Source organism: Onychomys torridus, chromosome 20 (assembly GCF_903995425.1).
Source record: "Onychomys torridus chromosome 20, mOncTor1.1, whole genome shotgun sequence".
Taxonomy (NCBI): Eukaryota; Metazoa; Chordata; class Mammalia; order Rodentia; family Cricetidae; genus Onychomys; species Onychomys torridus.
The window spans coordinates 19,042,958-19,187,136 of record NC_050462.1 but is presented as its reverse complement, the minus strand read 5'-3'; the positions used below and the strand labels follow the sequence as shown (position 1 = coordinate 19,187,136).

The 144,179-nt window shown below is 42.4% G+C and overlaps 1 protein-coding gene across 4 annotated transcripts; it reads right to left on the bottom strand.

The window, feature by feature from the left end:
• Window positions 1-25,520: 25,520 nt before the first annotated feature.
• Atp2b1 (ATPase plasma membrane Ca2+ transporting 1) lies at window positions 25,521-138,479 on the bottom strand. 4 transcript variants are annotated; one of them, XM_036170178.1, is made up of 22 exons: window positions 138,327-138,479; window positions 84,119-84,547; window positions 72,978-73,175; window positions 64,136-64,390; window positions 63,918-64,043; window positions 60,199-60,339; window positions 57,512-57,550; window positions 56,506-56,667; window positions 54,827-55,041; window positions 52,465-52,707; window positions 50,830-51,071; window positions 47,415-47,652; window positions 41,178-41,357; window positions 40,459-40,546; window positions 39,992-40,098; window positions 36,387-36,578; window positions 35,954-36,167; window positions 35,325-35,536; window positions 33,914-34,021; window positions 31,990-32,172; window positions 31,537-31,623; window positions 25,521-28,800 (listed from the first exon to the last, which is right to left on the bottom strand). In XM_036170178.1, the coding sequence occupies exons 2-22, from the start codon at window positions 84,324-84,326 to the stop codon at window positions 28,489-28,491; spliced, it is 3,750 nt and encodes a 1,249-aa protein (XP_036026071.1). In that variant the 5' UTR covers window positions 84,327-84,547; window positions 138,327-138,479; the 3' UTR covers window positions 25,521-28,488. The 4 variants fall into 4 exon arrangements, with proteins under 4 accessions (XP_036026071.1, XP_036026070.1, XP_036026072.1 ...); XM_036170177.1 differs by lacking the exon at window positions 138,327-138,479 and adding an exon at window positions 137,611-137,903; XM_036170180.1 differs by lacking the exon at window positions 138,327-138,479 and adding an exon at window positions 137,611-137,903 and having other exon boundaries at window positions 28,726-28,800; window positions 31,472-31,623.
• Window positions 138,480-144,179: the final 5,700 nt, after the last annotated feature.

Below are 144,179 nucleotides of genomic sequence, written 5' to 3'. Positions count from 1 at the left end.
CAGATAAGTCACTCGGTGCTCTAAATACGCTTTCCACCCTCTCCCCTTGGCAGGCAGACTCTAGTGGCTGCATTATCAAGGGTCTTCATCCTTTGATATGGCCAGCGAGGTAAACCACAGGAGATGGAGATCATTTTCTAGGGTCCTTCCCAGGGTCATTTTGAGCTTCTGCAGCCCATATAAGAATTACAAAACTGCCAGGTGGTGGTGGTGCACGCTTTTAATCCCAGCACTCTGTGAGTTCAAGACCAGCCAGCCTGGGCTATAGAGTGAGATCCAGGAAAGGCTCCAAAGCTACACAGAGAAACCCTGTCTCAAAACAAAACAAAAAAAAAAAAACAAAAACAAAACAAAACAACAACAAAGAATTACAAAGTTTCTTCCTGGCTTTGCATTTTGGTAACTTGTCTTGCTCCTCTTCTGGCCGGGCTCAGGAGTAACAACCTAGCTTTGCCCTCATCCTACCACGTGTCTAACCCTTCCTTAAGTTACGCTGGAGTGGGCAGTCTATCAGCAGGCTTGGTTCAGAGGAGGCCTGGGCATCACTATTTCAATCATGAAAGTAGCACTTAGTAAGGTGTAGGATCTCACCCTCCAGGGGGATGATTGGACACCTGATCTAAGTTAGGCTATTCAGATACTCATTTTTGAGACTCTGAATTCCAAAACATTCCATGCGTTGTGGAAAAGAGGATAGAAAGAATGTAAGGGCTGCGTGGCAGGTTGGTGTGCTGCAGAACAATGTCTGCCAGGACATGTGCCTATGGCATTCCTGGACTCACAGCAGCTGAGTTAGCAGCTGCAGAAGAGTTAGCCCATCCATCTCCTGTCACAGGAAGAGGGAATGACTCATGCGTTCCTCTCCCTCCCTGGGGATCTGAAGGTGTTAATGGTTGCTGATAGAGGGAGAAACATGTTCTTCATTAGTGAAGCCATACTCATACTAAGTCTCTCATACTCCTGTGAGCAACTCTAGTAAAACTCATTGGGACACACACAGAAGTGCACCCAGAGGCGCGCGCGCGCACACACACACACACACACACACACACACACACACACACACACACGCACACACACACACACACAGATGAAAGCAGAAGAGGAATGAACCAGTTGGGAAGAGGCTACGGGGGTGAATATGATCAAGATACATTATGCACATGTATGACATGTCATAATGAAACGTAGGCTGACCTTTCTGTCCGTCCCACTGTGGCCCCGTGGCGGCTTACAAAATAATCACGCTGAGGCTTAATTACAAACTGTATGGCCAGTGGGTCAGGCTTCTTGCTCGCTAGCTCTTACCACTTAACTCAACCCATTTCTATTAATCTATGTTTTGCCATGTGGCTTTGTGGTGTTACCTGTTCTCACAGATCTTCCTTCTCCTGGCGGCAGCTCACAGCGCTTCCCCAACCCACCTTTCTTCTCTATCTCTCGGCTTTCCTGCCTGGCTCCATTCTCCCTTGCCATAGGCCATAGCAGCTTCTTTATTAACCAAAAACCAGCACATATTTACAGCATACAGAAAGACATCCCACAGCAACGAAACACGTTAGGTTGTATAATTAGTACATGATAATAAAAACATTAAAAGAAGAACCTCCATGGTCTGGTGCGGTGGCTCGTATCTGTAATCCCTGCACTCGGGAGGATGAGGAAGAAGGACACCTAAGAGTCCTGGGTCAAACGGAGTGAGACAATAAGATCCTGTCTCAAACACCAAGGCAACAGAAACTAAGGAAGGAAGAAGGAAAGAAATTCCCCAGATGGGTAGGAGGAGAAGAACTCAGGAACCGGATTCATTTTTGCCCTCTAAGTGGGCTGAAAAACAGCAAAGCGAGTTGGTCTGGAGAAATTCCCTTGTTGAAGTTGTCCAAATTTAGGATACTTTTCGGTCCTTTGATCCAGCCCCTCCTGAGTACTTGGTAAATTCTTAGGTCCAGTTACCTACCAGTAATTATTTTCTCACAACAAACAACAAGAACAACACACACACACACACACACACACACACACACACACACACACACACACAGAGTTTGTCTGTTCTCCTAACCATATTTAAATTATTTTGTTGGTAGCGGCCAAAGTTTTAATGAGTGCAAGACCCAATACACATAACCCCAGTGGCCACTCCTCAACTACTTGCTGTGGACCAGACTTCCCACAACGTATCCTGCTCAATTCTTTCAACTAGTGTAAGAAATTTCTTGTGACTCACTTCATTTTGGTATAAAATTGCCTTCCAATAAATCTCTTTAAGTATCTCTCATTTTTCTGGGTATTTCCAAATGGGTGTTCATAGTTTCTCATAAACTAGTGACAACCTCACCCTATTCTTTTTGTTCATTGATTACTTTACCTATAAATGGCACAGCACACCACAAAAATGATAATATCTACATTCAAATATCTACTGCCTGGAAAGGTTTCAAAATGTTTTGGTTCTTGGGTGTTCAAACAGCCCTGATCTTGATGAAGAGATAGGGAGTGTGTTTCATTTCTCATCCTGTGCCATAGAACTATTTAGCAATTCTCCATGTAGTTAAAGTTTATATAATGCCTTCTGGTGAGATTTATGAGTTACAGGCAGAGCTTCCCAGCCATGCTCCATGCATGGTACATTAATGTGCCACTAACGTTACAGGGGCACCTTGGCTCTTAGGGCAATCTGATGAATACTGGATGCCTGGAGTCCTGTCGTCTCTTTGTAAGTCATCTTATTTCATCAGTTCTAGCCTGGCCTACACATACTATGGTTTTCTTTAAGGACAATGTCATGGGAGAGATCTTAGTGATTTACAATATACACAGTTCCCTCTTCAGTGCCAAAAGAACACATCACAGTAGATACTGTGATATTACTCACATAATTGTCCTTTCCTGTTTTCTGTTGAATGGAGGTTCTGTATGTGTGTGTGTGTGTGTGTGTGTGTGTGTGTGTGAGTGCGTGCACACATGAGCACACATGTGAAAATGTTTTCTAAGTGTTGTTTGTTAGATCCCCCAAATACCCTCACACACACACACACACACACACACACACACACACACACACACACACACACACATTTCTACAATCTTTGCTACAAGAATTCAGTTTTGGAGAGACTTGGGAGTTAGGATTTCTATCTGAGACCACACACTAATTGACAGAGCTGTGATCCCAAATAGGCCCTTTGTCTCCAGAGTTATGAGTTGTTTTGTTTGTTTTGTTTTGTTTTTCTAGTCAAGCTGGGAAAACTGAGATGATAGACCTGTCTGAGGTTAGAGTTCCACTTTGTTCTCACTGGCTGTGTGGTTTCCATTGTGTCCTCTATAAAATGGAATTGATACGCTTTCATATAAACCCAAGCCAGGTGCCTAGCATGGAGTAAAGGCCCACAATACAGTTAAAAAATCTTCTCTCTTCCCACCCCAAACTTCATAGCATCCTGTACTTGGAGCTCAAACCCAGAGTATCATTTAAAAAAACACTTCTAAATGCAGAGTTGAGGGGGTGGCTCAGTGGTTAAAAGGCTTGCTGAGCAAAGGAGGATGAGAGTTTGGATCCCCACATCAAAGCAGGGAGTGGTGGCAAATCCCTGTGATGCCAGAGCCAGGAGTGGAAGGGCCGAAACAGGAGGAGCCCAGGGCTGTGTGGACTAGTCTGACTTCCTGAAAATGTGAGGCTCTGGTTCACTGAGAGACTGAACAAGATGGAGAGCTATAGAGGAAAACAGCTGTGTCAACCTTAAGTCTCCACAGTTTCTCCCTCTCTCTCTCTCTCTCTCTCTCTCTCTCTCTCTCTCTCTCTTCTCTCTCTCTCTCTCTCTCTCATACACACAGCCTGTCTCTCTGTCTCTGTCTGTCTCTCTCTCACACACTCTGTCTCTGTCTCTCTGTCTCTGTCTCTGTCTCTCTCTCTCTCTCACACACACACACACACACACACACACACTCCAACCCACACAGCTACATAAGGAAACCATTTTTAAGTGCACAGACATAATCTAAATGCTCAGAAAGTACATGTTAGATGAATGGAGGAAATTGCTTTACCGTTTCTGGCTTATTTCAAAATCCTAACTTCAGTTTCCTCCAGGCATTAGGAAATGAATATAAAAACATAATGTGAATCGAAAGTTAGTCATAGCAGCCAGGTGTGGTGGCACACGCCTTAAATTCTAACACTAGTTAATCATGGAGGTCTAGAAGTCTGTACAGACAGGAAGTGACAGAGCTGGGCAGGAAGAGGAAGTGATGGCCGAACAGCAAGGCATATAGGCGTGGGTAGACAGGAAGTCGCTCACCTTTGGAAGCTGCCAAGTTGGTGAGGTGAGGTGAGCTGCAGTTTTCCTTACTTCCCTGATCTCTCAGGTTTTCACCCCTATATCTGGCCCTGTTTTTTTTTTTTAATTTAATAAGACCATTTAGAAATTCATCTACTAAATGGGACTCATTACTATATAACTAATGCTAAATATTTCTCCAGTTCAAGGCTTTCTGATAAAAGCCAGCATTGGTATTAAAAAGCAGCTTGAAGTAGAAGTGAACTTTCTTCTACTAAGTCCACAAGAAAATGTTTCTTTCATCTCCCTAGACTTCCCAAGAGCTTGGCTGTTACACCAAAGACGGGAAAGAACGGGGCATAACTAACCTGAGAATTCTGGGGGATGTTATCCGTGTGAGCCCTCCCAACAGAAGCATAAAAGAGTTTCTTACCGTTGATGCTACCCAATAATTCTAAACATTGACTAGGCTCATTTAGGAATTGTCTCAAAGGCTTTCTCATCATGTATGGTGGCCGATGCCGGCCATCAGGTGGCTATCGGCTAGATCCGGGACATACCTATAATAAGCCCTTCTCTGTGCATCACACCGTCTACACAGGATCCTGTTCTGAGAGCAAGGTCTTCAAGAGCTTGACTCTGGAAGAGTGGTGTGTGTGTGTGTGTGTGTGTGTGTGTGTGTGAGTGTGAGAGAGAGAGAGAGAGAGAGAGAGAGAGAGAGAGAGAATACAAGTATGCAGGTAGAGGCTGAATTGCTTTTTTATTTTTGAATATAACCGTGGTTTACTTCGGAATACTTTTTCAAAGCACAAGGTTTGCTACATCTTCACCATTTCTCCTGCTGTCAGACTCTCTCCTTCTTGTGGTGTTGGTTCCTTATACTCCAGACGTCTGCAGTATCTTACTGTGTTGTTGTTTTTTTCCCTATGACGTGTTCCTCTTAGCACACCTCACCTGGGAAGCATACCATGCCTGTGACATTGCTGGTCACGGTAACGGCGATCTGTGGGTTATAAGGGCGTTTGTCGTCTCTCTTCTCAGGAAAACTGCTGTATTCTTCCCTCTCCGTGTTCTGTATTTTGGAAACAAGTTGCCAAATCTAAGCAAGATTGAAAGAGAAGGGAAGGCTCTTCTGCTTCCTGCGGGGGGTGGGCTGCATCTACATAAGTTGTTTGAAATTCTTCTATATGGCAGACTTGTCTTTGCTCTCTCAGTTATTTATATCTCTATAGATTCATGTATATTTATTTTATCCCGTTTTGAGCACTAAAGGTTCCTTTAGTTTGAAAGTAAACTGTGTCCCTTTTTACATAATCTCATCTTTTAATTTTTTCATCATTTCCTTATATCCTGGCACCTCAGGATGCCCAAGTTCTCTTGAATTTTTCCTATGCTACCTCCAAAATTAGTCATTTTTTAAAGTCTTTTAAATTTATATGTTTAACTCCTCCTCCTCTATTACCATCATCATCATCTCCATATTGTGTGTGTGTGTGTGTGTGTGTGTCATGTGCATGCAAGTGTGCATGTCACACCACGCATGCAGAGGTCAGAGGACACTCTTTGGAAATCATTTCTCTTCTTTCACCATGGGTTCTGGGAATTGAACTCACATTGTGAGGATTATTCAGCAAGCACTTTCCCCCACTGAGCCATCTCATGCCCCCCCCCACCCGCTTCTTTTTTTTCTTTAAATGGAAGAATGGTATTATAACGCCCAGCTTCAGATGGCAGAGAAAATCTCCTGGCTAAGATTTCCAATAAGACCACATCAAAAAGGCTCAATTGCAGACCAAGCCAGCCAGAGGAATATATCAGTATCTAGCCCAATTGTCATCAGAGAGGCTTCATCCAGCAACTGATGAGAGCAGATGCAGAGATCCACAGCCAAATGTTAGGCAGAGACTGGGGAACCCGGCAGAAGAAGGGAAAGAGGACCGCAGGAGCCAGAGGGGTGGAGGACACCAGGAGAACGTGGCCCACAGAATCAACTAAGCAGGTCTCATAGGGGTTCACAGTGACTGAAGCGGCAATCCTGGAGCCTGAACGGGTCTGCACTAGGTCCTCTGCACATATGTTATGGTTGTGTAGCTTGGTGTTCTTATGGGACTCCTGACAGTGGGAGTGGGAGGTGTCCCTGACTCTTTTGCCTGTGCTTGGGACCCTGTTCCCCCTACTGGATTGTCTGGTCCCGTCTTGATGTGGGGGTTTGTGCCTAGTCTTATTCTAACTTGTTGTGCCATGTTTGGTTGGTATCCCTGGGAGGAATGCTCTTTTCTGAAGGGAAGTGAAGGAGCAGTGAATCTGAGGGAGAAGGATGTGGAGAGGGGACTGGGAGGAGGGCAGGGAAGAGAAACTACAGTTGGGATGTATGAGAATTAAAAAAAGACCGCCAAAATAGTGAAAGTCAGAAAAAAAAATAGGGGCTGATTGATGAGACACTGCAGCATTAAGAAAAGAAATCATCAGCCGGGCGGTGGTGGTGCACACCTTTAATCCCAGCACTCAGGAGACAGAGGCAGGCGAATCTCTGTGTGTTCGAGGCCAGCCTGGTCTACAGAGTGAGCTCCAAAGCTACACAGAGAAACTGTGTCTTGAATGACACTTACAGGGACGCAAATAAGGCAATGTGTCATGGAGGAACATGGAGTTAGGTGGCCCCATCGTCACACACTGTCAATGAATTCAGTATATTGAGGCCTGAGCATTCGATTTAACAACACAGAGGTCACAGGTTCCCTTGACAGCAGCGGGTAAGTGGAGAGGCTGGAGGGAGGGCTTGAGAGGTTAAGCGATTGCTGCATAGTCATGAAGATCTGACTTTGGATCCTCAGCATCCGCAAGAAAGGTCCCAGGCATGGTGATACACGCCTGTAATCCAAGTGCCAAGACAAGATCCTTGGGGTTTGCTGGGCAGCTAGTCTTGCCAAATTGGTGAGCTCCAGGTTCATTGAGAGCTCTTGTCCTCGAAAAAGAAGGTGGGGGTGTGGCTGAAGAAGACACTCAGTGTTGACCTCTGCCCTCCATGGGTGTATACACACCTGCATGTGCACCTACCCCCAACATGTTCCAACCCAACCCCGATACACATGCACACACACACACATGCACACACACACACACACACACACACACACACACACACACGAAGTTTAAAAACAAAGATTTAAAACATGTAGTTAAGTGGAATTAAAAGGGTAAAAAGTTGAATGTAGTGATTTGAATAGAAACATGTGAGGTAAGAAATTTGATATAGTAGAGCTTGCTCTTTGAGGAGTTTCATTACAAAGAGGAGTAAAAAAAATGGTGTGGTCGTAAGTAGGGGGAAATAAGTTTGAGGAAAATTTGACGCATGTCCATAGAATGAGCCATTATGAGGGCTGGGGACTGAGGAGAAAGGCAGCAGATAACTGGAGCACTATCCTTGTCTAGGTGACAGAGCTCATGTTCCGTGTGTTAGTGGGAGTGTATCTCACTTCTCTATCTCCATCAAGGAGGCAGAGTGTATGGATGCAGATGCTGCCAGCATGTCTGTTGGAGGTGAGGACCCGTTGGCATTCCCTTCCGATTGAGCCAGTTTGGTTTGATGGAGTAGGAAGGTCTCAGCTTGTCACAGGAACATAAGAGGGTATGTTAGAGGTTTAAGAAATGAGAAGGCGTAAACCCCTTATTGAACACAAGAGTGAGTGGTCAATGAGTGACACTATGAGGTCACTGAGGGTCCTTGCAAAGTGAGGACAGCAATTGACTATTGTTCCCATCCACCATCAAGATTGGTGCTGACTAGACATACATTTCACAGGGTACAGTGAACTGAGAAATAATAAACAGGTAAGGTTAGAGGAGATTGTAACAACTACTAGAGCTGAGTAGGAGGGAGGTATTGAAGGTACACCAAGGGGTTGGTGGTAGGACAATGGAAAGTTGTGAACTATAGAATTGAATGCTCTGGTTAATGTCCTGTGCAAGGGTTAACTTTTATAGAAACAAGAACAACCCTGTTCACCAGGAACCTGAGCTTTAGGAACACATCCATCAAATACCTGTTCCTGTTCCTTGGAGCTGGGAAATGGCTTAGTGAAGAGTTGACATAAGTTTGGAGTGTGGAGAAAGATAATTATACTTCCCCCACCCATAATATTCACCATAATATGACAACGCAGCAACCAAAGTTTTTTTGCAAATGTAATGTGATTCAGGAATTTGGGCTGTGGATATAGCTCGGTGGTGGAATACTTGTCTGGCATGCCCAAAGCATTGGAAGCAATTCCCAGCAGCAGGTCTCCAGTAATCCTTGTCATTTCTGTCATTGGAGAAAGCTTCCAGCATCATATCAAGGCATAATATTTAGTTTAATAGTCTTTTATTTTTGCCCCATATAGGGTGTTATCAATACCTTTTGCCCCAAATTTGTTTAGAAGTTGATAAATGTTGCCACACCCAACTGAGAGAATAAAGAGATTTATTCTTCACTCTTGAAGAATAACAGAGTAAGTATCCAAGCTAGGCTGAGCATGACTGAGTGGGACAGAGCTGGAGTGTGGTAGAAACAGAATGAGGTAAGCTCGTTTTCTGGAAGCAAGAGATAGAATGCAATTATGTTCTCATAGGCTTGGCCATGTGTCGGGTAAAAAGGAGGAGAGTTGGAACCTGAAACCATTAGTGGTCAGGAATGAAAATGAAGAATCAGCTCAGGTGAGATGGCTCAGTGCATAAACGTGGAATATTATTTTAACATGTGTTACGTTCATTTATGTTGTCGAATATTTGTTTAATGATGCGAAGATAATTTGCATTCTTTTATGTTTAACTCTATGAAGCTATGTAACTTTGCCTGTCTAAAACACAGGATGGTCTATTAAAGAGCTGAACGGCCAATAGCTAGGCAGGAGAAAGGATAGGCAGGGCTGGTGGGCAGAGAGAATAAGTAGGAGGAGAAATCTGGGAAGAAGATCAGGGAGTGAAAGGAGAAGGAGAGGAGGATTCCAGGAGCCAGTCACCCAGCCACACAGCAAGCCTTGGAGTAAGAAGTACAGAAAGGTATATAGAAAAGCCCAGAGGTAAAAGGTAGACAAGATAATTTAAGAAAAGCTGGCTAGAAATAAGTCAAGCTAAGGCCGGGCATTCATAAGAAAGACTAAGTCTCCATGTATGCATTTGGGAGCCGGGTGGCGGGCCCTCAAAAAATAAAGGGTAAAATCAACCAACTACAGGTCAGGGTGCTTGCTGTCAAGCAAGCTAACCTGAATTTGATCCCCAGGACCTATGTGGTAGAAGGAAAGGACTGAATCCCCCTCAACTTGTGCTCTGAACTCCACATGTACACTGTAGCAGGCATGCACCCTGTCTCCTCTCTCAAACACAAATAAAATAAAATGAAACCAGTTTTTATTATAGATTATGCATGTGCTACCCATCTGTTGTGCAACACGGTAATTAGGATCTTAAGCTCCGGAGTTAGATTGGAATTTAAACCCCATGTCCTTAGCCTCATGGTCCTTCTTAGCTATTTGGCCCAACAGAAATTACCTAGTGCTCCATTCTGTGAGACTGCCTTACAGGTTACAAAGGATCGAAATAGAATTATTCTAAAACTGCCTCTTCTTATGGCGTCTGTCTCCTGTATTAAAAACCCCCCATTGGAGTGGAATTCTGTGTTTGTGCACTGCACCTGAAATGAGGACGTTTGACTTCTATCGAATTTCAATTAATCTAAAAAGTACGAACAATCCAATACTTTGCCGGTAATGCATTTTTAAAGCATATTTAGAACAAGTTTTTGTTCTGTATCTACCTTTTCAACTGTTAATTCTACGAGATCTAAATAACCATATACACATTTCCAATGAAAACTTAATATCTGAATTGAGATACACCTGAAGTACGAAGTATAAACACCATATTTTGAACACTTAATTTGTAAATAAATGTACTTAAAATATCTCCCTGATAAAATTTCTGGGGTTTGTTTTTGGGGTGGTGGTGGTGTGATAGTATCCTGTAGTCCAGATTGGTCTTGAACATACTATGTAGTTGAGGACAACCTTGGATTCCTGACCCTCCTACACCCATCTCCCGAGAGCTGAAATTACAGGCGTGCCATCCTACTCAGCTTGGATTGCATGCTAAATATTTTCAAAATTCTGGCTCAAGATAGACTATTCAAATTAGTCCTGTCTTTTTGGTTTTAAAATGAGACTACTCAAACACCTAAGTTATGTGCCTGGCATATATCACAATCAACAGATAATTTCGGCACACAGTACCCATCTCAGGCTTGGCTTTCATGTTAGCTGCCTTCTCCTGTCTAAATTCAGTGGCAGCTGGCTGGAAAGAGGAAGAGAAGGAGGTGGAATGGGACAAAACTTTCTTCTTCCTCAGCAGGAAGCTGTGGCAAGGACAGCATTCATAGTGAGTTCTTTGGCTTGACAGTTTCTTCCACACTGGGTTATTTCTACTACATTCCAGGCAGGCTATACTTTCTGGAGAGGTTAAGAAAGGAGTTATGTCAGCAGCTCAGACAAGCTGTTCAAAGGCAGCCTTCATGAAGAGATGCTTCATTTTCAAGAGTTAAGGGTCATGGCAGAGACTCCTCAGTGACATGGGGGTGGGGTGGGCGCTGATTAAACACCGTGAGCTCCTCACCAGTAGGCTGCATGTCTCCTTCTCCACTCAGCAGCTTCAAAGGAGGCCAAAGGTGTTGTGAAGAATCGTTAAGACCTCTGCAAATGAGACACTGACCAAGAAATTAGCAAAAAGGAACACGTAGAAATAAAAGTTGACTTCCCCACCTCACACACTATATTATAGTAATGCACTCTCCCACTCTGGTTTAAAAAAAAAATTTAAAAACAAGTCAGTTAAATATTTACATGAGGAATCAGCCCTGGCAGCAAATTCAAAGTTGACTATTAAAGCCGGCAGAAGCTGCTTCTGTGTCAGAGGCTATGAGATTCTGGGCCTCAATTAACCTTTCCAAATAGGAACCGACAGCCCTGGATGGAAAGTATGGGGAGACTAAAATGTTTCTAAAGAATGTTTGACTACAAAGTAAACAGCCCGAATAAAAATATTGAATCGGATGCTGCCTCCACATTCCACGGAGCTGAACACAGCAAAAATGCACTGTTGAGTTGAAAAAGATGGCAAAACAAGTTGAGTTTAACCAAACTGCACGACATTAGTTGTGTTAGAATAAGACAGAGAAAAATTTTCTCCAGTTACTTTAGGTCTTGACAAGACGTTGCTGACATTAAAGGCATAACTTCACAGATATTTATCTGCATGCAAGCCTCCCTGTCATTTCTGGGGCCAAAGCAATGCTTGAGAAAATATTTACTACATGTATTATTTATTATTCACTTTGAAGGAGGATGCTTTTCTGGGAGCCAAACGATTTCTTTTGGTGCAAAATAGTACAGTACATATTCTTCAGATTCAGCATTTCATTATGATGGAAGAAGGAGAAGGGACCTTAGGGAACCCATAGCATCACCAAGAACTGTAAGAGGGAGCCCCAGAATGCTACAAAACAACACACACCAATGTTAAGTGTCGGAAGCACACATGAACAAGCCAGTGTCTCATTGTCCGTGTCCAGGGCGTTTATTAGCCAGCACAGTATTCTCTGTGGAATGCTGGTATGTATCTATAAGACGTTCAGTGCTGTGTCTCAGAAAGGCCTTTCGCATCAGCTAGCTGACAACACAGACTAGAAAAGTCTTTGTTACGTGTTTAGCATTGTGTCATTCATTCAGTGAGTCTTCAAGGGCGGTAAAGCCCAGCACTGTCCTTCACCTGACTGGCTTGTCCACCGTGAAGAGAATATCACTGTTTTCTGATCCTTTGCACCAGCTAGTTCTTGTCTCGACTCCTGTCTCTCTGAGCTGAACCTTGCCCATTTCTCTCTCTCTCTCTCTCTCTCTCTCTCTCTCTCTCTCTCTCTCTCTCTCTCTCCAGTCGATTTCTCTGTTGAGTATTCTTTAACTCTGAATCTTCATGCTTATTGGATTTAATCCTGCCAATGCCCTGGCTTGGGATGGCCATGGCACTTAGAACAGTATTTAAATGGTATTTTAAACAGTATTTTTAATGGTTAATACAAATTAGTCTCAGATATAGGAGTTGTGCCCTTTACATTTCCGATCCCCTTCTGCCTACTATAGTTCTTGCAAAAGAGAGAGGCACCGAGCATATTTCCAGAACAGAATTAGAATTCTCACTTGGAGATTGCAGTGTATGAAGACATTTGGTTGCTACCGTGCTGTGGATTCAGGTGGCTTTTGAACTGTCACTCAGTTGTGCCTGCTACACTTGCCCTCTAGGGCTATTATACTTCAAGCCTTTCCCTTCAGCCTGCTTCTGCTGCCTGCTTCCTCTCCGCTCTGAGGCAGAGAAGCTTTTCTGGTTATGTCCCTCTCTTACCTTAGAAGGACGCCACAGAAGAGTTGTGTGGGCCATAGGTGAAATCATTGCTTCATTTGACAGTTCCTTAGGACTGAAGCAGCCTTTTCAGAATCGTTGCTGAGTTTTGCTTTTTTTTTTTTTTTTTTTTTTTTGAGCTGAGGACCGAACCCAGGGCCTTGCGCTTGCTAGGCAAGTGCTCTACCACTGAGCTAAATCCCCAACCCTCGCTGCTGAAATTTTCATCACACAGCACATTCACTCTTCCTCACAGACACATTTTGTTCTCTCCCCACTCCCAGATAACCTGGTCAATTAGGGTTGATGTGCCATGCCTTTGAACCTTCACATATATGGATTTCTTTTTGTCTTGAACGTTTTTAAGAATTTGGACTGCAGTGGGCCATTCCCCACTCCATCAAACTTGCTATAAGGAATCATGTCTGAAACATCAAATGTGTCCAGTGCCAAAGGTTTAGCTAGACGTGAAGGGCTGGTTGTATTTGCAGAGCAAAGGCTTCTAAACATAGATGCTAGAATTTAACCTGGAAAGAGTGGGTAAGATATTTCCTTGCATTACATACATCTCTACTTTAATAAAGAGCATGGATCTGAGATACAGAAAACCTGAAGTTCCTTATCTTTAGAAGCATTTTGTAATAAGTATATTGTAAAATCTCCTCCCAGAATGTCTCTGGTCTTATGATGAAAAACAACGCCCCCAAAGGGAAAGCATAAGAACCTGTTTCCTTAATGAGATTATTATCATTCTTTTAGCTGCATCTTCAAATTTATTCAATTAGTCCCAGGATGAATCTCAAAAGAGCTTTTAGTTTTAAGTATTTATTATTATTATCACTATTATTTTTGTTGCATGTGGCATGGCATGTTGAATGTGTCAGAAGATGAGGTGTTTCTCTCCTTCCACCTTATGTGGGCTCCAGGGATCAATCTTGGATAACTGGGCCTGGGTGCTAAGTGTCCTTACCCACTGGACCATTGTGCCATCCAAGAAGTTTGGAATTTGGTACCTGAGAATAATGACTCATGTCTTCGCTCATGATCCAACTGTGGACTTCTCGTGTTGTCTGCTTTCCAACTCCTTGGGGCTGGAAATAGATAAAGGGATTGCAAAAATAAGCTGAGTAATTCAGTTGCTGCTATTTGCATCCTTCAATCTTTTAGAGAAGAAACTTGAAATTACATATGAAGGTGGACCCGTTATTTCTAGGACTTTCGGTCCACAGGCAATCAATCATCAGCCACCACATTTTTCCTGATGCACTAAATGAAATTTATAACTGATAGCCACCCCTACACCTACGACCACCCCCCCCCCATACCCACCCCACACTAATAACCACTCCACATCTACAACCATCCCTCTGACAGCTACCCCCATACCTACCACCACCCCACACTTGCAACCACCCCCACACCTACAATCACCCCCACACCTACAACCAACCCACACCTACAATCACTCCTATATCTACAACCAACCCACACCTACAATCACCCCCACACCTACAACCAATCATGCTTACACCAATCACCCCCATATCTACAACCAGCCATGACCACACCTACGATCACCCCCACACCTATAACCAATCATGCTCATACCTACAGTCACCCCCACACCTACAACCACCCCCTATCTACAAGCAGCCATGCCCACACCTACAATTATCCCCATACCTACAATTACCTCCACACTTGCCACCACTGCCACAAGCATGCTGGGTGATTCCACTAGGCGGGTGCCTCTTCAGCTCGCCACTGCTCAGAAAGGGCAATCAGGGGCACAGGGTACATCTTTCCAACGTGCTCTTCACATTGGTCACAAATCTTGGAACAAAACTAGAGCTTAATAAGCTAGATAGCTCCTTGAAGCTATCAGAGAACGTACTTGTAGAATGTCACACGTCACAGTGTTTCATAGTAGGAAGAGGCATTAGGCCAGCGGTTCTCAACCAGTGGGTAACAACCCCTGATTTCAAATATCAGATCTTTGCATTACAAGTCATAACAGGAGCAAAATTAGTTATGAACTAGCAAGGAAATAATTTTATGGTGGGGGCCGGGTCCCATGAGGAACTGTACTAATGGGTCACAGCATTAGGGAGGTGGAGAACCCCTGCGTTAGAGGGTTAGTTTACAGAGAATTGACCTCTATCAATTCTGTAACTTAAAATCAAGACCAACATGTGCAAGGTTTTTTTTTTTGTCTTTGTTTTTGTTGTAGTTGAAGTGTCGTTATGGAACCCAGGCTGGCCTTGAGTTTGTGACCCTTCTGTCTCAGCCTCCTGGGTGCTGGGATTACAGATGTGTACCACTCCACCAAACTTAATAAATAAAACCCCTTAAAAGGCCCAATCAATGTAAAGAGAAACATCACTGTATCTTAAAGAATTACTTTAGTTTCTAACAACAGCCTTGGGCAAAAAGGTACAGTCATTCCAAGACTGACTCACTGATCCATATAAGGAAAGCATGGTCACCCGACCCACAGGGCTAACTCCTCTCCATGGCCCTAACATTTTACAACAGGTTATAGGCTCTACATAAATGCCTGATCGACCCAGGCTGGCACCATATATGAGTGAGGATGACTGGGTTAGAAATTTTCTTTAAATTGCATCCTGATCGATTCTTTTTTTTTTTTTTTTTGAGCTGAGGATCGAACTCAGGGCCTTGCGCTTGCTAGGTAAGCGCTCTACCACTGAGCTAAATCCCCAATCCCAATTCTTCCTTATTTAAAATTCAATAGCAACAAAATTAATCTCACTCTCCTCTTAGTCCTACTACCAGACAATAATAAACGGTCCAGATACCAATAAGTGACATTGACCTATAGGGAACACTAAGCCGCATGCAAACAGCACCCAGCTAGTATTGCTATGGGAATAAGAGTCCACGTTGCCAGGTGCAAAAAAAAAAAAAAAAAAAGATGCTTTTACATTAACCTAATTTTCAATGTAGGAAATCCATGAAACAAACAACCCAAACCCACCAGCCAAACAAACACACACTCAGGGGGTGCTATGACAACTGTAGCGATCTGTAATACATCAATGAATTAGACCTGCTCCTGAGCCACCAGCCCACTGTCCTCCTTGCTGTACTGGACCAGCCTGGATTAAATGGTTCATTCTAATATCGCATCAGAGAAAGCTCTTTCTATAGGAGCTCCCAGCATAGTCCCAGTGTTCTCTGTTGGGCTTTCTGACACTTCATCAGGAAACCCTGAGGAACAGCTAGTTAGTCTGTGTTCAGTTTTCAAGCAAAAAAACAAAACAAAAATAAAAACAAAAAAATGAGGGAAAGATCACAGAAGCTGAATAATATGTCCCAACTCATTGTTTTCAGAATCAAGTCTGTAATAGTCACATGGAAATATTTACATTGCTATGATCAATAAAATAATCGGAGTATGAAAAGCCTCTAACATTTTTGTTTATATTTTAACAACTGCATAAATTTCACCATGAAGATATGTGACAAAATACCTCAATAGGGCTTCTGTGATTAAATGCTGGATCCTCTGTTAAAATTATGTTGGAAAAATCTTTTAAAAATAGTGTCTCACACATTTAATCTCAGCACTCAGAAGGCAGAGGCAGGCAGATCTCTGAGTTTGAGGCCAGCCTGGTCTACAGAAAGAGTTCCAGGACAGCCAAGGTTACATAGAGAAACCCTGCCTCACAAAACCAAAAATCCAAACCCAAACCAAACACCAAAGTGGCTTTACTTTTTAGTATTCACACAAATCCATATGATCATATTTGCCCCTAACCCCACACCCTTCTTTCCTCTCTTTCTCCCTTCTGTTAGTTCCTTTTGTTCACCTAGCAACATTCATACACACACACACACACACACACACACACACACACACACACTCACACACACACACACACACACTCTCTCACACACACACACACTCTCTCTCACACACACACTCACACACACACACACACACTCTCACACACACACTCACACACACACTCTCACACACACACTCACACACACACACACTCTCTCACACACACACACACTCTCTCTCACACACACACACTCACACACACACACTCTCACACACACACACACACACACACACACACACACACACACACGATTTTTATGGTTTTATTTTTGTTGTTTTGAGATATAGTCTAGTGATCCCCCTGTCTCCGCCTCCCAATGCTTTTCCAACCACAACTGACAGAAAAGCGCCTTCTTCAAACCCTGTCATTCATTCATTGAATGAATGTCAACCACACTGTGGCATTCCATCCTCACGGGGAAATCTGATCCCTGTTGTGCCTCTGGGAAGCACAATTTATCATAACCAAATAAATAAAATATTCCTTAAACAAGGATGAAAGACTTCTTAGAACATTAAGAAAGGGCTCAGCTTAGCTATGTACATCTTAAGGAGGTTTCAGCAATCAGCTTTGAACCAACAGCCAGTTCCCCAATCACACTGGTGTTTATTTTGTGTTCTGACAAATAAAACTTGCCTGGAGATCAGAGGGCAGAGCTAGTCACTAGTTAACCATAGAGGCCAGGCAGCGGTGGCTCACCCCTTTAATCCCAGCACGTGGGAGGTGGAGAGAGGAAGTGATAAGGCAAGGCTTGGAGATAGGATCTCAGCCCTTTTGGTCAGGTGATCCAGAGGGGTAAGAAGTCACTGGTGGCTGTTCCTCTGTTACTCTGATCTTTTAGGTTATTACCCTGATCTCTGACTCCTGGTTTTCATTGATAAGATGAGTTAGGTTCACGCTTCATCACATCCTCACGCTCCAGCTTTGGGCTGAAAGCAGGTGAGCTCGCTTGCCCACAGCTTAGCTCTGGACCCTTTGCAATCCATTGGAGCAGGCTTCTTGGATAGACATTTATAGACTGAACTGACATACTCAGGGGCCACTCTGTCACCTGTTAAGACACAAAGGGGCTCCATGTCCTATCTCAACTTTCTACTTGTCATAGCAGTAAAATCCCATATTTTACAATCTCAAAATGCCTGCCAGGTTGCCGACACAGAACACACATACACCAGGGGAGTGAGACCAAGAGAATGAAGAAAACTTGGGAATGTGACTTTTACCATTCAAACCATGAGTTAGTAGGGAGGGTGTGTCAGTGATAACCTGGAGATGGACAAACCACGTTGTAAACTGGGACAGATGGTACGCCATTGTGAGGGGACAGCTCTAGGTACTGGATCCGTGAGTGTGGGGACAAGAAAATGAGGGTGGAGCTTGGGACTTGGGGCCATGAGAAGTTGCTGCTACGTTCTGAACAGCTGCATGGTGAACTGGCTGATTCTCATTTAGCACAGTGATGATGACCAAGCTGAAGAGGCCTCCCAGGCTGTTAGAAATGCTTGCAAATAGATTCAAACAGCAGATGCTTCTCAGGTATTGCACATGAGTACCACTGTGGGACCCAGAACAGAGCACTGTAAACGCCTCTAGTGCACCATAGCTGCTTTGGAAACAAGCAGGAAACAGGCCCTCAGTGCAGGATGCTGTGGGGCATTTCAGCTCTTAACCCAACGGAGAGATGTGACCAAAACTTTTTAAGATTAAAGTGACCTAGAAATAGCCGTCGGAGGCAGAAAGAAAAACTCAACTAAAACTTTTTTTTCTAGATTGTAGAAAAGATTCCTAAGAACTCATATTTTAATTAAGTAGATAGTCTTTATATTTGATCATATTTAGTGTTTAGTAACAACCATGGATTTTAATATTTACCTATGAAGTGATAAATGCTATTTACTTTTAGTAATGGGAAATGATGTAGAAGTCAACTTTAGAAATGGTAGATTGCTTCAGACATCATCTTTACTTTAAAATTTAGTGTTTGCTATTTCTAAATGTGTGTGTGTGTGTGTGTGTGTGTGAGAGAGAGAGAGAGAGAGAGAGAGAGAGAGAGAGAGAGAGAGAGAGAGACAGAGACAGAGAGATACAGAGAGAGACACAGACACAGAGAGACAGAGACAGAGACAGAGAGACAGAGAGAGACAGAGAGAGCGCAGGTGTCCAAAAAGGCTAGAGGCGTTAGACCTCCCTGGGGCTGCTGGAGTTCCAGGTGGTTGTGGGCCTTCTGATATGAGGGCTAGAACTCAAAACTCGAGTCCCCTGCAAAAGCATCACATGCTCTTAACTGCTGAGCCATCTCCCCAGCACAAGTGCAGCTTTAAATATGGACTTGAGTTTTGGAAGCAAGGAAATGCTTTTGTTTTCATGTAACCAACTAATTTTAAAAGTATTTGTATTTATGAGATTTCAAACTTGCTATTGGTCTATTTCCACCCAGTACAGATTTCAGATTAGTTTATAAGCCTCTGTTAAGCAAAACAGCCACGTTTCAGAACCTGTTTTTTCCTCTGTGCACTTTTTAAAGAGCACTACAGACGTTTTCATCTTTTTCTTAAAAGCACCTTTTTTTGTTGTTGTTTTTTCGAGACAGGGTTTCTCTGTGTAGTTTTGGTGCCTGTCCTGGATCTCGCTCTGTAGACCAGGCTGGCCTCGAACTCAGAGATCCTCCTGGCTCTGCCTCCTGAGTGCTGGGACTAAAGGCGTGTGCTACCGCCACCCGGCCTCTTAACGGCATCTTAAGCTAGCCAACTGCATTTGTGGCCCTCCACAGCAATCTTACAGGGTGAGTTTACCATTTACCTTCTGTTCATATTTCTGCATTCTGGGACAACTTTGGCTGCATATTTGAATCATTTGGGAATCTAAAAAAAAATGTTGCCGATGTTTTGGTCACACCGTTGACCACTGGAGGTGGAGTTAGTACCAGCATTTCAATGCTCCCTCCAGTCATCCATCCATCCATCCATCCATCCATCCATCCATCCATCCATCCATTTATTTTTTGAGCTGAAGAGCGAACCCAGGGCCTTGTGCTTGCCAGGCAAGCGCTCACCACTGAGCTAAATCCCCAGCCTCAGTCACTCATTTATAACAAAGCCTGATACTGACATACTTCATCATCATTATGAGAATAAAGCTAGGATCAGGGACAAGGGAATTAAACCAAGGCAACTGACTCAACACATCAGAGCATCTAGTGGTATTCAGCAACATGATAACTGGTAAAGTCTGACTGGGTCACTGCAGTCATTGGAGCTCCACTTGCCAGATGTGCAATAGATAAGTCCACACCAAAGCGGAATGGGAACAAATACTATTATTTTTCTGATGACTCTTCTTGGTTGTCTTCCTAAGGCTATGTTTATAGCTGCGATGGGATTTGCAAACTCTTTGCAGCTCAAACTTTTTATTTCAACTACGTCAAGGGAGGTAGGCACAGCTTCTCGCAGGGTCCCGTGGCTGCCGAACCACAGTGCTATTGTGCACTCTTCTTAGTCAGGAAAAATTTTCATGTCTCTGGTTTCATGTGGCCATCCAAGGGCAGGGGCTGGGCTGTGTTCCTGCTGAGCCAACTGGGGGCTCAAAGCCTTGTTAGAGCAAGACAGAGTTGAGACCAGAACCAGGTCTGTAGACCGCCAGGTCAATGTTCTTCCCACATAATGCTGCCGTTTCCTACCTCTCACATCCAGAGCCTCAGCATCCTCTCCCAGAAGGCTGATTCTCCCCCAGTGATGCTTCTTTTGAGAGATGCTGGGGACCAAACCCATGGTGTTACAAAAGTACTACTGGGATATTTTCCCAGTCCTTGCTTTTCTAGGTCTTGTTATGTTTATCAGGCTAGGTGAGAACTTACAATTCTCCTGCTTCAGACTCTCAGGGAAGTGCTACCACATCCAGTGAAAACACTCACTTGTGATCATTTGTCCCTTGTAGTTGTAAGAAGGACAGAGGCAGGGTGGTACAGGCATTGAAAGAGGTACAAAGTGCATAAGGGTCCAGGAAAGCATGGGGTTCAGGAGAGCTTGGGGTTGCTGGGAGAAGACACGAACAACAAATTGCTCCCAGCAGAGAAAAGGATTGTTAACAGCCCAGAACTTGGAGATAAGGGCTTTTCAGAGCTTCTCGGGGGTCACTTACTATTCATTCCTTCCTTCCTTCCTTCCTTCCTTCCTTCCTTCCTTCCTTCCTTCCTTCCTTCTTTCCTCCCTCCCTCCCCCCCCCTCCTCCCTCCCTCCCTCTCTTTCTTTTTTGTTTTTTTGAGACAGGGTTTCTCTGTGTAGTTTTGGTGCCTGTCCTGGACCTTGCTCTGTAGACCAGGCTGGCCTTGAACTCACAGAGATCCGCCTGCCTCTGCCTCCCGAGTGCTGGGATTAAAGGCGTGTGCTACCACTGCCCAGCCACTATTTGGGAAAACTCATGATAATGGTGAATTTTTGGTGTGGCATGGACTTAGTAGACAGGGACAACAGAAAGTCAAGAGACCATTACTATGGACTCGAGAGAAAGAGGGATTAGGGCAATAACTGAGATTAAGGATACACACACACACACACACACACACACACACACACACACACACACGAGTAGAAACGAACAGAGGTGATAGAGAAATAGCAGTGCAATAATCATTATCTATTGTTGGATTCAATGGCTACTGCCATGTAACATAATGAAATATTTGACAAGGTGGTCTTTAATTGATTATTGGGTTAACAGCAGCCTGGTAGATAGGGTTTACGAAAAATCAGGCAAAGGTACATTTGCAGATCTTCCTTGCTTATGCCTTTCAGTTTTTTCCAGGAAAGCAGTTGCTTCAGCAAAGTAGCAAACCTTAATACGGTTTAATACAGACAGATGTAAAATCTTGCTTTGGACAAAAGCCTAACAACACAGTGAGAATGAGCAGCAGATGTTGAAATGGGAAATGCTGTCAGACCATAGCCTGACAGCAAAACGCTACAGGTTTGGACAGAACAACACAGTGTGGATTGAAGTCAGCCAAACCAGGGCTTGAATCTTGGCTGAAGAGATATATAAAGATATGGAATACATGCAATGAGGAATGGACCTGAGAATAATAATTAAAAAAAAAAAAAAACAAACCCAAAAACCCACCAACAAAAAGTTGGCTTGAGCATCAGTCAGAAAACAATATTTTATTTTCATTTCTATCAAGACTAGGAGTGTGCTGTAAAGCTCCGACGAGGTATAAAGTTGAAGGTAGTTCAGGTTTAGGCACCAAAGTTGTATGCCCTCAAGGAGGCCAAGCCCTCCATGCCTCCACGTCAGTGACAGAATAGGGTGAGGGAGCCTACTCAAATACATGGGATGTCAACCAAGGTTACTAGGCAAAGATAAGAGACACACGGTGGCAGTCATGCTATAGGTAAGTATGATCAGCAGATGCGAAAAGGGTTTTTCACAAAGCCAAACAAAGGGTGGACTGGAGGAGACTCGGTGTCATTAGACTGGATACAGAGAATGGCCATCTTTTGCTTGTTTCTATAACGAAAAACACTGAATACGAAGGTTATCCATTGGGAAATGTCCATACAGGCTGAAGCTAATGAGGAAGAAGGGAGATGTTTAAAAAATGGTACCGGCCTTGGGCAGGACAAATGTAAATTAGCACAGATAAAGGACATAGGCAGACTTTTAGAAGGGGGCGGTAAGGAGGCAGAGAGCACTAAACTGGAAAAAGGATATCTGTTAGGGTAATCTCTACCTAACTGGTTCCTTAGCTTCAATCATATCTACAGACAGCCATGATCCTTCTTCAAAAGCCAGCCTATTTCTCCTCTGCCCTGTGGCTTCTGGTTTCACTCAGCCTAAGAGCCAAAGTTCTCCAGAAGCTTATTTATACTGAAGCCAAGTGGTCCCCTACTGCCTACATAATTTTTAAAAACACTCTCCTACTGGCCCACCCATTCCAGCTACACTGACCACTTCATTTTGGCCCTCTAACTTGACAAAGCACCAAGGTAGTAGGGGCTCTGTGTGAAAGAATCTTTCTGATAACCTTCCTTTGTCTCTGCTCCATTGTTACTCATCTGTGAGGACCTCCATGACCACACTAAGCAACACAGCATCACCCACCATGATCTGACTTAGGTCACCTCCTGTTTGATAATGCTCAGGGTCAGAAAGGTATGAATTCGTTCTCACCGGTTCCAGATGCTTGTTGAAGGAAGCACCTGGAGAGCAGGAGACATGGGCAAGGAAAACCATCAAAAGCAGTTAGCAGCTAGTTTAAGAGGAAGGAAGGGAGGCGGGGACTAATTCCCAGGCAGTGATCTAAGATGCTGACAGGACAGGATCAGACTCCTTAGAATTGGAGTAGCTGCATTGTTTGAAGGCCCCTGACCTCACAGAATTGAGGTATTACTTCCCCCAAAGCGACAGCAGGGAAATGAAACACAAAAGACCTTTTGACACACTCCGAATGCACCTCAGAGCAGGCTTAAGATGAAAAGGATCTTAATTTGAATTTTGAATGCCATACACCCCAGATCTTAGTGCCTGCTCCCCCCCATCCAGCTGTTCATTAAGATATGTCCTAAAGATGGTGATTTCAAAAGCAGTCTTACTGAAAACCTTTTAGTATACTTTATCTCCACGAAGATACCTTAATGACCGCAGAAGGCAGCAAGCAGCATCTCATTTTTATAAGCCAAAGGGCTAGAGTACTCACAAACCACATTAACACAGATGAACTAAGATGGCAGTCTAACAGGGTTGTCGTTTACGAGCTTGGATCACCCAATCTCATGTGCAACAATGTCACTTCCTTTGGCTGAATAGTAAAGCATTAGGAATTCCCGTCAAGGAAAATGCCATCGAAGCGCAAAATAACTCACTGAAGTCCGCCTAGGGAGGATGAGGTGGGTGGGATCAAACAGAGCTCTGCAGATTTCAGAGTAGATGCGACAGAGCAACAGAAAAGTGAACGTGACAGCAGAGAATTCTATTCTGCAGGTCTAGTTCCTCTGCCAGCGTATCGCCCAAACTTGACAAATGTCAGAGAAGAGAGCACTCATCTAATTAACGTGATAAATTTTCACCCGGCATTAGTGAGTGATGACCTGTTGTTGCTATCGATGAAGCTTAAAAAATGCCCATCTTAGAAATTCTAACTAAAGGTATGTTGTGAACATCATTGTCCTGTCCTCTTCTGACCCTTTAGCTAGAGGAGACCTGCGAGGAAAGCCTAGGCTACTTACATCCCGAGCAGCGGCTCTTCGCCCCAGTCTTTGCGCTCTTGTCTAGGGAGGGATCTCGGGAGCCTGAGTTATCAAGATAGAGCAGCAGTGAAGATAACAGTAAGTAGACTTAAGTGCAGAGTTTCTTAGATGCTGGGCTGACTTGGGCTACCACCTGGGGCTCTTCAAAGCTGCTTCCGGTGTAATGCCTAGTTCTACCGTGTGATCCAAAGCAAGAGAATTAAACTTCCTAAGCCTCAGTTTTCCCATATGCACAATGGGAATACACAGGGTTATTAGTTACATAATCCATATAAAATGCTTGGCATATTGAAAATGCTGCATAATCACTAATTTATGAGTCAATAACTCATTGCTAATATGGAAAAACTATGACTTTTAAGCCTTGATTTAAATGAAGAGAAGCTTCGTCCTGAGTCGAACCCAAACCCAGATGTGCTGCTTAAGGAAACTCTGCCAGGCATCAACACTGTATAAACGCCATTATTGTTCAATAATGACAATTTGTTTAATCAGAGACAACAGATTAAGCCAGTCTGCTTGTACTAGATTTGATTATAAGCTTTTTTTAAAACAAATATGGAAAATGAAAAGAAGTAATTCTCATGGCAAAAGTAAAGAGATTGAGAGCTTAAAAGGGAAAAGCTACCAATCTGTTGAAAAACAAATTATTTGGATGAAGATAGGTTCTTGCTGACCCATGCTATGGCAGCAGTCTACCAGCACAAACACAGACTTACACATGTCTAAGAACTGAGACAGGAGAAGGTTGCTATGGAGTCAGGGCAGAAGAGTTAGGGCAGTCCAGGTTACAGAGACAAAACATCTATACAAAACTGGACTTCTGGAGTCAGGGCAGAAGAGTTAGGGCAGTCCAGGTTACAGAGACAAAACATCTATACAAAACTGGACTTCTTGCTGGGTGGTGGTGGTGCACATCTTGAATCCCAGCACAGGGAGGGGCAGGTTGAACTCTGTAAGTTTGAAGCCAGCCTGGTCTACAATATGAGTTCCAGGACAGCCAGGCTATTATACAGAGAAACCCTGCCTTGAAAAACAAAACAAAACAAAAGAACCCAAGTTCTCTAAAGGTATGGGGGAAAATACTAAGAAGACTAAAGAGACTTTCCTTTCTTAGTCGGCTTTACAAACAGAACATAAGTAAAAATTCAGTTCTGACAGAATGCACATATAAGTTCCTCATCTGACAAGATGGAAAAATTATCTTTCATGTTGTATATTACTTATATTCATTCCTTTAATAATTTATGCTATCTAAATATGGCATTCATAGTTATTTTGCTGGTTCGGCATTTTTCTGTGAATTTATGGTAATTCTAAAAATCAATTAAGTGCAAACTTCATTGTTATGCCTTGTTTCATCCCAGAGTTAAAATAATTGTTATTGAAAAGTCTGGATTATTTGATAAAATTTTCTTAGTAATATGGAACACAAATTTGTTCTAAAGCAAAACCACTAGTCCCTGGTTTGCAGAACTGACGCTCCGCTGAGGGCTGACACCATGGGTAGGAGCGAGGGCATTGTACACATTTTACTTCCAGAGGCCAGACCATGGACGTGAGAACAGAGTCACTGTATCAATCATAACACTCCAAGTATATTATAGAACTTCCATTATGTAGATTATAAAAAAAAAACTCAAATAGAAAAACAGAATGCCAAAATATGGTTTTCAAACCATTCCAATATTCAAAAAGTTCAGTCCCCATTCAGAAACAGATAAACAGTATATTTATTAAATGAGTTAAGACAAATAAAACTTTACAAATAGACAAATAATAAAAGGCTCAGTGGTTAAAATAGATGGTAAGCATCATTAAAGGAAATCAACACCATCATGGTAGTATCTCAGTTGGCTTACACGTGGAAATGAAATTTTCAAAGAGCAATTTCACAGAAATGAAGCCAGGTTTTTTTTTTTTTTTTCTTTTTTTTCTCTTATAAACAAATCACCATTTCTTGGTTCAAAACTGATCTCTGTTATGAAAATGACCGTATCGCATATTCGTAAGATGACAAGGAGTAACCCAGCGCCAAAGTGCAGCAAGACTATTTACAACCACAAAAAAGGCAATGATGAGGAGAAAAGGATTTTTAAAAAATATACAAAGATTAAAAACATTTGGGATGCAAAATCAAACAAGTTTTCTCTTTTGTTAAAGATAAAATGTGAATTACAGATGTTGATTTAGCTATACACTCTATAACGGGATCCAAGATCTTTAATAACATCTTGCTTGCATTTTATCCCCCCCCCCCTTACTTACATAATGTTCTGGAAATCTCTAGTAGAAATTACAGTGTCTCAGAGAGAGAAATGCACACTGAGCGTGTCTTGCTATTACTTCATGGATGTCCTAAGACCCGTTTATGGACTGGAGGTGGTGTAAGAAGCCATTGCCTTGAGTTGATAAAAAGGCCGGAAAGCTGGACACAAACCCTCCAAAGCACATGCAAGTCTAAATCTTGTGGTAATTACATTCATATTTAAGCATAACCAAAATAAAAAAAAAAAAAAAAAAAAAAGAAAACTGAAAACATTTCCCTTTTCTCTATTCCCTATGCCTTGCAGGCTTCTTCAGTGGATAGGGTCAATTTTTAGAGTTGAAAGGGCTCTTCGAGAGGAGTCTGGTCCCCCACCCTCTTTCAGGGTGAGTCATTTCCCCCAAGATCATGCAGCACATTAATGGCAAAATCAAGACTAGGCGCCTACTCTGGACACCTGGTCTAAATATGCTTTCCAGCATATCATGCTACCTCTTTTTACAGTATGAGTAACTACAAATACCTGATGAGTAAATGTACAGTGATAAATGCGACAGAGCCAGCATGTTCCTAAGACTTGCAGAGGATTACTGCAGGCAACTGGTGGAGAGGAAAGATTCCTCCCACCCACCAAAAAATCGCCAGCACCAACTGTTTCTTTGCTGGGTCAGCATTCTTGGATGTCGCAGTCCTTGTTAAGCTTATCAGCCTGAGGATGGTTTATCCGGTGAAATCTGCGCCCTGAAACAATACCAGTTTCAAAAGGGTGAAGAAGACACAGGGCAGATAAAGGAAGAAGGCAGACAGGAAAAAAGCAGAGAGCCCGGAAATTCAACTGACTCTGGGATGGGCATTTCAGTACATGGTTAATGATCACATCTGCGTGTATTACGTTTAGAAGCTTTCATGTTTTCATGATTTTTGTCCTTTCGTCTAATGTTATTTGGCCACTTAATAAAAACAAGTGTATCCGAGACAATGGCGGTCACAACGTTTTATAAAACGGTGACACTCTTTTAGATAAAACTAGGTTCTATGAAGAATACGTTAGGTGGTCTCAGCCCGACTCTATGAGGTGACCAACAAAGAATTCAAACAGAACTTTGTGGGGCTGTTACCAGCTTGAAATTTATTCCGATTGCAGGTAGAGGGAACACATAGTCAGGACCGAGGATAGGAGCTGAGCTGTCTTAAAACCATTGCCGTGGATTTATTTAAAAGGGCATATTCCTTTATGTTTACAAACAAGTTCCAAAAACAAAAGGAAAACATGTATGCTTCTATCTATTAACCTTTTTCAAAATGCCAACAGCCCTGTATGCTGTATGCAGGTCTCTAAGGAGTTATTAGAAAAATCAATACAGTTCACTCACAGTTCACCAAGACATCACTGAACTAACATATTTAGACAAAAACAAAAGGACTAGAGGGTCTCTTGTAGTTCGATAGTTTAATTTGATTTGCCTGAAATAACAAAAGCATTTCAAGCATCTTTCATTGTGTATTTGACGTCCGGCAATAAACAATCTACTAAATTCTGAACAAAAGGTTATTAGCAAGTTTTCAAAAAATTTAAAAATTAAACAGTTCTTCCAAAACCATTAAGTAGTAAATGTATTTAAGAAACTAATTAGGACAGATGCCATAACTTCATTAGAACACCACTGCTCATGTTGTTGTTGTTGTTTGTCTTGTTTTCTTTTTCTTTTTTTGTTTTTTAAACAAAGCATTAGTGTTATCTATTTGGCTATTAGTATTAGCAATTTATCTACAATATTTAACAAGATAAATTGTAGGCAAAAATTTAGTACAGTTTCAATAGAAACACCCCTTTTTTTATTTCCTGAAAATACAGCAGTATTTGAAGGACTAATTTTTCTCTGCATTAGTTATAAGGAAGCTTCCCATCTATGAAGAAGAACCAAAAAAAAAAAAAAAAAAAAAAGTATCTACAAACCTTGTAAACAGATCTGTATCATTTATAAACATAAATAATCCAAATTATTAACAGCCAACAGCAGAAATTAAAGTATTCATTCAATGATCCAGGGTTCTCTGTCTTGCCCAGCTTCATTCACTCCTCCCCTCTCCCATCAAGGACTGAGATAAACCACAGCTCTGCTAATACACCGTCAGGACCACGCTAGGTACCACGGATGATCCACAGGTCACGTAGGCCGAGCTGTTCATCCGTCAGTTCGTTTCTCCCACCCCCCAAAAAGCACCCTCAGTCTGGCAGAAAGCTTTGCATTTTTTTTTTTTAAAAAAATAAATCTACATTCGTACAAGTGTGTCTTCTGTGGAAGTCCAAAGACAAGAAATACTATCTTGTCCGTCACAATGTGTGAAAAGACTCAGTTTCAATTTGTTTCTTTACAATGCAGCTAGTGTGTTGACATTCAAGCTGACAATCAGAGCGATGTCTCCAAACTATGGAGTGGGCTTCCTGGGGATGAAGAGGTAGCAGACTTGTTCATCTCTACTGTAAGGTGGATCCCGCTGTCCACAGCGTTGTTGTTTCTGTTAGGAGAGGGTGGAGGGCTGGAGTTGTGTTTGGTAGGAGCATCATCTTCAGCATCAGTGTCATCAATAAGAGGGATGTGAGGCTCTGAATCTTCGATCCTAAACTCAGGGTGTGTCATAAAGTTGTGGATTGAACTTCGTGATTCTGGCTTTTCTAACCCTTCATATAAAGAACTACGAAATGCATTCACCACTCGAATCTGTGAACAGCAGAAAACACAGGAAGATGTCAGAACACCAGTAGCTTAATGACAGGCACGGTTCACTTATGAGTTTGAATCCACAAACAGCTAGGTATGAGTGAATCGTATTTGCATGTAATGCAGTGGAACTTGCAATACACTGTAAGAAAATGAATATTTTAGTGGGACACTACAGAACAACAAAACCACATACTCTAATTAAGAGGTATACATTCAAAGGAAAACTAACAAAATCTTATCATCATTGGCTAAAAATTTAATAGCCATTGTGTAGAATTTTTTTTTCCTAAGACGACAAAAACAAAAAACAAAATGAGAACTTAGCCATACACAAGCTTAGTTGAATTATCTTTAAATCAAAAAGAACGTACTTCTCAAAACAACTCAAGTAAGCTAAACAAAGTCAAGCACAAAGGGTCACTGTTAATCATGCTAGGAATTGGGGTGTCACCAACCATGAAAAAGCCAGGCAAATATAAGCTGAATGCCACAATGAACTCACATCTGCCCCACTACTTCCTTAACTAAAAATGAATAAAGAAAAATCCAAATATGTATCTATAAAATACTACCGAACAGCTATAAATATTTGAGTATATGCCATTTTTCTACCCAAGTGTTAGTGGTTTTCTGTATAAGAGATTATAACTTAATCACTACAGTTTGCTGGAAAGAACAGATTTCTCTCTCTCTCTCTCTCTCTCTCTGGGACTCTTTGAAAAATTCTCTGAGAAAAGGACACACAGTTTCAAAGTTTTCTACTATTTAGACTTACCGCCTAGCAATTTACTTTTCTTCTTGGGTGTCTGCTGTGTACAAGAAACTAGGTTAAAGGGTAAGCATAAAAATGTCGCTGTAGTGCCGACAGCAGGGCTCAACACCACCAGTGTCACTAAAAAAATTTTTTTAGTGAAAAAAGTCCATCCAGCTGAGCACTTACATTAGTTGTAAATATTTTCAGGACATAAAAACGTTCACTTCTGTGTCAATTCTAATAATTTTTAGAATGAAATCATTTACTCATAAAGAAAACAGTCATCACTAAAATCATCTCAACATCGAAATGATTAAGCACCATTCAAATACACATTCGAATGTGTGTTTTAAAAATGTATGGTGGGGCTGGAGAGATGGCTCAGAGGTTAAGAGCACTGACTGTTCTTCCAGAGGTCCTGAGTTCAATTCCCAGCACCCACATGGTGGCTCACAACCATCTGTAATGAGATCTGGCACCCTCTTCTGAATACATAATAAATAATTCTTTAAAAAAAAATGTATGGCTAGGGTCATGTGCCCTTTCAAATGACCCTAACCTTCCCCCTGTTTGTCTTTCCGGACTTAGCGTCCTCATCTGTAAGCCATGTTAAGTCTAAATCGGTGGTTCTCAACCTGTGGGCTGCAACATCTTTGGGGGTGGTGTTGCATATCAGATATTTACATTATGACTCACAATAGTAGCAAAATTGCAGTTATGAAGTGGAACTGAAAAATTATTGTATGGCTGGGGGTCACCACAACATGAAGAGCTGTATTTAAAGTGTCTCGGTGTCAGGAAGGTTGAGAACAACTAACTGGTCTAAATTAACTCAGCCTTTTACAGAGAAAACAGACATAGAGTTTCAGGCTTCTACCTACTAGAGGATCAGGAACTGTAATCAAATGGGATTCTTCAACAGTATGGTCCCTATACCTCGTAGGGTTGTTACGGAGTGTAGTACAGTGTTAGCATAGACGAACAATCCCAGGACCCTCAGACACTAATGTGCACATGCACCAACTGGGGGTCCTGCAAAAAGGCAGATTCTGAGCCAGTGGAGGTTCGAGACAGTCACATTTCCAACAACTGTGTAGCTGGTGCTGAGAAGCTTGGCCATGCTCTCACACAAAACCAAATGTATCCTGCCAATATTATCTTGTGGCTTGACTATGCTACTTTATAATTCTACTTTATTCATGCGTTTCTATTTCAATTTGACAGACTAACAGTAGTGAATACACTGTCAATTTTGTTTGTAACAGGAGAATATTATCTATGATGCATTTTTAAGCTGAACTGATGTACAAATGGGAAAAAGCCCAAGAACCCAATATAAACAGCACAGAAACTTAGTCAAGGACCCTTCTTATGAACACACACAGAACAAGGCAAAGCAGGCTCAAGTCAGAAGGCAAGCAACTGGCTGTCTACCCAAGAACTTTAACTTCATGCTACTAAGTCACAGGATGATATTCCAGCTGAAATGCTCAATTCATTCTTTAGTGTTCCAAATGTCATTTTCTGGTTCTCTTAGCTCAGTTTCGGATCACATGCTTCTAGGAACCATGCAGCATGAATGTGCTTAAAGGCATATACTCAAACACTTATAGTAGTCTCCAAAGTGCTGAGCTACAATTTTGTTCCCCATTTTAGCTATCAAAGTTAGCACAGAGACAAACTCCCGGATTTCATGTCTAATCTTTGGTTGCAATTGTTTGGCTCTTGTCTAAAACCCTCTAAGAAATAAAACAACAACAAATGGTAACACTTGAAGTCTCAATCCACTTTACGAAAAGAAAGCTTTATGAAAAGCCGGAACAATGAATTTCAACATTAAGGAGAAAATGAGAAACGTTAGGTGTGTGAAGTAGGAAATGTTAATTTCATGCACGTAGGAACACACACTCACACCCCACAGTAGTAGAAGCAGTAGAAGAGGGAAACACTACATGTGGAGGGGTAGAAATATTTGTTACATCGTGATGCTGGCTGGCGATGGAGGGTTGTCGCCTTAGAGCTCCCTGAATGGAACTTCCACTCTGGAAAGCATTCACTACATCCATCTGCAAGGAATCAGAGATTATGACAGCGTGCTCAGCAAGAGAGAGAGAGAACAAGAGAAAGGACCGTTCCATCTACCAACATTTAAAATGTAAAGAAAAAAGGCACTTCACAGAGCGGATAAATAGGCAAGAGGAGCTTTTGGAGAGGAGAGGGGGGAAGAAAAACTCAGGGCGTATTATAAGAGACATTCTTTCATAATCAGTTAAGAGTTTCACCCAGTGCAGCCATCAGTATGTTTCAAAAGAATCTATTTTGTGGGGGTGGGAAGGCTAGAGAGGCAGTTCAAAAGCACAGGTGGTCTGGACCTCTCCCCAGATACAATCCTTACGCCCATCAGGTCTCCTACCTCTCTACCAGACCCATACCTGTGTTTGGATTCTGTTCAGACCTCTAAACCACAAGATCTGGCCACGCCGCAACTCCCTTTCGGCATGATCAATCTCTTCAACATCCTCCGCTAACTCCTCCTCAGGTATTTCTTCCTTTTGTGTTCCGTGACCAGCTTCTTTTAGGAATTTTAAACGGCTAGTTGGAATTGTTGAAATAAGCTATAACACAGGGGAAAGAACTTAAGGTATTATTAAAAATTGCAGGAGTATCCACTTATTTTCACCAGTGAAGCAATGAGATCTTGGTGATCAGACTTCAGAGCAGAAATTATTCAGTTACAGAAAAAAAAAAAGACGTAAGTTCACAAGGCAAAATGTTTCTGAATAGAAGTTAAGTTGATGGTATTTCTCACATTTTAATTTAGGCATTCATGACATTAAGTTGTACAACCATATTTTACTGTGTCATATGCATAAAATCTCCACCTGAATTCATATTAATTACATTTACTTCAAGTAAAATGAAATGGCATGTGGTCTTACTGGATGCTGAACAAGCTTGTAACCCACTATTGCTATAAAAATTCAACAAGCTTTGAAGAATTCAGGAAATCTTTAAGGTTATACTGCAGGTTCCTATTTTTATAACGCTTAGTGAATCTAAATTAAATCAACACCGATGGGTAACAGCAGCACACAACAAAAGATGCCTCCACAAACATGAGCATTATCAGAAACATCAATAATACATGTTAGCGTTTGAGCGTTCACTGGCAATACCTATGAAGTAGAGTTTACCAAGGGGAAACCAAGCTACGTTCAGACACAGAACAGCCTGGAGAACTCTCCCTACCATTTGAGTTCACAGAGGTAGAACAGGATCGAATTTGTGAAGCAACCTGCTTGTGAAATGGTTAAGATTCCAGGTCTCCCTGGCACCAAAGTCAAGGCTCTCCCCCCTCCCCCCGAAAAGAATCACACACTTAAAATCAACAGGACAAAAATCAATGTAAGCCTGCTGCTGCTGGCTGTGTGTGTATGCAGCACTGAGCTCTTCTTCTTGAAATGAGCCAAGTTTTTAGGCTGTAGGCTTATGCTCTGCCTATCAGAGAACATTGTGAAATAATGAGAATGGTAATCAAGAAAGAAATGTGGACCAATCAGGGATCACCGAGAAAGAGATTTTTAAGATAATAAAAACCACTTAGAACCCAGAAACACAACTACGAAAAACATAAAACCTGAGTTTGGTTGATCTGCAGAACGACAATGAATGAGCTCACACACGTTCTATCCGGTAACACACGACCCTGTACTCATGGGCACGTCGGGACTGATTGTCCAGCGGCTAGTAACACCAGCCTGCTGGTGAACACCGCGCACGTCACGACCACTCATCTCTCAAAGAACGGCGTGCAGCGGCAGGGAAGACGACTATCCGCAAAGCTGAGGCCCATCCGACTTTCCCGACATTTTCACTGATAGACAACTGTTAAAACTACCGCAGTGCCTTAAGATCCCATTTTTGTGGCTCGGGCTTTTCAGGTATCCGTGATTTTAACTAACTGTCCACTATGTAAGGCTCAGAATTTCCCCCAGGCCTTTAAAAGATATTAAATTCTATAGCAAAGCAATGAAGCGTACATATTCTGAAAGTATCAAGACGGTAGGTGGTAAAGGCACAGGCATTATTACCATTCTAACCAGTCATATACATGCCGGGTTTGTAACTGCAACAACCTGCTCTAAAACCGTAGAAACGAATGAAAGTCCAATAAACAAGAGCCACCTCGGAAGAGCCACTGGGAAAGAGACGAATCCCATGTCACTCAGAGTTCCTGTTTGTAACTCAAGCAGTAAGTAGAACAAGTGTCAGAAATGGTTCAAAGTTAAAAAAAAAACAAAAAACAAAAAAACCAAAAAAAACTTTAGGTTTTAACAAAAACAGTGAGATTTTTACCTGGCCCCAGAGTAAGGTCCCCATTCCCAGGAATATTGACCACAGCCACTGTTCTATCGAAAGTTCTGAGCAGCTGAAAGGTTTCCCACCAAACTGCACAATTAGTATCTGGAGGAATAATCAAGAGTAAATTGATTTAAATGACAACTAAAATAAAGCAAAATCTCTGCCCCAAGGTTTAAACAGATTTAGTAAATTACGCTTACTGAAAATAAAAATCACATGACCAAAAGAATACCTTCACGTTCTGTCCTATATTATCCCAAATAAGTACATTCTTTGGTGTGCTTTCAATAGTTTAAGCCTTTCATGGAAGGTAGTGTTTGGTGGACAGTACCCACATGCTGTGGAAACACATGTGGACAGAATAAGCCACCTGGTTTCTTTCCTACACAGTAGACACTCCTGGTTGACATTTAGATGTTAAGCCAACGATGCATGCTCTATACTAGAAAAAAAGCAACCCGGCAAAGCTAGAAGTGTGTGTTAGCTCTGCTAGTGTGTTCACCGGTGAGAGTAAAGTCCAATGACATACATACATAAAAGTCACACTACGATGCTTGCCACTCCTTCCTGATCCTTAGTGTTCTACAGTAGTATACCTGGCAACAGCTACGTAAGCAGCAAAAGATCCACCTTTGTCTGAGTATGACAATTCTCTCTGATATAAGGAAGTAGCTGTGAAATACTGAAATTCAAAAAAGGTAATTTTGGTACTGAACAGTCATTACCATTTTTATACTATAAAAAGCATCATCAATTTCATGCTTTGCATTTATTTGTTCATTTCCTTGCTTTTTTTTAATGTCAAGAATATTTGTCCATTTGTCCAGATAGAGTCGTCACTGGTTTGCTAGAAGCCTAGCATGATATCTGATATTATATATATTATAATGGTTATGGTATTATAACCATTAGAACTGATTTGGTAATGAGGTCTGCATTTTCATAAAGGAATGAAAGTGAAATTGTTTTTCTTTTGTAAACAAAGAAAACAGGGAATGGGAAAATGTTTAGTGTTTCTAGTTTTTTTTTTAATTGAAAGTTTTTTTCTTTGGGTAGTTTTTTTTTGGGGGGGCGTGTAATGAGGTATGAAGGGAAGGCATTAAAATACTGGGAAAACCAATAATTATGTGACTGGCTGATTTGGTCCCATTAAAAATATTTCTTTACTTTATAGCCGAAAGAAATAAAGCTACTATTTGCTGAGGCAGCTGTGGAATTGACTTCTGGGAAAGGTAGAGAGAAGTCGCCATAGTTTTCAGAATATACCTGAAAGGAACACGAAGCAGGACAGACATCCCATGTCCATATACAGAAGCTCCCTCCCGGTTGGACTCACCTGCAGAACTAAGTGCCTGTCTGTTGACTATGTTTCTTATAATTGAAACCATCCTTGCCATGTACTCACCTGGACCACAAAGGTGCCTAACACTATGGTGCAGAAGATGGCATTATTAAAGATTCCTTCAAACACGTTTCTTTCCCCGTGAATTTTCCGGGCATTTATCTCATTGAAAAGCTGCATCAGCACAAAGGTGTTGAACACAATGGTGTAATGTTCGGAGGGGGGAGCGTGCAGAGGGGCATTCCTTCCACTGTCGATATCAAAGAACTTCTCTCCTGCAATGAAAAGTCACCGTTTTTGCAACTATCACGGAAAGAGCGTCACATGTTTCGATGAAGTGCGTCCTCACAAAGCTTGGCCAGTCTCAGGGCTGGAATGGAGCCTGGGATCATCTGGTGCGGTTTTTGTTTCACAGATAGGGGAAGTGAGACCCCCTAGCCTTATGGAGACGCGTCAAGACCACAGATCTATGAGTGGTGGAGCAGGGATCGAAGCTAAGCCTCTACCTTCCCCCACCACCTCATCACTCTCCCCAAGCGGAGTTAGGCAACGTGAAAAGCAAGTCAAAACTGAAGGTATGTGGAGGCAGGAACAGAACTGAGGCCTCTGAAAATTCGGTCACCCTAAACTGAGTGACAGCAACGGGTTAACAGAAACGGTTCAACTGAAACCTTCTCACAGCGAACTCTTACCAGCAAATAAGAGTGTAAAAACCACTACGAGCTGATAGAATGCATGACCCAAAATATTCTTCATCATCGTACGTGAGATGAGAGGCTTATTTCTACCATAAGGCTTCCGAAGCAGGAGAGACTCAGTAGGTGGTTCCGTTGCCAGGGCCAGGGAAGCCAGGGTGTCCATGATGAGGTTTACCCACAGCATCTGCACCGCCTTAAGTGGTGAATCCTAGAAAAGACAGGCTTCCTAATACACATGCACAACCGTGCAGGGAGGCAGCGACTTTTGGGGAAGCCTTTCGGGTTACAGAGACTTAGGGAACCAAAGAGATTACACTTTATGTGAATTAGCCTACAATATAAAAGCGTCTTACTTAAATACTTAAGGACTTTAAAAAAGGAGAGCATACAACTTTTGGCTTTGAGATAAACAGTAACAGTCACCTACTTGAGTGATACAAGCGCCCGTGAAAGCAACAATCACTGCTACCACGTTAACAGTAAGCTGGAACTGAAGGAACTTTGAGATGCTGTCATAGACATTTCGTCCCCACATAACCGCTTTAACAATGCTCGTAAAGTTGTCATCTGTGAGAATAATATCAGACGCTTCTTTAGCCACATCAGTGCCAGCAATGCCCTGTTAAAAAAGCCTGTGAATTAGACTAGGTGGAACACAGAACTTCACATATGCAAATGCGCACCGTTATACTTAATTAAAAAAAAAAATCATTACACTTGCGCTAAAAGAAGATAGCACTGTCATTTTAAGATGCCACCGAGAAAGACATTCAGGCGGAGGAGACAACATACATAAAGGGTGAGGCGTGAGAAGCAAAATGCAAATGGTGATGCAAACAAAGGGAGGCCTCGTGCCAAGTCATGCAAAAGGTGTATTAAAAACACTAAGAGGAAAGGAGTGGACATGAAGGGGGGGGGGGGGGGGGGGGGCGTGTTGGCGGGATTGGAGAAGAGAGGTGAAATGGAGGAGGTGGATATGATTACTATACACCGTACATACTTATGACTCCTCGAATTTAAAACATTATTATAAAATTTTAAAAAACATTGAAAGTGATTCAATGCGAGGGAAAAGGATGTTTGCAAGAAAACCACAGGGACTGGAAGCGCGTGATGAATGGCAAGTAACTCAGGAGACCGAAGGATCTGAAGCTTAGGCCATCAGTAGGGGAAGCGGAGATGAGGTTTTTCCTCCCCCGCTACAGAATTCCTTTAAGGCTCAGGCCCTGCACACTTCGAAACAGACGAAATGAGAGATGCTCTTGAAGACCTGAAGACACTGAAGAAGCCATGGGAAGCCACAGACTAGTAACACTGTCAGTAGTAGAACGGGGAGATAAACAACAGACTGTGGGGTCCATAAAAACCAGTTAATTGCACCTATAAACGTCCTAGATAACCTTCATATACTGGTGCTGAACCAAAGATGGACACAATACATGCAACTTTGTATAGTTTAAAACAGGCGGAAGCAATGAGCTCCAGGAGTCACAGGACAAGGTTAACTAGATCTCAGAGCTCTCTCAAATTGGTATCTCCAGGCACGCTGTCACTGCTACTCCATGGCCAGATTAAAGCAGGTCAAGGGGTGGGGCAGAGGGATGCTAAGGTAAAACTGCTAAGATCACCAACTGTCTCTGAGTCACTGCAAAGAGACTCTGGGAATGAGTGTGTGCCAAGTATGTTAAAAATTATGGGAAAAAATTAAGTGAACATCACCAAAAAAAAAAAAATTTGTAGGGGATACGAAAAGTTGTCTAAAAAAAAAAAAGGGAAAAATAAATTGTAGGAGATCATGAGGCCTGGGATGGAATGGTACTGATAGTTACAAGAAAAACTGAAGGTTGAGCTAACCCAAATGATGACGCAGTACTACTGGAAGAATGGCAGGAGAGGGTGAGCATGGCTGTCCATGGAGAGAATGTGGTACTGTGCCTGCGTTCAGTGTTGAATCCTCATCTTCCTGGAAAAGCCAGTAGTCAATGCTTTGTATGGTGACAAAGCACAGGAGTCATATGGTTTATACACATGGGGGAAAAATAGCTAAAATAGTCGTTTCCTTTTGGGAGTCAAAAAATAAGGTGAAAGAGATGGCATGTGGTAGGAGCATTGGACACCAAACTTTAAAGCTGTTACAGGCACTGTGCGGCTCAGCAGGAAAAGCCAAAATGGAGCTTGACTGACTCCAAGTGTTCCGTTAGAAGCAACTCTGATCTAAATTTTCAGTCTCTAGGTCTTCCCCCTTAGCTTTACTCTCTCAATTCCGGTCATTTGTAAATGCAAATCTCTTCATGTCTTTGTTCAAATCTTTACACATTTGATAGCTAGAAAATTGGCATTCAAAGAAAACTTAATTCCACAGACAACTATGGTTGGGAAAACTGGATCAAAACAGACAAGAGTTTCTAGTGAGTCCCCCAGTGTGATACAAAGACACACAGACCTAAATGGATTCATACTCTACCAGAAGCCAAGTTTTAGCAAAAAAAAAAAAAACGGTTACAAGCCCAAGCCACCCAGGCACTTACTCCTCCCCTTTACTTTTAAAGTTAATTTAATTGTTTAAACTTAATTTTAACTTGTGCAAAACCCATTACCCATATAGCCTGTGCACTGCATTTCTTTTTTGTTTGTACGGGTTACGTTTTGCTAACAATTATCTAAAACTTACAATGTCTGTCTTATGCCCAAGTTTTGACGACAAAACTCATTTGTTCTATGCATCTAGTTTTGCCATCCTGGTTAGCTGTGAAGGTCACGTAAGACTGTTAAATGCTGAGGTACAAGAGCTGGTGGCCGTGACGTTCCTGAATGGAACCATGCTGCTTGCTTAAAGCACAAGGCTGAATCCTGAAGCACCCCTTGGCCCACTTCTGGAATTCTTCCCAGGATTTCAACATTTCACGTCGATACAGCTGTCTAGATAGGGGTAGGGTGAGAGTCTTGGGAAACTTTGCTTTTGCTTAAGGGGAGATTTACTCATATTTCCTCTTACCATCTCTCTTAATTAAATCCTACCATGAGTCTTCCTTTAAATCTCTATTTTAGCAACAAAGTGCTGAGGACAATTATGCACGTACACACTGGTGCACAGAAACATCTTCATACCTGGAACCCTTAGTGCTAGGCTTTATTTCAGAATTCAATGTCTCTTACACTTTAGGAGAAGGAGGCAAATTTAGCACCCCTATAAAACATTAGTATTTCTACAATGGCCATGGACAGTCACATTATGTGGAACAAATAGCTCTTCAGAAGAGATTTTTTTTTGTAAAACTTTCCAGCCCAGTGAAAAAAATAAAGACTAGGCTGTATATTAAACAAAAACATTCAGATACTCAGTTTTTCTGGTTATGCTTTGGATTTGACAATTAGGATTATGGACTATTATTTTCTAAAAATAAGACAAAGAGAAAAGAAAACACTTTAGCTGAGGACCAAGCACCCCACCCCCACGCCCTTTAAAGCAACTCTCTTGCATGTAGACTCTAGACCGACAGACTATGTAAGGCATCGAGGTAGAAGGGCAAACCGTGCAGGGTAGAGGACCAGCGAGAGGGAGGGGGGAGTAAGAGGGCAATGGCTATGTGTGAATATGAGCAAAGCACGTTGTATGCACGTGTGAGGATGCCATAATGAAACACATTTTTACACACAGGAGACTGCATGTCTCTATAAAACGATGACACTCAAGTATTCTTTAAAAGCTGTTAGGTCATCATTGTGATACGCTTGTTTAAGGAGGTGGTCCTAAGAGTCAGGTGAGTGGACTAATGTCTAAATATTTCGCAGAGTACAAAGCAAATGTACATTGTTAACAGTTGTCCAAAGAAATCATCTTCTAGCCAGACTTCAAAGTATCTAATAAAGCTAGCGTATAAAATAGATCGATAAACTCACTCAGGCTTACCCCTGCTCTCTTAAACTAGTTTTGAGAAACACTGTTTAAAATCAGCAGTAATTTTGGCAACAAAGAAGCAGACAACCCAGCTAGCCAACTGTACATAAATACTTGAGTAAATAGCTTCCTACCATTGCAAATCCAACGTCTGCTTTCTTTAGCGCAGGGCCGTCGTTTGTACCATCACCAGTTACAGCCACAACTTGACGTTGCTCGGACACAGTGCTATCAATTATACCTTAAATAGGAGGAAATATTAGTGCTATGAAAACCCTTTGAATGGGTAAGGTGATTCTGCAGACGATCCTGGTTAGTCCGTTTCATACACTCAAAATCAAAAGATACATTCAAACAAACATAAAAGTGTAAACTACTTAGCTATGGAGCAAAGATCAACGCTAGAATCTAAGGTGCTATTAGAAGTAGTAATCATGCAGGATGAACGTAACTGTCCAAAGACATCCGAAGGAAATACATCTCCACTTCATAGAAAATTGCTCTCTGTGACTCAACTTAATAGTCAGGGTTTGTTTTAACTTAAGGAAGCAGAACGCGCTTCTGTGTTAAGAAACTGTGAGACAGAGAACAACTGACTTACCTTTAACCAGTGTATGTTTGTCAGTGGGAGAGGATCTTGCGAGGACGCGAAGCTTTGGCCAGATCTTGTCTATCCTCTCTTGTTCAATCTATAAAGTTTTATTGAGGTTAAGATGTGCCAACACTAGTCTTATCATTCCAAGTCAGCGAGCTGCTGTTTACCAGTGGTTCTTTATTATGGTCCAAAGTAGTAATAGAAACTCCTTGGAACGTCTAGAATTGCATTCTTGGGCAGGGCCCTCAATAAATACTCTTGAGTGGGGCATGTCAACGTGGGTTTTAACAAGCCGTCTCGGTGGTTCTGATTCACGTACAGGTTTAAAAACCGCTGCTCTCTACACCTTAAGGTCAAATCTTGAAAAACTCCCCCACTGCCTATGAACATGCCCTTCCTTAGCATGAGAACTCTGAGGATGGAGGGTCTCCTGACTTCCTCTCCAATTCAGCTCTTCCAGCCCACCTTGTTACTCTTGGTGGTAGGTAGTACAGTATTTACGAAAGCAGTCTAGACATGCCTGACTCCTTTCGTAAAGCATTCTTGCAACACATAAGCCCTTTCAGAACCACTGTTCCTATCTCCTAGACCACAAGACGGTTTTGCTTCTGATCAGCATTATTGATGTATAGCGCCTAACAGAGAATGTATATTCAATGTGTATTGGCTGAAGAAATTACCAATACACTACGCATATCAATGTAAAACTTAAAAAAAATTCTTACCTCTCCTTTCTCATTTCGTATTCTTCGGTTAAAATCTTTACCTTCTAAGCAAAGGAAATCTTCCCCTGGGTGTAAAATACCACATTTGGTAGCAATAGCGCGAGCAGTATTAATATTATCCCCAGTGACCATGCGCACAGTAATTCCGGCTCTCTGACACTTCTTTATTGCCTCTGGCACCTGATTTACACAGGAAAGAAAAATCCATAGGACAGCAAATTATTTCCAAAGAGTAACATCCCACTGAGCAAGTATGCCCTCCCAAGCCCACAACTGACAACTTGATCTCCATCACTGCCAATGACGTCTTCTTTTCTAGCACTGCTGGCCATTTCCAGCTGCCATCCTTACTGCACATACGAACTTCCCAATGTTAGCGAGAGCCTCGTGCCCATCAGGCAATTCTTATGTGGTAGTTGTCAACGATTCAGGTTTCCTGCCCAGGGGACCCCAGAGTGAAACACTTACTTACAGATGGCTCCCTTCGATTTCCCTTTCTCCTAATCCAGTGATTCTCAACCCGAGGGTTGGGACCAGATATCCTGCCTCTTAGATATTCACATTTCAGTTCATAATAGCGGCAAAGTTAAAGTTATGAGAAATAGTCACAGAAATATCTGTAAGGTTAGGAGTCCCAACTGTATTAAAGGGGCAGCGTTAGGGAGGTCGAGAGTCAGCAGTATCCTAGTCCATCTTCTGTCTACCTCCAAACCATTTATGAGCTAAGGACTTTAAACCTGCACCCTTCCTTCACACTCTGAGAGCTGTCTGTCTGTATTCAAGGATCCGTCTACAAAGTGGGCATCACAATTTGGTACCGTATGCTTTCTAAACTAACCTGGGAGTCAACTCTAATTCCTCTTCCATTTCCTCCCTATGCTTCCATTAAGGCCCAACGAGTCCTAACAGATTCTGTCTGCAGCTTCTCCTGAGTCAGTTCTACCCCCGGGGCTTATTGCAACAGCTTTAACTGCTGTCCTCGACTCTCTGTTGCTTCTTCTTTAAAATGTCTGATTTACTGTACGGGAGAATTCTCTTTCACATGGCAACACGTGTTACAACTACGCTGTGACTCCTCAGCTGTTACGCACAAAGCTCAGTGCTCTCAGTACGGAGAGTAACAGATGGCCTCGGGAGAGTTCTCGAGACACACTGAAACTTTTCTCTACTACAGATGGACTGACGCGGCACTGTGTGTTGTTTCTGCTACTGTAGTTTGCTCAGAAAAGCCTTTCCTGTTCCTCTGGCCAGAAAGCCCATACAGACCACAGCTAGAGCAGAGGCTGCAAGTTCAGAGGGCTTCAGGGCCGTGCAGACAGCGGCAACGAGGAAAATATGGTGATAGTGACACACCCAAGGGGAAAAAAAAAACGCTTAGTCAAAGTGTTACTCAGCTCTCGCCAGGTTTGGTTTTTATGGGAGAATGAAGAGAGCCTATGGCCCGCAATTTTCAATTTTAAGAGAAAGGAGAGATTCTCCTGTGTGTAATCTCTCCACGTTCCACACATCACATACATACATACATACATACATACATACATACATACATACATACATGCAGAAGGAGAAGTACTAAATTAGTCCTGAGAGCGGCCTGCCTATGACTATTCCAAGCCCAGTTTAAATATAACTTCTCTGGAGCTCCACTGAATTAGCTACCCAGATGAACGTGGCCTTCATCTTATTATTAAATATCTCTATTATTGGCCACCCCAACATATTACAGGTATGTAATATGTTTCTTCATGTCCTCTGCAAGTCTAACTGTTTCTCAAAGCAGGACCTTTACTTTATCTCTAATTTAGCAATTTCTTTCATTTATGTACATATTTAATTATCTGGTAAATAATCAGAGCTTAGTATTTATTGTGCTTCTGAATTTAATGTTTCTGAAGAAATAGCACAGGGATACTTTTCAAGGGTGGTACAAATAAATAGCAGGGTATCTGATAGTCTTAGAACACATAAATAATTAGGAACAACTTAAATATGTATCTAAGTTTACAGGTTTATATTGCTTTCATCTCCCTGTCAACTCTCAGTTATCTGTAGCTCTGGAGGGGAGCCTTCTCTACACTCCCTGGAGCTGATGTTTACTGGGTGCCAGGTACTAGAGGAGGTCCTAGTGACGCTGGGTTATTGATTTTTTAATCAAGAACTGATTGATGAAGTACTGGCTAGTTGTTTAAATATAATGTATCTCCTGACATCTCAAGATACACTTTAGCTCAAACATCTAAGCAAAACCTCTGACTGGAAACTTATCTGGGATCATTTAGACAGGGAGGACAGTGTGGAGAGACTGGGATTGGTTTAAAACTATGTGGGGGTAGTATTTAGGAAGGGCAGAGTGGATGTTGGTCACCACAACTTGGGAGTTTAAAAGGTAGGGGGAATGGTGAGATGTAGGCCAGTCTGTAGTTAGAGTTTTCCTACCTGCCCACAGTCAGGACAACTCTCTCTCACCTGCCAGGCCCATAGACGCTCAGAACCAACCAAGTAAACACATAGAGACTTATATTGTTTACAAACTGTATGGCCGTGGCAGGCTTTTTGTTATCTACTTTTTTTTTATCTTAAATTAACCCATTTTTGTATCTATACTTTGTCACATGACTCGTAGCTTACCATTACCTTACATCCTTCTTGTCATGGCGGCGGCTGGCGGTGTCTCTCCCCCAGCCTTTCATTTCCCAGCCTTTTCCTCTTCCTTGTCCTGCCTACCTTATCCTTTCTGCCTGGCTACTGGCCAATCAGTACTTTATTTATTTTAACCAATCAGAGCAACACATTTGACATACAGAACATCCCACAGCACCAGTCAATATTTAATTATAATGAGCTAAGAAGAATAGTTTTTTGTTGTTTTTTTAAAGTTCTAGGTAGGTAAATGTAGACACAGACATCACACAAGTGCCTGGCACCACAGGATGCAGGATGGGGGGGAAGAGGGAATGGGTACTAGTGACTATGGAGCTTTGGTCTCAGGTGAATGAAAGCACTCTGATTGGCTGTGATGACATCAGCCTAACTATCAGGAAGCACTATCAGACCACACTTAAGTTGGGAGACTTGGATGGTCCAGGAATTCTATCTTAAGTCAGTTGATTAATGATGATAAACTAAGACTGGTTTTCTACTCCCACTAAACAGGAAAGCATTTCTAACCTGCATTTTACAAACTGCCTCCATTTTTCCAAGTAGGGTACTAAAGCAAGGTGGCAGATACATCTTGTGCAAATTCCCAGGCAGCTTCAGGAAAACTGATTTGTTCTGTATCCTCCATCAAGATTCCTGATTCAGAATTGCACAGGCCAGACATCAGGGAAGCTGGTTCCTACTCCCTTATCCCATCTGCCCCATACACCTATCTCATTTCATGAAGAAGGCCAGTTAATGTTTTAAAGATGACGACTCTCCCCAACTAAAATGCCAACAATATAATGGACCTAAGGGAAATTGAAGTTTCTGTAACAGACAAAGGCACAGATATCCTGACTTAGTATTCTATTAGATGGGATTTAGCTGTGAGCCAAGGGGCAGTTTGACGGCCCTTGGTTTTCCTATCACCAAAGGTTGATGAACATCATTGATCGGGATGTTAGATGAGTCTGTGAAACTGCAAAACCCCAAACTGAATCTAGCTTCATCTCTCAAGCCACTGTTCTGTTTTACTCTGTGGCATGGAAATGTCCCCTATCACCCATCAAATTCTGCAAGGTAGAGACTGGCTCCTCCTCCTTTGTAAGGCTTCTAATTGGCTCTCGGCCTCTACCTGTTTCTCTGGCTATACAATTTCCCCAAGATCTCTCTTTTTGCCTCGTAATTTCTCCAGCCTAGACTATTTTGTTGGCTTACAGGTCCAAAAGCCTACTTGACACACACAGGGTGTCTCATACACCTCAACAGAATCAACAAACCCAGCATACTCAAACCTAACCTATTTTTTCATCCCCACTAGCCTACCTCTGAAGTCATCTTTCATAATCCCTGTCAAAACTGGAGTCCAAGCACTTACTGATGAAGATTGGTGCAAAAATCCCACTGGGGGTTCTGCTTCCCTTTCTCTCTTTCCAGTCTTCAAAATGGTATTTTAGCACACAATAATGCTACAGTATCGAAACTGTAGAAGAACTCAGAGGCCCTTAGAGTTTAGTTAGGCCGTGGATAATCTCATCTCCTGCTTCTTTACACTCAGCACTGCACTGGCTTCCGTTCCATCTTCATCTGTACAGACTGGGTATGGTTTGCTCACTGGCAGTCCCCTGCACGTTTTGCTGCCTGACTGTGTACTGGCTGTTCTTGGTTGTCAATCTGACTACCTCCGAATTAACTAGAGCCCAAGTGGTTGGGTCGTGGTGAGGGATAGTTTCTTAATTAAACTAAAGTGTAGAGACCCACTTTCAATCTGGATCTCTAGGTGGGAAGACCCACCTTTCATGTGGGCCACCCCGTCCGCTGGCAGCCCACCCAAAGGACGTGAAACAAGGAAGCTTGCTCCTTTTGCCTGCTTGCTCTCCCCCTCTCACTGGCCAGTTCCTTCCTTCACTGGCATTAGGGCCTACTTCTTCAGGATTCTGGTGTCTCACGGACTGAACAACTCCTGAATTCTCCCATTGGCAGATTGCCACTGTTGGACTAGCTGGACCACACTCTGTATGTAAGCCAGTCTAATAAATGCCCTTTCTATAGACATATAGGTTCATGCTGTAAGTTCTGTTCCTCTGGAGAGCCTTGACGAATATAGTCTGGAATGTTCTTCTTGTGGCTATTTATATGCCTGGCTCATAGTAAGCCACCATATTTCATTTCGGCTCAAATTCTTAATATAGTCTTCCTCAATTATTTTATTACGCCGTGCAGCTCCTTTGCAAACCTTGCACTCTTACAAGAGTCCATGTCATGTCACATTTCCATCTGCGTCATCACAGCCATCCCCTTTCCCATTTAAACTCCACAGGTTATGAGCACGGGGATCATCAGAATTCCTCACAAAGCCCCGCCCCCGCCCACTGGCACACTGTCTAGGCATCCTTCCCCGTACTAAGGAGGTGGGGCACTTTCTTCCAGCATGTACATCCTCTGACTATTTTGCTCACTGAAGTCAGTATTTCCTGTTCTCAGTTGCCCAGTATTAAGGGCTGAATAAATTACTCAATATCATCATGGAGCTAAAGTATCTTTTGCTTTGTGCCTTCTTGGCTGAGATGTACTCAGCGTGTTCCCAGAGCTGCCTGTCCTACCTTCTTTAGCTCATTATCCCGAGACTCAAGACAAGTCACCAACCTGTAAGAAGTCTTATTTGAACCCTACAGTGAGGAATACAGTTTGATAATCTTTTTAACTTCTGTTTTAGAGTCAGAGCTAGGATCTGAACATACCACGTCTAAGGTCCCCACACATCTCAGTATTTTCCTGTCAAATCAGAGTAATTAATATTACAACCACCAGGTAAACACTAAATGAAGTTACATGTGAACCACTCAGAAAAAAAACTTAATAAAAAAGGTGCTATTGCTTTAGATTAGGCTGATACCCCCTGGGTCTCTAATTATACAACACACTCTGTATATAACTGGCAAGGGACTAACATTAAGCACTGTGTCCACAGTCACCCAAGACACTGACTTCTTTGAAGCCAGGGACCGGATTTCTAAATTCTTTCTGTCTCTTGTACCCAGAACAGAGTCTGGGATACACTTCAAAACCAAAAGCCAGCAAGGAAACAAAAATTTCCATTAATTTAAAAGACAAAGGCTAATGTTCTCTGCTATTAGATATGGCAGATGTTTAAATGTAAATCAACAATTCTCCAGTTGGATGAACCCCACCTCAAGAACATGACAGACATACACAGCCAGTGGCTTTTGTACTGAGAGAAACTGAGGCATTTCTGTCTTCCCTGAAAGCTCTGCTTGGATAGAGTCCTGGTCTGCAGAATAAAAGCTGACCACTTAATGACATTCATTATTAAGTTAAACGTCAATTGAAAATGCACAGTTAAGGTACTGTGCCAGGTTCTGGTGCCATAGCCACACCGGAGACCAGGGAAGTTGTCTCACTGACAACTAATCCATGCTATTTTACTATTGTTCCATGATTAGCCCGCTCATTTTCAGTTCACAGAGAGTAAAGAATCATGAACATCGGGAGTTGTACTGGAAGACTGGTTAGGGTCAATGCCTAGATCCACTATAGCACAAGATTCTACACATGCAGAACAGGAGATTTCACCACCTCAGGCCTCACAGGATCTTCAATCCCCACAACAGCAATGCAGGTAAGGCCAGTGACGACATCATTCTCGTTGTCCCACTCTGGTTCTGGCTCTCCCGCTGGAAAATCTCTGAATGCCAGGCATATGGTTCTCAGGCCTTCTGATGCCATCGGCTCAATCACAGTTTTCACAATATCATCGCGGTCCCTGGGTCTGAATACTTTTGCCTCACCATTAGCACTCAAGATTTTGAAACACCTAAAAGGAAACAATGAATGCAAACATCCATAATTAACAAAAGAAAGAGCTGATGCCATCTAAGTCAACTGCAAGGCAAGGGAGATCACGGGGGTCTGACAGCTGGAGGTGAGGGGATCTCAAACTGTGCATTTTATAGACTTGTTGACTCCCCCCCCTTGACTAAACAGGTCTCACCTGGATGGCTCTTGTCTATGGTTTTTTGTTTTGGTTTTTTCGAGACAGGGTTTCTCTGTGTAGCTTTGTGCCTGTCCTGGAACTCACTCGGTAGCCCAGGCTGGCCTTGAACTCACAGAGATCCGCCTGCCTCTGCCTCTCGAGTGCTGGGATTAAAGGTGTGTGCCACCACCGACCGGCCTATGGTTTTTAACTAGTTACCACAGATAGTCTCTAGATTTTCCTCTTTGGAAATGCTATTTTTAAACCATTTTCACAAAGTAGTCACACAAAATATTTTCTCTTTTTAAAACACTCAGGGTAAGTTCAAATCAACCCCTTACCTGTGAGGTTATTTCATCACCAATATTGTTTTAACCACAAAAGAGAAAAAAAAAAGAGAGAGAGAGAGAATCTTTTTGTTAAAACATCAAAGTAGGCTTTCTATTAGGGAAAGATTACATCAAAATCGTTAAATTTTTAGTGAGACTAGCCCCTAGATTCCCCCTAGCACAGAGTGAAGTCACATCTTCTATACTCCTCCTCTCTTGGTGATGCCCTCCTGTGTGTTTCCACGGAGGTGTCTGTTAAAGCCACGCTTTCTGTTCGACCGCTTTCTAAGGCTCCCTGGTCAGTGCGGAAGTGTCCTGCCAGCCCTTTTCCCCTCGGTGCACGGCACTGAACGCGATCTGCTCCCTACCCGTGCCGGTACCGTCAACATCACCCCAAAGTACGGCCACCTCCTCAGCCCCACATTGCTCTTCTCTCAGTGGTCAGGTGCTCATTCCTTTGGCTTCCATGCTGCTTCCTCCTCGGGGCTCTCCCCTCCCAGCCAGAGCTACTGCGGAATAACAACCGCTGTTTCATCCATCCCCGGCATCAGACTCCCTTCACGCTGGCCTGGAATCAGTTCCTGTCTCCAGTCACAGCTTTCTTGGTTTCTGACTTTTAAACGAGGTTTCACTATGTAGTCCAGGCTGGTGTCTAATTTCTAATCCCCGGGCTGGAGAGATGGCTCAGAGGTTAAGAGCACTGGCTGCTCTTCCAGAGGTCCTGAGTTCAATTCCCAGCAACCACACGGTGGCTCACAACCATCTGTATGATGAGATCTGGTGCCCACTTCTGGTCTGCAGGCATACATGTAGGCAGAACACTGTATATATAATAAATAAATCTTAAAAAAAAAATCTAATCTCCATGACTTTCAAATGCTAGTATACGCATTTATACGCATACAGCCCATCCCCATGTCTAGCTTACAGTCACAGAACTTCGATGAAAGACGCTTTAGGGCTGGGGATTTAGCTCAGTGGTAAAGCTAGCAAGCACAAGGCCCTGGGTTTGATCCTCAGCTCAAACAAACAAACAAAAAAAGATGCTGTAATGGTATTACCTAGTTTATTCATTCTTACCTGCCCAGTCTAACACTCAAGTCTTTAATCAGAATATAAACATCACTGTGAGTTACTGTACACTTACTACCCATCAACCTCTGCGGGAGAAATTTACAGGCTTTGCTTTGCTTCGCTGCGGGCCGCCACCCCCTTTCCGAATGGAGAATGGAAAGTCAGGAGAAAAAAATTCTGCCTCAGATTTCAAAGCTAATGAGTTGCGAGGACAGAGGCAATGCCTGATTTTGATTTAAAAACAAACAAACAAAACAACTCTCCTTTGCCATTTACCCGTCACCAAGCACGCCAGGACTACAACAGGTTTCTAACCTGTCACACTGAAATCACATAACTAAGTATGCTATGGATATGAGAAAGCCATTTGTGATCTAGGTCGCACAAAATCTTCTCACTTCCTGCTTAACTATACAGGATAGGACAACTGCATCCTGTCACCTTGAAGTCCTCACTCAACTCATCCCCAAACCAGTTTTAAATGCCACCTCTCCGCTAAAAGCTTGTGCCTGGACCAGGAGTGCCAGTTCAAGGAGGCCTGGGTCAGATCCCCGGTACTGCATAGCCAGAATGGGGGCAAATGCCTGTAATCCCAGAACTTAGGAGCAGGGAGCCGAGGGGGACAGCCTGAGATACACGAGATTCTTTCCCAAAACAAAAACTAAGACAAGACAGTAAGGTAACTTGATCAATTTACCAAAAGCTGCTTTTAAAAATGTACTTAGTCTCTTAAGGCTATTAAGACTATAATGTGTCAGGTGCTCAGTAAAATAAGATTAAATTATAAAACCATACACAAGCAATCTAACAGCAGAAACATTTAAAATGTTTTAAAGGTAACTCCAGTTTTCCAAAATCGTTCTAATGTTTTTCTAATACTTCTCTATTTCTCTATTAGAATAAAAGAAATCAAAATAATTTTAATAGCTGTGATAACATAAATGTAGAATTATATCTTTCTACACGGAATGTTAACTTTGAAACTATGGAACTATAAAAGGGCAAAGAAACAAAGATTTTATATAAAATATGTAAGAGGTTAGACTTAAAAGACAATGCAGCAGCATAAATATAAACTTCCCTTTGATACAAATGGGGATCTTTCACTGACTGGTAGTGGCGCATGCCTTTAATCCCAGCACACAGGAGGCAGAGGCAGAAGGTTCGATGAGTTTGAGACTAGCCTGGTCTACAAAGAGCAACCCTGCCTCGAAAAAACTTAAACAAACAAACAAATAAATCCAAAACCCAAACTTACCAAACAAACAAAAAACGAAAACAAAAGGGGATCTTTTAAAGACTGTATAAAAATAATGGAATCAACATCTCTTAAAAAAAACAAAACAAAAATCAAACAACTGAAACACTTAAGTTTACCTTACTTAAACTACCACACTAAATGTAAGAGACTTATTTTCCCTAGAGCAAAATGTTGAGAAATTAGAAGCTAGAGTGTGAGAGGCAGAACCCAGTGGGCAACTCTCTGGATACCAGAAGTATGCTCCAAAGCTCTGTGATGCTATCAGATGCACGATGTTCACAGAGGACGCCAACAGCACACAGAGGTATTCCATATCCAACAGTCGGCTTGTTCCTCCAAGCACTCCATGCTTACTTTTTCAGCATTATCTCAGATGCACCCTTGCTGAAGATGCGGTAACTTCCATCTGAATTTTTCAGGACTGTACTCATGGACTTCCTAACAGAATTGAAGGTGTAGACTTTGTACAGTGCTTCTTCTGGTATTTCATTTCTAACATCTTGATAATCCCGTTTTAAATCCAAGAGGAATCCCAACAAGGCACATTCTGTTTTATTTCCCACATGACGAGGTAGTCCGCCCTCTTTCTCTGGTGGCTGTAAAAGAATAAGGGTTAGAAGCTAGCATTATCTTGCTTCCCTACTAAAAATTCAACTTAAAATGTAAAACAGGATATAGTTTCTGAAACAAAATGACATGGAAAAGGTCTTCTAACATGAGAACTTCAAAGAAGGACATAGGTAAGGTAGAAATGAGTTTGGGGAAGGGTGGTGACATGGATTCCATCTCAGCCCAGCTAGTTGCTGGTCAAGGGAACATCCAGAAGTCAAGCTTTCCAACTACCATGGTGGTGGCTTCAGTAGCTACAGATAGGAGTTCTTATGTCCTTTTAATTAAATGACATAAGATGTACCTATCTTCTACTTAACTCCTCATATATAGTGCGACTTAATTTTAATACCTTGTCCCATTTTCATTGAATATGTATATATTAAGTAATTCAAAAAATAAAGTCCTTGTTTATAATTATAGAATCAAGAGTTTCTAGTAGTAAATGGCAAGACTAGGTCTAGAACCAGAATCTCCTAACTCTCATCCACCCACCCATGTTTCCATTCACCAACTTGCAATATAACTTTTGCCCAATGATTTAGTAAATCACTAGACAATAAAAAGTAAAAAAAAAAAAAAAAAAAAGTCAAACACTCGGGTTATACTTTCTGTTTAAACAAAATTTTCAAGCTTGAAAAGTTGAGAATTCCTTAATAAAGTTCTCACAGAATCCATGGTTCCTCTGTGAGCTTTTAAAGGGTCTAAAGACAGCTTTATGGGTAGGAAGTACTGAAAAAAACTTCTGGTATTTCATTTCTAACATCTTAATAATCCCATTTTAAATCCAAGAGAAATCCCAACAAGGCACATTCTGGGTTTCTTCCAGGATTTCTTTAAATTGACACTGGATGTTTGACCGTGAGACAGCCAGGCAAGGCAGGCCTGTTACACAATCAACTGAGTCACAATCATTCAGTAGGATGAATCCGTCGGCTGTGAGTAGAACGGTAGGAGAGCACCGACTTCGCAGACACGAGGCCCCGGGTTCTATACCCACCGCGGCAAACGAGAATGAAACTCAGAATGTAGCCTGGCGTTCTGACGGTAAGACTTCAGAGTTTCTGAATACCGGAAATTAAAGATTAAAAACAAAAAGAAAAGGAAAGTACGTGTGTGGGCTAGAAGCTGGCTTCGGGGTTCTGGCCCCTGTGTACGCCTAGAGGCCTGAGTTTGATTCCTGGAGCACAAGTAAACTGGGAAAGTGGGACACTTCCACAAAGTTATCCTCTGACCTCCAGAGGTGCGCCGTGGCATTTGTGCGCACAGAAATACTACCATGCACACAAACCCAGCAATAACAATAAACAAGTAAATAGCTCTTAGAGTAATCCTATTACAAACAGTCACCTTCATGCATATAAATTAAAAGAATCTTACCAGTATTTTTGACGTATAAGCGCAATTCACAGAAATTCCTGTGACTAGATAGGATAGAATATTTGCAGGTATAGCTTCTGGCTCAGGAATCTTTTTATAATGCTGTTCATTTATGTAAGCTTGAACAACGGTCATTCTGTTCATTGTCAATGTTCCCGTCTTATCTGAACAAATAGCTGTGGCGTTCCCCATGGTTTCACAAGCATCCAGATGCCTCACTAAGTTGTTATCCTTCATCATTTTCTACAAGGACAGGAAACAAAACCAAACCGACAATCTCAAACAGGTAAAACTACACAGAAGGACAACCATCTCATTACATTACAATGATAAAGTCAATGAATACAAACACAGCTTAAAAAGTGTCAGCTTAACACTGGAAGGATTTTAAAATATGTGACCCATTCAAATGAGTATTCAAAGAATACTACTAGCACTGAATGGTTTCAACCATGTTACTGATGCATTACATAATCTGACAGAGATCTCAGCATCTATATTTATGTGCTACATGCCTGGGATATGCTTAGTGAAATGTCGTACAACAGTCCAGGTATAGTGGTACTTACGGTAATGCCAGAGAAAGGACTAAGTCTCATTAAGTATGACATAAAAAGACCTCTTAGCAATTCCCAACAAAAACATAGCTCTACTCAGAGAAAATGAAGAATCTGTGGTGGGGGTTGTTTCCTCCCCTTTTAAAGGCTGAGTTAGCATTCAAAGACATGACTGAGTCTCTCGAATCCAATCCAAATGCTAGACATTTTCATCCTTAGGATCAGAGTGGACGTCACTGCTTTCATTTGTAACCACAGAGGATAGTTTCAAAGATGCCAAGAGTTTTCACAATAGCTGAAAGACATTTAAGTTAAAATCTCTCTCTCTCTTACAGACACACACACACACACACACACACACACACACACACACACACACACACAGAAATTACATGAATTCATTTCCAAGGTTTCCCTACCCATAACTAAATCACAGGAGAGTATTTTTTAAAAAAAGATTTTTGAATAAACATAGGAAAGAGAAATGTGTACTTCTGAAATTACTTATGATCTGAATATCAGAAACTAAGACAATGAACTGTGCAGTGAAGGAAACAGTTCCATTTTAGGAAGCATCGACAGGGAATATAAAGACCACACACAGTGAAGGGACAGAGGGTGATTACTAGGCCCCAAGTAGACATTCAACACAGGCTTAAAGGACCTTGGGCAAAATGATCTCACTCTTCTATTCAAGGAACACAACCAACTTATCTATATCTTCCCGATCAACTGGAAAAGTAACATCATTAATGACTATGCAAAAGGAACTAACGACAAGTTTTGCAAAATGGGTGGTTTGTCTAAAATCAGTATTTATTCTAATGACTTTAGAGCACACACAAAGTACAAATAGATGGTGAAACTGTGTTCTGCAAACACCTTCCTGTAACTTTTAAATTATAAAAGCTGTGTTAAATGCCTGAAGAGAAAACAGAGTGGAGGGACCGGCGGGTGGTTCAGGGGGTGAAAGCTACCTGTCCGAGTCTAATCACCTGAGTTGGATCTCTAGGGCCCACAGACACGAAGGAAAGAATCCACTCTTGCCCACCGTCCTCTGACTTCCACACACACACACTGTGAGACACACAAATGTGCAGACCCGGTAATTTAAAGAAAACTTGAACAGCAAGCAAGAGACATTTTCCTGCTTGGCCATTTGTAAACCATTTGGAAGACTGAAGAAAAAAATATAAGCCCAGAAGCTGATCGCTTAGATTCCTCTCCATCAGAAATGTTACTAACCAATTAACTTCACGAGTTACAAGAGCAGCATTCTTCTGTCAAGGGTAACCTGCACAGCTATTAGGAAAGCCCTAGATGGACTGTTTAGAAAGCAGCAGGGTAGGCTGGAGCAGAGAGTGAGTGAGGCAGATGAGCACCGACAGGTAGGTAAGCAAGGGCCAGCATGGGTGGGACTTTGCGGCCACAGGAAGGGAGGCAGCGGGTTGCACACATGCATCTATCTGAATTGTTTCTGGAAACATAACCCTGCCCACAAGTGGGGAAGACTCCGCTGTAGGAATAGAAAAGCAGAAACAGGCAGCCTCAGGCACTGGGCCCTAGTAAAATGTCCTCGCTCCTGTGCCCTATTCTAAACATACCCTGGCCTCAATTTCACGGATGGGAGAGGGGGGTGATAAGATCTCGCAAGGCTGCGGCTCTCCATGAAGTGAGCAGGTCTGTGTGCACAGAAATAGTGGAACCACTGCCTACATTTCTAAGGGAATGGAAACCCTCCACTTTCCAGTGTGTGCAGTGTCCAGCCAAGGCTTTAAACGTGTCTCCTAACTCTTCCCACGAACCTTGACTGAGTAGGCCAATGAGATGGTGACCGCCAGCGGAAGACCTTCGGGTACTGCAACCACCAGAACCGTGACGCCAATAATGAAGAACTTCACAAAGTACTGTATGTAGATCGGTGTGCACTCAGCCAGCCATGGTCTCTTCTGGACCCAGAAGGTATCAATCACAAAATATAACACTAAGATGATAACTGTGATGGCAGACATCAGTAGACCTTGAAAGACAGAGAAAGGGCAACGGTTTTAATAGCACAGACACAACCCGCTGCCAACTCTGTGAGCCACGGTACGGCTAGTCTAACGTGCTAGGTTATGTCTGTTTTAATCTTTCTGAGAAGCTGTTATTTCCAGTTTGTACCCCATTCATCACATCCGACCCCTGTCAGAGTTAAGTTTTGCTTCCAGGTATAACCCTGACTCCAGAGAACTGAGAGGAACTTTTGTGGTTCTTTAATAACTGTGTTTTGTCTTCGAAGGCCCAGACAAAGTTGAGAGGCGAATACAAGCAACCAGTAAGTCAGTGCAGGCTGGCGCTTGCCGTGTTCATCACAAAGATGCTGGGAAGACTGGTCAACTTAAGAGTCTCAAAATGAAATTAACCATATGTTTAAAAATATACACATAAGGGGTTGGGGATTTAGCTCAGTGGTAGAGCGCTTGCCTAGCAAGCGCAAGGCCCTGGGCTCGATCCTCAGCATATATATATATAACCTAGATCATTTCCTAAATTTTTTTGTCTATCTTCACTGACACATTAACTCAGAAAAATAAACTTTAACTACATATTACAAAACATCTACCCTTCTATGATATGTGTTATTTAGCCTCTTAGAAATGAATATGAAAAGATAAAGCAAGTCTAAATATCTGGGCCTAATACCCTACCTAATAGTCACGAAATGCAATTACTACCTCAGGTGTACCCTTCCCAGCAGTATGAGTCAACACTATGTTTGAGTGATTAATATATATATGTATTTGCTATTAGTAATAACCTTATTTAGTACAGAACACAGGCTGCCTCACCTAGGATCCCACTGGACGTCCAATGAGCCTGGCTGCGTGACTGTCATAATGCGTGCCGTTTACATACAGCCATCTGTCAAAAGGTGGGAACGCTGCGGGAATGCTACCTTACCCACAGGCTCTCCTTTCTTGCCCCCGAGGAGCAGTCCTAGGTTCCACAGGCACTTTGTAGCGAATGCAGCATTTTCGTATCTCAGCTTCACAATTACCCGTGTTTTCAGGGGAACAAAATTATGTTTACAAAGATGTATTTTTTCACAGACAGCCAATAAAAGGCTGAGCAAAATGTGTGCTAAGAAACTGTCACCATCAATAATTTGTACTGAGTAACTTCCCTGACAGTCCTGTTTCATGACTGACCCTAAAAATTGAGAGAGGCTTGTAAATTAAGCTTGTAAATTAAGCAAATGCGGGCACTGATTTTCACTTGACCACTGGTTATCTCACTGACAGGAGGAGCAAGGGCCCGCGCGCTGCAATCATGTTCTGAGTGTCTACGGTCATTCGAAAGGCCCCATACGAAGTAGGGAAACATTCTTCTAACATCCTTTACACTTGCCAAGTAACCATGTCCAGCCCTCGCTGTGTCAAAAGACACCTGTAAAGTACAGATGAACTTGAAAAGCAGCACCCCCCTTTCTTCCGAGTCACACCTGCTTTGCCAATCTGCACGGCCAGTTTCGTCAGTTTCCCTTGTAGAACGGACTTCTCTTTTTTGGGCAGATTGGCTTTCTTCTTGTCCTTTTCGTCACCGTCCGCCCCTTCTTCGCTCTTTAGAGGCTGCATCTCCATGGCTGCACCGTCCTGGGCTTTTGCTAAGTTCAGAGAAAACACGAACTCACTGCATTGTAAAGGTATGCTTCACACTTTGAAAACTTTTTTTTTTTTTTTTTTTTAAAGAAAAAACAAAACCAAAATCAGTTTGTTATAGGAAAAAGGCTGAAGTATAAACATTCAGCACTCGTGTGTGTGTGTGTGTGTGTGTGTGTGTGTGTGTGTGTGTGTGTATGTGTGTGTGTGTGTGTGTGTGTGTGTGTGTGTGTGTGTGTGTGTGTGTGTGTGTGTGTGTGTACACTGGGGGTAGTTACCCAGAGGGGATAAGACAACAGTGACCTAAGACTGTGGTACTGTTCCAGATTTAAGAATGTCACGTTCAGTGATAGGAATGAGGCGTACACAGTCCTTCAAATAAGATCTAAGAACACTAAATCTCTTTTCAAGTGATGTTAGGGATTAAGTTCTATCCAAAGACTAACCAGATCCCTCTTCTCATGTAATTTAGGATCATATGTAGAGCATCACATAGGATTCCACATATAGACTATGCATACGTTTATAGACTTTTAAATGTAATTTGGACCCTATGGATTCTTAGGCACTGTCTACCAACTAGGTGCTAACATTTCGGGTATGTCACAGAGCATTGAAACACTCCTGTGGCAAGCTACCTCAGCACAGCAGCACGGATCATAATTAAGAGCCTCTTCACACTGTAGACAGCATGACTACAGCAATGGCAAGAGAGGGGAATCCAAGTCAACACTGTTGATGTTCCCCGCCACATGTACCCTAACTTTGGCTAAACATAGTACACAGCAGATCTATTTTTGGAGAGAACAAAAACAAGCTAACTGTACTTTTTAATCTTCCTCAATTTACCTTTGTTGCGATTCTCAATAGCTCCATCTTGTTTCTTATCTGTAGGAACAAAACGGGAATGAAAGCTTTCCAAAAGAAATGAATACGGCCATGCTAAATTATGCAGAGGCAGTTCACATTTCTATAAGAGAATTGTTACACAATGGTGTACAGGTATACACACACAAAGCACCAGCTTGCTGAACTCGCGTCAATCACTTCCCTACAGCTTACCATGGGAGAACACTCCAAAATAATTTAGGGCATGCATACAGTACTTCTACATAAGGCTTTATTCTTTTATAAGTTATAATAAGCCCGAATATGGTACAAGAGATTGACAAGCTAAATACAGACCTGACCCTGAGAAAGCAGGAGAGGAGAGGATAGAGGGGGGGTGGGGGGAGATGCTATAAAAAGAAAACAGGCATACAGGAGAGGATGTGAGAGCGGGGAAGCAAGTGAGGAAAGCCAGAGCATTAACAAGCCAGGATGAGTGACAGTCACAGTAACCCCTAAATTAGCTTAGATTCACGGACCACAGAGAGACGGTACACGTGAAGCAATAACCAAGGACGGGACAGGTCTACTGTTTGGAACAAGCAAACCAGCCTGTCTCTTTCCAACTGCACTATCAAGAAGAGCATCTTCAAGCTGGGAAACCTGGAACGAGTATGTCAGGGAAGAACAGGAGCTTGGGATAGATGATGGGGTGATGGTAAGAGAACACCACCTAGTTATTTTCAACAAGCTCGGGTTTGGAGACCAGAAAACCGGACAGTAGGCTGGCAAGCCAACGGACAGGGCGCGGAGACAGATTAGCCCGGGCTGTGTTTGATTAGGACAAAGTAGTCAAGAGACTAGGAGAAGAGGTAAGGGGAAGGAGGCGAAAAGTGAAAAGTAAAACCAGACAATGATTCTGATGTTAATTCCTGGGGCTATTCCAAACAGCTGGGGAAGACCTTGGCGGACAGGGCTTAATAGAAAAGTCACTGGAGGTCAGTAACAGCAGTCATCAGCACACTCTCACCCCCCCCCCGCCCCCCCTTAGGATTCAATGATGTCTGGGGACAGAGAAGAGTGGAGAGTTTGATCGGACACGTGCTATCCGATCAGGTTCCACGACCGCCATGTGGTTCATTTTCCTAACAGGAAGAATGAAGGTAGATGAGGATGGGAGTATGCAAAGCATTCAGTAAGCGCTGCTACCTTGTGGCTTGTCAAGGGCCGCCTGGGGTCCTGAAGTGGAGAGATCTAGAACATGGGGCTAGCCACCCTCAACTTCGGCCACCACTTTCTACCTGCCCCCACCCCTGGTGTTAGGAAATAAACAGAGACCGAGTGTGCCATTATGGTCTCTAGCACGGAGCTACAATCTCAACCTAAAGAAATATTCACATATATTTTGCTTGAAATAAGAACTTCATATGAAAAGATGAATGCAAAAAGAACCAACAACCCATGAAACTATCAGAAGCTCTGACGCGAGCCAGGGGTCAGGGTTCACACCTCTACTACCAGTACTGTCAAGGAGGATGACTACCTCAAGTTCAAGCCACCCTGGGCTATCCACTGAATTCAAGACTAGCCTGAGGCAGAATGTGAGACCCTGCTTTAAAAACAGCCCAAGCAATCATGCACCTCCTCAACTGTGGGGCTGACTCTGGGTTCCATGCCCAGCATCATAAACCATAACAACGAACTCCCAAAAAAGCAACAGATTAAAAACAATTGACACAGTATAGCAAGCCAAAATTTTAGCCAGACATTTATTTTAGAAGATCTTAAAAGACTCAGATGATGGGGTTGGGGATTTAGCTCAGTGGTAGAGCGCTTGCCTAGCAAGCCCAAGGCCCTGGGTTCGATCCTCAGCTCTGAAAAAAAAAAAAAACAAACCCAAAAACAAAAAACAAACAAACAAAAAGCGAAATACAGGCTTACATCCTACAGGAGAAATAAATCCAAATGGTTACAGATGGTTAACCGCTGCCAAGGCAACGGGGAAAGAGTCCTGAAAGGTCCTTTGGAGTGAGATGGACGGCGCAGTGGGCATCTAAAGCGGCACGCCCTGAACCTACATTCTGAGATGTCCCCTGTGTGCTCCGGTGCACACTAAGATCTCTGTGAATAAGTGATATGCTATCAAAGTCTGCTGATGGAGCTCCTGGGGTGGGGGTAGGTGGCAGAGTCAAAATGAGAGATCTTGACATCGAACAATGGGGTCAGTCTGACGAGACAAGCATAAAGTGTCCAGGGGCAGCCCCAGTGAGCACGTCCAAACATTCCACCATGTACGTACAGAATGGGACACAAGAAAGACGAACATATGAAGATTAAAAACCAAGCAAGGGCAAGAGGCAAGTGGCTGAAGAGAAAAACGGGCAGCGAGGGAGAAGAAAAAGCCAATCAGGAAGGGAGAGCCGAATTCATTTAGCGACCCAACGACCAGACAGGAGACAGCCCAACCTGAAGCACTATGTATATGCTGACCCGTCTCTTCCTGTGGTAGACGGGGCTGATGGACCCTGGCAAGAAATGCCCTCTCCTTTAATTCTGTTCCTTGCAAGTGTATCAGGTAATTAACATTTTACAGCCATTTTCAAAGCACAGTCTCATGAGAGAAATCTATCTCTGTACCAGTTTTTAAGATTCCCAGTTGCCGGTATCTCCAAACCCCAATTCTTACAACAGCAGTCTGCTAGACCTACTTTTCTTTTCTTTTTTCTTCTCGTCTTTCTTTTCCTCTTCTTCGCCGCCAGCTCCCAGCAAGGTAAAGATAATTCCAGTTTGAGAATTCACACCTACAGCTGTAACTACCATTCTCCCAGAACCTTCCATGACATGAGTACCTATAACAACAGAGAACTTTGTAAAAATTATAACAGGTTTCCCTCCAACTACCCAATTTCAAATCTCAGTAACACTGTTTTTAATAAAGCAGACTAACATACTGAATCTTCACTCTTATGCTTAAAGATTGAGCAATCTGAAGTCAGTCACATAGGAGTTCAAACTTTTATCACCAAGAGGCAACCGCAAAAATGACAATGTATCAATTCATTGTGTAAAATACAGATTATAGTACCCATATTTCATAAAATGTAATACAATTTATATTTCTCCAAAAAAGCCTATAAGTGAAAAATCAGCACCTTGCTTGGAATGTGAGAGTAATCAATGAAGTCAGTGTTAGCTATAACATAAGCATATAAGGGCATGAGGAGTAGCATTTAAAAAATATATCATTCAAACCTAAATATACTTATGACCAATAATTCCACAGCACAAACATGACCCCATACTCAACCCCCAAACCTCTCATACAGACTTCTGGCTCAGCTTGCCAAGGTTACTGCCAAGCTCCCTAACTAGTTTTTCTGACTCTCTAGTTTATCATGGTGTTTACTATTTCTACAGTGTGACTTAACATCCCTCTTAGGGTCCAATAAATTCTGCCTCTATACACTGCCCACTGGATTGGGCCCAGCATCTTTGTTTGAGACCAACCAGCCTTCTCAATCTTCTGCAACGCTACCATGAAATTCCAGTGCAGACAGCTAGGAACACAGACGGGAACACTGAATTCAGACCATGTCCTTCGTAACAACCTTGCAAGTTGACAAGCATCATTATTATTGTTTTCTAGAAATTTGCCTAAAGTTACACAGTTATCACCAACAAGGCAAAGAGTCAATGTAGCTCTGTCAGAAGATAATGGAGACTTACAGCCACCAATTTCCTTTCTGTTCTCCAGTTTCAGAACACGTACACACACAGTGCTCAAGGGTTATTTGCTCACTAAGACTGTAAAGCTCATGTGCCTACTCCAGTCACTGGGATCCACATTTGGCTACAAACTATTGGGTAACTTATCCAAAGTGAACTTTTGAGGTCTCTGATTCTTTTCTTGCATAGAGAACGAACAAACCCCGAAATCTTAGTGTTTTACTGATTACTGCATTCGCTGTCAGTGAAAATAAAAGGCAAACACATGACATTTAGAAGGATAATATTTACTAAATACGTATAAAAGACAATTTCTTTGAACAATTCTGGCTTTCTTCAGATTTCAGTTTTTCTGCTCTGTTTTTCCTTAGTCCAAGTCTGCTCAAATGTTAACAGTGAATGCGCTCAGGAAAAGTAAACAGTTTCTGTTCAGGTCCTATCCCACCACTAACCCAACACTGCTTTTAAAAATCTAAATTTAAGAAGCCAAGAACAGCAGTGAGAGATGGCACCATGAGAGTAAATTTAAAAATAAATGCATGTCATGGTTTTTAGTACATTTTTGGAACAGGGAAATAAATGCAGAGAAACTTTCCCACCCGTACTGTGATAAGGGACTGTACAAAGTTATTTCAGTCTTTTCTTGAACATGGAAAATTTATAGAGTTCTTTTGGTATCTTGGCATGTTAGGAAAGGGAGTGTATGTAAAGTTTACCAGTCATCTTTGTCAGAGGACCAAAGCTTAGTTAAAGGGACCAGGCTGAAACAGCTAAGCACTAGGTAAATGAACATGCACGACATACATGTAAAAGTCCATGAAGCATACATACTAACTAAAAGGCACCACAAGGCCATCTCTGTTCACCAATGTACTAGCCAGTGAGTCTACGATGATAAGATTAGAACTGGGAATACCTCCTGTCCCCTTGGAAAGACTATGGGTCTTACCTGGTTAACACTGATTTTAGTTTCTTAGAAACATGGCACAGCAGTAATAAAGTGAGTACACATTATTTACAGACATTATTATCCTTCTACATCGATGAAATGCATCCTCAGCATGTATTTTAAGTACATCAACATAAACACTCAAAGGATCAGCACTCTAATGGCCTAGGATTCTGACAAACAGCATACAAATCTCCATGTTTTGACATGGCATTCCTATGTTATGACCGACACCCACTCTTTTCATAAGTGAATGCATAGTTACTCTTGATTACTATTTATTTATTTTGCAGAAAGCCTTTTCATCGTCATTAAAGACTTTATAAAGATAATGGTTAATTTTAGGTTCTGGTTTGAAGTTGTGAGTATAACTTAACTTCTGTAGGTATTATAAAAGTTTGACTTCGGTTCAAAAAAGCCGTGTTCAATTTATTAAAATAGAAAGCTAACCAAGGCCTGAAAAAAATACTGCTGCTAAATTATTTAATAGTCATTAAATATCAAATTGGCAGGAATCTTCAATTTACAGACACTAGCATTCCATGAACAATTGATGATACTAGATGGCCCAAGTACCTCAATTAAAATTTAATCTAACAATACAGTTCTGACAAATAATTTCATAAATGTTTTAAAGAATACTTTAAAAGTAGGGAATCTCAGAAATTTAAATTTTAAAAGTGAGCAAACTTTTACAGACAATCTGGCATTCTGGTTTCTTCTCGTTTAGTATCTGAGAAGGCACCTTGTACTTTTTTCACTGTCCCTTCCATTTCAATCCCAAATAACCTTAGTTTATGTTATTACTCCTATATAGTGCTGTGGGATGTTCTCTATGCTGTGAATGTGTTTCTCTGATTGGTTAATAAATAAAGTGCCGATTGGCCAGTAACCAGGCAGGAAGTATAGGCGGGATAAAGACAGAGGAGAAAGAATTCTGGGAACAGGAAGGCTGAATCAGGGAGATACTGCCAGCCACCACCATGGGGAGCAGGATGTAAAGCACCGGTAAGCCACGAGCCACGTGGCAAGGTGTAGATTTATAGAACTGGGGTTAATTTAAGATATAGGAACTAGATAGCAAGAAGCCTGAGCCATTAGGCCAAACAGTTTAAATAATATAAGCATCTGTGTGTTTATTTGAGTCTGAGTGGCTGCCGGGAGGGACTGGAGAGAACTCCAGCTACAATATATGACCACGCGTGTCCTAAGCAGACATCTACCTCTTCCTTTCCAACAGTTCCCTCGCCTGTGCAGGTCCTCCAGCTCTGTCCCTCTGACATGGAAACTCAAACTCACTCCTGACTGGTACCTGGGAATGCCACTCCAGCATGATTGCAGTCAGTTACTCATGTTACCTGACATAAACCATTTCCACTTCAGACAAACAGTTCAGTGAGGTAGGTGATATATAAACTAGCTTTTATGTAAAACAAAACTAACTAGTTCTTTGAAGCACATTTTTTTTTGTTTTAAATCTGCAGTCATTCTTTAGTATTGGACTGTAATAAGCCACAAGAATAAATGTGATACAGAAGGAGTTTAACAGATACCATTAGGCTTACATTTGAGTTTTATCACTAGCACCATCTTCCATATTTCTTCACCTTTTGGGTTCTATCCCAATTAAGAAATACAGCGCTGTATTCCAAGGCCTGCAATACAGCTGTCACTTCATAAAAATCTTCGTGGATTCTAAGATTAGTGCTTTCTGGGCTTTTAGTAAAATATTCAAAGTTTATAAGTTCCTACCCGAAAGAAGCAAGGGATCCTTATCTAGAGACTTCTTAACATGATCAGATTCACCAGTCAACGAACTTTCATCAATTTTCAGGTCATTGCCTTGAATCAGTATGCCATCAGCCGGGAGGAGATCGCCTGAAACAGAAGGGCAGTGATATGCTCAACTGTGCCCAAGTTCAGGACAGCCTTGAACCCTACAGGTGGGCGCAGTGCCCTGCTTGGCTTACCGTACTTCACTTGGGCGATGTCTCCAACTGTAATGTCAGCTACAGGTATCTGGATGACCTGACCGCCCCTGATGACCGTGAACTTTTGTTCCTGTTCTATCCGACTTTGCAAACCTCGGAACTGCTTCTCCTTACTCCAGTCATTGAAAGCTGTCACCAACACCACACACACGACTGACAAGAGGATTGCGGCTCCTTCAATCCATCCGGTTTCACCTTCGCCTTCTTCTTCCCCGACAGAAACTTCTCCACAAACTATTTGAAAAGAAATAAAATGACGATTATAAAGACGGAGTGAATATTTCCAGTTTTTTACTTTATCAATTTTATGCAGAGCTTTGAGCGCCACTGAACCTAATCCTTCTACCAAGGTTAAGAGTCTCGCTCTGTCAATTTCCCAGTTCCCAGCCTTCGAGAGGGTGCCAGTAAAGAGTGGAGAAGTAAAACTGTGGGGAGGGCCAAGCACCAGCCTGCAGGGAAGTTACAGGCATACCTCTGTGATATAGTGTTTCATTCCAGGCAGACCCAATGACGTCAGTATTTCAACTTACACAAATTTCCAGCTTTCTCATGCTTTTCAGCTATGTCCATACTATAGTCTAGACAGGCTGCAAAAGCACGAAGTCTAAAAAATGTACACACCATAAGTATACACAATTTTGTTGCTGAACCTGCCAATGATGATCTGAGTCTGCAGCAACTCCTAAGTTTTTGGTGGTGGTGAGTGCTGCTCTGATATTGATGGTGACTGCTGACTGATTAGGGTAGTTAGTGGTTGCTGAAAGAAAGGATATAAAGCAGCAAATTCCATGAAGAAGACAGGATGACTAATACCTTTTTATTATTTTATTTTATTTTATTTTAAAAGGTCTCTGTGTGTAGCTCTGGCTGACCTGGAACTGACTGAGCCCGAATCACAGAGATCCCTTGTCTCCGTCTCTGCCTTCCTGGTGCTGGAATTAAAGGTTGTATCTAGGAATGTATACGTATATACACATATGCATGTAACAATTAATGAAAAAAGAGGCCATGAGTTTGAAAGAGAACAAGGAGGGCTGTATGGAAGTGGAAGGGTCTAGAGGGAGGGAAAAGAAAGGATGTTAATTATTTATCATCCTCCCGAATAAAATAAAAAATAAAAAATGGTAAGTTAAAAACAAACAAACAAACAAACAAAAACAAACCAAAGATCAGGCTTGCCATGTAAGACGAGTTTTTTGCAAGAGTTTCCTGGAGCATTTAAGGCAGTTTGGTACCATTTTATCAACAGTATAAGAGTCACTTTCGAAGCTGAAATCAATTTTCTCATATTTTATCACTAGATACACACAATATTCTAAATCCACAAGCCAATTCCACCTCAAGATGCCATTTTCTGGGGCTGGAGAGCACTGATTGGTTAAGTCTGTTGAAGCCATTTTCTGGTTAAGAGCACTGACTGCTTTTCCAGAGGACCTGGGTTCAAGTCCCAGCACTCACATGGCAGCTCACAACTGTCTGTCACTCCAAGATCTGACACCCTCATACATTCTATATGCATGCAGCAAAACACCAATGCAAATAAAATAAAAATAAATTATATTTAATTACAAAGAAAGATGCCATTTTCTTTGCTCACGTAGGAGCAATAACTCAGTCACATCTGCAGGCTGGTACCAGAAGTTAGCTGCAGTCCACCCTGTGACTTCCTCTACTGTGGTCAAGGACCCCTCGGAGTCATCCATGAAGGTGGAATCAATGTCTTCAAATCTCAGTTAATGCCGATGCTTTTCCTTCAGGAACCAGGATGTTCTTCCCATCTTGGCTGGCGAATGCTTTCCTTAGGTTCTCAATTCACATTTCCTTTGTCAAATTACCTACAATATCCATAGCCTTAGGAAATGTATTTCTTAAATAAAGATACCCAAAGGACAATCATTACTTGTGAGTCCATAGGCTGTAGAGTAGATGATGTGCAAGCAGATGCCAAGACATTCATTTCACCACACACCCATCATTGGAGCTCTTGGCTGAACAGGTGCATTGTTACGGAGTAACAGAATTTTTATTATATGAATATATAATCTAGAGGTACTTCAAATATATAGTCACAGTGTTTCAAGTATGTATAATCTAAAGATGTATGTTCCCTATTTATAAATCACTTTATTGCTACAAACTGTCAATGATCATCTGCATGACCTGTGCGCAGCTCGTTTTTCGTGTTGTGGTGAAGTATTGCTGTGATATGCACGGCTCACTTTCATGGGTATATAAAACGGTTAGCACAGGAAACCTCAGTAGTGGGCTTAAAAGACTGTAAACCATGTTAGAACAGACACACGGTGAGCCAGGCTTTGCTATCCCATTTACAGAGCAGAGGCAGAGTGGAAAGATTTCTGGGGACTAACTGCATTAACCTTTAACAAGAATGAGCCTGCCCTTGGAGGCCGGGCCCTGAAATCTTCTCTGGTTGCCAGTCTTCAATGGCATTTTCTTTCAACACCAGGCTGTTTCATTCACACTGAAAAGTGTTTCATGTATTACTCTCATCAATGCTGTCAGTTACATCTTCTGGATGATGTGTTTCCGCTTCTGCATCAGCACTTGAACCTCAGGCTGTGATTAATGGAGAGGGGGCCCTTCATTGAAGCCTCATGGACCAACCTCAGCAAGCTGCGATGTTTTCCTCTGCAGCTTCCTGACTTTTCTGAGCCCTCAAAGAATTGAGAATTGGGGCCATGCTCTGGATTACACGTTGGCTGACAGGGATGCTATGGCCGGCTGGCATGATCGTCTACCCAGGATCACTGAAACTTCCTCTGTACCAGCAGTAAAGCTGTTTCAGTTGGTTATCATTTGTGTTCATTAGAGTAACCCTGTGCAGTTTCCCTTAAGAGACGTTCCTTTGCATTTTAAATGTGGCTGTTCAGCAGAAGAGACCACCTGCTATTATTACAGATGGCAGACAAGATATAAGTAACAAGTTAAAGATGATATATATTCCACAAATCATTCTCAGTTGTTTTTTGTTGTTTTTGGTTTTTCGAGACAGGGTTTGCCTGTTTAGCTTTCCTGGAACTCACTCTGTAGCCCTGGGTGGCATCGAACTCACAGAGATCCACCTGGCTCTGCCTCCCGAGTGCTGGGATTAAAGGCAGGCGCCACCACCGCCCGGCCTCATTCTCAGTTTTACTACAGTGTGGTCAGTTTGGCTTCTGCAGTATGCAGAGTTAAGCCAACTGCTAGTTGTTTGTTCCACCACAGGAACCTACTGTGGGTGGCAGATGCCAAGGTAGGGAGGTAGGAATGAAATACAGAGTTTCAGGTAAAACATCAAGTATCCATAAGTTCATTAAAAAAAATAAAACATGGTTGTATGTTACAAAATAAAGAGAGGTTGGATGGGCCAAGAAAGCCGCGCTAAGAAGCCCACAACACGTCAGATGGTCACCGGCGACCACCAGCATACAGATGGAAGGGAAGAGAATTCCAGTGAGAGACCGAGGTCAGTAATAATCGCTGAAAAGCAGAAAAGCAGTCAGAAAAGGATGGGATTTGACTCCTCAAGCCCCTAAAACCAGAGAAAGATAATGGACCTGGTCCTTGTTCTTTCGGGGCTTCTACTCAAGTCTAAAACTGACTCAGCGGACCATGATAAGCTACAGATGCAGGGAGTCTGAATTTCGCTTTTCTTCCGACTGTTTCGGCTATACAGCCCATGTAGGCTTCAAGCTCTCCATCTTCCTGCTCAGTCTCCCTGGCACTGAGATTACAGACGTGTGTGCTACATACAGCGCTGCCACCGGCAATACCCTTTCTTACAACTTTGCTTTGGGTATGTACAAATCCACTGCAAAGGATACATTCTTTCGAATATTACACACAATTATACTCTCTGAGCGGAACTGAAGCTACTGGCTGGACAAGCTGAGAAGAATGAATACTGAAAACACAATGAGTGAATGAGCAATTGCAGAAATGAAAAGCATATTCCAGAAGTGTGCAGGGACCAGAGAAAGAATCTGGAGTGTGAGGTTACTGGGCAATGATCAGTCTTGGAGAGGAACATGTGAAATGGTCAAGGAAGGGAGGACAAACAGAAGATCCACCTGAGATGAAGCTAAGTGCCACAAAAGCTATTTTGAAAGCTAGCAGAACTCAGGATCAGTGGGCACAAAGCACTTTTGTAAGACGAAGTAGAAGACAATGGTCCACTCAGTGCTGTGCTGACCCTGCCCCAATTCAGTTATCAGGACTTGTATTTTCATTATTTCTAGGCTGAAGAAATGATCACGTCATTAGGTACAGTAACCAACTGAATGACTTTATGATTTATGCATGTAAAGATATCCCACACATCAAAGGTAAGAGACGAACTCTCTGAATTCTATCAAGTCTGGATTCAAGAACACATAAAGGTTCTGATAGTTAGAATGTAATGGCCCCCATAAACTCATAAGGAGTGCCACTATTAGGAGGTGTGGCTTTGTTGGGGCAGGTATGGCATTATTGAAGGAAGTATGTCACCATGAAAGTGGGCTTTGAGGTCTCATATATGCTCAAGCCACGCCCACTGTCTCAGTTCACTTCCTGTTGCCTTTGGGTCAAGATGTAGGACTCTTAGCTCTTTCTCCAGCACCATGTCTGCCTGCACGCCATCATGTCCCACCATGATGATGACGGAGTGAAGCTATGAACCGTAAGCAAGCCACCCCAATTAAAGGTTTCCCTTTCGAAGAGTTGCCGTGGTCATGGTGTCTCTTCACAGCAATGGAAACCCTGAGGCAAAGGTCAAAATACCATGTTGAATACTTTCAGCAACCTGGAAATGAGCTAGAAAAATCATCCAAATGAAGCACCTGCGTGAGTTTTCATTTCATTTATTAAAAGCATAAAAGACTAGGAGATAGTATTATTTCAACAAAGCTTCTGTGTAGTTGAAAGAAAGGACCAAGAACCAATATGGACTTGGTAAGTGTGTTTTTCCACTATAGAACCCCTAGTAAAATTATGGAAATAAATACAGGCCAAAATTAAGTTCATGAAGTCTTACAGCTACTATTGTACAAGAAACACAATAAAAATTTAAGTTTTATTCATTTCTTCTTCCAATTTCTACTTTTGAAACTATATATTATAAAGATACAGTTGCAAATACATATAATTAAATTTACCACTCAGAGGTATGGGTTAAAATTTTTCCTAAAAGGGTAACCATAAGATTAAAGACAATATAATAAAAGTTAAGAAGAAGGAATTGTGAAGCAATTATGTAATTATCAGTTTTAAGTGAAACACATATTTATCACTAAATTACTGAGGATAGCAAAGAAAACATGAAACAATGGCACACTTCATCTCATATACAGCTCCACTCCACATTACCCAAGACCACATGATCTTTGAATAGAGTAGTACAGTATCCCTAGAAACTAAGACAGTTTGCGGCTGGTGACCACAGCAAACTTTTTAGAAGCTATAGGGGCAAAGAAAGGAAATCCAAGATCAAAGGTGTAAAAAGTGTAACGCTCTCATTCTTACTATAAACACACTTTACCAAAAGTGTTCCCCTGGAAATACATTCAAACAAGAGGTGTGAGGCCTACACTCCGCCTACATCTACCTCAAGGCAACTATTTCATTTAGAAAGTCTTCATTTAAGAATCCTCTAAAAATTATTTGATCAAGGATCATATTCCCTGGGCTGTGACACACTGAATACAGACACAGACATGGGATCTCGGCTCTCTTTAAGCTAGGAATAAAAGACACGCTAAAACAGGAAAAGGCCGGTGAGTGTGGCCGCCTGTGTCTGTGATCCCAGCACTGGGAGGGGGAAGAGGGAAGAAGAGAAGCTTGAGACCAGTCTGAGCTACACGGCAAGACTATGTTTACAAAGTTCCACTGTTCCTTTCATTACTGCATTCAAAATTATTTACGTAGAGACGGTGGGTGATAATGACTTCCCCTAAGAAGGTTACCACTTTGCAGTAGGCTTATATTCTAAGTTTCATTAATATTTCCGCTTTACTAAGAATAAAAAAACAAAACAAAACCACAAGGCTAAATTTAAGGCAATGAAATATTTTTATGTGTGCATGCATATTTGCTTATGTGCATGGTATGTGCAGGCCAGCTGTCCTCCTCAATCATTCACCCCCTAACTTTCTTCGACAGTGTCTTTCACTGAACTTGGAGCTCACTGATTCTGCTTGGCTGGCTGACCCACAAGCTCCAGGAAGCAGTCTGTCTTGTCTTCTAAGAGTGTGCCTTCCTCTTACATGGATGCAGAGGATCCATACGTAAGTCCTTATGTCCGGGCAGCAAGTACTTTATTACTAACTGAGCCATCTCCTTTGCCCTAATGTAACCATTTGATTCATACAGACCCTGAGAAATAATTACTACGATCAAGTTGATTCATACTTTTAAATGTTTCCACTTTCAGTTAGCATACGGGGAAGGAAAATCTATAGCCTAACTCACATAATCAAAAGCTCTTGGGAGTCCTCAAGACCAAGTATAAAGGGCCCCCGAGGCCAAAAGTTGGAGAATCATTGACATGCAGATACTAGTGACTCAAGAATTATAAAGGTAGGCTGGGCGGTGGTGGCGCATGCCTGTAATCCCAGCACTCGGGAGGCAGAGGCAGGTGGATCTCTGTGAGTTCGAGGCCAGCCTGGGCTACAGAGCTAGTCCAGGACAGGCTCCAAACCTACAGAGAAACTCTGTCTCGAAAAACCAATTAAAAAAAAAAAAAAAAGAATTATAAAGGTGGCACAGGATGTATTTCATTTCCAAACAGTATTTATTAGTAAGACATGTCGTTAACACAGACTTTTTAAAAGAAGATTCACAAATAATGGACTTTCTTAAAGATACTTCATTTAGATGTGAAGAAGTATTGGATATAAGCAGTGGGTAGTACATATACAACTCTTAAAAAAATAGAATAAAGTACAACCACTAAATAACTTTCTATCATGGGACAAAAACCTAGGTTTCATCGACAGGTTCTACCAGATCCTAAATCTTAGCAGGCTTTAGGATAACTAAATTATCATCTCAGAGGTATGCAATTAGCAGAATCTCTAACAAATCTGAGGAAATTTCTCTTCTTTACATCCTATAAAGGAGGTAGGTTGGATGCCAGGAAGACCTGCCCTAGACTTTGCTCAGAATAAACCTCACACATACAAAAAAAATTTTTTTCCTTACAGTCTTGGGAAAAACTGTAAACTGTTAGTAAAAATCTTTTTGTATTAAGTTGTTAACTAAAATCTAGAATATCAATTTTCAATATAATGAAAGTTGGGTAATGCAAAACTGAAAAATTCAGTTGTACATTTTAAGACTTGCAAAAAGTATGCACACATTCAAATAGATGACTACACATGGGTATATATGGACTTTTTAGAATCTGGAAGGGATTCTGAGTACTATGTAGAAAGTGGTATTTTCCAGTAAGTTATTATTTCCTTCTGATTACTTTGTCTTCCTCTACTTTTCCACAAACAAAACAAACCACACACTATTTGCTTAAATAAAAATCTGTTTTGTCTTTGCCTAATTACTGACAAATATATTACCAAAACATCTTCTTACCTGTACCAGTGATTTTGACCCAGGGACAATATTCTGTCCCTGTGAGACAGGTTACAAAACCTGGATGCATTTTTGGTGCCTTAACTGGAAGAATGGTCCAGTGAACAATGAGCACTGTTTTTGATCAAATTTTAGCAGTACCGATTGATGCTCAGAAGCTCTGTTCTACACTATTTAAAATAAATGGGTATAGTCTGTGACCGACTTCCTTATAAAAAATCAGTGAGAAACAAGTGTTCACACAAGTCCTGGGTACATGTTTGTGCAATTCTTTCTATTTTACCTAGCTAGCCAAACTCTAGAGCTGGCTTTTATTATTATTATTATTATTATTATTATTATTATTATTTTAAACTCTTCATAGTGTAGAAGACATAAGAATGAAGCTTCTCGCAAAAAAGTCCTTTGATATAAAACAGAGGATGACTTGAATATCCCAAATCCAGGCTAGATTCTCCAGTATACAGAGTACAGTAACGGTAACATTCATTATGATAAAGCCTTTTAAAAGGCAAAGAAGAAATTGGAGGAATAAATGAGAAGCATAGAAAGAGCACAACAAAATCATTGGACAGACACTAAAGCCCATCTGCCTCTTCTATGCTTCACCTCCTCATGGTCACAGTGTTCCCCAGACTCAATCCCCCAAAATCCAAAACACTCAAATATCTGAAACCTTTTGAGCACAGACACAATGCCACAGTGGAAAACTCTAGCTAGGAAATTGTGCAGGTAATTCTTTAACATTTTGTATAAAATACCTTCAGGTATGTGTATCTGAGTCATAAATACATGTGGCATTTAGGCCCTTTCTTCAAGAATTTCACTTTGTATATATTTTGCAAATACTCCCCAGTCCAAAGACATGACATAGAACACCTTGGTCTCATGCATTGCAGTATAAGGGATAAATAACACCTTGGTCTCAAGCACTGTACTAAACCTGTGTGTATTTCCATATAACACAAAATCAAAATTTAAAAACTTGTACCCTCGACAGCAGGCTGTATCATACATGTACAGTGCCCAGATGTATAACTATGTAAACAGTACGCATGCATGGAAGAACAATTAAACTATGACTCCTTATATGATGCAGGCAACATTGGAACTCACCAGTTACTGTGAAAATCATTTGAAGTGCTTAGAACAGGGCCTAGCACACAACAGTCAATATTTACTATTGACTTTTACTATTACTATTATCACAAATTAGGCAAATATGGTGAACTAGAATCCCACCCCATTTACTTACGTGCAGTATCCCCTTCCGGAGGTTGATAAAAAGAAAGGCCCAATGAGACTATGGCTGCAATTTCTAGTATAATTAAAGTGACATCTTGTAATGCTTCCCATACTAACTGAAGAAAGGTTTTTGGCTTCTTAGGAGGTATAAAGTTCTTTCCAAACACGGCTTCTCTTCTTTCCAAATCTGCAGGATTTCCACTTAAACCTGACGAAAAGAAACAAATGTTGGTGAAGTCTGACTGCTTCGTTCAGAGCACATTCATGTGTGACCCTCTAGACTTGACTCACAGGGCCTTACGAAGTCAGTGAGGGACACACGGAGCGTGACTCCAAGTGCACATCCTAAGTGGCTAACAGGAGTGGCTCGTGGGCTGGGACAACGTTCAGTGGCAGAGCTCGTGGAGCATATGGAAGACCCTGGGTTTGATGCCCACCACTGCAATAAAACAAACCAAACCAACCAAACAGAAAAAGGAAAGAAAAGAAAAAAAAAAAAACAACCCTTTTTAATAGCTTTAAAATTCACTTTCACTTTCTTAGTTATTTATTTTGACCATGCTTCTTATAGACACCAAGACACCAGAACCTACTACGACGATCTTTTCTTTTTTAATGTTAAAATGAAATGCTTCTCTGGTTTTCAGGACTGCTTTCCTTCTAAAATGGGAACATTTCTGTAAAAAAAAAAAAAAAATACAAATAAACACACACACACACACACACACACACACACACACACACACACATGAGGCAGATTTGCTTTAGGTACTGAACACTGGCTAGCAAATCAACAAAACCCTTTTTTTCTAATCCTTATTTACTGAGGAACAAGGAGTTCATTTTCACACAATCTCTAAAAGCATCTCTACTAAAATGTCGGTTTGGGGTAGATTAGTATGATTTTCATTGTCTGAAAACAGGAGGCTCACAGTGGCCTCTCAAGGGGAACTGCAGCTCCCATGTGCTGCTGGGAGAAGGTGCACTGCAAGATGGAAGGTTCATTGTTCAGGCGTGGGATCTGAGAGACGGGAGGGGAGATTAATAGCATTGGACAAACACGGCTTTGCCTTTCCTTGACCCTGTCAAGCACATACCCCCTCCCCAATTTAATCTCATCCATCCAAACCCCAGATACATAAGGCATTCTCTAATGAAAAAGTGCACCCATGTGCACATTGCTTACCAAGGGAAACCAGACAGCCTCCCTCCACAGATCTCATTTTCCTTAGTTTATTTAAGAATGTGGAAGGTGTCAAAGGAACCAGAATAGTACCTTTCAATTGTCAAATTTGACCTTATTTCACCCACCCCCTTTTTTTAAACCTGGTAGGAGCCCATTTATGAAAGGCAACATAGACAACGGGGAAGGATGGCATCACTACCACAAGGCTCTTGCCTTCAGTGTTTTGGTTCATCTCAACACTGAGGCATGCGGAGAGCTGAGGAGACACCAGACTACATCGCTACAACACGAAATGGACATACAGATCCAAAGTCGTCCCTGGCTTTGTTGAATGTACCAGAAGAAGATTCCAGAGAATGTCCTCACCAGCAACTGTTAACATGGACACACTGCGCAGTTTCAAAAGGCCTGGATGCAACGTCAACCAGAACCTTCCAGCATTCTACACTTGGAGGTGGAGTCACCAGAGCAAAGACAGGGAAGACTACAGTGACAACGATGACGACGCTGGACACTGGGAAGTCTGGGTCATTTGTCTGGTCTCCTGCCTCAGTTACCCCAACATCCAGGAGGAAAGAGGCCGAGTCCTAGTCTACCCTGTGCTGGTCTCTGCTATGGAAGAAATGGTATAAATATCTATTTTTTTTAACACATACTGACTGGAGATTACCATTGATCACATAATTAACACTTGATCAGTTTAAATATTACCATTGTAATTATGAAACAGTAAGTCAAATCTATCTTTATTAGTTACAGAACATGTTTTATGTTAATATTGAAAAGTTGAACAGTTAAAGAGAGAGGGAAAAAAAAAGCAAAAAGAAAAGGAGACAGCTCTAAGGATTTCCGGGTCTTCTAAACATCAGTCATGCTATGGTCGAACACATACATCTTTAATCCCAGCACTCAGGAGGCAGAGGCAGGTGAAGGAGCTCTGTGAGTTCAAGGCCAGCCTGGTCTACAGAGAGAGTTCCAAGACAGCCAGAGCTGTTACATAGAGAAACCCTGTCTCGAACGCAGCCCCCCCTCACCTCAAAAAACCAAAACCAAACCAAACCAAACCCATCATGTGGGTTAAGCATATGCTTACAACACTCAACAATTAAGGTGCTGGGGAACTGGAAGACCTAAGAACCTGGTGTCACTTTGCCTGGGGGGTAGAGGGGGTTGGGGATAAAGGGGGGGGGGATAACTTACAAGGATGTTTTGAAGACAAGGAGAGAGCATTAAGTTTGTAAACCATAAATTACAGGGTAAAGTTTATGAAGTTAAGTAGAGGGAAGACAGGCCACAAATTTGAATACTCTACATTTCAAGCCCATTTGGAACATAATCTTTAATTACAGATTCAATAATCTTAACATCACGAAGTGAAGAGTTTTGCGAGTTGCCCCAAGATGGCTATTTACTGATCATCAACTATTTCCAGACACTGCTCTGCAAGCTGGGAGCCAGTTCGACACTCAGCAAGTGGAAATCACAAGGGAGAGAGACAAAATGGGTAAAATTAAGAAATGTAAGGACACCTGTAACTCAGGTGAAGACGGTTTTTTAAAAGGCCACCAGGATTCTCTCAGAGGATGTCGGCCTTTCTAACCAACTACCATCTAAAGGAGTCTGACTGACGAGGCGCCAACCATGAGAAGACCAGAACAAAGTATTTCCAGGAGCACAGACGCAAAGGCCAGGCAGAGATCAAAGCAAGGTTCCAAGAAGGGGCCAGAGAGCAAACCACCGTGGCTAAGGTCCAGTGATCAAGGAAGAAGAAAGAATGGGTGAAAATGAAGAGCAGCGGAGCCAGGATCACGGGGGCTAGGAAGGAAGACTATTAGTCACTTGAACCGCGATGGAAACTACCGGAAGGTTTTCAAGCAGGGGAGTGACTGCTAATGTGTGATTTAGAGAGGTCATTTACGCTGCCCTGTCAGAGTGCTCCAGGGAAAAGCCCAGGCAAGAGGCTGTGTACAAAAGAGCGAAAGTGCTTGATTCTGGGTCTTAGCTGCAGAGGCAGAGAGGAGGAACTGGATCTGCCAGGTACCCTGGAAGGAGATCAGACAAGATGAGGAATGACTGGATGTGGGATCAAAGGGAGAGAGAAGAATGAAGAATGTATCTAGACCTCACTTTTAACATTTTTGTTTTCTTGTACAAGGACTTGAGTGGGGGTGGTTAAATGGCATGTCTGAAGCAGGTGGGTTTAACTGAAAATCACAGCTAATGTGTGTGCATGTGAGTGGGTGGATGGTGGTTATTTACCAAGATGGGGCAGGCTCGCGGAACTACAGGGCTGGTGGAAGGGAAGGAGGAGTTAGTAGTTCTGTTTTGTAGACTTGAGCAAGCACGTGGCTGTACCCAGTAAACAGACTGCTGGTCACGTTCAGAATTTCTGTGCAAAGTGTGAACCAGAGAGTTAGCCACATACAAGGATTCCGGAGGCATTGGCTACATACATGAGAGCTTTCTGAAGGCCAGAATAAGCAGGAAGGAGAAAAGGAAGTTTACTAGGGGAAGCGGGGAAAGGATGCACCAAGACACAACCTAGGACAGAATGAGGCATTTCCGAGCACTACTAGAGAAGTTTCCAGGAGAAAAAGGTTTAAAAGATGATGCTGAGATGCTGTGAGAAGGCTCAGTAAGATAAAGGCAGAAAACTGCCTGTTTTCTTTCATTGACAAAAGATGATGCTCTTGATAAGAACCTTCCAGTAGCAGAGTGTAGAAAAAAGTCTGATGAGAATGAATTGAATAGACAATGGTATAAGCAAGTGGAAATAATATCCAGCATTTCCGCTGCCGCCCCCCCCCCCAAGTGAAAGGTGACTTACAGTGGGTATTATTTGTATTCTGTGTTTTCAAAGATGGTTGGCGGATATTAGGTATCTACCAAAGGAAATGAGACAGAGTAGATGACAGAAATGACACAGGAAATCATGGATATTCTTAGAGTAAGTGAAGAAGTGAGAAGGGATGGGACCTTCAGTCTGACAGATCGGGAAGATGCTGCCGTCGTCAGAAGAGAGGAGTTGGTGATGAAACTGCTTGGTCCCGGTTTTTAGATGAGAGAGGTAACAAATTATTAGAAATAACTTATCAATAAATACAATGAAAAATCTGCTGAGTCCTGTGAGCGTGGCTGATTATAGCACCGTGGCAACCATGCCAAGGTCAAGCACAGGACTGATCTAACTACACAGTTAACTTCACAAAGAAAAACATAGAGCCACAACCCATAGAAGGCAGGTTCAGAATTATATACTTTCCATGTCTGTATCCCCCAAGGTGGGGGAGTAAAAATAGCCTAAAATTGATCGGATAGACAAATAATATCGATCAACAGTACTATCTTACACTTGAATGGAGAGAGAATAAAATCCAATTGTATCAAGTCACTTATATCAAGAAAGTACGGCATCTCCCTCGCTGACTCTAACTTACGAAAGGAGGAATGGGTTTATCTGAAAATCAAGAATACATTCCACGTACAACTAGGAACTATGACTATGGATGTATATATTGCACATCTACACGTATATGATGGTGGGATGGCTGGAGCAGTTAGGGTAACTATCCGACATGGCAGAGAAGGATGCAGACTAGAAAAGTATGTGGAAATGTGTTCATGGACATCCTTCTTCATTGTTTCAGTTTTGAAAGAGGAGGTGATCCCTCATCTACCCTCAAACTACAGATCCACCTATCCAAAGTCAGACTTAAACATCAATTCCCATGTGCTACTGTGTGCTAGGCACTGTGGAAAGGTACTAAACATACAAGAGATGGGTCAGGCAGGATGCCTTTCCCTGGTTCTTGACCTTAAAGAACTCACAGTTTGGTAGGGGTGACTAATAAGCAACCACCCAGACACACCCAGTGTATTACGCATTAGATGGCAGTGGAGGCCATACTACAGGAATCCATGTGGGGAAACGGAACCCAAACAAAACTGGTTGCTTCAAACACAAAGAGTCAGAAAGGGGAAAGGGGAGACCAACTTAGAAGGGTCAGGCAGGGCAGACCCCAAGGAGAGCTATAGGTCTACTCAAAAATTCTAAATGCCATCCCAAAAGCAATGGGACACTATTTGGCTTTAAGAGTAGAAAAATGACAGTGTATGAAGAGGCATCAATTATGACCTTAGCTGAATTTTCTTAAGACAAGACAGAGAATTCCACCCACAGGGTAAAGTGAGGACAGCAGGGAAGGAGACACTGTTGGGGAAGAGAAAGTTAGGAGTTAGAATTCTCAAGACTTAATTGTGGTGATATATTGTGTACCCTAATAAAATCTGCCTGCTGATCAGAGAACAGAGCAAGCCACCAGATTAAACAGGCCAGGCAGTGGTGGCACACACTTTGAATCCTAGCACTCAGGAGGGAGGCAGAGATCCATCTGGATTCCTGTGAGTTCTAAGTCACCCTGGACTACATGAGATTGACTCAGTCTAGGAGAGAAACAGAGCCAGGAAGTGGTGGCACACACCTTTAATCCCAGCCCTTGAGATCTCATGCCTTTGCCTGGGAAACACACACGCCTTTAATCCCAGCACTAAGAAGAAAGTGATGGCTGGGCGTTCAAGTTTCTAACTTGGTAGCAACATGGATAAAAATTTCAGAAAAGAAAAAAAGAAAGTTTCATTAAACAGGACGTGGGAAAAGGATGAGGGATCAGGGCTTCGAGGCTGAGAGGATCCCTGGGTAGGAACTGCTGACATGGGAACCACCAGCACCCAGATGGCATACAACAATGGCATTGCCCAGAAGCAGCAATCACAGAGACGTAACAGCCTAGGGAAGCACAGGAGGGGAAGAGCGACGTCTATTAACAAGAAGAACTCCAGGAGTGAGCTGGGTAGACAGAAAGTATTTGAAAAGGAGTTCAATATACTGTTACCTAAAACCTAAACTTAGAAGCACAATAAAAAACCAAGGACATGCGGGGCGGTGGTGGCACATGCCTTTAATCCCAGCACTCGGGAGGCAGAGCCAGGCAGATCTCTGAGAGTTCGAGGCCAGCCTGGTCTCCAAAGTGAGTTCCAGGAAAGGCACAAAGCCACAGAGAAACCCTGTCTTGAAAAAACCAAAAAAAAAAAAAAAAAAAAAAAAAAACCAAAAAAAAAAAAAAAAAAAAAGCAAGGACATGCCACTTCAGGCTCACGAATGACTTTTAAAATTATACATGCTACAGAGTTGAGAACTAATTAAAATTGTCTTTTTTTTTTTTTTAAATCTATAACCAACAAAAACAAGTGACCAGACATCTAAATTAACACCTAATTCTCTACTACAGTGTCAATACATTTCCAGGACAAGGTCATGCAAGATCACAGACCTCACAAGCCTAAAACCACACATGCTAGCACACCATGACCACGCAAACACTGGCTGACTGTCTACGCTAATCTGTAAAACCAAGCACGAACCACGGGGACATCAGAGCATTTTTGTACTAGCCCGTGAGTCAGTCATGATTTAATCCTAGGGAAAGGTCCATTTCCTCAAAGGGTTAAACTATATCACAACATGGAGACAAGGTGAAAGCACACCAGTCCTAGAGACTCACTTCTAGGGAGTGCAAATAGGAGCTGGCACTTCAAACGTGGGAACCAGGCAACCAAGACAAAGGCTATTGATCCTACCCTGCTTCCTACCTACCGTAGACCTCATTTGTTTCTCTGGACTCCCATTCTGTGCCTCCTTTGTTAGCTTTTTAGCCTCTCTTTTACCTAATCTTGATGATCATCACTTCAAAAGCTCAGTTTTACTTGACTTCTTCCCTCTGCGGTGCACGAAGCCAAGCCTATTAACTCAGCATCTGTCTTTAATTTTTATGAATTCATTTTTACACTCTGTTCAGGGTGTAAAATATGATAGTGGAGCTAGAGGCCTACGTTCCAGAAATCTACAGCAGCAGAGAGTCCTCTGCCACTCAATGTCAAGCACAAGCCAGACATCACAGGGTTAAAGCAGAAAAGACACCTGAAGCCACTGGGAAAAAGCTCCAGGACCCAGAAATGGAATTCACAGTACCAACCATCGAGTCAGTATAGGAAAATAAGACACAAAAGAAAAACAGTTTCCAGTCATTTTCTGCATGAGGGTGTTCAAACAGATTGTTCTGACATAAAACTACACGCCAGAGCTCTGCGGACTGTAAGATACATGCTTGCTCTAATACACCTAAAAGATACCACAAAAATACATGACATTCCAAGTCTCACTTTACCCTGAACTTGGAACTTCAATCCCCTCAGGAATTATGATGGTTAGTCAAAAAAGACGGAACGATCTCATGAGGCTCAGACCTGTTCCACTGGTCAACACATTTGCAGTATTCTTGAGAACAGGTTCAAACAGTACTTTTTTAGAGAACATGGGGTAAGTTGGTGTGCCAATGAGGAAGAAACACAGCTGCCTGGATGGGAAGGGCATGTTTTGAAAGGACAAAGTGCTGAGAACACCACAGCCTGGATCTTGAATGCCTCCCCAAAGGCCCTTCATTCACCTCCCTATCCCCAGGTACCAAGTGAATGAGTTCCTCTGCCATGCACTCTTGCTAATAATTACTGCTTCCTTATAGCCCAAAGCCAGCGAGCCAAGTAACCATGATAAAAACCCTTAAGACTCGATCAAAATGAACCTTTCTTCCTTTCAATGCCGATTATCTCAAATATTTTGTCACTCACAGAAAGTTGACACACAAAACCATTTATTCACCACGTAACTCCAAAAATAAGTTTGTTTTTCCACTGGGGGAAAATCTGTTAGGAAGAGAACAAAGGCGTCTCTTTCTCAGTATCTCAACTCCAGTGTAAGTTATACGAACTGAGCTTTTATAAAAAGCAGTACACTGTGTGAGCCAAAAGCATCTACTCAGAATGAGACCAAAGCTAAAGTGACTTTGGGCAAGCTCCTTAACCTTTTTTGGGGAGAGGGGTGGCATTCTTGCCTATAACATAAGATGAAGGAGTTTTAAAAATAAAATGAGTTAATTATTTGTAAGAAAGCACAAATAAGCAATCCAGCACAAAAAATGTTACCTGTTGTAAGTGCTACTGTTTTTTCTTTTTTAAAAGATTTATTTATTTATTATGTATACAGAAGAGGGCGCCAGATCTCATTACAGATGGTTGTGAGCCACCATGTGGTTGCTGGGACTTGAACTCAGGACCTCTGGAAGAGCAGTTGGTGCTCTTAAACTTTGAGCTGTCTCTCCAGCCCCTAGTGCTACTGTTTTTGTTGTTGCTATTTCTAAGAAATGTCTTGAGTTGCTCCATCAGACATTACACACTGTAACTCAGGCATCTCCAGCACAACTGATTTCCCTTGTCCAACCATCTTTCTCTGAAGCCTAGTCACTAACACTGCATGTTTAATTTAGTCACCAGACGTTTAACCTGGTGAACTGTCCGTCTCCCTCTCCTGAGAATAAAGTGCAGACAGATCTTTGCTTTATTCTCGTGTGCATGCCTGGGGCCTGGAAAAGTTACCTGTCACATAGCAGGTAAAAGACGCGTAGACTTATATTTCAGTAAAACTTCTGGGTGCTAGGTGTAACTTAATTTTATCCTCGGAAATTTCTTCTAACAACTGCCAGCACCTTTCCATTTTATGGAGAGAACAGGGGTTTACGGAGCACATGACAGAGCACACCAGATATGACTAAAGGCGGTGTCAACGAGTGACTCATAAACAAAAGGACCTGAGGGACAGGGGCACCTCTAGTTTCAGCAATAAAACCCATGTACTCTGAAGAACCATTTCACTTCTCATTTTCCTGAACACAGATTATTCTAACGAGGGATTTATGGTCTAGACACACCCTTGGCTACACAAACCCCAGCTGCTGACTTTTAATCCTGACTCACTTCTTATGATTTGGTTGATCAGTGACAAAATGTTAAGACTTTGGAGTGAAATATTTCTAATAAGGGAAAGGCTAGGAAGAGTCCTTTGGGAGTAGTTCTATGAAATTCGCTGCCATTTTGGTTATAGTTCAGCAACTATACACACAAACATAATGCTTACAATGGACCATTTTGTAGTATTTTAAAAGAACATTTCCAAATGACAAATTAATTTATATGTGAACTGTAAAGACCAGTTTGTATAAATTTTATCAAACATTAATTCACAGTATTATGAACATGATCAAGAACTCTGTAAAACTCAGGAGAGTGAAAAATAATGCATAATTTCATTTAATGCCCCAAAGCACAAACAATAAAGATAAAATGTTAAGTGTTAAATCAGTTCTCTAGAGACCATTCATGGTTTCTGCCACACTGTCAAGAGTGAATAATCGCTTCTTCCCAGAATTTATGAGAAGCAAAATTTCCAATTAATTCATTAACTAAATCAAAATCAATGTAAAATATTACTCAAAATAAAAAAAAAAACTAGTGCAAATTAATGAGAAATCACAGTTATAAAAATGCCAAGGCTTAGGAGAGGTATATTCAGTAATTAGGAAATAAAGACTCTTGTAACTCATAGCAACAAAATATAGAAATATGGCTAGGGAAGGGCAATCAGTTGTACATCTGTAACAGAAGTTCAATATATACCTTTTGCAGGGCTGGGCATTCAACCTATGGATGTTACACATTAGGTAAATGCTCTGCTACAGGGCTACATCCCTAGCCACTCACTATGCTTTTTCTGAACAAATGTATGTGACGAGGGTTTTTTTTAATGTTAATATTTCCTACTAATTTGCTGGTCATGAAGCATTCATCAGTTGGGTTTTAGATGAAATTGAGACCGTATGGGTAAAGACAATTAATAAACCGACTAATGGAGAACAGCACATTAAAGTATAATCTAGCATGTCCAAAGCTTAAGTACTGTCAAATCATGTTTGCATAATGCAAAGCTTCATGGTTTATCATATTACTAAGGTACAACAGTAAGTCTATGCTGCTGGTAGTTCTGACTTAAAAAGCTACAGAAAAATCTTGAGCTACCTTGCAGAAAAGACCTCAGGCAGTGAGATGACATTGTTTCAGGGTATGTGTGAGCACGGACCCCGAGTTCCTCAACACTGTGGCACATCATGCAACGCAAAGGGCCTACCTATAGGAGGTGAGCGATTCACATACAACTACACAGATACCTTTGAATTTAGTATGACTTCAAATTCTTGAATAATTCTGAAGACTGCCTTTTCTAGTCCCTTGAGTGAAAATGCTGAGAAAAGCAGCTTTCAGAATTTCTCTGTCACTGGCTTTGGAATATATAGCAATACGGTATTTCACATCAAACATTCCCAATCTTACTAAGACCAATCGTACGCACTGAACATGTATCCTCCTGTCCAGAGCTGTTCCTTAAATTGCCACACAGTCTCATACTTCGGATCCTTCATTTTATGAACAATAATATCATTATATAAAAGCCCAATTCGGTCAGTTCATGTCAAAGGTCACAGGACACCACCCTGTAAAACTAGGAACTCACGAAACTAAAGCCTTTTCAAACACAGGGAAATTCAACATACACTTGACCACACACGTTTACTACGTGAAAAACTTAGTGCTAACTAATTTAAAATTTTGTGTTCAGACCTCGTCAACTGATTATTATTAGTTTAGATTAAGTCCCATGAGCTCCAACAGCTTTGATGGCTACTGGAAGGGAGGCCTATTTTAAGCCATTGGCAGAATGAAGGCTAGTGAGCAGTTTATTTCCACTGAATCCCCCAGGGGGTTACCACTCTCAGTTCCATCCTCTACATCTCCAGTGGAAGGGCAAGCTTGTTATCGTCAACTGGAGTGCTAATACAGACCGGAGGACAAAATATTTCGGTTCACCATTCTGGATGCAAACAGTTTCTAATGGCAGCAATCTGATGACTCATTACTAAAATCGTGCAGTGGCCAAGACAACAGGAGCACCATGTTTCCATCTGAGCTGAATAAACAGTAGTCTCTGCACCAGTGACTAATCAGCACACAGTACAACTTACCTTCATTGGGAGATGTTTTCAACTTGGTGCAAATTCCATAGACATCTCCATAGCTTTCCTGTATCTTCCGTAATGCATCTGTGGACCTGAGCTCCATGAGGGCCCGCAGCTCTGCGAGTGTAATTCCAAAGTCTCCATCATGATTAGCTTCCTTCAAAGAGTTTTTCACACCACTATATGCAACTGAGTTGTTTGCCATGTCGCCCATTCCAAGTATAATTTATTAGGAGGAAAATGTTTCCCAAGAGAGTGAAATTTTCACTTGATATATTTCCAAGATGAAAATCTTTTAAATATGAAAATCTTCCTTAAACCAAACACTCATTGTAGGATTCTGTGAAGTAGTATCAGCAGCAACAATTCCCAGAGAAGTATCCTGACCGCTGGCCCATGTCTTGTTTCTTCCCCTCAATCCTGAGATGCATACATCTGTAAGAAGAAAATATTTAGGTGTTAATGGCTCATCCTCAAGAGTATTATGCATGCACGTAGGCCTATTTTTAAAATGCCACCCGGTAGCTAAACAAAGTACGCTCGTCATACATATTGTGAGCTGTGGTTTCGGATCACAGTGTAACTTCTAAATAAAAAGTGTGCATCTCGTCATTAGAACTCAAGAATTAATGAAACTGCATAGCATCACTGAATTCTGTGCTTGTGTGTTAGCAATTAAGTGACTGTTGAAATGCTTAGCTCTAAGCAGTTACTTCCAACTCTGCTAGGTGCCTTAACTTCTGCCTTTCATTTAACTATTAAAATTAAAACACCACCATTTCTTTTTTTGTTTTTTTGTTTTTTTTTTTTTTGAGCTGAGGATCGAACCCAGGGCCTTGTGCTTGCTAGTCAAGCGCTCTACCACTGAGCTAAATCCCCAACTCTAAAACACCACCATTTCTTACTCTATCCAGAAAAGTCAGATCTCGGCAAACTGAGTTTTCAGCTAACTCAATGGCTGAAGTATCTGAAGCTGAATGGTCTCAAAGCCAGAGTTCTTTCTTATACATGGGCCTAAGAAAGTTTGTTAGTAAACCTTTTCATACGGAACAGCCTGTGACGACACAAAAAGCCGAATAATCAGAATACACAGTTTCCACACTGTTCCTGACTACTCTGCGGCTCCATCGTCCTTTGGTTTTCTAAAGCTTCTTCCATACGGTTTCCATCATGTTAGCACTCAGGTCTTCTGTCTACCTAACACTGCTGTCCATGCCTTAATCTTCCCTGTGACTTCATTATCACACTGCTTAGCCAATTTATCTACATGTTACTCTATGCTCAGAGTCAAGAATTACGGCAGGCCATGACAGACAATGAAAGAATGAGCATAATACTAAAATACAGAAATGTCAAAAACTGAGGTAGATAGTAAAAGTTTGAGAAACAGTTTGAATCTCTTCACTGTACTTCCATCTTTTTTAACTCACCTAAAAATGACCTGTCGATTCTCATCTAACACGCTCAAGACTGGATTGAGAATATTCTCTATTACTACACCCTTCCACGGCCACCATTAACCTAATGACCTGGGCTTGAGCCTGTACCATCTTTTGACTCCGTCCCTAACTGTTTCAGTGAGGGACCCAGTCCGGTTCAATCTTCCTCTGATAACATCACCTTCATCCACCCCTTGCACATTTTACCATGGCATTCTTTTTAAAGGCATTCATGGTCAAACTTCAGTTAACTGAATCAACTTTTCTGCCTCTCAAGCAATCTAACTCTCCAAATATTTAATAAAATGTCTGGCAACTGGAAAGAAAGACACTGGCAAGTACTTTTCATCTCTAAAACTGAGAGAAGGATGTATGTTTGTGGTCCACATACTCTAGCAGTCATCCACGTCAACTGGAGGGCTGTTTATTAAAAAACAAACCGCTGGGGCCTACACCTCACAAGTGTTAAGTTTAGCAGAATTAAGCACGTATTCCACAGCTTACATCTCTATCAAGTTTCCAGACAATTCAGGTGCTATCTGCTCAGGGAGCATCCTGAGAACTACTGGAATGGGAGCTGGTTGGAAAAGCGAAGTACTTGTAGCTGCTGTGCTGAGGAAAGCCTGTCCGCCTTGGGGTTGAATCTGCAAGAATACAGTGATGGATTCTGGGAGGCATTTCCTTTCGCTACCTCTTTCCGCCCACTTCATACCCCTACCCTTGCCCAATTACTGCCATGTTACTCCATCTCCTAGGCCAAGTGCGTTCCCACCTACTCACATCAATTATCATAACAGCCAAGTTAAAAAACACTAGAGTGCAGTTGTTTGATAATCGTCAGTTTCCATACTCAAAATCTGTTGACCCGGACATCACATTAACCATAACATGGATTATTTATCCTAAGAGATAAAATAATGAAGATTCTTGTCTGTGTTGTGATAAGGGCATGTGTGTCCTTGTTTCCGTAAGAGATTTCCTCCGGAATTCCTGGTTCACTATCCCAACCGCCAAGAAAGTGATGATTCCGCCCAAGGTATTTCCCTAGAAGCCTTTCTGGTTTTTTTTTTTTTAGGAATGGCATGGCTGTATGGCTCGTATATTCTAAACTGAGATTTAATGAGGAGACTTAAAAGTTCTAAAGCCCACTGTTGTTCAAAGTGCCTGGGGTGGAGAAAAAGTGCCATTCTGGGCTCAATATTAGAACGTCATAGCTGCCCACAAAATCATCTTCCATTCAGCTTTCATCAGTGGTATCACTAATTTTATTTTTTTGAGGTTTAGTCACCCTCCACCACCCTCTGGTATCCTCCCTCTCCTTCCCTCTGGATCCTTCCGTTCTCTCTCACCTAGTCCCCCAGTGGCTACTTGCTCTACCAGAGAAAATGGCGCCCTCTCCCCTGCAAAAGCCATTAGCAGCATTAGCTCTCACAGCTTCCCAGTCACTCCCTCTATCCACGGTGAAAAGCTGCAGGGGCTGATCTGATACAGATGTCCACAGCTGCTGCTGCTGCTGCTGCTGCTGCGTGTGTGTGTGTGTGTGTGTGTGTGTGTGTGTGTGTGTGTGTGTGTAGAGGGATTGGAGTAGCCAGGTGTGTGTGTGTGTGTGTGTGTGTGTGTGTGTGTGTGTGTAGAGGGATTGGAGTAGCCAGGGGTGTGTGTGTGTGTGCGTGTGCGTGTGTGTGTGTAGAGGGATTGGAGTAGCCAGGGGTGTGTGTGTGTGTAGAGGGATTGGAGTAGCCAGGTGTGTGTGTGTGTGTGTGTGTGTGTGTGTGTGTGTGTGTGTGTGTAGAGGGATTGGAGTAGCCAGGGGTGTGTGTGTGTGTGTGTGTGTGTGTGTGTGTGTGTGTGTGTGAATACAGACATTCCATTTAAGACTGACTATGTGAGTCACTTCTTCTCAACACTCTAAAGATATATGAGATAGGTTGCCTTCTGCAAAGAGGACTTCTGTGCCCTCGGCTAAGAGCTGCACTAGTCTACAGAAGGCAGCTTGCTGACGTGGTTGTCTGGGGGAAATTATAGCAGCACTTACATGTTTGATTCTTAGGTACCAATATTTGCTCTCTCAACAGATTGCAATCAAAGCATGCTGTTCATTGGATGCCCGTAAGAAAAGGACAAGAGCTGGGCTGCGAGAAGAAGCAACATGCCGTGCTCCTTACATTTGACAATGCTGCCTCCACTCGATCCTCACATTTACTAGGTCACTATGGACATTTCTGCTGGTTTGAAACAAAAACAAAGTCAAATAACACCAACACACAGACTCCTATCATCAAATCAATACTCAACAGACACTGTTCTGGATTTCTGCTGTCACCTCAACAGCCCTTTCCCAGTGCTTACTAAATCTGAACTGGGTTCCATAGAAAACTCTCCCCCCATGCTCTCTCCCTGCTTCAGAAATGTGAATGAGACCCGAACAGTCTGGCAGTGAGACTTCTGCTGTGCCTCCGTGGTACCAGCTTAGGTCTTCTAACTCAACTTAAATCTGAGAGAAACACACATACAGAGCTGCTGTGATCATCTGGTACTACGTGATCCAATAGGGAAGGCATGCACGGCTGGATGATGGATAGATGCATGCACACATGCATGGATGAACATGTGCCTTTCAGTCAGTCCTAAGGCATCGTTTAAGCCCCTCATTTAAATACAGAGTAAAGTTTGTCCTGTCCTGGATTTTCTCAACAATTTATCAAGAAATTGATTTGAGAAGTGGTGTTTACTATTATTTTATAATCACAGAGCCTTTGGTGGAGCATATGGTGATGTTCAGTCCCACTACACTAAATAAACAGTTTGAGAAAAGGATATTCACTGGGCGGTGGTGGCGCATGACTATAATCCCAGCACTGGGGGGGGGGGGGCAGAGGCAGGCAGATCTCTGTGAGTTTGAGGCCAGCTTGGTCTACAAAAAGCGAGTTCCAGGACAGGCTCCAAAGCTACAGAGAATCCCTGTCTCGAACCCCCCCCCCCAAAAAAAAAATAGAAAGAAAGAAAGAAAAAGAAAAAGAGAAAAGGATTCAGGAGAAGCACAAAAACTGCAAAAGAGCTACTGTCCAAATTACCGTTGATCTACAAATTACACATCAGGCTGTTTTCTACTTCTAGATTATCTTTACCTCCTTCTCTTATTTTTTCTTTCTTTATTCATTCATCAAACTGACAAAAATGCCTTAACTCCTGGCCTTTATCTGTTGGTCTCAAAATTACAGTCATGTAAGAGACAAACTATTTTGGATTCAAATACAACAGAAACCAGATCATCTATTTTGATGTTCTTTGTTCTTCAAAATTTCACTTTCCCTTTTAAAAGCTTAAGAGGAAAAAAAAATGTTAAGTGGAAGCTGAGACCTCAGAAAGGGGATGTCTTAAAGAAAATACCCAACTCTGTGCAGAACACTTAGCCCATAAAATTTATGCCAGAATAAATGATATTCTGATTAAGTCACTGTTGGTAGTCTAAGGCTTTCTACAAAAAGATGCTGTAACCTGGCACAGGCCAAAAATAGCTACAATCTTCAAATGGTGGGATAGGGTAGATTCTTACCATACAATGCTTTCCTAGGTATGCACAGAGACACAAATGAACACACAAGGATGATTGTGAAGCCCACCTGCTAAGTGAGGCTCAGAGACAGCACTGTCAATGCACAATCTCAATTCTTCTCAGAGGGTAAACTGATTTAAAGAACATGGCGGAAGTTGTATGTAGTGGTATTTGCTCCACCCATGACAATGCTTCCTGCTGTTGTATGTGACCTCTTATAAGGAGTTGGAGAAGGGTCACATGGCCTTCTCCCTGCTCCTGCCTGAGAGGTGGATTCGCTCCCAGTCAGATCAGAGGATGACTTCTGCTGTGGTCTACTCCATTCTGTATTTGTGAGTGTATTCCTCAACTTATATCTTAATAAATTGTTACCCAATTAATAGACTTACATGGATTGGTTGCAATAAGTGGCACCCAATGTGGGGCCTGAACCTACGACCCCGAGATTAAGAGTCTTTTGCTCTACTGACTGAGCTATCTGGGCAGAGGAGACACCATCCACTGCCAGTGGTGCAGCAAGATGCCAGCAAACTGGTAAAGCCATGGAATGTGCGGTAAAACACAGATTAATAGAAATGGGTTAATTTAAGATATAAGAGCTAGCTAGCAAGAGGCCTGCCACAGACCATGCAGTTTGTAAATAATATTAAGCCTCTGAGTGATTATTTTATAAAAGGCTGAGGGACTGTAGGAACTTCTGACTATAGTTGTATGAAAGTTATCTAGATTCAACATAGGTAATCAGATTTTAAAAACCATTTACACAAACTAAAAGAAATGTAGGAGAAGAGCTAAGTAACTAATGGAATGAAATATGGAGTCATATAAAATACTCCATGAAATGACTTTAATATATGCCAACAAGAGATTCCTGTAGGTAAAACAGGAAACATGTGCTGATGATATTAACTAAGAATATTAGCAACAAGACCTCCTTTTAAATGGAGTTCCCAACTCTTTAATGATTCTAAATGTATGCAGTTAGCTGAAGATGTGAAAATTGTATTTATTCAATCTATAAAATTTAAAGCAGGATAATCAGCAAATGTTAGATAACAGGATCAGGATCCAAACAGACAGATGGGAATGAGGCTAAATTTAATTGGCACACATGTATGATCATCCTATATTTAATTCCAAAATGTAACTGTATGAATATGATGTATAAGAATGCATTAGCATATATGAAAGACAAAGGCCCAATTTATCAAAAGCTAAATGTGTTAATGTAATATTAATCAGCATTATCATGTTAATAGTAAGGCATCAACCCTAATCACATAATCAGGGTATACTCCCTACAACGTGCTAATGTTAAGAAGGTCTACCTGCCATCCAGCGAAATGACTGTACTTATCTAAACTTAGCCATTAGATAGATCAAAGAACTCAAAAACAATTTGGAATTTCAGCTCACAAAAGAACATGTAAAGAGAACTCCATTATCTCACCTCTCCCCATTCCCCCCCCCCCCCCCCCCCCGCATGTGTGGATACATGTGTCCATATGTATCAGCATAAAACCAATTCTATTTCCTTTGCACTTGACAGGCAGGTAATAGAAGGGTCACCAACCTCTGCAATGGTCTCTTCTGTGGCTAGCATTTTATTGAGAACTGATCAGCAAACTAAAGAACCAACCTGCCCCACCCAGTTTTCCTCAATCATATTCAAGTCAGTGTGGACAACCTGAACCATGTGCCCTTAGAGCAGTGGTTCTCAACCTTCCTAGTACTTCAAACCTTTCAATACAGTTCCTGACGCTGTGGTGACCCCCACCAGACAATTACACTGTTGCTACTTCGTAGCTGTAATTTTGCTACTGTTATGAATGGCAATGTAACTATCTGATATGCAGCATACCTAACATGTGACCCAAAGGGGTCACAACCCACAAGTTGAGAATCATTGCCTTACAGGGTCCCTTGAGGAGGGGGTGGGTAGATAAATACTCCAAACTAGACTGGATTGACATCGTACTACCCTGAAAATCTAACCAAAAGGCAAGACGCGTGCTATGTTATCTTGTGTCTCAGCAAGATAAACTACACTCCTTCACACTGCTTCAGAGCTACTTCTGCAAAAGTGCAAAAAAACACCTTTCACCCGATTTCTGCTCCAAACCCTGAAATCTTTCAACAACTACAATAGTGTTTTAAGAAGTAATAACAACTTACTCTCAAGTATTAGGTATAACTCAAACAGTGGAAAGAGCATGCGATCTGATCCTATAGTTTCAGAGAGCACACGTTTTAAAATCACGAGTGGTGGGAGCTTCCTTTACAAATGACAGTATATAAACTACCTCACTACATCAGTTAGGAAACCAAGGGAAGACTCAAATTGAATTTTACTCAGAACTCCTGTTTTATATTTTTTTTCAAAGGACATAAAGAAAACATGAACACAAAGTCCACATTCTTAATCACAGAATTCCTATTAAATGAATGTACACACACACACACACACACGAAAATTCACCAAGGAGGATCTCATTTATACAGCACTTACACAGCAGAAAACAAGCTAGCTCTGTTCACAATGCCTGGTTTATTCATCTCAAAAGATTTGTAGACACTCTTCTTACTGTGGTCAGTAATTTATGTTTTCTCTTCTGGAAGACGATTCCAGGCAGAGACGCAGTACCAGTACTGTAAAAGTAGCTGCAGTGGTGTCGGGCTGTAAGCCCAGCATGAAGGCTTCAGCAGTGTCTGGGGGGTCGGTGGGGGCCGATTGTTAGGACAGAAGAGGACCCGTCAGTTGTCACAGCTATTTTCATACTGCTGTAATGATCTGAGTTTCCTCTCTCGGTTTTTCCCAGTGAACTGTGACCTCAGGGTAGAATCTGTCCTGCTGATTTTTAACCCTCATCTGTGTCTGTGATATTGAAGGTTCAATGTTTATTGACTAGACACGCTCTTGGTTTATGCCGTGAGCTACGATCTATTTGAAAAAGCAGCTCTGCAACCATGTAGTGGCAATTCAAATGAAAACAAGACAGAACCTTAGAACCTGTTTAAAATATACGCTAGGTGCATTATGATTTCTGAGACAGCTGGCATGTGAGGACTTTTCAAACCATCTCCGTATTAAAGACGCATCATTTTTATTTCCCTTTGAATCCTGTTGGACAACAGAAATTACAAAGTACTCCAGGCTATTCGGGGTGACATGTCTTTAATCCCAGCCACAGAGAAGAAGCAGCAGGAGAATCTATGTGAGTTCAATATAGCCTGGTCTACATAGTCAGTGGCCAGCCAAGGTCACACAGCAAGACCATGTTTCACAAACAAACATACATGCATACATGCATACATACATACACTTCAGAGTCTCAATGAATCATACACTATTACCACCAATGATTTTGAACACTGGTCCTAGATCTTTGACAGGAGAGGCCAAGCGTGTTTATTTGAGGAAAAAACAAAGTTACTCATGCCAAATAAAAACATATCAAATCAGTACAAGAATTACCTTAGCCCGTGCTCCCAAGAAACAAAGATACTAAACTCTCAGCTAGTAAGGCCATTTTAATTAAGCCTATCATCCTTTGAAATGCGCTGTTCCTATTTACCTCCCTTCCCTGATCAATGTATTACACTCTAGCTTCTCCAGTGCCCTGAGAAACCATGTTCTAGGTGACCAGTGATTCCCGTGTTCCTGATTCTGAAGAGCGCACACAGTCTTTCTTCTTTGATTTCCTGGCAGGCTTTGACACTCTCAACCACTCTCCCAGCTCTTGAAGCATCTGCTGTTTTAATCCCTCCATTGCTGGACTCCTGTTCCCACTACACCGTCATCTCTGGCAGCATGCTTTCATTTTCCAGAGCTTGCTCGGCTTCTTCCAACAATTGTCAGGGGAATCAGTGGGATGGGGTTGGGTGATATGGTAACTGTTTTCATCTGGTGTTAGCCACCAAAAAAATTTAAAAAATGAGATTGGCTTTTCGATAATAAAAATTTATTTGCAAGTGAAACTGCAAGACTTTTGTTTGTTTTTCTCTTATTTCTGAAAGCCACAATTCAATTAAAACACACTATAGTAGTCTGGCTCAGAGAAAAATGTGGAAAAAAAAACCAGTTTCCTTATCTTCCCCCCAACGCAACTCTGATTCCCATTAACTTTTCATTTATACAAGTGTATGGCAGCCTAAAACAAAGCAGGGGTACAGACTGGCCATTCAACCACACCTCTGGGGCTTTAGACAGCTGCCATTTCCAGCAGAGACACTTGTTCATGACAACACTTCAGAGTGGGTGATAAAATTTTGAATGTCAATGATCAAAAGCACAGATCTCTGGACGATAACTCGAGACCTGTTTGCCTTACGGTCAGGTAAGTTGGTAGAATCTGATCCCATGTACTGGCGGTACCCACATCTCTGAGGAGATTGGCATAATCTTACAAGGTTGTACCTACCGAATCAACAAACAACAATAAATTTTACAGTTAATTCTACATACAGCAGACCTTTGCCTCTCGATTGCAGTGGTCATGAGTAACCCTTGTAGGCCTGCTGAAAACATGGATTTCCCACCTTGGAAAGCTCTGCAGTCAAGCAGTGCGCAGAGTGAAAACTGACACTCCTAACAACTTCTGGGATGCTGGGGACACTCCTCCTGCGGCTGCTCTGTTGAGCCGATACTCTTGACTTGAACTCTGACTCAAGAACTAACTGTTGGATGTCCACCTTGGTCCAAAAGTTTCTGGACGACATGGGCAAATTCCTCATGACTCGGCCTTATGCTGCTATCCTCATTTTCAGGAATAACTTAAAGCAGACTACCTTCTAAAAATATTTTGTGAGCTGGTGCCTTTAACTGTTTGGGTTTTTAATACCAGGTACATTGACATGTTTCTACTCAAGTCTCATATTACACAGATACTGTAATTCTTTCAAACTAAAAATGTTTAACCTTGAAGCATTGATTTTTAACAAATGCTCTAATTTCGATACCTATCTTCTGGGTACACCTCTAAGATAAACTATACTTTGTTTTTTCCTGGCCTACTGTTCTACTTAGGCATCTTAAACCTTTCATTTTTACAGTAAGATGCCCGGCTAGAGGTGGGGGGGGGGACTTTTGAAAAAGCTTCAAAATAAAGTTAATTTTATATAATCCTGTGCAATTTACCAAATATAAGAACATACTATATCTCCGGTTAAATATGAGAACCAAATGTTCTATCATTTTCTAGTCTCTCTGGTGTTGAAATTTTCAGCTCTAGTCAAGGAAGAGACTTCTAAATTAAAAGTGTTTTTTCCTTCTGTTCAAGGGCTAAGAGGCAACATGAACACTTGAATGTCACACCAGCTGCTCCAGCGGCCCACTCAGTTCTTAAGAGCTGCTATCCTGTCAACTCACAAGAACCTACACTTAACTGCTTAAGGAAACAGGATGCTCATTATGTCACCCAACAGGCTCACAAAAATAAAGCTGGCAGTACCCAGGGAGGCGAACTCTTCCCTGTAAATTAACATGAGCTTTTTGCTTTATTAATTGAAAATTCTAGATTTCAAAGATTTGGCCCCGCCCTTCAGAACTGAACACAAAGCTAAGAGGAGACACTTTTTTCCAGGTCTTTGTTTCTATTTTATGTATGTAGTTTGATTGTGGATGGTCTTTTGCAATTTCCTGAAATTTACTGAAAAGGAGCTTGGAAAACCAATATTTACTTTCATGCTAGTTCAGGTAACTTGGCTGAAAAATAAGCTATATTTTAAGAGGATGTGAGGCAGCATCTGATTGATGGTTAACTCAATATTAAGTGGAGAAAGTGTGGGCATTAGGAAAGTCTTGACCTGTAGCTTACTCCACCATACCATCAATGAGCCTCTAAGCTGTTCACATATTCCCAATCTCTGTCCTGCTCTTCACTTTGGTCTGTAGGCTGACTACTGTTGAAGGCCAGGGCCACCCATTCAAATCCTCACCCAGACCTGTTCTCTTTTCAGAGTTCCTCTCTGCTACAATGTTCCTCACTGGTTCTCTTCAGTTCTACCGAATCTTGTCACACATTCTGACTAGTTCTAAGGTCATCAGACTCCCTCAAAAAACTAACTTCCCGGTATCTTGATGTGTGACTGGCTCTGATCCTCCTACTAGACCCATCTGGTTAATTAGTGACCCATAGAAGAGACAAAGCATCTGCTTATGGAATACTAAGAACAGACATATTTAACTAATGGGGGAGAGGGTTGAGAGAGAAGACCAGGTCTCAGTATGTATCTCTGGGTGGCTTGAGCTGGACACAATCCTTGTTTCTGCCTCTTGCTTGCCTGATCCACCATATCCACTGAAAAACCATTCGTAAAGTTTTTGGTTGGTTGGTTGGTTGTTTTTTCAAGACAGGGTTTCTCTGTGTAGTTTTGGTGCCTGTCCTGGATCTCACTCGGTAGCCCAGGCTGGCCTCGAACTCACAGAGATCCTCCTGACTCTGCCTCTTGAGTGTTGGGACTAAAGGACTTTTTTAGTTGATTATTTGGAAATGTCACACAATGCCCCCGATCACACTCATTTCCCATTCTTCTCAGGTCCATCGTTCTTAAGGCTGGACACAGCGGCACATACGTGCCTTTAATCCCAGCACTCAGGAGGCAGGGCAGCCAGAGGCACACCAATTGCTGTTTGAGTTCGAGGCCCATCTGGTCTACAGAACACATGCTAGGCCAGCCAGGGCTTCACGAAACCCCGTCTAACAAACAAAAACAACCCGGGTCCCAGTTCATTAATAACTTTCATGACTTAGTAAGCCCCCTGACACATCTCATCTTCCCAGAACATTCAGATTTCAAGACTTCCATTGCGCACGCGCACGTGTGCGCGCGCTCCTGTTCCTTTAATTGCCACGGCAAGCCAACATCTCGATGCCTTTTCTGTTAGGTCTCTCACTTGGCCTTGCCAATATTTACAGACATTCTATTCCACAAAAGACCATCTCTTTCTCTTCCTTTAAAAAAACCTGCCTCTCTTCGATTTTCTTAACCCATCAAGATTTTCTTAACCTATCCTGTTTCATTTCCTTCTACCACACCTCTGAAAAACACCTTTCCTCAATACAGCGTCATCCCCAAGTCTCACCTTGAGGTTGGCAACTGGATCCATCCTGGAGTCCACATACTCCTGAGATGACATTACAGTGACTGATGATCTCAGGGTGGCTTTTAGCTCCTACCTTTCTCTCTGCCACTGTCTCTTCTAGTCACCATATTACTTAGTTCTCATAGCTCTCCAACCAAATTCACTGGCCTTTTAAATCTTTACAACATCCTAAATGAGGGCATCACCCGGATCTCTCTGCAGGACTCTCTTGGCAACTCATATAACATCGTGGCCTACATCTACTAAAGAGGATTACTCTCTTACTACAGGTTACATTACAGCAGTCGACCCACATTACCACTTAAGTATTTTGTGGTACTTCAGGTGAAATCACTAATATTCAACTTAACACCATCTCATCTAATCTGCTTTCTCTGAAGTTTCTATCAGTCCCAAAGGCATCTGAATAAATCCCATGACCAAGTCTCTGTCCTCAAGGATTTCACGGTCTCTGTAAAGGAGAAACAGAGTCTCCTGCAAGTACAGGGGGCAAGGAGGTAGCTCAAGAAGTAGCTGGTCTTAGGATAAGAGTACTATCCCATCTCCAAAGTTAGTTTCACAGAAAGCCATTTTCTCTCCTAAAATACAACCCAAGCTTCCGTGACAGAACGCTGAAGTAACAGTTGCACTCATGTGAAAAACAGTGGGCTCGGGAGATGGCTCAGCAGTTAAGAGCTGTTCCTCCAGAGGATCAGAGTTCAGTTCCCAGGACAGACACAGGCCACTGACAACTGCCCGTGACTCTAGTTCCGGGGGATCTTAGAGCTGTTCTCCACAGGCACCCCACGTAGCATGTGGACATACTTTAATTAAAAATAACTGAAACTGAAGGCTATTATAAAATCAATGAGGAAATGTGGAGTCTTCAAATTTGCTGACTCTGTGATTCTGCTGTTAATAAAGACAAGCGAAAGACTACTCTTTTGAGAAGCCCAGGAACAAGTCCAATCTCCTTTCTTAGCACTGTAGAAAGTAAACTGAAGAAACCAGGAAGATAAGGATTGCTTTCAGCCAGTGATGGAAACTGGGAAGCCTCTAGCTCATGAGCATTAACACCGCCAGAGATCTTAACAGACCTACAGACAGACAGAAGTCCTCGGCTGCTGCTTGTTCCCTTGTGAACACCGACCTATTCCCTTCCCTTCCCTTTCATTGGTTTCTCCCGAGGGATGCTTCCAACGCTCCTCTACTCTGACCTGACAGCATGGAAAGAATCCACGTATGTGTTTCTGTGGCCTTTTGGAGCCTCTCTAACACATTCAGCATGGACTGCAACCTCTTGTGTGGATTGCACGCTTCCTTGCTAAACCGCAAGCCGGGTCTGAAGGCAGGATGAGCATTCATTTCTGTATCTCCTAGTGACCATGCCAGCAACAGCACTTTGTCCCTAGAAACTGTTGAACAGGGGGTAATTAAACTGAGCTGGAGCACATGCGGCAACACCATTAAAGACAACATGGTCCTTTACGAAAGGAGCTTCATTCAGATGCTGGAAAAATGCACTTAGCTTCTTCCACAGAAACCAACATTCTCTCAGCACGCACAATGACCTATGACCCATGAATAGTTAATCAGAAGGGGAATGATGGTTAGTCCATAGCAACTTAGACTCCACGTCACACTCCCTTGAACGAGCACAGCAGCCCTCACAAGCGCCGCCTCACCTTCCTAACTTTTAAAACGTGAGTGAACTGTTAACTTTAACTCCCTGGACTCAGCTTGCTCCTGGGGCCTGCACTGCTACTTAATATGAAGCGCTCAGTGAACTGTGAATATTTTGATGGTTTTGACTTGACTAGCAACAAAATGTTCTAAGTAGCTTCCCGTCACACTTGTGTCTAAATCAACCCCGTATTATGGAGGGTTGTTATGTATTTTTATACCTATATGCATTATGTATTTATTATAATTATATATTAGTACATTATATACATCTCAAATACATGACAAATGTGTTTAATTTGGTATTTGAAGGTGATATCCTTTTATATAGTGACTCCAAATAAAATTTAAGATTTCAAAGAGCTGAAGAATTATAGTTAATCTCCAACTAAGTGGTCCGCATTTGAAAAGTTATGATCACCCAAAGGGAGAAAAGTTTTCTTCTTATGAATAAAATCAGATATTCAAATTCTTAGATGTTTAAGATTCTTGGAGACAAAACTAAGACACAAACCTGGAAAACTCTTGTGCTGCATAATATTATGTGGGGGAGGGCAGCACAGAATGAAAAAATACATGAACCCAATCATTGTAACTAAGCAGAATTCAACTGCTACAAAGAGACATGAGCTGGCAAACACGAGGAAGAAGTGAGGAGCTAGCTTCCAGGTGATTTTTTAAAATAATAAACGAAAGATAAACACACTTAAAAATAAATAATAAGCACACTTCCCAAATGTTTTGGACGCTATTTGTACACCACAAAGCCTAAGGGCTGTTTTTTCAACTGTTAGGCATTCTGATTGGAATCTACCAGCAGTTGACTAAAATGCTAAGTGCAATGCCACAAATGTCCAAATCTCACATCCTTTGGCCACTTTAATGAATACTGAGCCTTAAGTACTGGCCAGTATCTTCAACACATTTACAAATAAACGGAGAGTATATGTTTAATGCCATCCGGAGCAAATAAAGGAAAAATGGTACAATACACATGACATACATGGCTCTCAGAAGAACCTCCTTAGAACTGGAACACAGGGCACCAAGTATAAATGTCCAGGCCTTTTTAGGAGAGACAAGAAAAAGCTTCAGACTTCAAATGACTTAAGTCTGTCTTGAAGGAAACATCTAGGAGGCATTAAAATTTAAAATCCTTCTATCAGGTCAAGCCAAATGACAGTGCCATTTCTGTAGATGACAACCAGGAAAACATCAGCAGTTTCACAGTTAGTTCCAGTCTAGGGAGCTGACCAGGAAGAATGCTTAAACCAAATATCCTCAAAAGAAGAAAATAGAATCCATGTCTCAAGAGCTATGATTAGATAGACTTCATTTACCTTGAGGAGAAAACAGGCTTGTCAACCACAGCAAAGCAGGCAAAGACAGAGCAGAGAAGGAAAACCCGGCCTTTGTCATTTAGTGTCAAGAGCAGGCTAAGCACATGGTGAGGTTTTAGTGGTAGTATTTGTGCACAGATGTTAGAAAGTGAACCGCTAATAGTTGTTACTGGAATCAAAGAGTACACCTGAGCAGGTTCTGTGCTAAGCAAGCCATGGGACATTGTATGGATCATGCTACGCAACCTCTCCGACCCCCACCAACAAGAGACAGCATCATACATTCCAAGGTAACACTTGCTTGACAAACAACTTACTCTCTCTAGTCTGTGTAGTCTGTCTAGAGAGAAAAGAACAGCCAGGATTGGGGAGTTTCTAACAGTAGGCTGAAAAAAAAAAAAACCATCGAGTGGGATTGGCAAATGGCTGTGAAACCATGAGGACCTGCGTTCAAACACCCAAGACACTCAGCACCCAGGCGAAAGCTGGGGTGTTTGTAAACCCCTTCCTCTCAAACTGTCCTGCCCGCCATGCCCGCCATGCCCTCTGGACAGGACTAGAGGCTCAGAGGCTTGCTGGCCAGTCAGTCTAGCTGACATGGTAAGCTCTTGGTTGAGGGGGAGACCCTGTCTTAAAAATGAGGTGGAGACTGACAGAGGACACCCAGTACTGACACCGGCCTCCACACCACACACATGCCGTCAAAAACCTCCGTACATGCACACTCGCAACACACTCGCAACACACACACACACACACACACACACACACACACACACACACACACACACACGGGCAAATGGAATTTCGGAACCGTAATTCAGTAAACCGGCATTCTGATTTTGTATCACTCTTACCAACTCTGTGGGTGTGAGTTTGAGTGGGGCATCTAGAAGGCAGTTAACACTGGGCTTCCGAGCCTGCAAGTTTGACTCATGACAAGTAAATCTACTAGAGGATATAATAATTCCCATCCTGTGGAGTTCCCCTCAGGGACAGCCAGTCCGCTTCTTCCCGAGATCAGATGACACTGTCACACCATCACCTGCTATCTCCTCCTTCTTCAAGTCGAGAGTACAAAAATGAACATCAGAGAACAAGATTTCTGACTAGGCTGAAATCTATCCTGGTCCTTACTCCTACCTAGCAAATTACCGTCTCCCCTGGCTTCATTTGCAAAGTTCCACGTGGTCTTTCTTTCACCCTTCCTGTCTACGGCACGCATCACCCTCTCACAGTCCGTGTACAATTCCTAGTTTTCACGCTGACGGCATTCCTTCTGTGTGTCTTGACTGGCTTTCCTACCCACTGCCCGTCTCTCCGAAACCACGATCTCTACACTGACCTCAGTAGAGTCCAAGGTTCTGCACTCAATCTCTTTAGCACCCAGTGATCACTTTGGGTTCCTTCCCTACTTTACACATCACTCTGAAATATAGTCTCCTATTTTCCCGTACACTCAGAGTATTAAAGACCGGTGCGTACCTGACGGCCCCCACACACCATTTAATAGTGCTAGGCGCAGCTTACAATTGCACACTGCTGTTTTCCTCCCCAAGCTCTGTCTCTTGTTTTCCCTTGCTTGACTTTAAAACTTCAAACTCCCAGCCTAAAAACCACCTCAAGTACTCTATACCAGACTTCTGGTGTCCCGGAGAGTGACGAAGTCACAGTGCACTGGCAGAGGTAGTGTCTGCCACCCCAGGGAAACGTGTCTCTCCAGCCTGGCCACGGCCTTGCACACGTGACTCAAAGAGGGAAAAGGCACATGTTGCATTTCTTGAGCTTATTTTCAACCCCCCCCCCTCTCTTTTCCACCAACGCTCGTTAATACACTCTGGAGCCAGTGTTTCATGGAATACTTTAGGAAATGCTGCTCCGGTCTGTCCTATTTCAAAGTCCCTACTACTTATATGCGAAAGTATCTCTGATCTCCTGCCGTAGCTACCCAAGATCCAGTCAGCCCCTCTATGACAGTGGTTCTCAACCTGTGAGTCACGACACCTTTCCTCAGTCACCTATCAGATGTCCTGCATATCAGATATGTATCATGACAGTAGCAAAACTACAGTTATGAAGTAGCCATGAAATAAATTGATGGTTGAAGTCACCAGCCACATGAAGGTATTTGAGGCAGAGTATCTTACTGAGCCTAAGGCTCTTAACTGGCTGGAGCTGGTAACTGCCTCCCAGCTCTGGGACTAGAGGTGTGGGCCACCCCACTTAGCCTCTTACATAGGTTCTGAGGATCTGAACTTGCTAAGCCATTGGCCCAGCCTACCAAATTCCCCTTTTTTCCTATTTTCTCACACTCACTCTTTGCATATTACTTCTTAAACCACTGAATTCCAGATCATGTCCTACGTAAATTACAGGTCCTCTGTATTAAAAAAAACAAAAAACAAAAAACAAACAAACAAAAAAAACCGTTGCTATCAACATTTCAGGACTGCTGTAAGGATTAGAACTGAATGTGCCATCTTTTCTCCGTGATACAGCTGAAACCCTTCTTGTTATGGCAAATGCTGATTCAGAGCATGAGGATTTCTAGCTGTTCTATGCAGACAGTACTGACTTTGTAAATATTAGCTAAGACCGGGGGCTTTTAAATAAAGCAAATAAGAAATGTGAATGACATGTAATCAGGTATAGAGAAGGTAACAACTTACAGCTAGATTCTCATTTATTCAAATATTTGATGTTGAATTTCCCTAATACTTTATTATCGTGTTGCATCTTTCAACTAGTCTATAAATTTCTCACGACTGTCATGTCCATTTCGTTTTAATCTTGAAGACATATTAATACGAAGAGCATAAATATTTAAATTTTATCTCCTCAGTCCCAGGTATTGCAGACAGAGGGGAAGACAGACAACCCTCCCCCCCACACACACACACACACACAACCTTATTCAGCACATCTGTCTCCTACTGGAGGAAGAGGAAGTATACAATTTTTGTACTGTTTGCTTCATGATAAGGTCTCATGAAGCGCCCAGCCTGGGACCAATGATCCTCCAAGAACTGCATGCCCTGATGTGGGCTGATTCACTCATTCATTCATTCACTCCCCCCCCACCCTCTTTCCTTTCTCCTTGGTTATTTACAGTTCCACAAGATTGAAATGGGAAAGGGGGGGTGGTAATGGTGGTAATTCCAGCTTTCTGATGAAAGTCTTTTGGTACCAGCAAGAAAACGCAAGGAATCTGAATGAGCATAGCAATAGGTAGGCTGTGGCCACACGGCAGCATTAGAAGCAGATTCTCTGAAATTGTTCCTGTGATAGCAAACATACCTCGGATTAGTACTCCTTTGGCTTACTGAGGGAAGGAAACCTCTCAGTTTGTGATAGAGTAAATGATTACAATAATGATGCCGACAATAGCTAACATTCACACAGTGTTTAATTTGGCCTTACGAGGTAGGTACCACAGGGTGAACATATAATGCAAAGATCTGAAATGTTCTGAAGTCTGACCATTTTGAGGGTTAGATTCTGAAGCATTTATGATTTCTAGTGCCGGATGTTCTGTCAGTAGTCTGTCTATACAAATATTGAAAAACATCAAAACAAACAAACAGAAAAAAAAAAAAAACAATAACCAAAAACCAAAAACCAAAACCTCCAAGAACTGAAACCACTTCTGGCCCCAAGCATCCAGATAAAGGATAATCAATCAGCACCGTGCTCTGTTTTATGGAAACTAAAAATAGGCAGGCTAATTAATTCTCCCAAGGTGACAGAGCTATTAAGGAGCAGTGCTGGGTTTGCACCCCAATCCTATGGCTTATGCCTCCGCATCTCTATGGTCTTTGCATGCATTGACAGGGGGCAGAATACTTGACCTCTCTGAGATGATCATCTATTTGGAAAGATAGCAATTCACTAAAATAAAAATAGCCTACCATTAAATGTGAAATACTGCCCTACATTACTGGAAACGCCATTACAGAAAGCACACTTATTTGAATCAGAGAGCTGAGCACTTAAAAAATGGTCACATGCTGTAATAACCCCAAATCTACAATGCTCTTACAGGTATTACAGAACCTCTAGGTACACAGAGGGAGGGCTGTTATTTATTAAAAAGCAGGTTCTAAAATTCTAAGAGCTGTAATCTGAAAGCATCCTCCATTTTAAAAAAATCAAGGACTTTGTTATCATCAATATTTACACTGGAACTCATCAGGTAAAAGGCATCATATTACAGTATAGAAACAAGAAGAGGCAGAGGGTAAAAGTCCTATTAAGTTTGCAATCCAAGAGCAGAATCATTCATTAAAAATGGATTAGGAAATGTCAGTTTGTTCTAGCAATAAGTTTATATTGATGCTTGTCATAAAACATGTATGTGACAGTATGGAGCAAATCATTATATAAGCAGCAACTTGTCTCTTCATCTCTGCAAGGCTAACTCACCTACTCTGAAGGATGGCCACTGGATTTTGCAGGCAGCATGACTCCTGACTCTTTTAAACCACGAGAGCATTTCTGCTATTGTTTTACTAGGCTAAACCGAAAAACCCCATCTTTTTTACCCCTGGGGGAGTAGGGCATGGCACAGGATTGACACACATTTGCAAAATGAATCAACAGAAAGAACCACAGTGCTGGGAAAAAACACACAAATATAGACATTGCAACCTCTCCCGTGTATGGCTATTACATAATTTCCAGCTGAAGCAATGATGTTCTTGTAACTACAGTCTGGAAAAGTGGCCTCCACAACTCAAATCTATCAAAATACTTCACATGCTTCAAACAGGCTAGACAAGAGTTCTTTCTACTGTCCTAGTAGTCACCATGGTAATTTCAGTGTGGGAAGGATACTGCTTTATTCCAAAGTTCTGACAAGCCAGGATTAAATTCTAGGTGTTGTGCTGTGGATGTCGCTCTGTATAAATAAAACGCTGACTGGCCAGTAGCCAGGCAGGAAGTATAGGCGAGACAAGCAGAGAAGAGAATTCTGGGAAGTGGAAGGCTGAGGCAGAGAGACGCTGCCAGCCATCGCCATGACAAGCAAGATATAAAATACCAGTAAGCCATGTAGCAAAGTATAGACTAATAGAAATGGGTTAATTTAAGATATAAGAACTAGATAGCAAGAAGCCTGCCACGGCCATATAGTGTATAAGAAATATAAATCTCTGTGTGTTTACTCGGTTGGGTCTGAGCAGCTGCTGGGCCAGCAGGTGAGAGAGATTTGTCCTGACCGTGGGCCAGGAAGGACTGGAGAAAACTTCAGCTACAGTGTTGTTAGGCCAAAAAAAAAAAAAAAAAAAAAAATCAAATGACCAAAGCTAAGGCTAAGTAGGTTCAAGTATAGACTGGGTTAAATAATGAGTTCTAGGCCTGTCTGGCTAAGGTGAAATCCTGTTTTGGGGGGTTTTGGTTTGTTTGTTTGTTTGTTTGGTGGTGGTGTTGCTTTTTAAGGAGTACTTAATCTATAAATTTATTTAAGCAGAATGATGTCTTTTAATAACCTCAGAGATGAACATTGTTGCATATCAAATATTCTTTCATCTTTAAGGGGAACTGGCTATCTAAAACATAAAGCCCAGCCAGCTTAGACTTTGTTTTACATATCAGAATCACTGGGTAGCAGGGGCTAGGAAGAGAAGAGCAGTGGCAGAGAACTTCCTAGTCTCATCCCATCAGAGCAAGCATGGAGTTTAAGGCAAAGGTTTTCAGTATACCCTCAATAATATGACTACTGCAGTCAATCCTGAATGTACAGAACCATGGAAGCCAGTGGTTCTCAACCGGTGGGTCATGACCCCTTCAGGCTTTGCACGACCTTTTCACAGGGGTCACCCAGGACCACGGGAAAACACAGATATTTACATTATGAGTCATGACAGTAGCAAAATGATAATTGTGAGGTAGCAAAGAAATAACGGTTGGGGGGCATCACCACCCGAGGAACCGCACTGAAGAGTCTCAGTGTTAGGAAGGTTGGGAACCACTGACACAGGCGCTACAAAAGAGATGAAATTTTACACAGGTGATTCATGGGGGACGTCTGGTGATGCTCTCTCAAGTCATGTGGGGATCGATGTCAGCTCCAACTGCATGTGCATGCAGCACTCAGTAACCACAGCAGCCGCCTCCTAGACAAGGTCTACTTTATAAACATGGCATTTCAACTTTAAACGGGAGTGATCTGACCATGGAGAGTTATGCACTTATTGTCGGCATTACAGGGTAAAGACACAGCTCGTGGAATACAGTCTTTCCTGAATGAGGGCATTTCTGACTTAACCAGAGGCAGAAAGTGCACAACAGAAACAACTCATTCATTTGGCAGTTGTTGCCACAGTCAGGCGAAACACAACTTCCAGATTCCTACATCCGTACGAGATAATTACCCTTCTAAACTGCCAATTTTGAAACAATTCTAATTCCCAACTCCCAGATTTTTACAAAGCAAAATTTAAAACTTATTATTACAAGACACAAAAAAGGAAGCACCAACCTCCCCCCCCCAACACACACAGAGGCAAATCATTCTCTCCTTAGAATAAAATTCTGTAGAACTACTATCTATATGGATTTAAAATATTTCAAGTCATTCTCAAAAAGAAAAAACAAAACAACAAAAACAAAAAACAAAACAACAGAAACCCCACTCTCTCAAATCACAGTGTTATCCTGAAAGGTATTTCAGATTTCTAAATACTGACAGCCTCATATAACCAGTAGTTCCAGCAAAGCATTTGAGGGCAGCTAGGAGCTTCCTTCATTACTGCATACTGAATACAGCCTCTGCAGGACATGAAACACCTTGTATTTTACACGGCGCTTGGGCCTAGCTTCCGAGGCACTCCTATGCAGAGCCCAGCTGTTTCAAGTGATTTATCCACAGGAGTTTAATTTCAATTGTGTAGGGGGGAAGTGGGAGGCAGTGATTATACCTTCCCCAAATCTTTCCAGCACATTAATGAATATTTTAAAGAATAGTCTCCAACTGAGATTAATTTGTCTTGAAGATATTCTCCAGTGGCAATCTCTGATCCACTACACTTTTAAAAGAAGAGTGATTTTTTTTTTTTTTTTTTTTTTTTTTGTCAGAGCTGAGGACCGAACCCAGGGCCTTGCACCTAGCTTCCACTACACTTTTAAATGGGAGAACACAAGACCAGGCTTACAACGGAGCTCATGCTTTACTCAAATTTTACTGAAAATGCCACAGAAGCAATGTACCCCCTTGATATTCTGTCTTCAAAAGAAAAGTGAAGTAAAGCTACTTACTTCCTTAATGCATGGACCAAGAAAGTCCTTCAACTAAAGCTAAAGCCTGCTATCTCCTGGTTTCAAGCCTCAAATTAGTAACCTTGGGTGTGCCATTCAGAATGTCACCAATGGTATAATATCATTCATATGTGTGTGTGTGTGTGTGTGTGTGTGTGTGTGTGTGTGAATGTATATGTATACACACACTTTAATTTTTTAAAAGACAGTTTTTGAATAATGCAAAGAGAGATCTCATGTGACCAGATGGCAAATTACATATTCAAAGACCTCAAAAGAACAGGATATAATTTAAAAATATTAATCCCTATGTTTAGATTCCTTAGAAGGCTGGAGGTAGATATCTAAGTATAAAATGGAGACATCTTAACAAAATGAAGAGCTGTTAGTTTACTACCAATTCAAACCTAAGCTTGACTGTGTAATCTACATTAAGTATAGAAGGCAGTAGAGACCCCAGTGTTGGGGGGGGGGGTTAAAGAAAAGCACCCTGTTTGAATATGTCTCGGATACCAGGAAAACTTGGCCAACCTTGGATGCAGAGTACAATACTTGAAAGCACAAAAAAAAAAAAAAAAAAAAAAAGAGCTCCCTTTAAGGTAACTTGGGGGGGGGGGGGATTTCATTTCTACAGAAACTGAAACCGAGAGAGAGGATCTTATGGGGAACCACACAATAAATCATTCTGCTTAAAAACAAAGAACACCTTTGAATTTCCTGTCATTTAAACTAAAGTACGGGGATTTATGCAGTCTCTAAATTATAGAACTAAACATTGATTGCTTTTAAGCTCACGGACTACAACCCTCCTGGTTATAATAAACAGCCACAGATACACTACTATGTGTTTCTCTTCAGGCTGAAACTTTCATGAAGAAGTCTAATTCCTGAAGTCTACAGGTCAGTGATAAAGCACAAGCCAAGATCAACTACCCATTAGCTTCCACGGAGATAAGTGGGATGGCTCTGGAGGAACTTCACTATTGTTCAAATTTTATCAGCAGGAAATGAGACAACCAAAGCTAAAAAACACAGAGGAGCAAAAGTACAGGACTGAGTGGTTAACACAGTGGCTATGTCCCGGCTTAAAGAAACCTTAAGCTTCTATTAATTTGCCTGTCTCCCTCATCTAATTTCAAAGAACACAAGTACTTATATAAAGGGTAGTATGCCAGGGGCTCTCCTTGAGGATGGAGGAGAATATGAGTCTTTTCACTTCTGACAGGGAAGCAGCCTCAAGGAGACATGGGCAGAAAAAACAACAAGGTCCCGAAGGCAGGAACCAGAAGTACAGAAGGGTCAACTTAGCTAGAGGATCAAGTAAAAGCCAGCCCCCAAGTAGCCCGTGAGTTAGTAAGGCCCAGCTATCGAGGAGCTTGCAAAGCACAGCAAGCAGTTGGATGGCTGCTTGGCATTTCACAGTTAATTTGTACTGCACGATTGTTGTGGCTTCTGTGAAAATAAAGGAGGGTGGAAGCGTTCCACAGGACTCAAAGTTTAACCTTTGAAAGACTGACTGACTGATTCACATATGCGCATGAGCAGGTGAGCATGACGGGTATGAGCAGGCGTGTACGAGAGTGGAGACCAGAACAGGGTGCCCGTTCCCTTCGAGTTGGAGTTCCGGGTATGTTGCAGGCCACTCAGCTTGTGTGGACTGGCGGTCCGTATTGTGGTCCCAAGGATTCAGCAGTAAGCACTCTCAGCAGGCGAGCTGCATCTCCGGCCTGGACACTGGTAACATTTCTAAGATAATGGAAAGAATTACCAAGGTACTGCATCAGCCATCATTACTAACTCTAACCTGCTGCCTTCCTTCTCCCGTTGCGAGCCAGTCAGCAAAAGACTTTCAAACACTGACCACATCAGTGAATCATGAAAAACAGGATGACTAGTGACCAAAAATAGAGGTGACTAACCAACATAATGGGGGGGGGGTGGAGAAAACACCTTCAAACCGTAGTGAGTTCATAATGGAACTACAGAAGGATTAAATTATACTGCCGAGGCACCAGTTGGCTCCACTTCCCTGTTTCCTTCCAGTGGGAATAGAAAGAACCTATGGGTAAATGAACGACCTGATGAATCTGTTACCTGGGCCTTACTGGCTCCTACCTCTTTATTCTTTTTCATGTTGTTTACCCTCTCAGAATAATCTCTTATATGCTATAATCCTCAAGGAATGCTGCCCTGTCCCTAAGGCTGGGAAAATCAGAGTGGGAGGGTGGCCAGCACGCTGCAAGCTGCAAGACCTCTTTCTCTAACACATTCGGACAATTCCGTTCAGCTTTTAGACAAGCACACACTTTTGGCCACGGGAGAGGCGGCGAGTTCCCACGTTAGTATGTCTTCTTACTAAGACAATCTAAGAGTTGCTGTGCGAAGCAATGGAACCTGTACACTGCCAGAAAAGCTCAAGTTCGGCCATATAAACGTCCAAACTATTTTAGTATACACTCTTAAACTTCAAAAAAAAAAAAAAAACCACCTCTGTAAGGACATTCAGAACGTAGTCTCTAAGAAACTGTCACTTCCGTGTTTATAGGGACAGCAGATGCTCAGCATCGTGTTGGTCACTACTCAAGGCATCCATTTAAAGGGTGGTGTCTGTAAAAGAAGCTGTTTTCTAGGAATCCTAGACGGTTCCTTGGCTGCATATGCAACTAGCCAGTAACACCTGTCTGCGTTTCCATTGGTGCTCTGGCTTGCTCTTCCTGACTTGTAGCCAGACTAGGTCTAAGGCTATTAGAAACATGACTTTAAACCATCAGAAGTAAATAGAACATTCAAGCCAAACTAAATAAACAAAACTTTTGAAAATAGTGCATGGCAGAAGTTGGCCCAAATCACACCCCGTCTTTTTTTTTTAAGGTTAATTGCTTTTTTATTTTTAAAGGCAGGGGAAAGAAAGGAGGGATAAAGAGGGTGGGGGCAGGGAGAGAGAACATTCCACAAAGATTACCTGGTTCCCATAACTTCAAATTTTTAATAAATGAGCCTTTAGAGAGGAGCACGCTTCTCCCTGGTCTAAGGTCAGCAGTTCTGCAAACCAGCTCTGTGTCAGGTCATACCTGCATGCATACCTCTGCATTTGCAAAGGAAAGGTTTACAGAGCTTTACAGCAGGAGAGAGTGTGTGTGTCCCGGATTAGCATCCACAAACCTTAATTTTGAAAGGCTCCTTTACAACTTCTGAGGCAGGAAGATTAATTACTGCAGAAGCCTGAACCCCCATCTCTTTCCTCTCACAGCCTCCAAACACAAGAAGCACAAAGCCACACGTGGACTTCAGTCTCACAAGGAGAATACCACGGACTCTGAATGACTGTGCGTAACGAACCCCACAATCCAAAGCCCCCCCCCCACACACACACACTCAGCACGGGTCTGTGCGCACCAATCATGGAAGACGCTCAAGAGGTCTTGTGAGAAGGAGGAACCCAAATGACACAGACAAACTGGATGACGTCACTCACAGAGGAAAACACTGAGTGCCAAGGGCCAAGATGATGAATGTTGAAACATGGACGTTCATAACACCCATCACTTGGAGCCTGCAAGGCAACAGCTGGGCAGATGGGACACTCAGACAAAAAGTGCTTCTCCAGAAGCAGGCGGCGAGCCCAGGGAGGAAACGAGATATGGTATACAAACCGGCGACACAAATTCCTCGGTACTCCTCTTCCCGACCAGCACTGTCCATTTTCTTTTTAAAAACATCATCACTATTTCAACAAGGCATTCTCAAATCAGGAACCCAGCCCCAAAACTACGTAAGAGCGTGGCTAGGAATTTGGGGGATGGGTGGGTGAGGGGATATGGAAATCAACCTCACTCTACCCAAAAGAACTAGAAGTAAATGCCCCTCGGATATAAGCTGGGAAGAACTCTCCCCACCCACCAACCTTAGCCACACATACACCATGAATTAGGAGAAAGCGGTGAAGCCAAGTCCTTCTTACTGATCAGACATAGTGACAAAAATCACCTAGAAACAGTTGACAACAGCTGACTGATCTCAAGGGAGGGAAACAGAATGAACTCAGAAGGCCCAGTGTGGAACACATCAACATCTGGGAAGAGCTGGTAGGAGAAGGAAGGTAGGATAAAGTGAGAAATGGGGGTGAGGAGAGGCTCACCAAAGCAGAGGCTGAAACAGAAGGCATGCGAGAGAGTCGGTGCCGTGAAGCTGAAGCTCCTTAAGATAATACTGGAATAGAACTAACACTTAGACCGTAAGGAAAGAAAGACATCGACAGTGTCTACAACAGCTGCATTGAAAAGGACCACAGCACACCTGGGAAGCCTGACCTACATCAATCTACTTCGAGACACATACTAACCAAGCCGCCAGAGTTTAAAGACAAACCAGACAAATCCACAGAACATGAGCAAAAACAGGGAATGATCTGATAAGACCTTTAAGGCAGCAAAGAGAATAGGGAGACAGTGTTTGTGAGAAAGTTAACCAATACCAGAGCCAAGACGTTCGTTCACCAATAGCCAAGTCAACAGAGAAAGGCTATCTGTCTGTGGTGCTGGGGATTGACTGAACCAAAGGTCTTCTGCACTCTAAGTGTAGACAAAAACATGCTTGTGCCCAGCTACACCTCCAGCCCGGAAAAAAAGTTTCAACTGTATGAAGACTTGAGAATATAGCATACATGGCCCCATGAGGGACTTACATAATAATGAACTCCAGCTGAGTTCCAACTGGTATGGGGTCTGACAATGGCTAAGGAAACATACTAATTTACCCATCATCTCAGCTATTTCAGTTTTAGAAACCTACTCTGAACATACACCTTAGCAATATGAAATACATACACACAAGGTAAGGTTATTCACTGTGGCATCACTTAAACTTCAGAATACCGGGGACTTCCTCAAGCTCCAAACATAAGACAGTGGTTGCATACAGAACAGATCAGAATACAACCCACCTGTAACAAGGAGGAAGCTGTCTACCAGGCAATATGCTGGAGCTTCTAAAATATATCAAGGACAGAGAAAAGTGCCAGCCTCTGTGAAAGAATACAAGGAATAAGATGGCTTATGCAAGTCTATTTCTTTTGGGGAGAAAGATCAAGAATCCAGCAGAAGGAAGGTTACTTGTGATAGGAGGCGCGTGACAGAGCAGAGCGGGAAAGGGTGCACGGACACTCGGAGACGGCTGACCTGCAGACGCACACATTGAACTGGGAGCGGCAGAGGGGCTGAGAGGGGACATCTTACCAAAGTTCTGAAGATTAGGGAATTGAGAGTGCTAATAAAAATCAGAACTTATTTTCCAGACAATTTAGGCAATTGAACTTCCAAACAAATCTCTCTTGATGTCACTAAATTGGAAATGCACAAAACTTGGTAAGCTGAACCAAGAATAAGCCTCCTGAACATTCCCACGGTTATCATCGATTTCCAGCCAGATCCCTCTCTCACACCTCTTAAGCTTATCACCTCCACCCTACCCCTGAAACCCACAAGCCACCCTCCAAGTATCGTCCCCACAGTAACAGCATCAACATCATGTTGGACCTTGACAGCCATTCAAGCATGAGACAAACTGACGAACCCCAAGGCCTTGTCGTGCCTCCCAGGTGCCTGTGGCTCTCCTTCCTTTCTCAACTATGACTACCCTAAAACTCCTGTGCTGAAGCCTTATGGTTCCAGAATGACTTCTGGTGATTCCATCTTCAAGGAAGGAATGAAATGTTAGGTGAGGTCAAAGGGTGGGGCCTTAATCCAACAAAGCTGGCACTGTTAGAAATAACCCAGTCTGTGGTGTTTTCTTACCCCAGCACCAGCAGACTAACAAATCCCCTTTTGCTTAAAAAAGTGTTTTGTTTCTATGCCCTGTCTCTTGCTGTATGGACGGAAGGTACCACCAGCTATTGTTAGAATTATTTCTGAAGTTCTCTTCAGTGTCTGTTCATCAAATCAATCTTTCACAATTTAGATGGCAAAGGATTATTCTGTTCCTGACTCCCTTGAGAAGACACCTGCAGCCTCTGATGGCTACAATCCATCCTTTTGACTCATTCCTCTTAAAGATTGTCGTCCCTTTCTCAAACATCAGATGACAACTATGTTTATGACTACATTTTTATTATATATTACGGTTAGAATAATACAGAATGAAACTGTAGACATTACTTCCTCTTTTGTGTAATACAGTGGAACAGATCATCAAACCTTCCAAATCATTTCCTACAAGGAAAAAAAACACACTATACTGAGTATGCCCTTTATTAAGAAATACTGATGAAATTATTAATGCTAGCCTATGAATCAAACATATAAACCACAAACATAAACTAAATAACTTAATAGTATCCTGGGCTGAGGCACCTGTGTGAACACTATGTTCCATCAACACATGGCACAAAATACCACCTGGGAAGGGCTTTGTATTTCATGCTTATGTACTGTATACATGTACAGATACATCTAAATTTACATTAAGAGACTGGTGAGTAATTAGCCAAGTATACATACAGTAAAACAAGTGTGTTACTTAGAAAAAAAAATATCATCCTGCCTCTACCTAAGCATTTTTAAAAATTTTAAGTGTTAATTAAAATATTAAATCATTCCTCTCTTCCCTCCAATGCCCCCCCATTCCATCAGTCCCTTTGAAATTTATGGGTTTTTTCTTTGATTATTGTGTTCTCGTTCTCTCTCTCTCTCTCTCTCTCTCTCTCAGCGGTCCCGAGGTGCCGGTAGCTCTGTCTAAGGGTAGGCTCCTCGAGATGTCTCCCTTCCGTGTTAGTGTGTCTATGAGTGCTATCACTGTTTGGGTCTTGCGTAGGCAGCCATATTGCTGCGGGACCGTGGACGAAGCTCCCCTGCCATTTTCAGGAGACCCAATCTCACAGCAGACATTCTGGTTCTGTCTCCTCCTTTGCGATGTTCCTTGAGTCTTAGGTGTAAGAGTTCTGCTCTAGATAAATCCACTGGGCCCGGACACTCCACGGGGAGCCGTTGGTTCTCTGCATTCTGACCAGTTGTGGTTTTCTGTGATGGTCTCCTTTTACTGTAGAGAAGCATCTTGGAGTGGTGAGGGCAACCAGGCAAAGACCGCCGGCAAACCTCTACTAAATTAATTTAATATAGTACCCTTTAGAGGCTCTTTGTATTTCCCACAAAAACAGGTGATTCGGATTTTTAAAATTTATTATGCACTAAGGTTAAAGAAATGAACACGCTAATCACCTAATCCCTTTCTCATTCATATTCCAACGAAATTATTTTCCCATAAAGATAGTAACACACAATGTCCTCTTAAAATGATATAAAGCTTTAATTAGAACTTAGGTTGAATAATTAGAAAATTTGTTCCAACTTAAGGAGACAGGTCAAGCTCATAAATAAGTTGTTTTAAGTTTTATTACATTTTATTACATCTAACCCATTTTTCAAGGACTTGGGTGCTGTGGATATCGCTCTGTGTAAATAAAGTTCTGATTGGCCAGTGGCCAGGCAGGAAGTATTAGGCGGGACAAGAGAGAAGAGAATTCTGGGAAGTAGAGGCTGGGGAGAGACACCGCCAGCCGCCGCCATGAGAAGCAACATGTAAAGACACTAGTAAGCCATAAGCCATGTGGCAAAGTATAGATAAGCAGAAATGGGTTAATTTAAGATAGAAGAAGTAGATAACAAGAAGCCTGCCACGGCCATACAGTTTGTAAACAATGTAAGTTTCTGTGTGCTTTCTTGGTTGGGTCTGAGCGATTGTGGGACTGGCGGGTAAGAGAGATTTGTCCTGACTGGGACAGGCAGGAAAATTCTAACTACACTTGGGTTGGGAAACGTGTGTGCCACAGTGGGTATGGGGAGGTCAGAAGACCGTGTGAACAAGCTGGTCTTCTTGTTATGTGGGTCCTATGATGGAACTCAGGTCATCAGGCTTGGCATCTATCCACAGAGCCATCTTCCCAGCATATTGTTTTAAATGATTTAAAACCTCATTCTAGGTAGTCTTATCAAAGTGGTAAGTGGGCTCAGTATTTTCTTCTCTCTCTCTCTCTCTGCTTGTGGTAGACAAATACGTGTAGACAGGTGTACATATATGTGAGTGCATGTGGAGGCCTGAAGTTGATGCTTGAAATCATCTGCCACCATTTGTCCACCTTATTTATCGAAGAAGGATTTCTCAACCAAATCCAGAGCTCACTTCTAACTGTATCTATTTACAAGCCTGTTCGCTGTGGGCATCCCTTGTCGATGTCTTCTGAGGCTACAATTACAGATAGCTACCCTGTCCCCTGGGCATTTACAGAGGTTTTTGGGCATCCCAACTCCAATTCTCACTCGGGCGGGCACAGCAAGCACTTTTAACCACTGAGAGATTTTTCACAGTCCCCACCCCCAACCCCCAATTCTTTTTCTTAATGAACACCAACTGATTTTTGATACTGAAAAAACACAAAACTGGGGGGCTAGTAAGAAAAGCACTAATATTTTGAGAGTAGTAAGGGTTCAGTGTGGGATGGAAATCAGTGTGACTTACAAAGCAATTCTGATAACCAGGTCTTACACGGGGTCTCACAAGTTGCAGATACATTTGCATTTCCAGTGTTGATGCAAACCAAGCATTCTTTCTCTACTGAGAACCACTGCTGTGAATGCATTAGACTGCCGAAATGAGAAGGGCAGATGCATACAATATTCGTGATATTATCTTTCCTACTGATTTCTATGCTCAAACCCTGAATGAATGAATGAGTGAATACATACATACATACATACATACATACATAAAAGACCATGTAAGAACACGGGCGCACCTGACAAGAAAATCAGGCCTAGCCTGTTAATTAACCCGGGGCTTCCATGTGCTTTCTTACAGTTTAGAAACTCGTCAAGGCTGTTGGCAGACGTCTACGTCCAGGAGAAGCGGAGGCATTAGTAGTTACGGCCAGGCCTTTCTTTGTTCACTATCTCAGGCAATGACATCAACTGGTAACATTTTCTTTTGGACAATCAATCAGAGGTCTCCTCGATAGTAACAACCATCCCTATGGAGAGTGACTAAGCCAACTTACGAGTAAAGAAGCAGTTCAGGACCACAAGATGCACTAGTGTTTTAAGTTACGAAGTGCATGGAGGTGGTGGACAACTAAACTGTAGAACAGGGAATAAGCTCTGTAGCTCGGGACTATCCGCTTTAAATCAATCATTCTATGCCATGTTGCCCCTTTGCCACCTGTCTATGGTAAACGGAGACACAAGACACTTCCATATACACAGGACAAGGCTGCTTTAGCCAATGGTCTTCCCTGGGTGTCCAACACACTAACTACCTGAACCTGTAACTGCAGCAACATAAAGCTAACACTCAAGTGTTATCTTGAATGAACACAATTATTGTGAACGTTTAGGAACGAGATCTGAGTTTTCACCCACCTGCATGACCCTGAGCAAAGTGCAGTACCACTGGGTCTCATGTACAGAGCAGATGGTTACACCAGGATCTCGGAGCCTTTCCGGCTTTACCTGCCCCCAAAATACTTGAAATCCTTGGCATCTTCAAGCAAGGAAACATCTGTGCCCCATTTAGTGGACACAGGCCCACCCACACTTCTTGTATACAGTCTCTATTACCATAAAACGATTATGAAGATGCCCCAAAGGGTTACAACATACATTCATTACTGTGTTTATGTTAATGGCTCAAAACCCTGGTTCACTGTATTGAATTTAGTTTCTAAATGTAAAAATTCCTTATTGGTTCTAATCAATAAACGCAGGTAGCCTTTAAAACTGGCTTTGAATACTGGTACATTCTTACAGTCTATATTTCAGACTCCTACTTACCAATACAGACCAAAGATTCACCCCATTACTGCCTGTCATGTCAGTCCTAAAAGGGCTATGACACCAAGTACTGGACTTCCCATTTAAATTTAAACTTCAGATAATCAACAAATAATTTTTAGTCCATGTATATCCCATGTAATATCTGAGGCACATAAAAAATATTTGTTGGCAAATGGATCTTTGTTTTCTCTGATTACAAAGCCCAGTTTCCAAGGAAACAATTTTAAAAGTAGATTAAACATCACATGTAATTTAGTTTTTCTTTGATTCTGAAGGAAATTGGGTCTTCCAGCAGCTGAGCATCACCTCACTCTAGTCCACCACAGCCCACCACACTTACAAATACTGGAAACGAATTGAAAGATAACAGACTGTCCATCCGGCCTGAGCTCTTGGTCCTAATGACCACTCTGCTTCTGAGAGTTAGCTTAAAGACATCCAATGCCCAGTCAGTAGTCGGAGAGGAGGACCCTCTCTAAACCACATTCTGCCCAGGCGCAGCATGGCCTTCCCATCCTTACTTTACCTGCTCGTTTACTGTACTAGTATCTACACTTGTTTATTTCTGTCTTCCACATACAGTTTGGGAGTTTTTATTGTCCTCACACCCACCCATTACCTTTCCCATACACACAGCACATCATGCAAATACAGTGTTTTGCTTTTATTAATTTGCTCTCTATTCATTTATCTTGAGACAGGATCTCATGTGTCCTAGGCTGACCTCAAACTCCTGATCCTCCTGCCTCTACTTCCCAAGCGATGGAACTACAGACACACACCACATGACCAGCTAAATCCTTGTCTTCTAAACATCAAATGGTTGTAGATCACTACACACAAGATGGTGTGATGGTACTTCTGAATCATACTGATCCTGTAATAAACCCGGAGTTCTTTTTTCCTTTTTAATAAAATCCTATTAACTGTTTTATCTCTAGTTTAAACATGAAATGTATACAAGCCCCAAATTCCTTACTTTTTGCAACCTTGGATTCTTTGTATTAAGACCTCACTAGGCATTTGATACAATTTCTAGACATTTTTTGTGAGTGTTATTATTTATGACTATAGAGATATTATAAAATTTTAAATATACCAGATATAACCAGGTTAGTAAATGCCTATTTTTATTTTGTTTTGTTTTGTTTTGAGACAGGGTTTCTCTGTGTAGTTTTGGTGCCTGTCCTGGAACTTGCTCTGTAGACCAGGCTGGCCTCAAACTCACAGAGATCTACCTGGCTCTGCCTCTCGAGTACTAGAATTAAAGGTGTGTGCCACCACTGCCTGGCAAATGCCTGCTTTTTACCAAGAGATAATTCTCTTAAGTCACCTGACAGGGCTCCCACTGCTTCAATCATCTGCAACTTCTACTAAGGGTGTTCTTCAAAGAAAATGTCTCGAAGATAGCAAATCTTCATTTTGTTTTGAAAAGATAACACTTGAAGGAATTTTGTAAGTAAGTCTCAGTAATAAGGTAAGTTGTGGCTCACCTTTCTTAGGACATTGGCAAAGCTGTATCACAGAAACTATCAGAGGCAAGTCCAAACACAAAGCAGTTTTGCAACACAAAAACTCCTATATCAATCAGATCATCATCAAGCTTGTGAGCCCAAATTCAAGAGAATGGTTTTTAAACTTTAAGCATATTTTAGCATCTACAATTTTCCTCATGTTAGTTTGGACAAATATGGCCTTTTTCTGTTTCCCCCTTCCCTGGCCCCGGAATAATCAGAAACACCACAGTTCATTAACAATGGCCATTTTCTCCCTCACCCTCAACCACGTTGCTGGCAGTATACATTCTCCCTTTAAGAGGAGAATAATACCACCAAATGTGGCGGCACACACCTGAAAGTCCGGCGCTCAGGAGGTGGAGGCAGGGGGTCAAAAGATGAAGTCCAGCCTGGGCTACAAGAAACCCTATCACACAAAAAGGAAAAAGAATTGGGATACTATCACATATTCACTGCTTGTTTGCTGCTTTCAATGAGTGGCACATTCTAAACAGAACTAGATTTAACAGGTTCTATTGACTAAGCGTTGGTTTTAGAAGGTCTAAAACCAACGCTTAGTCAATAGAACAAATTAAATGCACAATATCCTCAACATTTTTGCAACAATAAATGGGTGGAACAGGCAAGCACTCAGGAATCAGCCAAGAAAATTTTAAGAAAACAAACCACACACACACACACACACACACACATACACACACACACACACACACACACACACACACACACACGTATGTATGTATGTATCTAGCTCCTGACATTACTTCACATGTACACTAGCATGTCAGAGGCACAATTTTGGGCAGTGGAAAGCACAGCTACTCAACTACAGAACTGGCCCATAGGCCTTTTCAGGCCTCTGGGCACTTGGGCAGATAAACCTACTTAGGTCTTTGTCTACAGAGAAAGGAATTATGACTTTATAAGGAATCTGCCATACAGATCAAGGTACACCAGCTGTTGATGCAACATGCTTCACACACAATCACCTAACTGTGTCAGAAAATCAGACTCTTGAGCCTCATGACTACAAAAATTAAAGCCAATGCACCAGGCCCATTCTCCTAAACTCAAGGCAAAGGGTGAGATGCATGACTAAAGCATGTCTAAAGAAGTTATTAAGAAAAACTTGTACTACGAGATAAGTGGTAGTTTGAATGAAAATGGCCCCTTTGGCCCATAGGAAGTGGCACTATTAGGAGGTGTGGCCTTGCTGGAGTGGGTGTGGCACTGTTGGAGGAAGCACGTCACTAGGGGTGAGCTCTGAGGTCTCAGACGCTCAAGCCAGGCCAGGCCCAGTGGTTCACTCACTCTTCCTGCTGTCTTTGGATCCAGATGTAGAACTCTCAGCTACCTCTCCAGCACCAAGTCTGCTTGTGTGCCACCCTGCTTCCTGCCCTGATGACAATGAAGTAAACCTCTGAGCCTGTAAGCCAAGCCCAATTAAATGTTTTCCTTTATAAGAGCTGCCAAGGTCAAGGTGTCTGTTCACAGCAATAGAACCCCAAACTAAAACATGCATAAATGAAAATTTACAAAGACAGAAACGAAATAATTTGGGTGAAAATCTTTTACCAACATACCACAAATTATCTTGGATGATTTTAAAAGGCCAAGCACAATGAAGCCAGCAGGTGAAACTCATGATTACTATTCAGCCTCAGCCCTGCAATGTCCCTGGAACTCTAACAGGCCTAGGGGTTACACTGTCACCAACTAACTCCTGAGGAACTCCCATGCTACCCAAAGACAACAGACCTATAAACAGACAATTTCAGATAACAAATGATATCTGACAAACACACAGGACTGGCTGACAGGCAAAAATGTTTGCTGTGCAAGCATGAGGGTCTGAGTTTGGATTCTCAGCACACACTTGAAAATCCACGTGTGGCAGATAAAATCCCAGCACTGGAGAGGCAGGCAGAGCCCCAGGGCTTGCTGGCCAGGCAGTTAATAATTAGTGAGCATGAGGTTCCAGTGACAACCCTGTCTCAAAAGATAATGTAGACTCAAACAGCAGACACCTGGCCTCCACAGTCACACAATCACACTCTCCCCCCCCCCTCTCTCTCTCTCTCACACACACACACACACACACACACACACACACACACACACACACGGAAATATTCCAGTTAATAATTAGTGAGCACAAGGGTCAGTGAGAGCCTTTGTCTCAAAAGATAATGTAGACTCATACAGGAGGACACCTGGCTTCCACAATCACACAGACACAGACACACACATGGACATCCTCCACTCCTCTCCTCAGTCATTCTTTCCAGCTCCTCAGCACTATCAGCTTCCCAAATAGGAAACTCCATCCTTCTGTCATTGTTGGGAATGACATTGTTGGGAATCTGAATCCCTCATTTCTGTTTAAAGTATCTTTCAGAAGTCTGTAATTAAGAAACAACACTGAAACCAAAAAAAAAAAAATCTGTCTACACAGATTGCCTGTCACACGTCAGACCGGCAAGAACAGAGAAAGGGACTGGCCTGCTCTCAGAAAAGGGTTTTCAAATCAAGGAAGGGCAGTGTTTTCTCTTTATGCAGTAGCCCAGTGGATCATTATTACATTAACGACAGAAATAAGTAAGGAAACCACAGACAATTAGAAAATGTGAAATTTGGGCTGAGGAGAAAGGTTCCATGGGTGAACGTGTTTGCGCTGGAGCTGACAACCTGGGGTCCCGCCCAGCACCTATGTAAAAAGCACATGCTGTGGTACATCAAGTCATCCCAGCCTTCCTGAGACAAGGTGAGAGGAAGCAGGAGAAGAGGCTCCCAGGGCAGCTTGCAAGGGGTAGAAGCTGAAGAGGCTCCCAGGGCAGCTTGCAAGGGGTGGAAGCTGAAGAGGCTCCCAGGGCAGCTTGCAAGGGGTGGAAGCAGGAGAAGAGGCTCCCAGGCCAGCCTGCAAGGGGTGGAAGCTGAGAGCTGACTCCAGGAAAATGCGGTCCTCGGACCTCCTTGCATCTGTGACTGCATCTGTGACTGCCTGAGAACTCTCTCACACACTTAAATAAAGTAAAAATCACATCAATAACAAAGCCTGATGAAGTCCAAACACATCTAGACATTCTGCGAAGCTGAACCGTGACATGCCCACTGTAAAAGTTGTAGGGGAGGGTAAGACAGAAGAACACGGGTTATAAAAAGTAACAAGCTTCTGTGACACCACTCCCAATCAGAGAGAGACCAGTGTGACTCAATTGACTTGAAACTCAAAAAGGCTTGAACTTGGATTTCTGTATTATTTAAAAAAAAAAAAAAAAAAGATAGCTCAGTAATAATACAATTGTTTTTTGTTTTTAGTTGAAGAATATATTCTATTACATGTAACAGTACAAGTGTTTCTGCGGGCATACTCCCCTCTTCCCTACAACCATTACTAATCTCATCTTTTATTTCCTACCTGATATTTCAGAGTCAAGGAAACGCTAATAATATAATAATATAACAACTGCAACACAGACATGGGGATGCTTCTGTGCAGGGAAGCAGGAGGAGGGCTCATCGAAGCCTAGCCTTTAAGGTGGACCTTGAACAGAAGCAATGTTCTGTAATGTGTGGGACTGAGTGAAGAGGAATACGACATAGAAAGGCAGAGAACAGTGAACAGCTGTTGTGCACATTCTGGAACCAGCCAAGTCTCCCAGGATGACTGGGGTGATGACTGGGTCAACAGAGCTGGGACCAGACAGCAGGATCTAACTAGAGGACCACTAATTCGTGAGATACCAAGGTCAGAAGCACCTAATCTTTGAGAGGTGTAGGGGGGATCGTGAAGGTGTCTCAGGGTCCTAAATGATGTTCATTCCAAGTGAAAAGTTTTCCAGATATGGAGAGCAGCAAGGAGCCAATGTTTTGCAACCAACTGTCCAGGACTGTTAACTCTGATCAATTAAAAAATGTCATCTTATGCCATCAGGACGTCAAATTTCGATTTTTTTCACCACGATCCTTGTGCTTGCCTCCAAACAATTTTGTTTCTCAAATCTGTTCTGTCATTTACAATATATTAGGAAACTAATTGTGAAAATTTTACAGGAATGAATCTAAAATGTGAGTAAACATGCCAAGTAAACACCTAAACTGAAAAAGAGGCTTCTGGAGTTTTGACAGGAAGAATTTGGCTCCTTAAAATGCTTTTCTGCCAGTTTCCTGGTTTTCTACTCTGTTTTACATGGTTCAGGAAACTGGATGAACAACAGCCCCAGGCTAGCCCAGAAAGCACCCGACACCTTTCCTCTGGCGCGGCTACTGCTTCATCCTTTCCCATTCCAGGAAGAATAAGTCCACGTGTGGAACTCCTCAAGACTGCTAAGACTGGATCTCACTGGTGGCCTGCAACTTGCTCTGCAGACCAGGCTGGCCTACAACTCACAAAGATCAGACAGCCTCTGCCTGCCAAGTTGATGGCATCAAAACTGTGTGCCACTATGCCCGACCAAGACTGGTATTTAATGACTTGATCATAAAAATCGCATTATGGTACACTTCTTTTATACCTATAATTTTTTTCCTTTTCTTTTTGGTTTTTCGAGACAGGGTTTCTCTGTAGCTTTGGAGGCTGTCCTGGAACGCCCTTTGTAGACCAGGTTGGCCTCGAACTCACAGAGATCCACCTGCCTCTGCCTCCCAAGTGCTGGGATTACAGGTGTGCACCACCACCTAATTTTTTTCTTTAAGTGACATTACTTACATAGAAAGAAAAAAAAAAAAAACCTACTTGTTCTGAGCTCCCAAGGACACAAATAAACAGCTATCAACGTAAAAATGTTACAGCCAAATACATAGTCTTTTCTCTCCCCCCACCACATCCCCATGTCTGCCCTCTTAATTCCAAAGCCCACAATTCCTGTATTATCGGTGGCTTTCAAGGATGACCTCCAGCTTCTTCTTGTATATATTTGCAGTTTGGGCTAAATAAACATCTGTCAAGAACCCTAAAACCAACCTAAATTTCCTCAACTCTGGGGGCACACATCATACAAGACCGGCAGCTGTTGGCAGATGCACTGTAGGAGTGTGGCCAAAGAACCTTGTCAACAATCCTCACTCATTTCAGGACAGGTATCTTCACCAGACAGTGTCTTTCTTGGGGAACCACGCAATCTGAATTAACCATGCTACCCAGATTACTATGTATCCAGGAAGAAGGAGGCAGGGGAAAGTCCATATACCTGAATGGAGAGTCTAACTCACCAGCCCTTGGTTCAATGTGGAAATACAAGCAAAGCTCAGGGCCACTTAGGCACATCTTCAGCAGCAATTCTTAAGAACGGAAACAATGGCGGCAAAACCCCCGAGGGTCTGAAAGCACATCCCAGAATGCCCCTCTGGTTTGTTAGGGGGAAATAGAAACAGCTAGAAATGACATACCCCTTTAATAAAGGGAACAAGCGAGGGAGACAGGCGAACACACAGTACTGCTTCTTGGAAGCGCGCAGCACCTGAGGAGCAACCTCGCAGAAAAGGGAACCCCGAGAGGAGCAGGGAGTGTGCAGACTCATGGATCTTCCCAGCAGAGTCCCACCCACCATGACTGCCCAGCAACCTCTCTGTCCCTCCCTCTCCCTCCTCTCCTCCCTCCCTCTCCCTCCCTCCCTCCCTCTCTCTTCCTTTCCTCTCATGTCTCCCTCTTTTTTTTTTTAAGACAAGAGTATCATGTAGCCCAGTCTGGTTTTGAACTCCTGATCTTGTCTCCCTGTTAAAAACAAACAAAAAACACGTATTTAATTTAAAAAAAAAAAAAAAAGTCTTCCACTCAAAATCTGAAGTTTGAAAAAAAAAAAAAAACTCAGAAAGTATCATATGAAGATCTACTAAAATACCTTGAAATGTCTCCACAATTTTATTTTGCTTACAATGCAGTATTATATTATTACTTCCACACAGACTTCTCCATAAAAGTTTAAATGTTAAAACACCTGTAGTTTCCTGTTCTAAAAAACAAAAGCAAACCACATTACTCTATTCCAGGGCATGACTCTCCGGCACTCTGAGCTCACAGTTGCTTAGGTATCTATAAGGATTCTCTTCCTAGTATTTGCTCCTTAGATCAGCCCATCTTTCTATTTATAGAGGCAGTCAATTCTCCTTGCAGAAAAGGGTTCCATTTATAAAGTATATAGCAGCCGTAACCAAATCTTCTCATTTGTGTCCTTTGGCTAACACATCGGTCAACTCAAAAGTTAAAAGAGAAAACAGGAGTTGTTGAGAAACTCTCATTGCAAGCACACTATTGCTTCTAAGCGGTGGAACAAGTATTTTACTTTTATTTTATGTATACTAGTGCCTGCATGTATGTCTGTGCAACACTTGTGTGCCTGGTACCCGAAGAGCCCAGAAGACAATATCAGATCCCCTGGAACTGGAGTTACTGACATTTGTGAGCCACCATGTGTATATCCTTGGGATTGAACCTGGGTCCTCTGGAAGAGAAGCTAGAGCTCTTCTTAACAGTGGAGCGGAAACAAATGTCTTACAGCCTCAGAAGCCAATGGATACAAGCTCAACACTAGATACAAGACACTCATTCAAAGTCTCCCAGAATCTTCCGGGTATAAATAGGCACCATGCCAAGAGCAAGTGCTAGAAAAATGAGCATTCTCTACTCTCAGACTGAAAGGCTCCTGGAAGTGTCAAGCAGGTATACCATTTTAAAAAGTGCTAGGGGATTTTGAGACAGTAGGGGAAAGACTTGTAAATAGTCAGGAAACTATATACAGAACCAAAGAGAAAAAAAAAAATTCCAAAACACCTGACCCTGGGAAGTTGGAAGGAAACTGTAATAGGTTACAAGTCACCACACTTCTTTATATTTAATAATTATAAAGGGCACGGTCATAAGTAAAGACAAACATCTACAATTAAAGATTCACACTGAGGGATTATTTAACAGAGGAAAGCCAACACATTCCATATAAGGGACTAGGCACAGGATAGATCGTACTAATTTGCAACATGTTAAGGAGAAAATTGAAATAGAGGGGAAGTCATGTCAGGTTTTCTTTAAAGCAATACAATCATACTTTATTACTTCAAGGATGTTAAAATATACACAGTTTAAACACCAAAATAATTACATTTCAAAGCTAGTTATTTATCAGACACAGAATAAGAGACTTTTCTTTAAAATCTTTTTTATCTTCTATATATAGATGGTTTTGTCTCCATGAAGTCTTGTGCACCACATGTGTGCCTGGTGACTGTGGAGGACAGAAGAAGAGGGCGTCAGACCCCCCTGGAATTAGTGTTAGAGGAGGTTATGAGCCACCTCGTGGGTGCTGGCAATCAAACCTGGGTCCTCTGGAAGAGCAGTCGGTGCTCTTAACCATGGCGCCATCTCTCCAGCCTGATTTTCTTTTACTTTTACATGATCTCCTAAGTGTGATATAATTCACGCTGTCTCACTTTTAGGTAGTCAGAAGCTAGTAAGTCACTGCATTTGTAGATAACTGGGTGTGGCTATGTGCATTCTCACATGTCTAGAGGTATACATGCACCTGTGTGTACGTGCACAGGGAAGCCAGATGACGGCCTCAAGGTGTCTTCCTCTTGCTCTCTATTTATGAGGGCAAGGACTCTCACTGAAACCACAGCTCACTGACTCAACTTCTCTAGCTAGCCAGCTTGCTCCTGGTCTCCTCGTCTCAAGGATGGGACCAGAAGTGAGCCTCCACACTTACCTGGCACTTAGTGGGTGCTGGAGATCCGAACTCCCTATCCTTGTATGTCAAACACTTAACTCACTCACTCACTCACTCTTCATCTCCCCAGCCTGGAGAGCAACCCTTGAAGACAATAAATGACCCTTTTCATCTTCTTCTAGACTATCCCACGCACAAATTCCACAGAACCCACTCACATGACTGTCTTAGAACAGTGGGTTACAGGTAAAAAACTGGTATAGGGTGATTCATTTTATTCAGTTATTTTCAAATCCCTTTTTCTGGTCAGAGTAACTGGAAGTACTTAGGTGTTATGAGAAGCAAGCTCTAAAACATGACTACAGTATTTTGGATGGCAATCCACCGTTCCTCATAATAAGGACTTAGGAATTTGAACTTGAAGTAGAATGGGCTTGAAATCAGAAAGGGGGAAAAATAAACCCGTAAGTTGTCCACAGAATATCTCTGCAAAAGAAATGCTCAGTCATAACTGTGTTACTCTTTTATGCTTCTATAGAAGCAAGTTATTTTACCCAAAGTAACATGATTTGTGTATCTAAGACACCAGAGATTGCAAACAGACACAGGAACTAACAGGCGACAGATCTGGGGAATCTACACCCTTAAATTTATTCAGCTGGAGTTTTCACAAAATTCTAAGTTTGTTTAGAACAAAGATCCACAAAGCTCTTTTACTTTTAAATATCAATAATTCCCTTGGCTGTCATACATCATTTTCTACTCAGGGGCAACTACAAACTAGGCCTTTTTATCTATTAACTATTCATTGTAGTACTTACTACGCTTTCAGATCTTAAATACTGCCCCCACCCCCCCCCCACCAGTGCATCTGTAAAAGGCTCGTTACCAACCTGGGATGCTACTGTGAGGCAGTGGACATCCTGGAAGGAAGTTTGGTCACTGAGGGTGTGCCCTTGAAGGAGATATTGGAGCCTGCCCATTCCCTGCTTCTGGGCTGCCCTGGGGTTATCCAGTCCTCTATCTACCACATGCTTCTGCCACAAGATGCCTTACCACAGGCCCAGAACTCTGGGGCAAGGCAATCACGAACCCAAATCTCTGAAATCAGGAGCCCACATCAGCCTCTCCTCTGCCAACTGACTTATGTGGGGTATATATCCCCACAAGGATGGCAAGATGACTGACAGTACTATATCTTCATCTTTGCAAATAATTCTGACAGCGCGGCCTCCCTACTTTACCAGTCTGAGGTTTCACATATTCCTTTTGCCAACACTTTCCTCCAACTCCCCACACAAACACAGATGATTCCTAAAGTTCTCTGATGGAAACGATAAAGAGCAGTATAACTCAAAACCAACGAATTATGCTTTATACTTGAACCAAAATGTCCATTAATAGAATTAACAAATTGTGATATAGCTATATAATGGCGTCCTCATCAGCAATAAGAAGAAACAAAACTATTAATAGATATAACATGGATGGCTTTCAAAATAATCAGACTGAATGAAAGCCAGACTACAAAGGCACATGTACTGCATGATTCTACGTACACAGAGTTGTAGAAATGTCAAATGAATCTATGGGGACAGATCAGTGGTTACCCGAGGAAAGAGGCATGGGCTGGTAGAAAGCGGTGTGGCAGAAAGAGACAGAAAGACATTTTTATGGGAGATGACTACACCTACTGACTGCAGCGATTTTAGAGAGCCATAAATCAGAACTCACGACTGCCACTTTAAACAAGATGATGTTTACTGCACAGTATTAGACCTCAAAAAAGCAGTAAGAAAAATTTTACATTTGACTTTTTAAAAAGACAACCAGAGTAAAGCAAAGGTACAGACATCAGCGTGTGCCTTTCTAACCATGGATAAAGACACACACACACACACACACACACCACACACAAAGCAGAATCTAGAATCTTCAAGTCTTTCCCCTTGAGCCAGAGAACTCTCCCATGCTAGACAGCGGGCACACTATAACACCTGAATGAGGGGCGGCCAGGATCTGCACGCACTCACTAGGGACCTCATCTTGGTCAGCTGTGTGCTGCAGTTATCAGCTTCCCCAGAAAACAGGCTTCTGTATTCTGGATGGATGAGGGGTCACAGCGCTACACCCAGAGCCTTTGGGGAACTCTGAAATGTAAGCTGAGTAGCTATTAGGCTATCCTATCACTGGTTTGGAATTCAGCTTAGTGAGTACACTAAGGGCTGCCCCTCATTCAGCTGTTAGTGTGCCTGCCATCTAGCATAGGAGAGTTCACTGACTCAAGGAGAAAGTCCTGAAGATTTTGATTTGTGTGTGTTCAAAAGGTGAGGGGGGGAGGTCAGATCTTCTACAGTGAAATCCAGTTAGACAGCCACACACTGATGTCTGTGTCTTTGATTTAGCCTGTTCGTCTTATTTTTTTTTTTTAATTCATAATGTAAAATTTTTCTTGTGCTTCATTAAGGTCTAACTGTGAAGTAAACACCATGTTATTGGAAATGGCAATCCTGAGTTCTGATGTAAGGTTATTGCAGCTTTTTCCAACACTGTGGTATGGATTTTTTTCCCTCTGAATTTTTAAGGAATTCACTATTCACGTTTTTAGTGTACACTTGACAGGGAGCCGAATTAATGCTAGTTACACACAACTTCTGATGATGAAGTTAGACAGCTTAGGTTTTCAATGAATCTATTTGTCTTCAGTATCCAAATAGTGCTTGTCACAGTTGAAAAAAAAAAAAATCAATGAAACAAAGTTAGAAGACAGAGTTAACAAAATTTGGAAATTAAAGGTTGGGGGAAAAAACGGGGGTGGGGGAGTGCGGTGTCTAAGTTTAATAAGGTTTCTGAAAGCTAAACTTAAAAGAGAAAATTAATTTAAAAAATACTTGCCTTTTTACACTTTTCTGGGAGGTGACACAGAAACCCAAGTATTTCATCTACTCAAAGTCACTAGGGTTTTCAGTGGCAAAGACAAGAAAGAACTTAAATGTGGAATCCACGAAAATCACAGAGGGAAAAGCAAAGTGAACATTCTCGTTGTGGATGCACAGAGGAATATTCTAACAATACACCAAAAAAAAAAAAAAAAAAAGCTTCAGCAAGAGGACCAAAGGGACAGAGAAATCTGGTGGGTCCCAGTGTTCCACATACACAGAAAGACTGTTCAAACTCAAAGGCAACCCAACCCAACCCAACTCCAACCTGCTGTGTGGAGAAGGGACCGGCTGACCTCATGTTTCTAGCACCTGACCTGGAGTCTGCCGCTGAGAGAGCCCGTTTTCCTCAGCATGCCCACCCTCTCTGCTGTTTCACGAACTGGCCATCCTTGCTTGATGTCTTCCTCATACATACTGGGCCCCTCTCCCTCCGTGTTTCTGGATCATGGTATTAGTTGTTTTGAGTTTACAAACTAGCCAAAGCACAATAAATTGGACCTACATAGGATAATGTCCAGAAATAAAAGGTTTTAAAGAAAAATAATCAATACTTAAAATACTAATCCTTAAAACCTTTTTAAAAAAATGTATAGAATTTAAAATCATTAGGCAAACAAGAACACAATATGCCAATTACTCAAAGTGGGTGATTTCTAGAGTTTTTTCATCCAATATCTTGAGAGTGATGATTTACATGGTAAATTCATATCATCATTTGATGCTTGAAATTAATACTGTGTGTCTAAAATGAGCATTCAGTAGAATTGATAGACGTGGCCTTTCCTGACCTGAAGGCAGGTGGAAGAATAACCATATTACCGTATTTTTAAACTTTAACAGACTGTATCCTGACACTTCTTCCTGATGCCCATAGTGACTGAACATTATTAGCTCATGGACTAACATGTCACTCACAGTTCAACAGCCCCAAACAACAGAACCTGTAACCCACTACAGCTCCACCAGCAGCCCTATCCACACACAGGAACTGCAAGAATATAATGTTTAAATTATAAGCCGTAGGGGCTGGAGAGATGGCTCAGTGGTTAAGAGCACCGACTGCTCTTCCAGAGGTCCTGAGTTCAATTCCCAGCAACCACATGGTGGCTCACAACCATCTGTAATGAGATCTGGCGCCCTCTTCTGTATACATAATAAATAAATAAATCTTTTATAAAAATTATAAGCCGTACTATAGGCTTCAAAGTACGGTCTTTTACACCATGCAAGGTCCCAGTGGGTTAGGTTATAGATAGACCCAAGAAGCACATTTCAACATGAATCCAAATGAAATACAAAGATGGCCCAGGCCAAAAATAAAATTAGATTTTTCCCAACTCAACTCTCAAAGAATTAATAAAAATAAAGAGTTTCATACATGTTTTGATTAAAAATATAAATCTTAACTGTAATTACTTTTTAGAATACTTATAAAGTCCCATAAGAATGAATACACCACACTGTTTACAAGTGGAAAATACTTCCCATATAGAAGCTAAATTCTACGTACTGTCCTAGTGATACTCAATGAAAAGGACTCTACCAGTAGTAAGACAGACTGTCCTTTGCAGCAAAAGAAGCAGGGTTAAAAAGCCAAAGATAAAATAGGCTCTGGAAATTCTCAATTTTCTGCACGCTTGTTATTTATACCTTAACAAAAGATATACACAATCAATATGCAACAAATGCTGATTGAACCTCTGTTATCTCTAAGCCTATACATCTTCAATGAACACATTTCTCAACTTTTCCATATTATCTCCTCCAAATGAAAACCCTTTCAGAAAGGGGATCCATAACATAAGAAGTGTATAACTTCGGCTTGAGAGATGGCTCTGTAGTTAGGAGCCCTTTGCTGCTCTTCTAAAGGACCCGGGTTCTGTTTCCAGCACCCATTATCAGATGGCTCACAACAGCCAGTAACTACAGCTCAATGGGATCCAACTGCTCCCTGGCCTCCATGGGCACCTACACACACACAGGGCACATACACTTACGCAGGCACACACAAATACAGATAAGTAGGAAGAGAAATAAATCTTAAAGTCAAAACCAGTAAGTGTATAGCCAAGTATAGGAACTTAGAGAAATTGAAGATAGGCAGATTAACGAAGAATGGCAGGTGCTGAGCTTAGATAATAGGCATCCTTAGACCAGAAGACCCCGAGTTTTCTCAGGTTAGAAGAAACACATGTATGAAGTCATAGCAAAGGGAACCAGGGGACAGCCAGACTGTACAACTGTCTCCAACGGACAGTCAACAGTGCTACGCATACAACGCAGCTCTCAACTTCAGAAAACAGAATGCATTTGATGTTATTTTTATGAATAGCACCTCCCACAACTGTACAAACTAGTGACCCTGGTTAGGAACAGATTGAGGCTGACAGATGAGATCAGTGCTCCATGACAGTGGTCTATGAAATAGAAGCAAAAACTGAACACGTGTGGATAGGTCCTATCCAGTCTCACATTAAAGAAGTGAAGAAATCCCGAATGGAAAAACTACATAAACAGTCCATCTTAGATTTCAGCTCTGCCCTCTTCCTCAAACCCTTAATATTTCCAAGAGCTAGAGTTTCCAAACATACTTTAAAAAACACTGGGTTACTTAACTGATGTAAGGACTCCAGAATAAGTTGTATATGATTAAAAAAGAAAAGAGGAACTATTAAATGTTTTAGTGAGGAAATGATGTCAGATAAGGTATTTTCTAAAAAAAAAAAAGGCAAGAAATTTCAGCACAAATATAAACAGTTGATTACAGTAAAAGAATTGAGAAACTTTGAGAACAAGGCTGTGAGTCCCCGGGGAAGGAGAACGTCCTGGGTTAACAAACTGAACAGATCTACATTGTTGACAATACATATTGTAAAAAGCTCCTTGTAAGTGAAATGGTCAAATCCTTTCTAAGATTCACTTTTCAGAAAACCTGCATTTTATTCTGAAAAGTATCAGGTCTGTCCAGCAGTCATACCAGTGTTCAGTGAAGAGTATAATCTCAGATTTCACAGTGGAAGCAGGCAGTGGTCCATTCAAAAGTATGCTCCTTGTCTCTGGAGGCCCAGGTGACAGACATTAATTCAAAACCAGAATCCCAGGATGTTAGAAACCACAGTGTTAGAAGTTACTACACTTACAAATAGCAAATAATTTTCTTACCAAAGAAGTCATTAAAAAAAAAAAATCATGTATTCTTTAGTTAACATTGTTTTTGGAAAATTCAATAGACAACAGCTTTAATAGACTATAGGGAGGAGTGTTCCCACTCTGCCAAAAATACTAATTTAGATTTCCATAGTCATTAGTAAATTATACCTCATGACTCCTAACTGTTCCCTAAGGCTCAACCAATAAGCTTAAGTTTTAAAAATAAAAACAAGTTTTCAGAAGTGTTAAGGTGGGCTCTGAAACTACTTCCATTTTAATGCATGTACTCTTTATTACACCAATGTACCTAAACAACTGCATCTGAAGGCTGATTTTAATCAGGAAGGTTATTAAAGGCAGTTAGCCCATATATCGTATGTAATAATTCAAGCAGCCTTAACACCAGATGAAATGGATCTCAGCTAGCTATACAAATTATTAACGTGGGAGTGAAACAACACTAACTTCTGTTCTGGTGTCCAGTCGGTAAGTGTCCAATCTAGCTAGCATCATTAATATTCTGGCAGGGCGGTGGTGGCGCAGGCCTTTAGTCCCAGCACTCGGGAGGCAGAGCCAGGCGGATCTCTGTGAGTTTGAGGCCAGCCTGGTCTACAGAGCGAGATCCAGGAAAGGCGCAAAGCTACATGGAGAAACAATGTCTCGGGGAAAAAAAAAATTCTGGAAAGATCATCAGTACTGTGTTAATGCTACTTCTGAAGTAACTGTTTGGTAAGTGATATTTAAAAGGGTGACTATTTATCTACTTGTTTATGTCCATATTTTTTAGGACGTTCCCGCCCCCAACAGTGAGACAGGAGGTAGACTGAAGCCTATAGACTTCAAAACTATGAGGATGCAACACTAGCCACTTTTAGAAAAAGACACCCGTGTTCAAATCCTTTGAGGGCAGCAGACATTTAGACATGAACATAGGAAAGAACACTGTCTGGGAGTTGACATGCTTAACAAGTAACCACAGATAGACCTTCTGAAAGATGCATATACAGTTAAGAGAGGATTTTTCCATCTATCAGTTTTTACAATTGCCACAAAAACTACCCAAGCCAACAAATCCAACTTTTCCACACAGTCAAAACTATTTCCAAACACAAAGTCAACTATGTTCATAATACACCAATGATTTCCTCCTGAACCATGGAAGGATTTTTAATATTATGATTTCACCTAACTTATCAATTCAGTACCATTCTTTTTCAAAACGCAGACTGGGAGGCCCCACCCAAAATCTGCTGAATCAGAATTGCCGGGGCAAGGCCAAGGGACCTGTGCTTTGAGTAACTGCCCCAGGTAATGGCATGAACAGTTGAGAACTTTTTTGTCTGTGGGAGAGAGATTTATAACAAGGTTTTGGATTTCATGAACTAAAACCTCCTCACTGGGGACCAATTTAAACTTCTAAATTCCCCTGCTCAACAAATTAATATTCTAAAAAAAAATTTAGATAACATACCTGTGGCAGAAAAACAAGCACATAAAACATTACAGGATTTTTACTCTAACAAATTTTATTTTTAAATTAAATTATTGCAAAACAGCAAGGTCGCCGGAAATAAGACTTTTTAAGAATTATAAGTTTATAATATTTTACAGATGTTCATATTCACTCACTCAGGCAAATCAGGGTGTCTATGAATTGCTTATATTACTCCGAGCATAAGCAATAAACTATAAAGTTAAGCCTAAGTAAATTCATTTTTATTAATATATTATTAAATGTATAGTGATCAGAAGCTGACCTTCTGCATATTATGAATATGAATATAATGTGAATATTCATAAACTTACACAAACACATATAGTGAGAAGAGAGTGAGCCAGCAGAACTCGGGGGACACCGCTGGATAATCTAGAGTCCAGGTCTGGCTGATTTATCTGTTAGCTATGCGAACTGATCCTAGATAAATCACCTTGACTACTGGGGGCTTGAGGGGGTGTGTAACAACTGTGTAACTCATTTTGAAAAATTACTTGCAGCATGTTAAAAACCACATATGAGCATTTCCTAGTCACTATTATAAAGCATGAACCAGAGTAAAGCCGGACAAGCTATTAAGTATCTGCTATACAACAGAGTATAAGCAGAATAATCAAAAGCAGTCGATGCCACATACACAACAAAGACTACAGAGTCAATTTTTCAGGGACTATTAAATATTGAGCAGTACTGAGTATCTCCTATGCTACACACAAATATTAAATGTAAGAATCCACTTTAACCCTCAAGAGGTAGAAGCAGGTGGAGCTCTGTGAGTTCAGGGCTAGCCTGGTCTATATTATGAGTTCCAGTCTAGCCAGGGCTACATAGTAAGAATCTGACATTAAAAAAAAAAGGATTCCACCTATTTACCTAATGTGCCCAATTATAACACTCATTTCTAGTATGATATTGACAGTGAACAGGTTATGAGTTTATGAGTTGTCAAAATGGTCATTTCATTTTGTTATTCCATTTTCACTGGCAATTTCTGTAACAAAAACTTTAATAAGGCAGTGTATTTGGTGTGTGTGTAAGTGCCATTTCTAAAAACTAAGAAATTGTCACTTTCTTTTTCAAAATGTTCCTTGTATATCATTTTCCTAGCAATGTTACCTCAGAGCCTGTGACTCCCCATATAAGCTATTAGTAGCACCTTTCTATAAGACACTTAGCAGAAACCATTTCCCCTTTCAACTCATCAAGTAAATATTTTCACATGAGCTGCAGAAATGTACGTTTTAAGTCTCTGCTTCCTGATCCTTACTCTTCCTATTTTCTCATATTAATTACAAATGCCGTAAGAGATGAGAATACCAGCTTAAACCTTATATGTATAAAATATAGGAAAAATTGCCAAATGTTGTTTGATGTTCAATATTATAATAGTTTCACTGAGTGACAAATCCTGGAACTCTTTCCACATAAGCGATTGTTCCATTCAAAATGAAGTTAGCATGTTTGCCCAAGGAAATTAGTCAACTGAATCCCCAAATAAAGGATTTTATCAAAATTTTAACAATGTATTAATTATTCTGCATGCATCAACTTCATGGCTTTAAATGTCCTAGTTACTAGGGCCATATTCTATGGCTTCAGGAGGACTTGTAGCAGTGAAGACAGAAATAATCTATCATCTCAAACGGATTTTTTTATTTAATTATAGCTCACTACTTATCTACAGCTCAACATCTAATGTTTTACAGTAGTCAGAAGAACTCACAAACATTGAATTAAAATTTAAATGCAGATAAAACAGCAATAATCGCTTGTGGTCTGTAATTAAAATCCGTACTAGGTAATACCCATGTTAATTTACCCATTATTTAAAAGCTTACATCCTTTTCTCTTGTGTTCTACGGTTGACGATAAAAAAAATTATCCCCTGCCTAAAGAGATAGTGTACCTTAAAATCTGGATTTGAGAAGGGAGAGGGAACGACGCGTGGAGAGAGCAGGGAAATCTCATCAGCTCAGCTGTCACGACAGCCATCTCTTCTTCCCCCCACGCCTGAAAATTTCCATTTATTTTTATGAGATGCATCTGAGAGGAGCCGTTCGCAGAAACCACTTTTTCCAACATGGTCTTGATTAAACTTCGAATATAAGGACTCCTGTCCAAAGTGCTCATTCGTATTATCTTAAAGCATGTAATTATAAGCCCTGGTGAAACCAGGGGAGGCAGGTAAACCAAGGTAACGAACGGAAAAGAATTACTATATCACAGTCAGGCCAGAAAAATAGTAATTTTACCACATTTTCAGTGTTTATTTTATAACCTGTTCATAGCTCAGCAGTTTAAAAGGAGAAAAAGAAGGAAGAAAAAAAGTCAAAGCACTACCATGCTGGTAGGTACTGGAATTTGCTGGAATATCTAAATCCAGTGGACAACACTGCTGCACTGCCCCCTTCCTCGGCCGATCCAGACCATCAATATCCTCTTATTCTATTATCAATATGAGTCAAAACGAGTTCAGTTCCGCACCTCATCTTAGAAGGCTACGTAAGGTCTCGAGCTTCACCTAAAAACAAAACACCATGGTTTCCCACCCGGTTGCTGAAATCCCTCTCAAGGTCTAGAAATTACAGAACGCAGAGAAACGAAGACAGCAGATCCCCCTGCCTTCTAAATGGGCATTCGGGGAGGGCAGCTGCGGGAGGAAGCCATACTCTTCATCCTCGCCCTGGGGTGGGGGTGGGGGTGGGGGTGCGCGTTAACAACATTTTAAATCAAAGGTGGCGCTCCGTCCCCATCTCACCCGATTGTGACTCACTTTTGCAGAGTATATGGTAGAAAATAACAGTTACTTTTCAAAGATCTTTGCAGTTACACCCAAGCCAAAATCAGGACCGGAGATCCACCCTTAATGACAGCAATTTAACTGTCTTATCCAAAGCAAGGTAAAAACTAAAACAGCTCCCCTGAAAAACACGGCTTAAAAGGCCCATTTCATCCACTAGCTTTCAAAAGCTCCCAATACGAAAAAGAAAAAATAATAATAATAATAATAATTTCTATTTGCCCTCACCAGGAGGGGGGGAAAGAGGGATTGGGGTGGGGGTGCTGAACGCAGCACACAAGTACAAAAGGCAGATTCTCCTCCTCCAATCCCTCTTTAATTCTCCCAATCCGTCCCCGCCACACACAAGGACAGGGAGTCTCCCTAGGGAAGGCTGGTGGTGGCAGAGCAAGTGAAGGCTCTCCATTCACTCACATGGGCCACCATCCAAAGGGATGCCCTAGGAGCGCTTTGTACAAACCAGGCCCTTACAAGTACTTATTATTATAAAACACACCTACGCTGAGCAAGAATCTTATTTTAAAGTAAAGACTGTCCTCAGGTGGGGGAGGTGAAATACAACAAAGCCTTCCATGTTGAAAGGCAGACAGTCCAGACGTGCATATACCAACACACGTATGAAAAAAAAAAAAAATCCATGTAACTAATTTATCAGGAACAGCAATCGATACCAACAGGAGCCATTAGATTATTAATAAACCCAGAAAAGTAGCATGCATAGCAGCCAAAGGTGGCTGTCTGCAGCGCTCGAACCCACAGGAAGGGTAAAAAAAAAAAAAAAAAAAAAAAAAATCAGCCCACCGAGGAGGTTCGCGTCCTCGGCGGTCCTGCAGACCCCTGGACTCATGCAGACCAGCCCCAGCTCTTCCTCGGGTCCTCTCACCGCCACAGCAAAAAGCACTCCCAACGCCAGAGTCCCGCAGTAAACTGGTGAATGAAATGCGCACAGACACCAACCTAGGCAGAGACCTAAGCGCAGACCCAGGGGTCGCTAACTAGCTAAGCCACAAAATTCCTCTTGCAAGATGAAATAGAGAGGAACCCCCGCCCTCTCTACCTCCCCCCCCCGCAATTGGAATGCCACCCTCCTTCTTACTGACCCTTTCCGGGGACCCGAGGACAGCGCGGAGATTATTGTTTGTTTGTTTGTTTTTCTTTTAAACTAAGTACATAAACATGAATCGGAAGCAACCGTGAACATCCTGGGGGGCCAGACCTGAAGACAAGAGTCCAGGCGGCTCTCCAACTCCCCGGGAGTCACCGTCCTGGGTGACACGCATCTATCACACCACCCCCTTCCGAGGGGCCGACGCACGAACCCTCACCTTGCGCCTCCAGCACCTCTTGGGGGGGCCCAAGCCAGGGATTAAATGGGTGACCCTCCCGGGGCGCGGGGAAGAGGGAGTGCCGGGCACGGCTGCCCTCAAGGTCACCAGCACCCGCCGGGGTGGGGGCGACCGGTATCTGGATGGGCTGTGGCGGCGGCCGAGGGGAGGCAGCCCCGCGAAGTAGGAGAGCCGCGCGGGGTGGAGACCGAGAAGCCACCGGGACGGCGGCGACTCCAAGCTGGAGCCGGCGCCGAGGCGCGCGCAGGGGAAGATCTTTCTCACCTTTACGGGTCTCCTAGCCCGGAGCGAACCCCGGCGGCTCCGGGCAACTTCGCGGGGACCCGCCGCGCTCCACCCCGCGCGCCCAGCTGTCAGGACCCCCGCCGCGCCCTGCGCGCTCCGCCCGGCCTCCCCCGCAGGTGGCCGCCACTCACCTCGCCCGCAGCGGGAACCATTTTTCCGAGGGGAAGAATCAAGGAAGGATAGGCGGGAGGGTCGGAGGAGGGAGGGAAGAGGTGGGAGCGAGGAGACTGGGGGGTAGGGGGGGCCGCTCGGGACGTGCTCGCAAACCGGCTCGCTGGGCTCGGGGCGCCACGCGGAGGTGCGGCTGCACCTCGAAGAGGAGAAGGAGGAGGCGGCCGCCGCGGAGCCCGGAGACTCTCGGCGTCCAGCAGCCGGGGCTCCCTACTCACGCTGCACCGCGAGGAGGCGGCGGCAGCGGAGGAGGAGGAGGAGGAGGAGGAGGAGGAGGAGGCGGCGCCCGGCCCGGCCCGGCCCGGCCCCCGCCCAGAACCCGGCGGTCGCCGAGTGGCCGCTCGCGTCCCCGCAGGACCCGCCTCCTCGGCTCCGCAAAGCCGCGCCGCTCAGGGCGCGCCGCGCTCGGCACACAGCAGCTCTGCCGGCCCCGCGCCGTCGCCCGCTGCAGCTGCAGCAACAGCAGCAGCAACAGCAACAGCCAGCAGCAGCAGCAGCGGGCGGGGTGCAGCCCCGGGGCGGGGTCCGGGGGACACCGGGAAGCAGACGGGCTGGAACACGACGGGGGGCTGCGACCAGCTCCCGGGGGGCAAGGGGGCCCGTGTGCACCGGGGTGACCCGCGGGATCGTTCGCCAGCAGGCAGTGGGGCGCGGGGAGAGGCAGGAGGACGCTCACCCGTTCCGCTCCGACGCTCCCCCTTCGGCTCCACACCTCCCCGCCTTCCCGCTCCACGCTGGCGGCGCAGCTGCCTCCCCGCTGCCTCTGCCACCGCCGCCGATGCTCGCGCGGCCGCCGCTGCCGCCTTGGCTGGGCGCGGTCACGTGACGCGGCCCGCGGGGAGCCTGAGGGCGGGCGGGCGGGCGGGGGAGCGCGGGCACGGGCGCGCGCGCGCACACGGAGCGGAGGGGTTTTTTTTTTTTTTTAAGCGCGGCTCGGCCGGGGACTGGCGCTTTACCACCCCCCCTCCTCCCCGACCCATCCCCCCCCCGCCCACCTCCTCGAAGGGGCGTTTCCAGGGGGTGGATCCACCGAGCGCGCCCCCAGCCCACCCCACGCCGCCCCGTCCCGCCCCGCCCCGGGGCCGGCGAGCGAGCGTGCGCGCGCGCGCGTGCATGCGGGGCCGAAAAGGGCGGCCGGAGTGCAAGGCGGGCGGCTCGCGCCTCCGCTGCGCGCCTCCGCTGCGCGCCCCTCCCTCCCTCTCTCTCTTCCTCCCCCCCCCTCCCCTTGCGCGCCGGGCTCGCCCGCTTGCCCCCGCCCCTCTCCTGCGCGTCTCCCCCCCCCCCACTCCACCTCTTCCACCCTTTCCCCCCCCCCCCCCTCCTGCGGCGGCCTCTGATTGGCCGGTGGCCTCTGACGTCTGTGTTTCCATGACGTGTCGGCCCGGGGCGGGGCGCTGGGTCGGGGAGTGGGGAGGGGGAGGAGGGGGCGGCGACTCGGTCCGTCCTCGCCGCTTCCTAGGCGCGCGGCCGGGCGGCTCCCGCGGCGTGCGGAGGCAGGAGAGTGATGACTGCCGCCGCCGCTGCAGTGGGACGACCTTCACCCGGGGTCCCGCTCCAGCCGCCCCCACCGGGGTGGAGGCGAAGCTGGTTCAGCGGACCCGTTGAACGGCTCCCCGCGGCTCGGCGTCCACTCCCTGAGCGGACCTGTCGGTCTCCGGTCCCGGAGAGTGACGCACTCGCCCGACAGCCGGAGTGCCTCCCCCTTGGGGACCGGAGCCCACTGTCCCCGTGTGCGCGCCGGCCCGGCTGGCAGACACCGGGGATCCCCGCTGCAGCGGGCCCCCACGGTGTCCGCGGGCCGGTGCAAACAGGCCTCGCACGGTCCGCGCTTCAAGTCCTCGTGTTTCCTCTCCTAGGTTCGCTCTTGAATCTTGTTCTACCTGTGGCAAGCTAGTGGGGCTTTGACTTCCTCGGACTTCAGCCCTGTCCTCTTCCGTTGCTGAGGAGAAAAGAAACGAGAAGAACATAAAAAAGAAATCATACAGAGCCATGTGCAGTGTGGCGATGGTAAAAGGTAGCCGATTCTGGCCCAACCTTTCAAACGTGTTGCAGTTTTTTAAAAAAAGAAAACCTGCTCGTTGTCGCATCTACTTTTTCAAAAGGGTTTTCTTGACTGTGTCCACGGATTTAAAGATGTGTGTTCTGCCCCATCCGTGTCTAATCGCCTCTGCTTTAACTAAAGGCCCCCGATCGTTTAGACCTTATCAGGTTATTTTCAGTATCACTTAACCAGAAAAAAAGAAAAAAAAAGTTCTGTAGTGTTCTTTTTGTTCAACCCCTGAAATGGAAGAATAGTTGCACAGTCTTCTCAAAAGCACACAGGTAAAGGCAAGTACTGCATTATATATGTTCACTATCTGATGGCATTTGTTTTAAAATAATGTAAAGGCTTGGAGACAAAATATTTGAGTTTAAAAGCAAACTATCCACGATAAAACTGTTGAAAAAAACGCATTCTTCCATTTATATTTTTCACCAGGCTAGACGTTACCCCACCCTCTGAGCTGTGCCCTTGACATGTGAAACTGGCACTGGGCATTTTTTTCCTCTCTGTTTCATCACAGAGAATAGGTTGGTGTGGTACAATAAATAGCCCTTCTTGGTACTATTTGAAATCTACAAATAGGAAAACAGATTAATTAAATTTCACTTAGGTAATTTCCAATGTTTTCTCGCCCTGAAATATCTTTCAGAATATCTCAGACACATCCACAAACCCTTGGCTGATTCTCAACTTTCACCCAAGGAAGTCCCCGTAGAAAATTGAATTGTGCATTCTACTTGAATCAGGAATTTGACCTTAAAGTAATAAATGAATCATTGTGTGCTACACTAGCAAAATTTATAATACAATTAAACTAGAATCTGTTCACTTTATGGGTTTGTTGAAATTCTAAATCATCAAATGCATGCTTTTAAAAGTATATGTTCATGAAAAAGGATCACTGAGCATCCTTAGTATGGAACGTTATTGCTATGAAATTTTTATTTGAGTGAAAATGTATATGTCCCAGAACGTAGTTGTGTGCGCTTTAATAAACGTGAGTTACGTGCATGATGAAATTTACTCTCTTATAGTCAACATAATTGTATTGTATATTTGATTTGTATGTTTTCATTCCTTCAAATACGAAATTAAAGCTAAAAGCAATATAGAAGCAACTGCTCATTAAGAAATTCAATTTTTTTTCCTCCCACATGGCTTCATCCTGAAATCTCCCAAATGACATACTTTTTCCCATGTAAAAATGCTGAATTGCTTAATTAGAGTTTTTTGTTTTCCTTCTGGTGAAAGAGATGGAACCAGGGCCTCATGGTGACAGGCAAGTACCCTGGTACTGGACTAGAGCTCAACCTTTCAGAATTATTTCTCATAAGATATTGGGCTACCGGAATATATTATATGAACATATCATCTTCATCTTAGAACTAATTTATCCCACGAATTTAATGGAACTGGAGGTATATTAGCATATAGTAGGAACAACACAATATAGTTTTCTACTAAATAATTTTATAGTTTTGCAAATATGCTTTTTAATTACAGTACCAAACTTATAAGGATGAACTCCAGAAAAGTTACTGTTTTGGATGCTATATTGAAAATGCAATAACATATTAGGCAATTTTAATAGGTGCAATCCTTTCATTCCTTTTAATGGCATAATTGTATTGACATTTTTTTCTGGAAAATTGATTATGTCAAGCTTTATAACATGCAGAAACTCCTCAGTATAACCAAATGTGAAGAGAAACATTAGGCTTTGATTCTCTTAAGAATCCTAGCCTATCCTGATTTCACACGTCCATAATCCCAGCACTCAGGAGGCAAGAACCAGGAGGATGGAGAATTCCAGGCCAGCCTGGGCTACATCATGAGTTCCAGGCCAGTATTGTAATACATAACAAGATCCTGTCTTTAAAAGAAAAAAAAAAAGGCATCATTTTAAGCAGTAGAGCAAAATTTGCCAGGTGGGAGGCAGAGCCAGGGGATCTCTATGAGTTCAAGGCCAGCCTGGTCTACTGAGCGAGAGCCAGGACAGGCACCAAAACTACACAGAGAAACCCTGTCTCGAAAACAAAAAGACGAAAACAAAAAAATAGAGCAAAATTAAGACACCAACAGTAGTACGTTTTTAAAACAAGATACATTCTTTAAATGGACTTCTACATGTAAATATGTCAGTCCTGATCATAACAGAATACAAGAGGACTGATGGGTGGAGGGGGGACTGGGTGGGAGGAATAGCAAATGCTTCCTAAAATATAATTATGTATGTTCTCCAATTTTCATTAACCTGGAGATAGAAACATTACTTAGCTGAAAACCCACAGAAAACCTATTAGTAACAAATTATATTTGTTGAATTAATGGAGTACAATTACAAGTAAGCCTAAAAGAAGAATCTTCAATTCACAGAACAGAACTTTTTTTTTATATATGAAAAATGCAAAATAGTTGGATGACATCATTTGCTGGGAATTATTTTGTGCCTACATACTTCATATCTTCTAGGAGTTAAGGCATTTTTTCACAGCCCAGATACTGTAAAATTTAGGCATTTGGTATTGACCCCCAAATATAAATTCCAGCCAATAGAGAGATCATACCTAAATGCTGAGGAAGGTGTCTCGTGGCAGATTTAGATCTGTCTTGTACCATAAGAGACACACATAATTTAACAGAAAAGAATATACACAGTAAAAATGCTAGGAACGTCACCTGGCCATGAACAAGTTTACCATAACCATTTCCCTTGCCTTCCATTATTCAGGCGTATCCTGATGATCCTTGAGAGCCCTCTCTTCCCTTAATTAGAATGCATCACTTTCCCATTACTAATGCTGAATTGTCATCTACCATAGTACTGTTACAAAATTTGGGTGAAATATTTGCATAAAGTTTCAACACGGTTTTGGTTTCTTGCTTTTCTGTTGTTTTATTTCCAGGGTGGGTGATGCTGTTATTGTTGTTGTTGTTTTTAAGAAAGGTTCCCATTCTATAACCCAGGCTGGCCTGGAACTTATCCGTAGCCCAGGGTTGCTTTGAATTCCCTCTTTTCTTCCTCCTGCCTTCTGTCAGGTTTGTCCCACCAGACTCATCCAAAACACAGTACTCAATATATACTATATGCTCAATAAATGACATTATTCGGAAATACTCTTTTTTCTTTTTATTACAAAGTATTTACTTCTTTTTTTGTTTTTTTGTTTTTGTTTGTTTGTTTTTTCGAGACAGAGTTTCTCTGTGTAGTTTTGGTGCCTGTCCTGGATCTCGCTCTGTAGACCAGGCTGGCTTTGAACTCACAGAGATCCGCCTGCCTCTGCCTCCCGAGTGCTAGGATTAAAGGCGTTTTCCAAAGTATTTACTTCATATTACAAATTACTATTTTGTGCTACAACCATGCACATTTGATTTGCTTAGTCAAATGGATTATACCCGTGGGACAGAATGGCTGGTGAGAAAGACTCTTATTTGAGGTCAGCCTTAAATCACAGCACAATGAGCCACCAGTCCCTGCCTCATTTCACTGAGAGACTCCAAGTCTTTTCCAGCAAAAACAAAAACCAAAAGAACCTTCAACCTGCAATTTATTAAATGAGACCTAATTTTGGCTCCTGTTAACCAAAAAGTGGGAAAACAGTGGCTTTTATGAATACAGGTGATGTTAACCTACATTGCAGTGGGAAACACAAAGGGGAAAACAGGTAGGAAGAGCTATTTGACCCCAGGCTTTCAGCCCATCGTCAATTTCCTTCACTGTTTTACCATTGGCCCTCAGCCTTTCTACTGCTGTGACGCCTTTAATACAGTGCCTCATGTTGTGGCGACCCCCATCCGTACAGTTATTTCCTTGCTGCTTCACAGCTGCCATTCTGTTACTGATATAAATCATAATGTAAATATCTGATATGGGACATAACAATCCCCGATGGGGTCGTGACCCACAGGTTGAGAACCACCTTGAGACTGAGCATCCCACTGGGAAGTCTGTGCTGGAGCCCAGCTGGTGACAGAGTGAGTCGGGTGGAAGGAACCGGGGTGGGGGGGGGGCCAGGAACCCAGAAACATCCTCCAGGGATATTCTGTTCATTCCCCAGGGACCTACTCCAAGTAGGCCCTACTTCTTTATAATCCAGCCACCTACAGCTACATAATGGATGCATTCACTGGTGACTGGAGCACTCATAATCCAGGCACCCTTGAACACTGTTGTGACCGAGCCTTCAGCGTGTGAGCCTTTGAAACCATTGCATATCCCAGCCACAACAGATGCCCGTCCCACTTGAGAAGTTCTGAACAGGTGGTGGTATGGAATCGGCTGCTGCACACGGCCGTCCAGAATGCAGGTTCATAGCTCTCTGCCTACCATTTCTGATACTGTCCATCACTAGAACAATCAGCTGGATTTCTCCTATATTGATATCAAATTTTAGTCTTTTTAGTCTGCTAGCTTATTTTTCATGTAATTTTTTAATTGATTTTGTTTGTTCTTGTTCTGTTTTGTTTGAACATCCTTCAAGAACC

Excerpts from the sequence above, each read along its gene's own strand:
- Atp2b1 (XM_036170178.1), bottom strand. The coding sequence starts at position 84,326 with ATGGGCGACATGGCAAACAACTCAGTTGCATATAGTGGTGTGAAAAAC. Across the intron at positions 64,391-72,977 it reads TCCGGAAGGGGATACTGCAC|TTTGTGGAGAAGTTTCTGTC; the intron begins GTAAGTAAATGG and ends CTTTTCAAATAG. Across the intron at positions 60,340-63,917 it reads GGATCCCTTGCTTCTTTCGG|GTACTCATGTCATGGAAGGT; the intron begins GTAGGAACTTAT and ends CTGTTGTTATAG.